Source organism: Oncorhynchus masou, chromosome 22, assembly GCF_036934945.1.
Source record: "Oncorhynchus masou masou isolate Uvic2021 chromosome 22, UVic_Omas_1.1, whole genome shotgun sequence".
NCBI classification, from domain to species: Eukaryota; Metazoa; Chordata; class Actinopteri; order Salmoniformes; family Salmonidae; genus Oncorhynchus; species Oncorhynchus masou.
The window spans coordinates 51570273-51694327 of NC_088233.1; the positions used below are offsets into that span (position 1 = coordinate 51570273).

The 124055-nt window shown below is 43.0% G+C and overlaps 2 protein-coding genes across 5 annotated transcripts; both read right to left on the minus strand.

The window, feature by feature from the left end:
- Positions 1–13701: 13701 nt before the first annotated feature.
- sin3aa (SIN3 transcription regulator family member Aa) lies at positions 13702–55815 on the minus strand. 3 transcript variants are annotated; one of them, XM_064930549.1, is made up of 21 exons: positions 55780–55815; positions 30223–30436; positions 28478–28639; positions 28243–28349; positions 27843–28137; positions 27443–27694; positions 27193–27345; positions 26277–26432; positions 26007–26096; positions 23839–23957; positions 23435–23645; positions 22986–23102; positions 22240–22478; positions 21795–21978; positions 21097–21673; positions 17664–17833; positions 17315–17488; positions 17082–17174; positions 16741–16835; positions 16418–16619; positions 13702–15518 (listed from the first exon to the last, which is right to left on the minus strand). In XM_064930549.1, the coding sequence occupies exons 2-21, from the start codon at positions 30403–30405 to the stop codon at positions 15288–15290; spliced, it is 3810 nt and encodes a 1269-aa protein (XP_064786621.1). In that variant the 5' UTR covers positions 30406–30436; positions 55780–55815; the 3' UTR covers positions 13702–15287. The 3 variants fall into 3 exon arrangements, with proteins under 3 accessions (XP_064786621.1, XP_064786620.1, XP_064786619.1); XM_064930548.1 differs by lacking the exon at positions 55780–55815 and adding an exon at positions 32160–32475 and having other exon boundaries at positions 27443–27691; XM_064930547.1 differs by lacking the exon at positions 55780–55815 and adding an exon at positions 32160–32475.
- A 1132-nt stretch (positions 55816–56947) lies between these two features.
- On the minus strand, positions 56948–101049 carry ptpn9a (protein tyrosine phosphatase non-receptor type 9a). 2 transcript variants are annotated; one of them, XM_064930551.1, is made up of 13 exons: positions 100522–101049; positions 88374–88517; positions 82687–82776; positions 73236–73360; positions 70873–70978; positions 70619–70729; positions 68838–69154; positions 68347–68434; positions 64565–64634; positions 62844–62922; positions 62502–62652; positions 62043–62250; positions 56948–61661 (listed from the first exon to the last, which is right to left on the minus strand). In XM_064930551.1, the coding sequence occupies exons 1-13, from the start codon at positions 100552–100554 to the stop codon at positions 61471–61473; spliced, it is 1713 nt and encodes a 570-aa protein (XP_064786623.1). In that variant the 5' UTR covers positions 100555–101049; the 3' UTR covers positions 56948–61470. The 2 variants fall into 2 exon arrangements, with proteins under 2 accessions (XP_064786623.1, XP_064786624.1); XM_064930552.1 differs by lacking the exon at positions 100522–101049 and adding an exon at positions 100113–100228.
- Positions 101050–124055: the final 23006 nt, after the last annotated feature.

The following is a 124055-nucleotide window of genomic DNA, read 5'->3' on the forward strand; positions in this document are numbered from 1 at the left end:
AGTCGTGCCTGGCCATGCAGTCATGAGTGAACAGGCGGATGTGTGGTGGTCCGACTCATCCCAAACTCTCTCAATTTGGTTGAGGTTGGGAGATTGTGGAGGCCAGATCATCTGATGCTGCACCATCACTCTCCTTCTTGATAAAAATAGCCCTTATACAGCCTGGAGTGGCGGATGTGTAGTTACCTACCCTTACAACCTGGGGGCGGCCCGTCAGGAAGACCAGGATCGAGTTGCAGAGGGAGGTGTTTAGTCCCAAGGACTTTAGCTTATAGATGAGCATTGAGGGCACTATGGTGTTGAGCGCTGAGCTGTAGTCAATGAATAGCATTCTTATATAGCTGTTCCTTTTGTCCAGGTGGGAAAGGACAGTGTGGATTGCAATAGAGATTGCATCGTCTGTGGATCTGTTGGGGCCGTATGCAAATTGGAATGGGTCTAGGGTTTCTGGAATAATGGTGTTGATGTGAGCCATGACCAGCCTTTCAAAGCACTTCATGGCTACAGACGTAAGTGCTACAGGTCGCTAGTCATTTAGGCAGGTTACCTTAGTGTTCTTGGGCACAGGCGCTTTTGTGGTCTGCTTAAAACATGTTGGTATTACAGACTCGGACAGGGAGAGGATGAAAATGTCAGTGAAGACACTTGCCAGTTGGTCAGCGCATGCTCGCAGTACACGTCCTGGTAATCCGTCTGGCCCTGCGGCCTTGTGAATGTTGACCTGTTTAAAGGTCTTACTCACATCAGCTGTGGAGAACGTGATCACACAGTATTCTGGAACAGCTGGGGCTCTCATGCATGTTTCAGTGTTATTTGCCTCGAAGCGAACATAGAAACAGTTATCTCGTCTGGTAGGCTTGGGTCACTGGGCAGCTCTCGGCTGTGCTTCCCTTTGTAGTCTGTAAAGGTTTGCAAGCCCTGCCACATCCGACGAGCAGCTGACCCGGTGTAGTACGATTCGATCTTAGTCCTGCTTTGCCTGTTTGATGGTTCGTTTGAGGGCATAGCGGGATTTCTTATAAGCCTCTGGGTTAGAGTCCCACTCCTCGAAAGCGGTAGCACTAGCCTTTAGCTCAGTGCAGATGTTGCCTGTAATCCATGGCTTCTGGTTGGGGTATGCACATACGGTCACTGTGGGTACGACGTCATCGGTGTTCTTATTAATGAAGCCAATGACTGATGTGGTGTACTCCTCAATTTCATTGGAGGAATCCCTGAACATATTCCAGTCTGTGCTAGCAAAACAGTCCTGTTGCTTAGCATCTGCTTCATCTGACCACTTTTTTATTGATCTAGTCACTGGTGCTTCCTGCTTTCATTTTTGCTTGTCACTGGAATCAAGAGGATAGAATTATGATCAGATTTGCCAAATGGAGGCCGAGGGAGAGCTTTGTATGCGTCTCTGTGTGTGGAGTAAAGGTGGTCCAGAGTTTTTCCCCCTCTGATTGCACATTTAACATGAGGCAGTCCTCCATTCAATTGTAGCCTTTACACCCCATCTACGCTGTGACTGATTCAGTTTTGTTATGGATAAAAAGCACTTGTTTGCTTTAACAATGCACACATACATTGAAAATTGGTGTGCGAAAACTTTGGTAGAGTGCTTGAGAGTGACTGTACTACAGAAGGCTGCAGTGGTTATGCAAAATTGCCAGACTGCTCCTGACTAACCCCATTGCTGTGGAGGAGCCGGGAGGTGGGGGGCCTCAACACAGCACGGAAAGCCCTCATTATAGTTCAGATCTGGAGTATCCCCCGGCTAGAGTGTGCAGAGAATACACACACTGCAGTTGTGAAAAGAAGAACATTGTTGCAACAAAGAAAAAAAAATGAATGAGGATGGGACTTGCTGTTCCAAGGTGACTTTTTTGAGGTACCAGGAGCACTTTGTCTTGGCTGCGTAGTGCACTGGACAGAGAATGAATGAGAGAAAATCCACCCCCATGCTCCAGAAGAGAAAAGACTCTGTCCCTTGACATACTGGAAAAGTAAACAGCATTCACTAATGTTTGCCAATCAGTGAGTTAATTGGCAGCTTTGACAGTGAGGAGCCTCTTGTTTCAGAGACAATACCTAATCTGTAGTTCCAACAGCAGCCTGCTCTGAGAGTCAAACTTTGTATACGCTGGGCCACCATTAGGGGCTGTTCAAACACTGTTGGAAGTTGGGAAGCATGCACTCTGAGGCATAATCATGCAGAAGGACTTTGGGGAAAAGTACAACCCCCTCTCCTGCTTTCCCTTTTAACAGAACTCATTACCTCTGCCGGTGGGAGAAGGGGGATTCTGTGGGCATGTGTCAGTCCGGCTCCTCGTCAGGGCCCCGGCGCTACAAGTGCTAACTGGGTCAGGGGGGAACAGAGAGGGGTGGGGGACTGGGTTTATCTCTCACCTGTCCGGCCTCATCTGATCTGTGCCAGTTGTGGTGCACCACCCAGGGCTCGCTGGCCAGCCAGACTGAGCTCAGTCCCAGTGAGGTCCCCTCAGCCCCAGCCACCCCATCAGATTATGTACACAGCTGCACTGAAAACAAGTGTGTGACCTATATGGCATGTCCCAATAACCTTGAGGGGCTTTTTCTTTGTCTCGTTTTTTCTCCATGACCACTGGTCTGTGAGAGCAATTTAATGGAACCGATCCAGTATTTTCATCCATCATTGGTCAGGAAAGGAACTTATTCGGTGTCTTCGGACACAACGGGATGAAAAGGATATGTCCAACCACTTTTATTCGGTGTCTTCGGACACAACGGGTGCATGTAAAAGGATATGTCCAACCACTTTTTGTACACGCCAAGCTTGGTAACTGTTTACTTAATGAGCCAAATGTCCTAAATCAATCTTGGCAAGATGCCTGACTTTTTTGTCTGAAAGTGGGGGTGCAAAAAAAAGAATACTGCAATTCTTCCGTTTTATCACAGAGGGAATCCATATTTATGAACAGAACAACTGTTTTTCATAGGTTTAGCCACAATATATTACGCTGAACAAAAAGTATAAACGCAAGATGTAAAGTGTTGGTTTTATGTTTCATGACCTGAAATAAAAAACACATGCACAAAAACCTTATTTCTCTAAAATGTTTTGCACAAATTTGTTTCAATCCCCGTCCGTGAGCATTTCTCCTTTGCCAACATCATCCACCTGACAGGCGTGGCATACCTAGAAGCTGATTAAACAGCATGATTATTACACAGGTGCACCTTGTGCTGGGGACAATAAAAGGCCCATCTAAAATGTGCAGTTTTGTCACACAACGCCACAGATGTCTCAAGTTGAGGGAGCGTGCAATTGGCATGCTGACTGCAGCAATATCCACTAGAGCTGTCGCCAGAGAATTTAATGTTAATTTCTCTACCATAAACCGCCTCCAAAGTCATTTTAGAGACAGAACTTGTCTCAGCAGCATAGGCTACATATTTGATGCAACGAAGGTAGAAATGTCTTATTTGGGCGATATTACTTACCAAGCAATGCAGAGCTGTTTTGAGGTACAATTACCTCAAAACAGTTTTTTTCAATTTGTGCATAGGCACACAGACACAGCTTGGCTACATTGTAACCGCGAAGTGGCCACGGTGTGCTCGCATATGGGGCTCAGCCAGGACTCTTACTTTTGTAACTGAATAAAACATTTTTAACAATGTGATTTAACCGATTGATGTTGTGAAAATAGATGGAAAAAATGCAGAATGTAAACAGCTTGGGGATCCTTTCTTTATTACAAATGTAATCATGTAATATTAGCTACCGCACATGCAGTTTCCTGCAAAGGTGCAACCTTAGGTAGGCTGATGGAAGGCTACTCAGAGTCAGTGGGAGAATCTTAATTGCATCCTTCTTGCATACTCTCCTTCTCAAAATCCATTGGATGAGAAAGCCAGAGGTCCCTACCCTCTGACCTTCTCCACCAATGGGGTTTGAGAAGGAGGCGAGGAGAGAAGACGCACGCAATTGAGATTCTCCCAGAGGCTGCTATACATCGAAGACGAATCAGTCGAGTCCGTGCCCATCATCCGACATGAAACAACGATACAAACGTGGAGGGAAGAAAAACTTTCCACTGGGCAAAACCATTAATCTTGAGGCGACAGGGGGAGGTGGTGCAAAATGCAATTTGTTCATTTTTATATAATATATCAAATTCACATATCCATTGTAATATAGACGAGCTCATAATATTACTAATCATTGAAAATCACAAATTACCCAATGGACGCTGACACATCTCAGGTAAAAAACATGTTTGCACCTCTATTTTGAAAGTGGGGATGCAGCTGCTCCTTTAATGCCATTGCTCAGGCGCCTATGCACCTTTAAACACACAGATATAGTGCAGATGTACTTACATTCACAAACATTCCCAGTATATATTTAGTAAAATTTTGGTTAGTGACTGAGACCAACTACCATCACAATCTACTTTGGTTGACCACTTTACATTACTGGTATATTATGATTATTTTCTATGGGCAATGCTGCTCATCAACAACTATAATGTACTATAATGTACACTGGTATATAACTTGAGTTAGATGGTGAAACAGCGCCATCTGCTGGAAAATAAGAACATTGCATGCGTGTACATTTCTTTGCGTTTGGAACAAGACACACATCCTATCCTACAACATCCCCCAGCGGCTAAACAGTACTAAGATAACACTATAATAAATAGCCCACCAAATCTCCACACAGAAGACTGTGGTCAGCAATAGACTCAGATTGGGATAGTTCCTATGTTCTCAACATGAAAATGGATGAACAATGATAGTCAATGACATGGGCATTTACATTTACATTTAAGTCAGACGCTCTTATCCAGAGCGACTTACAAATTGCTGAATTCACCTTATGACATCCATGGGCACACTGTCAAAGGCTTACGACCCAAAAATGTGTTCGCGCTCTTCATGGTCGGAACAAAAAAAGTTAACTGATCGACTACATACACTTTTCTACACCTACAACTTCCCTCTTCAGAGGTGGCCTACACACAATAAGACATAACCCCAAAGTGGAATTATGATTTTTGAAATGTTTACAAATGAATAAAAAATGGAGAGCTGACATGTCTTGAGTCAATAAGTATTCAACCCCTTTGTTATGGCAAGCCTAAATAAGTTCAGGAGTAAACATTTTCTTAACAAGTCACGTAAGTAGCATGGACTCTGTGTGCAATAATAGTGTTTAACATGATTTTTGAATGACTACCTCATCTTTGTAACCCACACACACACAATTATCTGCATTTTTGTTTAGTAGCTACATACTGTGTTTGTATCCATTACAGGCTACAAATATATATATTTTTAAACAAACCCTCAGGACAGGGTATATCAGCTACAAATGTCATTTTTTATTATTATTTTAAATAATGTTGAAATAAAGGGCTATGATCCACAGAAAATACATGCTCAAGTGACTTATTTTTTTTCTACACACACACACACACACACACACACACACACACACACACACACACACACACACACACACACACACACACACACACACACACACACACACCCCACCGGTCAAAAGTTTTAGAACACCTACTCATTCAAGGGTTTTTCTTAATTTTGTACTATTATCTACACTGTAGAATAATAGTGAAGACATCAAAACTATAAAATAACACATAGAATCATGTAGTAACCAGAAAAGTGTTAAACAAATCTAAATATAATTTTATATTTGAGATTCTTCAAATAGCCACCCTTTGCCTTGATGAAAGCTTTGCACACTCATTTTCTAAACCAGCTTCACCTGGAATGCTTTTCCAACAGTCTTGAAGGAGTTCCCACATATCAATCAATCACATTTATTTATAAAGTCCTTTTTACATCAGCCGATGTCACAAAGTGCTATACAGAAACCCAGCCTAAAACCCCAAACAGCAAGCAATGCAGATGTAGAAGCACGGTGGCTAGGAAAAACTCCCGTTAAGGGCAGGAACCTAGGAAAAAACCTAGAGAGGAACCAGGCTCTGAGGGGTGTCATGTCCTCTTTTGGCTGTGCCGGGTGGAGATTATAACAGTACATGGCCATATGCTGAACACTTGTTAGCTGCTTTTCCTTAGAGATAACTGCACCTCAGATTGCAGCCAAAATAAATGCTTCACAGAGTTCAAGAAATAGACATCTCAACATCAACTAATTCAGCGTGAATCAGGCCTTCATGGTCAAATTCCTGCAAAGACACCACTAATAAAGGACACCAATAGGAAGAGACTTGTTTGGGCCAAGAAACACTAGCAATGGACATTAGACCAGTGGAAATCTGTCCCTTGGTCTAAGGAGTCCAAATGTGAGATTTTTGGTTCCAACCGCTGTGTCTTTGTGTGACGCAGAGTAGATGAATGGATGATCTCAGCATGTGTGGTTTCCACCGTGAAGCATGGAGGAGGTGCTTTGCTGGTGACACTGTCAGTTATTTATTTAGAATTCAAGGCAATATTAACCAGCATGGTCATCACGCCATCCCGTATAGATTAGCGCTTAGTGGGACTATTTTGTTTTTCAACTGGACAAACCTCCAGGCTGTGTAAGGGCTATTTGACCAAGAAGGAGAGTGATGGAGCGCTGTATCAGATGATCTGGCCTCCACTATCACCCGATCTCAACCCAATTGAGATGGTTTGGGATGAGTTGGACCGCAGAGTGAAGGAACAGCAGCCAAACAAGTGCTCAGCATATGTGGGAACTCCTTCAAGACTGTTGGAAAAGCATTCGTCATGAAGCTGGTTGAGAATGCCAAGAGTGTGAAAAGCTTTCATCAAGGCAAAGGGTGGCTACTTCAAAGAATCTAATATATTTAGAGTTATTTAACACTTTTTGGGGTACTACATGATTCCATGTGTTATTTCATATTTTATGTCTTCACTACTATTTAATAATTTAGAAAATTGTAAAAATAAAGGAAAATCATTGAAAGCGCATTTGTGTCCAAACTTTTGACTGGTACTGTGTGTGTGTGTGTGTGTGTGTGTGTGTGTATATATATATATACACACAGAAGAAATCTATCCAGGGTGGGAGACCTTTGCGAAGAAATTATACTTCGTTCAATTCTTCTTGCTGCCTAGGGACTGCAAGAATGAACTGAGGGCGTATCCACAAAGCGTCTCAGAGTAGAACATATTTCACAAACTGTCCTAACCAGTTAACCTAACCAGTCTTGAAAATAGAAAAGGGCAGCAAGTCAGTGGAGTTGTTGAAAGAATGTTTTGATATTCCTATATGATCAATGCATAAATAATCTAGACCTACATGCAACAGTATCTTGCACTATTGAAAATGATTTCTCATGAGCCCTATTTCACATAATATACCTAACCACACTGGCTAATAAATAAGCTGTTTAAAAAATATATATTATTTAACCTACATGTTATTTTAAGTCATCTATTTGGAGAACAATATCAAATATGCCTAAATTGGGCACGCATGCCTAAAAATTGGGCAATTGAAGGCATCTAGGGCCTAATAACTTTGATTTAGTTCAATGAAAATGATAGCGCTTTCAAACATTTTATGCAACATTATCAGCAAGTGACTTGACAACTTTGCCAAGTGATTTAGAGTAGCTAAACGGGAGTGACGAGTGTGTTGATATAACGGCACGCATGAAAACATATCAGCCAATAATTAAGAGTAGGCAAAGTGATCGTTTCAGGTGAAAGTGATATAGGGTACCAGTCAAAAGTTTGGACAAACCGACTCATTCAAGGGTTTCTCTTTACTTTGACTATTTTCTACATTGTAGAATAATAGTGAAGACATCAAAACTATGAAATAACAGAGAGCCATGTCGTAACCAAAAAAAGTGTTAAACAAATCTAAATATATTTTATATTTGAGATTCTTCAAAGTAGCCACTCTTTGCCTTGATTACAGCTTTGCACACTCTTGACATTCTCTCAACCAGCTTCACCTGGAATGCTTTTCCAACAGTCTTGCCGGAGTTCTCACATACGCTGAGCACTTGTTGGCTGCTTTTCATTCACTCCGCGGTCCAACTCATCCCAACTATCTCAATTGGGTTGAGTGATTGTGGAAGCCAGGTCATCTGACGCTGGACTCCATCACCCTCCTTCTTGGTCAAATAGCCCTTACACAGCCTGGAGGTGAGTTGGGACATTGTCCTGTTGAAAAATAAATTAAAGTCCCACTAAGCGCAAGATCAAATCAAATTTTATTTGTCACATGCGCCAAATACAACAGGTGTAGTAGACCTAACCGTGAAATGCTTACTTACAAGCCCTTAACCAACAATGCAGTTCAAGAAATAAGAGTTAATAAAATATTTACTGGATAAAGTAAAAAAAAACAAAAAAACATCTACATAAACAATAACGAGGCTATATACAAGGGGACCGGTACCGAGTCAATGTGCAGGGTACAGGTTAGTCGAGGTAATTTGTAAAGTGACTGCATAGATAATACACAGAGAGTAGCAGCAGTGTCAAAACAATGGGGGGGGAGTAAACGTACATAGTCTGGGTGGCCATTTGATTAGTTATTCAGCAGTCTTATGGCTTGGGGGTAGAAGCTGTTAAGGAGCCTTTTGGTCCTAGACTTGGCGCTCCGGTAGCAGAGAGAACAATCTATGACAATTTTTACGGCCTTCCTCTGACAACACCTAGTATATAGATCCTGGATGTCAGGAAGCTTGGCCCCAGTGACGCACTGAGTCATACGCACTACCCTCTGTAGCGCCTTACGGTCAGATGCCAGGCAGTTGCCATACCAGGCAGTGATGCAACCGGTCAGGATGCTCTCCATGGGTCAGCTGTAGAAGTTTTTGAGAATGGGGACACATGACAAATATTTTCAGTCTCCTTCGGGGGAAAAGGTGTTGTCGTGCCCTCTTCACAACTGTCTTGGTGTGTTTGGACCATGATAGTTTGTTGTTGATGTGGACACCAAGGAACTTGAAACTCTCGACCCACTCCACTTCAGTCCCGTCGATGTGAATGGGGGCCTGTTTGGCCCTCCTTTTCCTTTTCCTGGCTCCCAGTGTTGAAGTTCAGTGTGGCGGATGTGTTGTTACCTACCCTAACCACCTGGGGGCAGCCTGTCAGGAAGTCCAGGATCCAGTTGCTGAGGGAGGTGTTTAGTCCCAGGGTCCTTAGCTTAGTGATGAGCTTTGTGGGGACTATGGTTTTGAACGCTGAGCTGTAGTCAATGAACAACTTTCTCACATAGGTGTTCCTTTCATCCAGGTGGGGAGTGTGATTGAGGTTGCGTTATCTGTGGATCTGTTGGTGCGGTATACAAATTGGAGTGGGTCTAGGGTTTCTGACATGATGGTGTTGATGTGAGCCATGACCAGCCTTTCAAAGCACTTCATGGCTACCGACGTGTGCTACGGGGCGGTAATAATTTAGGCAGGTTATCTTCGTGTTGTTGAGCACAGGGACTATGGCAGTCTGCTTGAAACATGTAGGTATTACATACTCAGCCAGGGAAAGGGTGAAATTGTCAGTGAAAACACTTGCCAGTTGGTCCGCACATGCTTTGAGTACACATCCTCGTAATATGTCTGGCCCCCACGGCTTTGTGAACGTTGACCTGTTTAAAAGGTCTTGCTCACATCGGCTACGGAGAGCATGACCATACAGTCATTTGGAACAACTGGTGCTCTCATACATGTTTCCGTGTTGCTTGCATCAAAGCAAGCATAAAAGGCAATTAGCTCGTCTGGTACGCTTGCATCACTAGGCAGCTCACGGCTGGGTTTTTCTTTGTAGTCCGTAATAATTTTCAAGCCCTGCCACATCCGACGAGCGTCAGAGACGGTGTAGTAGGATTCAATCTTAGTCCTGTATTGATGCATTGCCTGTTTGATGGTTAGTCTGAGAGCATAGCGGGACTTCTAATAAGCGTCCGGATTAGTGTCCCCCGCCTTGAAAGAGGCAGCTTTTAGCTCAATGCGGATATTGCTTGTAAACCATGGCTTCTGGTTGGGAAATGTACGTGCGGTCACTGTGGGGACGACGTCAACAATGCACTTATTGTTGAAGCCGGTGACTGAGGTGGTATACTCCTCAATGCCATTGGACGAATCCCAGAACATATTCCAGTCTGTGGTAGCAAAACAGTCCTGCAGCGTAGCATCCGCGTCATCTGACCACTTCCGTATTGAGCGAGTCACTGGTACTTCATGATTTAGTTTTTGAATGTAAGCAGGAATCAGGAGGATATATTTGCCAAATGGAGGGCGAGGAAGAGCTTTGTATGCATCTCTGTGTGTAGCATCTCTGTGTGGAGTAAAGGTGGTCTAGAGTTTTTTTCCCCCTCCGGTTGCATATGTGACATGATGGTAGAAATGAGTTCAAACGGATTTAAGTTTGCCTGTATTCAAGTCCCCGGCCATTAGGAGCGTCGCTTCTGGATGAGAATTTTCTTGTTTGCTTATGGCCTTAGACAGCTCGTCGACTGCGGTCTTCGTGCAAGCATCGGTTTGTGGTGGTAAATAGACTGCGGTCTTCGTGCCAGCATCGGTTTAAATAGACGGCTATGAATAATATAAATGAGAAGTCTTATCATGCGATATTCTACCTCAGGTGAGAAATACCTCAAATATTCTTCAATATTAGACATAGCGTACCAGAAGTTGACAAATATACCTCCCCCCAATCCCCACCCCGTCCTGCCGAAACACGGAGAAGCCAGCCAGCTCTATATTATCAGTGTCGTCGTTCAGTTTAGTCTCGGTGAAACATAAACTATTACAGTTTTAAATGTCCCATTGGTAGTATAGTCTACCTCTAGTTTGTTTTCCAATGATTGCAGGTTGGCCAATAATACAGAGGGTAGTGGTGGTTTACCTACTCGTCTGCGACTTCTTCCTTTCCTGTGGCGGTCCTCATGAGAGCCAGTTTCATCATAGAGCTCGGCGTTAGTTCTCGAAATGTTCCAGATTGACTGACCTTCATGTCTTAAAGTAATGGTGGACTGTCCTTTCTCTTTACTTATTTGAGTGGTTCTTGCCACAATATGGGCGTGGTCTTTTACCAGATAGGGATATCTTCTGTATACCACCCCTACCTTGTCACAACACAACTGATTGGCTCAAACTCATAAAAAAGGAATTCCACAAATTAGCAAGGCACACCATTTATTAATAGAAATACATTCCATGTGACTCCCTCATGAAGCTGGTTGAGAAAATGCCAAGTGTGCAAAGCTGTCATCAAGGCAAAGGAAGGCTACTTTGAAGTATCTAAAATATTTTTTTTATTTGTTAAAACCTTTTTGGGTTACTTTAGGAATCCATGTGTTATTTCATCTTCACTGTTATTCTACAATGAAGAAAATAGTTAAAATAAAGGAAAACCCTTGAATGAGTAGGTGTCGAAACTTTTGACTAGTAGTGTATATATTTTTTTTTACCATCGTCACATTTACCGCGATTGTCTAGAGTTCATAGCTGCCGATGCCTCGTCGAAATTGTTTTTCCGACATTATTTACAACGTCGTTGAGCGTCATCACCATCTTTCCTTTCCGGTAGCTCAAAACGGTCGTGAATACAAGCGTAGAAACTTCTATGAATTGACTTTACTCCTGGCTCAGTTTATCTGAGCAGTGTCTTAAAGGCCCAGTGCAGTCAATTTGTTTTTATATAAACTCGGCAAAAAAAGAAACGTCCTTTCACTTTTAACTATGTTTAATTTCAGCAAACTTAACATGTATAAATATTTGTATGAACATAACAAGATTCGACATAAACAAAGTTCCACAGACATGTGCCTTGACAGAACCTAAATAATGTGTCCCTGAACAAGGGGGGGAGTGGGGTCAAAATAAAAAAGTAACAGTATCTGGTGAGGCCACCAGCTGCATTAAGTACTGCAGTGCATCTCGTCCTCATGGACTGCACCAGATTTGCCAGTTCTTGCTGTGAGATATTACCCCACTCTTCCAACAAGGCACCTGCAAGTTCCCGGACATTTCTGGGGGGGGCGCTCACCCTCATCCTCCTCCCTCAGAACCAACAGGTCCTAGACACGCTCAAAGGGATTGAGATCTGCGCTGAACATGGCAGAACACTGACATTCCCGTCTTACAGAAAATCACACATAGAACGAGCTGGTGGCATTGTCATGATGAGCCTGCAGGAAGGGTACCACATGAGGGAGGAGGATGTCTTCCCTGTAACGCACAGCATTGAGATTGCAGGCAATGACAACAAACTCAGTCTGATGATGCTGTGACACACCGCCCCAGACCCTCCACATCGATCCCGCTCCAGAGTACAAGCCTCGGTGTAACACCCATTCCTTCGACGATAAACGCAAATCCGACCATCACCCCTGGTGAGACAAAATCGCGACATGTCAGTGAAGAGCACTTTTTTGGACCAGCAACGGTGGGTTTGTGCCCATAGGCGACGTTGTTGCCTGGTGAGGACCTGCCTTACAACAGGCCTACAAGCACTCAGCCCAGCCTCTCTTAGCCTATTGCGGACAGTCTGAGCACTAAATGGAAGGATTGTGTGTTCCTGGAGTAACTCGAGCAGTTGTTGCCACCCTGTACCTGTCCCGCAGGTGTGATGTTCGGATGTACCGATCCTGTGCAGGTGTTGTTACACGTAGTCTGCCACTGCGAGGACGATCAGCTGTCCGTCCTGTCTCCCAGAAGTGCCGTCTTAGACATTGTAATTTATTGCCCTGGCCACATGTAGTCTTCATGCCCATTTGCAGCATGCCTAAGGCACGTTTACGCAGATGAGCAGGGACCCTGGGCATCTTTTGAGTCAGAAAGTAGAAGAGGCCTCTTCAGTGTCCTAAGAAGTTATTTGGATTTTTATGAATTATCTTTGAAAGACAGAGTCCTGAAAAGGTGACGTTTCTTTTTTTTACTGATATATTATATATATTAATAGGGTTAGACACACACACACACACACACACACACACACACACAAACCAATGACAGCTTCCTGGACAGCTAAAAACAGAAGAATACGCACATCGGTACTCAAGGTACAAAGACAGCAGTCTATGATACCTGCTGGTTTCACCATCCAAGACTTTGGCACCAAAACATTTTCATGGGATATTTATTAATTTGTAAGAGGTTCCTTAGGTTCTCAAAATATTGGTACTTTGGTAAAACTAAAGTCAACAGGAAAAACGCACTGTGGTAGATGCATTGTAAGACTTGATCCTGACAATCATTTTGAGTAAGTTGAAAAGCGTTTTACGTAAAGCTTAAAAATCCTTAAATCTGTCTCCTCCCCTTCATCTACACTGATTGAAGTGGATTTAAGAAGTGACATCAATAAGGGATCGTAGCTTTAACCTGGTCTGTCTGTCATGGAAAGAGCAGTTAATGTTTGTTTTTTTTTTACACTCGGTATACATCTAGTATCACATGCCAAACAACTTGAGAAGATTAAAATACCCAGTGCAGTAAAACATGTGATTTTTCTGTGTTTTATATACGTTTCCACACCATTCGGTCGGAATAATACTTAAAAATCATGAAAATAATTAATGCCCTTTTCGTGTAAGAGCCGTTTGAAAAGACTTCCTGAAATGTCATCCTGTTTTGGGGGGTTGGAGCTTAAGCCTTTCTATTGTGACATCACCATGCGGTAAATTAGTTAATAGACCAATAACGAGTTCCAAACCTCTCCACCAATAACAGCTAGTTCAGTTTTTCCCTCCCCACTCAGACCACTCCCAGACAGTCCTAGCAAGTCTTCGCTAAGAAGCTATTTTATTATTTTTGACCATTTTAATTGAAAACAATCACAATGAGGTACTTAATTATTATCCAGAAACGATTTGATAGAGATTGGCTTAAAACAGGTTTTAAAACAGGATTCCTAGGACCTTTTCTGAGGTGCTTTGTGGATACAGGCCATCTGCTAATAGCCCAGCGCCACTCCATTGAGAGTATGTTCAGCATATCCACATGGGCAGTGATATCGACTGAAATGAAAGCCAAAATCAAACTTCCAAAAAATTTAAGATTTTATAAAACTTCCATTTCAAAAACAAAGACCTGGATACATTTCTACTTTTCAAATGAACATTTCTAACTACAAAGAACAACAAAAAAAACCACAGTAAGGAAAAACAAAAAACAACTATCATAATCAACTCCCTTTGGTAAAAACTGTCTTGCATTTTTATTTTTCATATACGTACTAACTTCAGCCACCTCTCACAAGTCCACAGTAAGCTTAGAAAGTATTACTAGCACAACAACGCAGTTCTTAGTCATAAAAAAGGTCTGACACTATGTACAGTTTATTTACAGTGTGTGGATAGTCCATCCATAATGATCTCGGTTCATGTGTACAAGCTGGTGTATTGGCGTAGTAGGGCATTGCCAGCAACTTCAAAAGGTTGAATATCAGGGTTGGCCAGGATTAGTTGTGTTTATATACTTATAATAAATATATACACACACACACAATACATTTCACAATCTGACATTCACAAGCTATACAATTTTACAGTCAGACACGGCAGAGTTGTGTGGCTAATCTACTTGTCTTTTTACATTAAACACAACAGTGCTTTTCACCCCACAACGCTGCTTGGGACTCAGGCCTCGTTCTCTTAATGCACCCGTGTGTTTGAAAAGGAAAGGTGACCAATAAGAAACATCGTGTTCTCGTTTTGAAGTGATGTGTTATTGTGATTTGTCCCCAGCACAGGGACGTGGCTGTGCCAGATCGTTTCAACTAAAGTCCGCTTTGAGCTCCATGCACCCTTGAAACCGTGGCAACTCAAACTCAGCCCCATCCAATTCATAGTTAAGTGCACTTATCCCCCAAAACTATTTTCCACGGATACCGCAGTTACACCGTCACAAGTAATCTTTGACAAGAGAATCCTTATTCTGATGGCTTCATATATTACTGTCTGTCAATAACAAACAACCAAACCCCAGCCTACTGACTGAGCGCAAGTGAGGCTGTAACCTAGCAGGCACCTCTAGGGAGCACACAGGGCAAGTCCCAAAAGCCTTTTATTAAAGCCCCGAAGACCATGATTTGTGATGTGGTTTGGTCTGCTGGTAAGAGCTCAGGTCAGTGACTGTGGCTAGATTTCAACCAACAGAACAACTCCCTACATTTTGGCACCGAAGGCCCTGCAAAAGTGTGCACAGCTAAAACCGCTGGTTAAAAACAGTGATCCAGTCGCCCCCGGTAAGACCTAGTTGTGTGTTGTGCTCCCATATCAGCCTTAGAAAGTTGTTGATATGCCCCCTCCTCCTCACCCATCCTAGTATATAATCCCAAACCCCCCTTCCAATCCTGGTGGGTTATGGTGCTTTGAAGGGTGAGCCGTATTGGACACGGTACTTGTTGATGTTCATGAAGTGGAGGATCTCCAGCTCGCGGGTGGTGGTGCACGGCACCAGGCCGTCACGCCCCTCTCCCATCAGCCACTGGTTGGTCTCAGCGGCCATGTCGCGAGTGACATGCTCCTTCACCCAGAAGTCGACCCAGGCCTGGAAGCGCTTGTGCAACCGAGTGCTCACTCTCTCATGTGACTGCAGGTGGAAAGGAGAGAGGGACACCGTGGTCATGATACTACTGCGTTAAAAGAAACAGAACTCTCAACACAGCAAATATAGGTTTCTACGGTATCGCTCACACAATTGGTGGTCCTTTAGAGCAGTGGTTCCCAAACTGAGGCACGCGAGGGTTTGGCGGAGGGGGCACTCAGAACTCAGTCCGGCTTTCAACGTACTCTTGAAAGTTGTAATAGTAGAATGCACAAGGTGCAATTTCAAAAATGGGTAGTGCATCAGTTTTCCTTGTCATGTCAGTCATTGCATAGCTCATGTCACGTTCACAAACTAGTCGGTTGTAGTTATACATGCCGCGCTCAATGAATCAGCAAGTCTGAAATGCTTGAGTTTCCTAGTTCCGATTTGCATGTGAACGCGGCATAAGAGAGCTATTTATGACCTCTCAGAAATGTCCAGATCAACTAATCCATGTCAGCGAATGTTTTTTAGCCATATATTTTGTTGTATTGTTTGAGTCACTTGATTAACACATGAAAACACAATTGACATGGAAAAACATATAAAATTGTAAGAAAACGAGATGTAGAACCTGCAAGTTCTCTGCAACATGTGACAAAACGTGTAGAATTGCTGGAATTAAGCTTTAAAGCTGAGAAACGTTCTCTCCACCAACAAGAAGGTTGTGAACAGTCAGAAATATACATTGCACATGCAGGAGGGGGCACAGAATGTTCCCCAATGCTTGAAGGGGAGCCTGAGTGAAAGTTTGGAAACCACTGATTTAGAGGATGGTTACTAATTTAACCGACTAGAATAACAAGTCACAAATAGGATTGTGCCCATTAAAAGGACGAGGCCACAAAGGGTAATATGTACAGCTCCACTACACTGAGACGGTAGTGGGAGTAGGTGAATACCTGGTGAGCTCGCAGCAAGGCAGTGCGTCGGTACATGTAGTCCTCAGACTTGAAGACATAAACCATCTTGTAGGAGTTGAGCTTGAACATACATTCCATTTTAAGGTTCTCCGCATTCTCCGTGGACTTGTTCTCCCCCTCGCTGGCCTCCTTCTCTAGCTGCTCCCTACCCCTTTGGTACTTACGTATCCGACGGAGGTTCCTGATGACAAAAGGGTCCAGGTTAGGCTAGTCAAAGCTAACTCTCGTTTGAGGCATTTTGCACCACTTCTCCCTTGAAAAGGGAGAATAAAGAATGCATATTCAAATAGAGTGACACTAACCTGGGAAGGAAGACAGGTTTCTGAGCAAGGTGTTCCCGCAACTCTGGAGAGGTAGAGTCAGAATTCAGGTAGCGACCCACGTAATCTGACCAGCGCTAGAAAACACAAAACAACTCAATACACAGACCAGCTGCCAAAATAAAAGGTTAGCAGTGATAACACACATCTACTGTTTACCACAACACTAAAAACAACCTTCAACGAGGTGTGTTCACAGATTGACAACAATCTTCGCCATTGGTCAAATACAGGTGCTCTAATTAAGTGGCGGAAAGCTGAGAGGTGCCTGGGTTCACACAGGAGAAAATAAAAGCATATATTTGTGCTGTGCTGTCTATTACCTCTGTCTCCATGGGTTCATCGGAGTTCTCCTCCTCGGTGTCCAGAAGCTCCACTGTCAGTTGAACATGGCCTCTGTTCTTTAGAAACATAAGCTGTGGTGAGAGCGAGGGAAGAAAGGCAGGAGATGAGAGAGAGAAAGATTACATTAGAGTTTTTATTTATAGATGTGTACGATAGTCAGAAACAGACATCACAGGAAAAAAAAACTATTTCCCGACAGTGGTCGATCTACCTTGAAGCAATTCTCGTCGGACATGATCTGTTCCGCCTTGCGCTGGTAGCATCCCTCTGTGGAAGCTCTGGATGTCTGGGTGGGAAGGGGACCTCCGGTGGCCCCGTTGGTGCCCTCTGCTAAGTACAGGTCTGTCACCTGCACGCAGATCTCGTCACTCACTATGTGCTGGAGCTGCAGACACAGAAAAGAAGAAGAGCTGAGTGGAGAAAGGTGCACAAGGTCTAGACCAGCAGAAACAACCTATATAAAAAAAAATGCTTCAACAAAAACCTGACAGCTCAAAAAGCTAGCTATGCTACTAGCCCAAACCTAGTGTAAAAGAATAGCAGTATGAGGGGCTACTGACCTGCCTGGCGATGCTCTGGATGAGTTTGTCCATGGTGAAGGCGGTGTAGGCATGGATGGTGAACATCTCCCGGAGGGAGTCCTCGTACTGAGCCGGCTCCATGTTGCCATCCAGAAGGTTCCGCACCATCTCCAGGAAGGCAGAGTAGTAGTCCTCCACCTCTATATCCACTGCAGGTGGGGAAGAAAGATGATCAGAAACTGATCATGGCACTATGCATCAGTTCAACCAATGTACAGATGACATTTAAATAGAGGACTGCATTCCCATGGGATAACTGCAGGACCTGAGGATCCCGACAGATCAGTGGGGCCGTCAGCATTTTTCATGCTGCGGGTGGGAGTGGACGGTTAGACAGACTTCTTTGGAATTAAAATATTTGTTGTCCTACGGAGTTAGAAATGGTGGTCTTTGCGCTTTGTATGGGTTAGCCTACCCATTGTATTAAAAGCATGTCACATTACTCACAAACTCAGAATTCGCTACTTCAACTTCAGTAGTCTACCTCTACTCTTCCAGTTGGGCATGTAAGATCAAGTGCGCCGAGTATACAGTACCAGTCAAAAGCTCAAACAACAACTCATTCTTAATTTTGACTATTTCCTACATTGTCGCATAATAGTGAAGACATCAACACTATGAAATAACATATACGGAATCATGTAGTAGCCAAAAATAAGTGTAAAAAAAAAATATATATATATTTTAGTTTCTTCTAAGTAGCCACCCTTTGCCTTGATTACAGCTTTGCACACTATTGGCATTATCTCAACCAGCTTCACGAGGGAGTCATTTGGAATGCTTTTCCAACAATGTTGAAGGAGTTCCCACATATGCTGAGCACTTATTGGCTGCTTTTGCTTCACTCTGCGGTCCAACTCATCCCAAACCATCTCAATTGGGTTGAGATCGGGTGATTGTGGAGGCCAGGTCATCTGATGCAGCGCTCCATCACTCTCCTTCTTGGTCAAATAGCCCTTACACAGCCTGGATGCGTGTTGGGTCATGGTCCTGTTGAAAAACAAATAATAGTGGGAATAAGCCCAAACCAGATGGGATGGCGTATCGCTGCAGAATGCTGTGGTAGCCATGCTGGTTAAGTGTGCCTCGAATAAAAAAAAACAAAAAAAACAAAACATCGCTGACAGTGTAACCAGAAAAGCACCCCCACATCATCACCCCTCCTCCTCCATGCTTCACTGTGGGAACCACTCATGCGGAGATCATCTGTTCACTCACATTGCGTCTCACAAAGACACGGTGGCTGAACCCAAAATCTCAAATTTGGACTCATCAGACCAAAGGACAGATTTCCACCAGTCTAATGTCCATTGCTCTTGTTTCTTGGCCCAATCAAGTCTCTTCTTCTTATTGGTGTCCTTTAGTGGTTGTTTCTTTGCAGCAATTTGACCATGAAGGCCTGATTCACGCGGTCTCCTCTGAACAGTTGATTTTGAGATTTTTCTGTTACTTGAACTCTGAAGCATTTATTTGGGCTGCAATTTTTGAGTCTGGTAACTCTAATGAACTTATCCTCTGCAGCAGAGGTAACTCTGGGTCTTCCTTTCCTGTGGCAGTCCTCATGAGAGCCAGTTTCATCATAGCGCTTGATGGTTTTTGCAACCACACTTGAAATTTCCCAGAGATTGACTGACCTTTACGTCTTGACGTAATGATGGACTATCGTTTCTCCTTGCTGATTTGAGCTATATTTGCCATATTAATAGGCTTTTTTTTTTTACCAGATAGGGCTATCTTCTGTATACCACAGGAAATGTTTGAGCTATATACCTACATTGTCACAACACAACTGATTGGCTCAAACACATTAAGGAAAGAAGGCACACCTGTTAATTGAAATGCATTCCAGTTGACTACCTCATGAAGCTGGTTGAGAGAATGCCAAGAGTGCGCAAAGACGTCATCAAGGCAAAGGGTGGCTACTTTGAAGAACCTAAAATATATTTTGCATTGTTAAAACGTTTTTGGGATACTATATGATTCCATGTGTGTAATTTCATAGTTTTAATGTCTTCACTATTATTCTAAAATGTAGAAAATAATAAAAATGCTACCTGCCCAAATGCATAGTGCCAAAAAAGTTTAGTGAAGGAGGAATAATGGTCTGGGTCTATTTCTCATGGCGTGGGCTAGGCCCCTTATTTCTAGTGAAAGGAAATCTTAATGCTACAGCATTCAACGACATTCTAGATGATTCTGTGCTTCCAACTTTGTGGCAACAGTTTTGGGAAGGACATTTCCTGTTTCAGCATGATAATTCCTAGTGTACAAAGTGGGGTCCAGAAATGGTTTGTCGAGATCAGTGTGGCAGAGCCCTGACCTCAACCCCAATGAACACTTTTGGGATGAATTGGAACACCAACTGCGAGCTTAATTGTTCAACATCAGTGCCCGACCTCACTAATGCTTGTGTCTGAATAGAAGCAAGACCCTGCAGCAATTTTCCAACATCTAGTGGAAAGCCTTCCCAGAAGAGTGGAAGCTGTTAGCGGCAAAGGGGGGACCAACTCCATACTAATACCCATGATTTTGGAATGAGATGTTCACCGAGCAAGTGTCCCGAGTGGCGCAGAGGTCTAAGGCACTGCATCGCAGTGCTAGAGGCGTCACTACAGACCCTGATGAGATCATGGGCTGTATCGCAACCAGCCGTGATCGGGAGTCCAACAGGGCAGTGCACAATTGGCACAGCGTAGTCCAGGTTAGGGGAAGGTTTGGCCGGGGTAGGCCATCATTGTAAATAAGAATTTGTTCTTAACCAACTTGCCTAATTAAATAAAGGTTCAATTTATTGTGGTGTATCTTTCCAAGGAACTATACTTCCTAAATATGATTAAGGCTATAGTTTACAACATTGCCTAGGAATAAATGCTGATTAACCATATTTGCCTCAGTCTGAAAAGAGTCCCACTCCGAATGTAGGCTATAAAAATAGCTCAAGAGAAAGTCTCTCCAACTCGGCTCTCTTCAAACTACTGCACAATGACCGATAAACCCAGTAATATCGATAGCTTAATATAATGGGCCACGTGAAAATTTACTTAAACCTAAAATAACATTGCAGGACTGCGGTTGGGTTGAGGACCAGTTTTTGCAGTAACAGGTGGGAGTCCGCTGGCAGGATGAAAAAAATAAGTGCCAAGCAGACCTCTATACTTATACACATCATTCAATGCACAATCTGAATAGCAAATGATTTACTGTGGAAATTTGCACATTCTGTGTATCTCCAAGGGCTATGATTACCCAATCTCCAGCTTGCTCAATGCTTCACAGATCCACGTAGCCCCCCATTATCACAGTGCTGATGCACTGTGTGTCTATGAGACTTACCAATCAAAGTGATGAAAACCCTGAGTGTTTGAGTGTGAAAAGGCTGTGTGGAATTAACAGTTTTGTGCTATGAACTCACTGGGCTCTTTCAGTCTCAGCTGGATGGCAGGGCTGTCATTCTTGTCTCGCTTGAGGCCCAGCACCTCTCTCTCCCAGTCACGCTCCCGTATGTCCTCCTCTATTTGTCTCTCCGCCTGCCCGTAGATCCGCATCAGCCGCGAGCACAGTGTCTGGTGCAGCCGCAGGAAGATGTACCAGTTATTGTTGACGTAAAATAGATTGTAGGCCTCGGTGCAACTTCGCAGCTTCTGGGCACCCGTGTTGCAGAAGAGGAGCTTGGAGGACTTGTTGGGGCTTCCACCTTGCGTGACGCCATTGTGCTTCTTGGCCACGGCCTCATCCAGCTCCATCTCCTCTTCCTCTTCTTCCTCCAGGTCCGAGAGCTCGCCGCGCTGGGCAAACAGCATGTCTGGGATCAAGTGGTGAATGATTTGTTTGATCTTGTACTTATCCTCCTTCTGGATGCCCGTCTGCCGCTTGACGTGGTGGATGATGAGGGCGGCAGCATCCTCCAGGATCTGGCTGTCCTTGTAGGTCAAAGTCAGGTGGGGGCCGCTGGGCATCGCGGTGTTCTCCTCCGACGCCTGTTCCTGTCGCTACACCGCAACACAAAAGCACACACTTTTCACCTACTTGCTGTTGAATGAACAGAAACATAAACATCCCACAATTTAAGACTCTATCCATTTTAACTTATTGAAATTCAAGAAAACTCACCTCGTCGTAGATGCTCTCAATCTCATTGAGCAGTGTCTTGGATCGTAGCACCTTGGTGTCGTTCTGTTTGAAGTTGATACCTTGGTGGTCGAGAGACTTCAAGTAGTACTTCTCATTCTGCTCCCTCCAGATCTTGTTGAAGCCCCTCTGGGCTTCCCGCCACTCCTCCTCCTTGGTCTTTAACCTGAGGACAACATGGGAATGAGGAGACTTGCAGGAGAAAACCTCAAGATGTGACTAAGTGAAAATATTAATAGTTTTCAGATGTAAGAATAGGCATATGAGCATGCATGAAAGAATGTAGACACCCACAAAAGCCCCGTAAACAAATATATAAAAATGTAATCAACAGTTTAGAGAAACTAGGGATAGTTCATCCAAATGACATGCGCAATAAAAAAATACTCCTTTCCTGGTACAGTTTGAGTTTTGGCTTGACACTCACCTCTTCAGCACAATGGGAACAGAAATGGCAGGGTTCTTCTTGAGCCCATCGATGATGTCAGGGGCCTTGTCACCGTATATCCTCTGGATGGCCTTGCGATGGATGACTTCCGAGGAACCTCCCAGCGTGTTGTCCAGGCGGAACTTAGCCTGCTCCTCGGCAGACATACGGGACAGTTTTCTTTGTACGGTCTCCAGCATGCGGATGGTGGCCAGGTTGGTCTCCAGCACCACGTCCAGCTGGAGGCAAATACAAATGAAAATAAGGGAGCGGTACATGACAAGCACAACATGGGCAAGACAACATAATAGCATAGATCAGGGATGGGCAAACGGGAGCAATTTCAAAATTTGGCATCAGATACTTAATTAGCCCATGTCAGTAAAAATGTTTTCGACTGGTTTAGATAGCTGGCCGCTAGACTAATTTACTTGTAGTGAATCTGGTGAAGTACTGACAGGGGTGGGGCCCATTGGACATTAGTTATATTAAAAACTGCAAAAGTGTACCTCCACCCAATGGCAAAATGTGCAAATTTGCAGGGAACGTAAAAAAAAATATTAGATGTCACGAGGGGGGCTGAAAATTTTTTGTTAGCAAGGGGATGCCTCATGACACGAGTTCTGTTTTTTTGTGCTCCCCACCCCATAAAAGTTGCCCATCCCTGGCATAGATGGATGTATTTGTCCATGAAACAGATCGAAACTGTTCTTATTAATTTGGTTTACAGTTTTGGGCTAACTCACCTCGAAGCGTTCATCCTCACATCTGTAGATGTGCTCCTCATACTGGGTCTTTTTGGAGCTCACAAAGGTGGAGTCTTCAGACCAGGAAGGGAAGGACACCCAGGTGTCATTGAGGACCTGGATGAAGCAAGGACACACTAAACATCGTGTACATACTTTACACATATAAAAAGGTGTAAAAGAAAAAGACTGCCTCACAGCTTTGCACCACACAACGCAATACAGCTCTGGTAATAATACAGCTCTGATTTCACCAAGTAAACCTATAGAAACATGGTTCCGACATGAACATCCACTACATTCAGAAAACAGTACACACAGTGAGAAATTATTTGTGTGAACAGCTGACAGGTAGGTGTGGTTAATGGCTGGTGAAAAAGGTTCCCTTGAGGGCCTGTTGAATGGCTGTAGTTCTTTAGATTGCCTTCGAGGGGCAGTGTTGCACTTACCTCTTTGCACAGTGGCGTTCTCCCGGTGCACTTGGGCTGCGTGTAGCTCTTCGGCAGTGCTCTGTAGCTCGAGCCCAGTCTCTTGCAGGAAGCATAGTCGATCTCCATGGCAATGCCCTCCAAGGCACGCTCCTTGGGATAGCGCTCAGTGTGGGACATTTCCCGGTATCCTAGGAAGTTCTTGAACCAATTGAACAGTTCGGGGAATCTCCTGTCAACGACAGTGGCCATTTTGGTTAAAAAATGTTTTTGCTTCAGCCACACTTAAAGCTTTACTGAATGGATCAAATGAATGCATAATCAGTCAAACATGTCAATGATGTGAAACAAGCCACGACCAATGAAAAGTGGATGAATAGTCGGTCACTGAGTGAGTGAGGCAGTTTCCCAACTTCCGTACTCACCCCAGGAAAGGCAGCACCAGTTGCACCAGCTCAGCCCTGGAGATGACCTCTTGGTTGAAGATAACCAAACAACGCAGGAAGTTGTCATAGGCCTCTGCACTCCGCAAGGCCTTCCGCACCTGCAAAAAATATATATAAACACCTGGATGAGACGTCAAGTAAAGACAGATTCAAAAAGTTTAAAAATAATTTAAAAAATAGCATGTTCCCTTTAAGATTAACTACACTGCTCACAAAAAAGGGAACACTAAAATAACACATCCTAGATCTGAATGAAATATTTTTATTAAATATTTTTTTCTTTACATAGTTGAATGTGCTGACAACAAAATCACACAAATTATCAATGGAAATCAAATGTATCAACCCATGGAGGTCTGGATTTGGAGTCACACTCAAAATTTAAGTGGAAAACCACACTACAGGCTGATCCAACTTTGATGTAATGTCCTTAAAACAAGTCAAAATGAGGCACTGTAGTGTATGTGGCCTCCACGTGTCTGTATGACCTCCCTACAACGCCTGGGCATGCTCCTGATGAGGTGGCGGATGGTCTCCTGAGGGATCTCCTCCCAGACCTGGACTAAAGCATCCGCCAACTCCTGCACAGTCTGTGGTGCAACGTGGCGTTGGTGGATGGAGCAAGACATCTTGTCCCAGTTGTGCTCAATTGGATTCAGGTCTGGGGAACGGGCGGGCCAGTCCATAGCATCAATGCCTTCCTCTTGCAGGAACTGCTGACACACTCCAGCCACATGAGGTCTAGCATTGTCTTGCATTAGGAGGAACCCAGGGCCAACCGCACCAGCATATGGTCTCACAAGGGGTCTGAGGATCTCATCTCGGTACCTAATGGCAGTCAGGCTACCTCTGGCGTGCACATGGAGGGCTGTGCGGCCCCCCAAATAAATGCCAACACACACCATGACTGACTCACCGCCAAACCTGTCATGCTGGAGGATGTTGCAAGCAGCAGAACGTTCTCCACGGCGTCTCCAGACTCTCACGTCTGTCACATGTGCTCAGTGTGAACCTGCTTTCATCTGTGAAGAGCACAGTTCGCCAGTGGCGAATTTGCCAATCTTGGTGTTCTCTGGCAAATGCCAAACGTCCTGCACGGTGTTGGGCTGTAAGCACAACCCCCACCTGTGGACGTCAGGCCCTCATACCACCCTCATGGAGTCGGTTTCTGACCGTTTGAACAGACACATGCACATTTGTGGCCTGCTAGAGGTCATTTTGCAGGGCTCTGGCAGTGCTCCTCCTTGCACAAAGGCGGAGGTAGCGGTCCTGCTGCTGGGTTGTTGCCCTCCTACGGCCTCCTCCACATCTCCTGATGTACTGGCCTGTCTCCTGGTAGCGCCCCCATGCTCTGGACACTACGCTGACAGACACAGCAAACCTTCTTGCCACAGGTCGCATTGATGTACCATCCTGGATGAACTGCACTACCTGAGCCACTTGTGTGGGTTGTAGACTCCATCTCATGCTACCACTAGAGTGAAAGCACCGCCAGCATTCAAAAGTGACCAAAACATCAGCCAGGAAGCATAGGAACTGAGAAGTGGTCTGTGGTCCCCACCTGCAGAACCACTCCTTTATTGGGGGGTGTCTTGCTAATTGCCTATAATTTCCGCCTGTTGTTTATTCCATTTGCACAACAGCATGTGAAACTTTTGTCAGTGTTGCTTCCTAAGTGGACAGTTTGATTTCACAGAAGTGTGATTGACTTGAGTTACATTGTGTTGTTTAAGCGTTCCCTTTATTTTTTTGAGCAGTGTATATCATACTGCACCTTCAAGCTTTATGGGGGGTATGCCGCCTGGGGTGGCAGGTAGCCTAGCGGTTAGAGCATTGGACTAGTAACTGAAAGGTTGCAAGATCGAATCCCCGAACTGACAAGGTACAAATCTGTCGTTCTGCCCCTGAACATGGCAGTTAACCCACTGTTCATAGGCCGTCATTGAAAATAAGAATTTATTCTTAACTGACTCGCCTAGTTCAATAAAGGTAAAATAAAAATCTAAACATTTAGTTCATTATATCAGGAAATAAGCAACGTTTACTCTAATATTTAATTACATTTAGTTAAAAACATTGACCTATCAGGTTATTTAATACCGTAGCTAATGAAACTAAATTGGGCAGAAAGCCAAGCTCAAACTCACCTTCTCAAAGAACAGAGATTCTGTGCCATCTCCATGTTTGCTGGCTTCTACCAGGGACGAGTCTTTCAAATTCAGTAACTTGGGCTTCTTCTTCAAGATAGCAAAGATGTGAACAAAAGAGCATGAATTCTCAACTGTGATGTAAAAAATATATCAGTTTATATTTATAAATAATTCAACACAAGCTGTAAAATAGTAGAGCATGCTGGAAAGCAGTCAGAGGGTAATGCATTTTCATATCTACAGTGTGCAGATAGAAGGGGTGTGTACCTTGACAGGGGGTGTGGCAACCGTCCCAGAGAGCATGCGGATCTGGCAACCGTTCTGATTGGGCCTCTGTTTGTTGTTGAGCTGCAGCTTCTTCGCTGTGCCTCCGTGGTCATTCCGCACAGACTCCGCTTTTTCTGCTGTCGTCTTGCTTAACAGCTAGGGAGGATAAGGGACACGACATTGGCAGATAGCTCAGAGGTCGTTGCATCACAATATTACCTCAGGTACTCATTTGAAAACCTGCTATCGAAATGTTACGTCAACCACTGAATTTTATGTCTGATATGGACTTTTAGGGACAAATACTTCTGAATACAAATTAATACTCAGTGGATACTATAAAGTCTGTTCAGAGTATAGCAAACATTAGATATCACCTTCCTAATATTGAGTTAAACCCCTCCACCCCCTTTTCCCTCAGAACAGCCTCAATTCACTGGGGCAAGGACTCTACAAAGTGTTGAAAGCGTTCCACAGGGATGCTGGCCCATGTTGACACCAAAGCTTCCCACAGTTGTGTAAAGTTGGCTGGATATCCTTTGGGTGGTGGACCTTTCTTGATACACATGGGAAACTGTAGAGTGTGAAAAACCCAAGAGCATTGCAGTTCTTGACACAGACTGTTTTGCCCTGCACCTACTACCATAACCCCTTCAAAAGGCACTTAAATATTTTGCCTTGCCTATTCACCCTGAACAGCACACGAACACAATCCATGTCTCAAGGCTAAAAATATTTCTTTAACCTGTCTCCTGCACTTCAATTACACTGATTGAAGGAGATTTAAGAAGTGACAATAAGGGATCATAGCTTTCACCTGGTCAGTCTATGTCAAGGAAAGAGCCGGTGTTGTTAATGTTTTGTATACTCAGTTTAGATTCTCAGGGCACAGATAAATGCTTTGTGCTCTACTCACCACCGAGCTGTTGGCATCTGGTAAGAACTGGCCAAACTCAGAGAGAAGGTCCTCCTGGTTCTTGAAGAGCTGGGCCACCTGGGCATAGACCTCCTGCTCTGTCAGGGCTGGGGTGTAGTTCCCTCCTGCCTCCTTAGCATTCCGCTGCTCCTTCTAGAGTTGACAAAGAAAAACATTGCTATTATGAATGCTCCAGTTGGAATATTATGTGATAGGTGGTCTAAGAGGAAAATGTGGTTTGGCTGCTGACCTGGTAGGTGTGCAGGATCTCCAGGAAGGCTTTGTAGATGTCCGGCTGACCCTGGAAACGGTTCTTGATCTTATTGACGTAGTTGATGGCATGATTGAACTCCACAGGCTGGTTGTTCTGCAGCGGAGGGGCATTGGGCGTGCCACTGATCGGTGTGTGGGTCTGCAGGGTTGGGGATTGGGGGGAGGCATAGGCGGGAATGGACGGATTGGGCTGGCTGCTTGGCGTGAGGACTGGAGATTGCGGTGGCTGCTAGACAAAGACAAAACAAATATGTATATGAAATCATGCTGGGGAAAAACTAACATATTTAACATTTTGGACTAGCCGACTGAGAAAACAGAGTGGTAAACATAATACAGGCAAATAATGTGTAATATTTATATTTTCACCCACTCACCTTGCTCATCTTGGTAGGGGTTGGCTGTGTGGGAGGGGATGGTGCAGAGGTGGTGGTGGGGGCTGGCACCTGGGGCTGGTGCGGGGTGGGTGGTCCCGACAGGGGGATTTGTGAGACAGAAATGCCGTGAGGGGTGATGTGGTGGATCTGACCCGGCGTGGTTACATTGACCAGGTCGTTGGTCGCAACCTCGATCTTGTAGCCCGGTGGCAGGAAGGTGTTGAATCCCATAATGAGGTCGGGGTGGCCTTTGAAGAGCTGGGATACCCTGCTTATCACCCCTGGAGTGTCAATACTGTGACGAAACAGAGAAACATATTTGCTTGAAAGGCAGTTAACTTTTGTCATGCTAGAGTAAGAGAGAAGCAAAACTTTAAATGTCAATTGTGAATGACCTCACCTTTGAGACTTGAACTCCTTCATGATGTCCAGGAAGTCATTGTAGACTTGAGGTTGGTTGCCAAACTGGAGTTTCACTTGGTCCAGGTAAGACAAAGCATCTTCCACCTGAGAGACAGAAAGATATCCATCACTAAGTCTGATTTATTATTTGATTATATTTCAGAATAAAATCTAAATTGCTCTCATTAGGCTGGCCTGGAAAGCACCAAATGGGGGGCCCAGGAGGTTCTCACCTTGAGCCTCTGGAATTGCTGCTGGCCCTGGGCTGAGGCAGGGGGGTGAGCGTGGCACTGCATCACAGGGGGCCCGTGGGGCTGGACCGCTGGGCTGTGGTGGTGTACAGTTGGGCTAGGGGTGTGCACATGACTACTCGAGTTCTGTGGCACTGTGGGGACCTGTAGGGGGGACACAGAGTCAAATTGGTTTTATTTGTACTATTTTCTACATTGTAGAATAATAGTGAAGACATCAAAACATGTGGAAGCATGTGGTAACCCAAACAAGTATTAAACAAATAAAAATATTTTAAAATATATATTAGATTCTTTAAAATAGCCACCCGTTGCCTTGATGACAGCTTTGCACACTCTTGGCATTGTCTCAACCAGCTTCACCTGGAATGCTTTTCCAACCGTGTTGAAGGAGTTCACACATATACTGAGCACTTGTTGGCTGCTTTTCCTTCACTCTGTGGTCCAACTCATCCCAAACCATCTCAATTGGGTTGAGGTCGGGGTATTGTGGAGGCCAGGTCATCTGATGCAGCACTCCATCACTCTCCGTCTTGGTCAAATAGCCCTTACATAGCCTGGAGGTTTTGGGCCATTGTCCTGTTGAAAAACAAATGATAGTCCCACTAAGAGCAAACCAGATGGGATGGCGTAACGCTGCAGAATGCTGTGGTAGCCATGCTGGTTAAGTGTGCCTTGAACTCTAAATAAATCACTGACAGTGTCACCAGCAAAGCACCTGCATACCATCACACCTCCTCCATGCTTCACGGTGGGAACCACATCCGTTCACTCACATTGCGTCTCACAAAGACACGGAGGGTGGAACCCCCAAAAAATGTCAAATTTGGACTCCAGAACAAATTTCCACAGGTCTAATGTCCATTGCTCATGTTTATTGGCACAAGCAAGCCTCTTCTTATTGGCATCCTTTAGTAGTGGTTTCTTTGTAGCAATTCGATCGTGAAGGCCTGATTCACGCAGCCTCCTCTGAACAGTTGATGTTGAGATGCATCTGCTACTTGAATTCAGTGAAGCATTTATTAGAGCTGCAATTTCTGAGGCTGGTAACTCTAATGAACTTATCCTCTGCAGCAGTGGTAACTCTGGGTCTTCCTTTCCTGTGGCGGTCCTCATGAGAGCCAGTTTCATCATAGCGCTTGATGGTTTTTGCGACTGCACTTAAAAAGAAACTGAGTTATTTACATTTTCCGGATTGACTGACCTTCATGTCTTCTGGTAATGATGGACTGTCATTTCTCTTTGCTTATTTGAGCTGTTCTTGCCATAATATGGAGAATGCCAAGAGTGTGCAGAACTGTCATCAAGGCAAAGGGTGGCTATTTTAAGAATCAAAAATATAAAATATATTTTGATTTGTTTAACACTTTTTGGTTATTACATGATTCCATATGTGTAATTTCATAATTTGTACGTCTTCAGTATTATTATACAATGTAGAAAATAGTAATAAATAAATAAAAAACCTTGAATGAATAGGTGTTCTAAAACTTTTGATCAGTAGTGCAAATGCATATAAGGCATTTATTTTGGGGGGAGGAAATTACTAATTGTTTGGTTGTTTTCTGAATGCAGTTCTGGAATTGATTGATCAATTGTTAAATCATTCCAAAGTGTACATTGCAACAGAATATCACAATTAGGGAAGTTACTGCTCATTTATGATTAAAAATTGCAGTTAAACCTATGAACCCGTAGAACTTGGTTGCGTGTGTAGCCATGCGTACCTGGTAGCCCTGTGGGACAGAATACTGAATGTTGCCTGCGGTAGGCTGCATGCTGTCGCCCACCGCCTCGTATGCGGCAGGCGCTGGGGCCAGGACACGGTGCTGGAAAGCCTCCGTGCTGCAGGTGAGGCGCCGCTGTTGGGACGCAAATACCGGTTCCTGTTCCTCCAAGCGCCGTTTCATTTTGAACTCATGCTCGAGGGGGCTGAAAGACCTGCGGACGAAACAACTTCAGCATGGCGTCTGGGTAGTCATGTATTTACCGGGCCGTTTTTTGGTCATACTCGCGCAAAAGTTGTGTTAACCTTTTCACTCAAGAATATATGTACTTTCAGGTAGGAAGGTATACATTTTTTTATGTAAGCCTAAACTTAATACACAAACAGGATGTATTTATTTCAAACATCCATGCTGGGAAGAAAGTATGAGTGTGTCATTTGAATCTGAAGCTATACATGGACATGAAAATACGAGTGGCACGTGTTGCAATACTATGTAGACTGAAAACAACCAAGCAGCCAAGGCATGCTGCAGAACTCCGAGTTGCCAATCGAAGCGACGTCACAGTACTGGGGTGTATTCAAAACATTACGCCGATTTACTTTGCAGAACAGAAACCGTTTATTCCTAACGGAAAATGTTTTGCAATAAAAACGAGTTTACTGGACACCTTCAGGAGGGTTCGTCCCCATTCGTTTGCTTCTTATACGGTTTCCGTTCGAAGAGGTAAATGAATACACCCATGATTGAATGTGACTAGCTTGCTACATTCCATTCATGATCTAGCTACCGTGGTAGTGATTTATTTCCTGCATTTTCGTATGACAAAACAATAATCAATATGAGATTTCTACTTTCTTAGTGTAATGAAAGGTTCCAATAAATATTCTTATGTAATAAAATATCTAGCGAGCAGCTGGTTAACATTTCGGACAGGCTCCTTCCTGTAAGTTACACAATGCTACATTTATGCTTAGAAATGGCAACCTTGCTAGCAAAAGTTGAGTCAACGTTAGCTATATTGAATTAATATGCCAATACATCTGTGGCTAGCCGACACACGTGGTAGGTGCCACCTACCTCGACAACCTCGGCTGGCCGACTCGCTAACTAGCCAACATGTCGTTAACTTAGCAAGCGTCTTCAATCAGGTAGTTAACTAACTGCCAACACACTAACGTCACAAATTAGTTTGTTAACCACTTATGCTGTGTATCTTGATCGTAGCCACATGACTAGCTTGCAAACAAACCACCAGGGTTTCCCCAAATAAAGGCATTGTGAGTTAAGTATAAAGGAGAACGGCTCATGTGCAAGTGTATTGGCCACAATAATAGCTTCGGCCTTATTTTCAAGTTGAAAGTAATGGCCAGTCCCCTCTACCCTCCCCCTCCGCTTTGCGGCCTGTCACCATTTCAGAACACCGACCGCGAGTAGCCGAGTTACAAGACGAAGCGATCCAGTGCCCGCCTTTGGATAACGACTCAAGTATTGAGTGCTTTAGAGAAAACATACTAACGTCAACTAGTTAGTTTTCAAATGCCATAGATAAGACCACCACAACAATATATGACATTAACGGTGCCTTTTAAAAATTCGCAAACTACCAATTTGTGTCCATTGCAAAGGTAGGTAGGTGTGTTAGTTAGCTAAGCTGTCTTGCTAGCATACAACATAAACAACACATTGAGAATCGATTCGAGTGGCGCACGGCAGACTATCTACAATAAGTTAGCGGTGCAAAATATTCACATGGTAGCCAATTTACCACCCCTTTTCCTCAAATCTGTGCTAAAGAGTACTTCAGCAGTGACTGAAAGTACGGTTCCACACGCCAGTTTCCCTTTAGTGCTAGCTATATCAAAGTTGCTATCGGGAAATAGCTAAATTCAAACTAAACAATGATTGTTTTTTCAATTCTTGACAAATGAACTCACCCCCTGCCCTGGTAACAGACTTGAACAGGCACGTTAAAGTTGCAGTCAATTCGTGGGTATAAACTTAAACCTTTGAAAGCCGAAAAGACTAACAGGAGCATGCATATACTTTTGTAAATAAAATAATTTAAACAGCTATAAGTATTTGAACAATCACCGCCCCGGACCGCAATAGGAAAATTATCCTCGAGAGAAAACAACCTCCGCTCGGTTCTTAAACAAGAGGCGTGGCCACGATTGTGTATTTCTCTTTCCCACCCACTGAACAATGTTATTGGTCGGGACTCGAAAGAAGCGGCAAAGTGGGATGGTATTGTAGTTATTATTGGCAGTTTGAGAAGTCCCTCAAATATTAACTGGAAAGGGGCTGTACTTTCACCCGCAACCCTCGCGCACACAACATTCGAAAATGAGACTGAACAAAATGCTCGCAAATGTTTGTAAACAAAGCCTTTCTGGTAGTTCCGGGTTGCGAGCGTCGGAAAGCTGCATTCGAGAATGCAAATAAAACCACATGCAGATCACCGCCGTAATAACTAGACGAATTAATAATGTATATACTAAGTTTAACATTTCTATAAAATCCTCAACACTATTCTTGTTATCAAGCCTCCATTTTTCTAGGTTGTTAGATAGCATTTCCTCCATTAACAAAGCAAGTTAGCCAACTACAAAAATTGCCTTGGTTTCAGCTGACCTTGCTGTATGCTAGTCAGAGCCATGTATCTGTATGTCATTTTTTTGGGGAAATGTATTACCAGCTAACTCCAATTGTACTGCTGGATAGGTCGCTAATCTGTTCCATTTATGAAAACCGCCTGAATTGACTTTAATCTTCACCCACTAGCATTGTGCAGAATGAATGTATGCAAAGCCGGTAACTACCCAACGTTAGCTAGCCCCAACTACCGGAGTTAAATTTTTCTCCTTTTTCAGCTATCTTGTTTGAACACCGAATGACCGACCACAAGCTGCCTGCCAGTGGGTGCACTAGCTGGTTAGCTAAATATTCCTGCCTCAGGCATTGCATTGGCTATCTTGTCAGCACGCAAGGATGAATGCAGATGTCCGTCATGTCACGTTAACAAAGAAAACCATTGTTTTCAATTAATAAGCTGGTTTGGTATCTACAACTGTACACACATATTTCCTTACCCAATGCCGATGGTTCCATAGCCTGCCATACGTGAGTTGCTTAGCTGGGTTATGAGAAAGTTTTTGTCGACATGTAACGTTAATCATTGCAATTTGAGCTAATGTTATACACAAATAACTGTTTAAAATACCTGATTGTTTGACTGATATCCTTCATCTGATGAGTGCAGGGCCATAACCAGGGTTGGAGTTTTAGTGAAGTTGAAGGATATCTCAAAGTTGAAGCTCATTTACTGCATTTCTATACAATTAAAAAAACAATACTATTTGGAGAACAGCAAAAATGACCCCAGCCATGATTATCCTTGGCTGCTGTAGGTTCATTCACCTGTTGATCTACAAACACCGCATATTAGCTATACAACTAATGTAATACCCCTGAAATATCTGAAATTATTCACATTGACACATTGTCATTTATGACAAAATCTCCCCACTCTCCTGTAACATGGCAGAAACTCGCACTTGAGCCTTTTACTCTTGGTTTTAGTCCAACTATGGTACAATGATTTCCTACACTATTCAGTGCATCGTTTCTCATAGATAAGTTTCACATTTTTGCAACCAGGAATATACTGTGATTTCTACATTGGCCACTTGACCCTATTTTCACTAGATAAACACAGCCACAGTCGTCTTCTCTGGTATTATGATAGCCTGCAAACAAAGGTTAAAGGTGTATGCTGCCACACTATACGGGTAATGAACAAGGGGGAAAAAATAAACTACGAGAAAGTGGAAAAAAATACAATACAAAATTAAATCCTAAAACCAATCCCACTCCTTCAGTCATAGTCCAAATCACATCCCTACAGGATGGAACATTCAGCAACAGGATTCCTTGTAATGCCAAAAAACATTAAGCCACAACACTGCCTATTTTCTTAGATTTCCCAATACGTTTGCACTTTTTTAACATGCAACATGTCAGGATCCTGTTGGCGAGTAGCATTTACTAATTTCTCTAATCCAAATACCATGGTTTCTTAAACTTTACTGCCGCCTTCCACTCTTCTCGCCACCTCTGTCTGCTTCACCCTAACAGGGCACTTCCTGCATTCGGGCGCATGCTCGCCACCACAATTGCAGCATTTCGCCTCAAATGGCATATAATACTCCTCCCGTCAACATACACTTCACATATTTACATTTATCACACTGCATGAGTTTGAGCACAAAGCCTCTTACAGGTTAGCTCGCATAGCCTAAATATAAAGAACCAGTCAAAAGTTGACACCTACTCATTCAAGGGTGTTTCTTAATTGTTTTACTATTTCCTATATTGTAGAATAATAGTGAAGACATCAAAACTATGAAATAACACATGGAATCACTTAGTAGACTTTTTTTTTTTTTTTTTTTTTTACAAATCAAAATATATTTTACATTTGAGGTTCTTCAAAGTAGCCACCCTTTACCTTGATGACAGCTTTGCACACTTGGCATTCTCCCAACCAGCTTCATCTGGAATGCTTTTCCAAACATGTTGAACAGGTTCCCACATATGCTGAGCACTTGTTGGCTGCCTTTCCTTCACTCTGTGGTCCAACTCATCCCAAACCATCTCAATTGGGTTGAGGTCGGGGGATTGTGGAGGTCATCTGATGCAGCACTCCATCACTCTACTTCTTTGTTAAATAGCCCTTACACAGCCTGGAGGTGTGTTGGGTCATGGTCCTGTTGAAACGTAACGTAACGCAATCAACACTGCTAGCTAGCCAGCTAGCCCCCGAATAGCAGCACTGTAGAAACTATTACAGTACAACGGTTTGATTTGTTTGATCGTAGCTAGCTAGCTACATAGCCGTCTTTGTATCTAGACAATTGTGTAGTCTAGAGCGATTTTCTAGGTTAGCTAGCCAGCTATTGTCGGGATGGGGAGTTCTTTTACAGCCTGGAGGTGTGTTGGGTAACGTAACGTAACGCAATCAACACTGCTAGCTAGCCAGCTAGCCCCGAATAGCAGCACTGTAGAAACTATTACACTCGCACGGAACGACTTGATTAGTGTAGTGTCAACATCGCAGCCACTGCCAGCTAGCCTACAAAGTCAACAACGCAGCCACTGCCAGCTAGCCTACTCCAGCAGTACTGTATCATTTCAATCATTTTAGTCAATAAGATTCTTGCTACGTAAGCTTAACTTTCTGAACATTCGAGACGTGTAGTCCACTTGTCATTCCAATCTCCTTTGCATTAGCGTAGCCTCTTCTGTAGCCTGTCAACTATGTGTCTATCTATCCCTGTTCTCTCCTCTCTGCACAGACCATACAAACGCTCCACACCGCGTGGCCGCGGCCACCCTAATCTGGTGGTCCCAGCGCGCACGACCCACGTGGAGTTCCAGGTCTCCGGTAGCCTCTGGAACTGCCGATCTGCGGCCAACAAGGCAGAGTTCATCTCAGCCTATGCCTCCCTCCAGTCCCTCGACTTCTTGGCACTGACGGAAACATGGATCACCACAGATAACACTGCTACTCCTACTGCTCTCTCTTCGTCCGCCCACGTGTTCTCGCACACCCCGAGAGCTTCTGGTCAGCGGGGTGGTGGCACCGGGATCCTCATCTCTCCCAAGTGGTCATTCTCTCTTTCTCCCCTTACCCATCTGTCTATCGCCTCCTTTGAATTCCATGCTGTCACAGTTACCAGCCCTTTCAAGCTTAACATCCTTATCATTTATCGCCCTCCAGGTTCCTCGGAGAGTTCATCAATGAGCTTGATGCCTTGATAAGCTCCTTTCCTGAGGACGGCTCACCTCTCACAGTCCTGGGCGACTTTAACCTCCCCACGTCTACCTTTGACTCATTCCTCTCTGCCTCCTTCTTTCCACTCCTCTCCTCTTTTGACCTCACCCTCTCACCTTCCCCCCTACTCACAAGGCAGGCAATACGCTCGACCTCATCTTTACTAGATGCTGTTCTTCCACTAACCTCATTGCAACTCCCCTCCAAGTCTCCGACCACTACCTTGTATCCTTTTCCCTCTCGCTCTCATCCAACACTTCCCACACTGCCCCTACTCGGATGGTATCGCGCCGTCCCAACCTTCGCTCTCTCTCCCCCGCTACTCTCTCCTCTTCCATCCTATCATCTCTTCCCTCTGCTCATACCTTCTCCAACCTATCTCCTGATTCTGCCTCCTCAACCCTCCTCTCTTCCCTTTCTGCATCCTTTGACTCTCTATGTCCCCTATCCTCCAGGCCGGCTCGGTCCTCCCCTCCGCTCCGTGGCTCGACGACTCATTGCGAGCTCACAGAACAGAGCTCCGGGCAGCCGAGCGGAAATGGAGGAAAACTCGCCTCCCTGCGGACCTGGCATCCTTTCACTCCCTCCTCTCTACATTTTCCTCCTCTGTCTCTGCTGCTAAAGCCACTTTCTACCACTCTAAATTCCAAGCATCTGCCTCTAACCCTAGGAAGCTCTTTGCCACCTTCTCCTCCCTCCTGAATCCTCCTCCCCCTCCCCCCTCCTCCCTCTCTGCAGATGTCAAACATTTTGAAAAGAAGGTCGACGACATCCGATCCTCGTTTGCTAAGTCAAACGACACCGCTGGTTCTGCTCACACTGCCCTACCCTGTGCTCTGACCTCTTTCTCCCCTCTCTCTCCAGATGAAATCTCGCTTCTTGTGACGGCCGGCCGCCCAACAACCTGCCCGCTTGACCCTATCCCCTCCTCTCTTCTCCAGACCATTTCCGGAGACCTTCTCCCTTACCTCACCTCGCTCATCAACTCATCCCTGACCGCTGGCTACGTCCCTTCCGTCTTCAAGAGAGCGAGAGTTGCACCCCTTCTGAAAAAACCTACACTCGATCCCTCCGATGTCAACAACTACAGACCAGTATCCCTTCTTTCTTTTCTCTCCAAAACTCTTGAACGTGCCGTCCTTGGCCAGCTCTCCCGCTATCTCTCTCAGAATGACCTTCTTGATCCAAATCAGTCAGGTTTCAAGACTAGTCATTCAACTGAGACTGCTCTTCTCTGTATCACGGAGGCGCTCCGCACTGCTAAAGCTAACTCTCTCTCCTCTGCTCTCATCCTTCTAGACCTATCGGCTGCCTTCGATACTGTGAACCATCAGATCCTCCTCTCCACCCTCTCCGAGTTGGGCATCTCCGGTGCGGCCCACGCTTGGATTGCGTCCTACCTGACAGGTCGCTCCTACCAGGTGGCGTGGCGAGAATCTGTCTCCCGCCACGCGCTCTCACCACTGGTGTCCCCCAGGGCTCTGTTCTAGGCCCTCTCCTATTCTCGCTATACACCAAGTCACTTGGCTCTGTCATAACCTCACATGGTCTCTCCTATCATTGCTATGCAGACTACACACAATTAATCTTCTCCTTTCCCCCTTCTGATGACCAGGTGGCGAATCGCATCTCTGCATGCCTGGCAGACATATCAGTGTGGATGACGGATCACCACCTCAAGCTGAACCTCGGCAAGACGGAGCTGCTCTTCCTCCCGGGGAAGGACTGCCCGTTCCATGATCTCGCCATCACGGTTGACAACTCCATTGTGTCCTCCTCCCAGAGCTCTAAGAACCTTGGCGTGATCCTGGACAACACCCTGTCGTTCTCAACCAACATCATGGCGGTGGCCCGTTCCTGTAGGTTCATGCTCTACAACATCCGCAGAGTACGACCCTGCCTCACACAGGAAGCGGCGCAGGTCCTAATCCAGGCACTTGTCATCTCCCGTCTGGATTACTGCAACTCGCTGTTGGCTGGGCTCCCTGCCTGTGCCATTAAACCCCTACAACTCATCCAGAACGCCGCAGCCCGTCTGGTGTTCAACCTTCCCAAGTTCTCTCACGTCACCCCGCTCCTCCGCTCTCTCCACTGGCTTCCAGTTGAAGCTCACATCCGCTACAAGACCATGGTGCTTGCCTACGGAGCTGTGAGGGGAACGGCACCGCAGTACCTCCAGGCTCTGATCAGGCCCTACACCCAAACAAGGGCATTGCGTTCATCCACCTCTGGCCTGCTCGCCTCCCTACCACTGAGGAAGTACAGTTCCCGCTCAGCCCAGTCAAAACTGTTCGCTGCTCTGGCCCCCCAATGGTGGATCAAACTCCCTCACGACGCCAGGACAGCGGAGTCAATCACCACCTTCCGGAGACACCTGAAACCCCACCTCTTCAAGGAATACCTAGGATAGGATAAGTAATCCTTCTCACCCCCCCCTTAAATGATTTAGATGCACTATTGTAAAGTGGCTGTTCCACTGGATGTCAGAAGGTGAATTCACCAATTTGTAAGTCGCTCTGGATAAGAGCGTCTGCTAAATGACTTAAATGTAAATGTATGTAAATGTAAAAAATAATAATAGTGGGACTAAGCTCAAACCAGATGGGATGGCGTATTGCTGCAGAATGCTGTGGTAGCCATGCTGGTTAAGTGTGTCTGGAATTCTAAATAAATCACTGAGTGTGACTAGCAAAGCACCATCACACCTCCTCCATGCTTCACGGTGGGAACCACAACTGCAGAGATCATCCGTTCTCACCTACTCTGCGTCTCACAAAGACACAGCGGTTGGAACCAAAAATCTCAAATTTGGACTCAGACTAAAGGACATATTTCCACCGGTCTAATGTCCATTGCTCGTGTTTCTTGGCCCAAGCAAGCCTTCTTCTTATTGGTGTCTTAGTGGTTGTATTAGTGGTTTCTTTGCAGCAATTAGACCATTAAGGCCTCATTCACACAGCTTCCTCTGAATAGTTGATGTTGAGATGCGTCTGTTACTTGAACTCTTTTTATTTTATTTTTTTATTTCACCTTTATTTAACCAGGTAGGCTAGTTGAGAACAAGTTCTAATTTACAACTGCGACCTGGCCAAGATAAAGCATAGCAGTGTGAACAGACAACACAGAGTTACACATGGAGTAAACAACTAACAAGTCAATAACACAGTAGAAAAAAAAGGGGAGTCTATATACAATGTGTGCAAAAGGCATGAGGAGGTAGGCGAATAATTACAATATTGCAGATTAACACTGGAGTGATAAATGATCAGATGATCATGTACAGGTAGAGATATTGGTGTGCAAAAGAGCAGAAAAGTAAATAAATAAAAACTGTGGGGATGAGGTAGGTGAAAATGGGTGGGCTATTTACCAATAGATTATGTACAGCTGCAGCGATCGGTTAGCTGCTCAGATAGCTGATGTTTGAAGTTGGTGAGGGAGATAAAGGTCTCCAACTTCAGCGATTTTTGCAATTCGTTCCAATCACAGGCAGCAGAGTACTGGAACGAAAGGCGGCCGAATGAGGTGTTGGCTTTAGGGATGATCAGTGAGATACACCTGTTGGAGCGCGTGCTACGGATGGGTGTTGCCATCGTGACCAGTGAACTGAGATAAGGCGGAGCTTTACCTAGCATGGCCTTGTAGAAGACCTGGAGCCAGTGGGTCTTGCGACGAATATGTAGCGAGGGCCAGCCGACTAGAGCATACAAGTCGCAGTGGTGGGTAGTATAAGGTGCTTTAGTGACAAAACGGATGGCACTGTGATAGACTGCATCCAGTTTGCTGAGAAGAGTGTTGGAAGCAATTTTGTAGATGACATCGCCGAAGTCGAGGATCGGTAGGATAGTCAGTTTTACTAGGGTAAGCTTGGCAGCGTGAGTGAAGGAGGCTTTGTTACGGAATAGAAAGCCGACTCATGATTTGATTTTCGATTGGAGATGTTTGATATGGGTCTGGAAGGAGAGTTTGCAGTCTAGCCAGACACCTAGGTACTTATAGGTGTCCACATATTCAAGGTCGGAACCATCCAGTGTGGTGATGCTAGTCGGGCATGCAGGTGCAGGCAGCGATCGGTTGAAAAGCATGCATTTGGTTTTACTAGCGTTTAAGAGCAGTTGGAGGCCACGGAAGGAGTGTTGTATGGCATTGAAGCTCGTTTGGAGGTTAGATAGCACAGTGTCCAATGACGGGCCGAAAGTATATAGAATGGTGTCGTCTGCGTAGAGGTGGATCAAGGAATCGCCCGCAGCAAGAGCAACATCATTGATATATACAGAGAAAAGAGTCGGCCCGAGAATTGAACCCTGTGGCACCCCCATAGAGACTGCCAGAGGACCGGACAGCATGCCCTCCGATTTGACACACTGAACTCTGTCTGCAAAGTAATTGGTGAACCAGGCAAGGCAGTCATCCGAAAAACCGAGGCTACTGAGTCTGCCGATAAGAATATGGTGATTGACAGAGTCGAAAGCCTTGGCAAGGTCGATGAAGACGGCTGCACAGTACTGTCTTTTATCGATGGCGGTTATGATGTCGTTTAGTACCTTGAGTGTGGCTGAGGTGCACCCGTGACCGGCTCGGAAACCAGATTGCATAGCGGAGAAGGTACGGTGGGATTCGAGATGGTCAGTGACCTGTTTGTTGACTTGGCTTTCGAAGACCTTAGATAGGCAAGGCAGAATGGATATAGGTCTGTAACAGTTTGGGTCCAGGATGTCACCCCCTTTGAAGAGGGGGATGACTGCGGCAGCTTTCCAATCCTTGGGGATCTCAGACGATATGAAAGAGAGGTTGAACAGGCTGGTAATAGGGGTTGCGACAATGGCGGCGGATAGTTTCAGAAATAGAGGGTCCAGATTGTCAAGCCCAGCTGATTTATACGGGTCCAGGTTTTGCAGCTCTTTCAGAACATCTGCTATCTGGATTTGGGTAAAGGAGAACCTGGAGAGGCTTGGTCGAGGAGCTGCGGGGGGGCCCGGAGCCGTTGGCCGAGGTTGGAGTAGCCAGGCGGAAGGCATGGCCAGCCATTGAGAAATGCTTGTTGAAGTTTTCAATAATCATGGATTTGTCGGTGGTGACCGTGTTCCCTAGCCTCAGTGCAGTGGGCAGCTGGGAGGAGGTGCTCTTGTTCTCCATGGACTTCACAGTGTCCCAGAACTTTTTGGAGTTGGAGCTACAGGATGCAAACTTCTGCCTGAAGAAGCTGGCCTTAGCTTTCCTGACTGACTGCGTGTATTGGTTCCTGACTTCCCTGAACAGTTGCATATCGCGGGGACTGTTCGATGCTATTGCAGTCCGCCACAGGATGTTTTTGTGCTGGTCGAGGGCAGTCAGGTCTGGAGTGAACCAAGGGCTGTATCTGTTCTTAGTTCTGTTTTTTGAACGGAGCATGCTTATCTAAAATGGTGAGGAAGTTACTCTTAAAGAATGACCAGGCATCCTCAACTGACGGGATGAGGTCAATGTCCTTCCAGGGTACCCGGGCCAGGTCGATTAGAAAGGCCTGCTCATAGAAGTGTTTTAGGGAGCGTTTGACAGTGATGAGGGGTGGTCGTTTGACTGCGGCACCGTAGCGGATACAGGCAATGAGGCAGTGGTCGCTGAGATCCTGATTGAAGACAGCGGAGGTGTATTTGGAGGGCCAGTTGGTCAGGATGACGTCTATGAGGGTGCCCTTGCTTACAGAGTTAGGGTTGTACCTGGTGGGTTCCTTGATGATTTGTGTGAGATTGAGGGCATCTAGTTTAGATTGTAGGACTGCCGGGGTGTTAAGCATATCCCAGTTTAGGTCACCTAACAGAACAAACTCTGAAGCAAGATGGGGGGCAATCAATTCACAAATGGTGTCCAGGGCACAGCTGGGAGCTGAGGGGGGTCGGTAGCAGGCGGCAACAGTGAGCGACTTATTTCTGGAGAGAGTAATTTTCAGAATTAGTAGTTCGAACTGTTTGGGTATGGACCTGGAAAGTATGACATTACTTTGCAGGCTATCTCTGCAGTAGACTGCAACTCCTCCCCCTTTGGCAGTTCTATCTTGACGGAAGATGTTATAGTTGGGTATGGAAATCTCTGAATTTTTGGTGGCCTTCCTGAGCCAGGATTCAGACACGGCAAGGACATCAGGGTTAGCAGAGTGTGCTAAAGCAGTGAGTAAAACAAACTTAGGGAGAAGGCTTCTGATGTTGACATGCATGAAACCAAGGCTCTGAAGCATTTATTAGATCTGCAATTTTTGAGGCTGGTAACTCGAACCTATCCTCTGCAGCAGAGGTAACTCTGGGTCTTCCTTTCCTGTGGCGGTCCTCATGAGAGCCAGTTTCATCATAGCGGTTGATGGTTTTTGCGACTGCACTTGAAGAAACTTTCAGTTCTTGAAATTTTCCAGAATTACTGACCTTCATGTCTTAAAGTAATGGTGGACTGTCATTTCTTTAAATCAAATCAAATTTTATTTGTCACATACACATGGTTAGCAGATGTTAATGCGAGTGTAGCGAAATGCTTGTGCTTCTAGTTTCGACAATGCAGTAATAACCAACGAGTAATCTAGCTAACAATTCCAAAACTACTACCTTATACACAAGTGTAAAGGGATAAAGAATATGTACATAAAGATATGAATGAGTGATGGTACAGAGCGGCATAGGCAAGATGCAGTAGATGGTATCGAGTACAGTATATACATATGAGATGAGTATGTAAACAAAGTGGCATAGTTTAAAGTGGCTAGTGATACATGTATTACATAAAGATGCAGTAGATGATATAGAGTACAGTATATACGTATACATATGAGAAATAATGTAGGGTATGTAAACATATTAAGTAGCATTGTTTAAAGTGGCAAGTGATATTTTACATCAATTCCCATTATTAAAGTGGCTGGAGTTGAGTCAGTGTGTTGGCAGCAGCCACTCAATGTTAGTGGTGGCTGCTTAACAGTCTGATGGCCTTGAGATAGAAGCTGTTTTTCAGTCTCTCGGTTCCAGCTTTGATGCACCTGTACTGACCTCGCCTTCTGGACGATAGCGGGGTGAACAGGCAGTGGCTCGGGTGGTTGTTGTCCTTGATGATCTTTATGACCTTCCTGTGACATCGGGTGGTGTAGGTGTCCTGGAGGGCAGGTAGTTTGCCCCCAGTGATGCATTGTGCAGACCTCACTACCCTCTGGAGAGCCTTATGGTTGTGGGCGGAGCAGTTGCCGTACCAGGCGGTGATACAGCCCGACAGGATGCTCTCGATTGTGCAGAAGTTTGTGAGTGCTTTTGTTGACAAGCCAAATTTCTTCAGCCTCCTGAGGTTGAAGAGGCGCTGCTGCGCCTTCTTCACGATGCTGTCTGTGTGAGTGGACCAATTCAGTTTGTCTGTGATGTGTACGCAGAGGAACTTAAAACTTACTACCCTCTCCACTACTGTTCCATCGATGTGGATAGGGGGGTGTTCCCTCTGCTGTTTCCTGAAGTCCACAATCATCTCCTTAGTTTTGTTGACGTTGAGTGTGAGGTTATTTTCCTGACACCACACTCCGAGGGCCCTCACCTCCTCCCTGTAGGCCGTTTCGTCGTTGTTGGTAATCAAGCATACCACTGTTGTGTCGTCCGCAAACTTGATGATTGAGTTGGAGGCGTGCGTGGCCACGCAGTCATGGGTGAACAGGGAGTACACAGGAGAGGGCTCAGAACGCACCCTTGTGGGGCCCCAGTGTTGAGGATCAGCGGGGTGGAGATGTTGTTACCTACCCTCACCACCTGGGGGCGGCCCGTCAGGAAGTCCAGTACCCAGTTTCACAGGGCGAGGTCGAGACCCAGGGTCTAGAGCTTGATGACGAGTTTGGAGGGTACTATGGTGTTAAATGCTGAGCTGTAGTCGATGAACAGCATTCTCACATAGGTATTCCTCTTGTCCAGATGGGTTAGGGCAGTGTGCAGTGTGGTTGAGATTGCATCGTCTGTGGACCTATTTGGGCGGTAAGCAAATTGGAGTGGGTTTAGGGTGTTAGGTAGGGTGGAGGTGATATGGTCCTTGACTAGTCTCTCAAAGCACTTCATGATGACGGAAGTGAGTGCTACGGGGCGGTAGTCATTTAGCTCAGTTTCTCTTTGCTTATTTGAGCTGTTCTTGCCATAATATGGACTTGGTCTTTTACCAAACCATGTCACAACACAACTGATTGGCTCAAACTCATTAAGGAGGAAAGAAATTCCACAAATTAACTTCAGGCACACCTGTTAATTGAAATGTATTTCAGGTGACTCCCTCATGAAGCTGGCTGAGAGAATGCCAAGAGTGTGCAAAGTTGTCATCAAGGCAAAGGGTGGCTATTTGAAGAATCTCAAATATAAAATATATTTTGATTTGTTTTAACACGTTTTTGGTCATGGCTCTCTGTTATTTCATAGTTTTGATGTCTTCACGATTATCTTACAATGTAGAATTATTACAAATAGAGAAAAACCCTTGAATGAGTAGCTGTGTCCAAACTTTTGACTGGTACTGTATACACAAAGGAAGAGACTCTTCTTCAAATACAAAATAATGGATGGAGTGGTCTTCCTTACTCCATCCACCATACAGGACAGTCGGTGTGCATCAACTACTGCATCTACTTTTTCAGTTACATCCCTTGCACACACTTCTAGCGCCACTCCAGAGATAACCCCCTTGATAGGTGCCCTGCTACACAGATCCACACACGCAACACATTCCAATTCAATATATTTTTCAGTTGCAAAGTCCCTTCTGTTCTTCGGACACACAAAAAAAATCAAGATAAGCCCACTTCTTGTTATCAACCTTATCCAACGCATCTATGATATTCGAGATGTCAAACGGATCTCCCAGATCACGCCCTCGGTCCAAAAGTAAGAGCAAGGCTTTACTAGATTCCATGACAATACTTTTCTTATTTCCCTTCTTGTTTGCCACTGCAATGCATTTCTTCTCACTCATCTCCACTCAACGCTCCATCAGTTTCAAAAGAAACATCCGCCTCCCATCTTCTCCTTCTATCTGATGTGCTTTCTGGTGTGCGTTTCCAGCACAGACACAAAATCAAAACTATCTATTTTGACAATCGATGCCGCCCTGCTGGGGGAAATCATTAGACGAATATCTCAGTGAATCACAGTAATACTGTGAAACAGTCATTCCACATTCCACTTACTGCATATATGTACATTTTCTGTAATTACACAATGCAAAATTAAATAAGAAGTACTATGTGTAGTGCCACTATTCAACAAGGAACCAGCATTCGCATTCTGAACGACTGGGAGTGAATGGTAGCAGCAAGAAGTTCGCCATCAAAGTGAATCATAAAATTAATTGTAGTGAATTTCAGTAAACTACTTAGCAGTCACACATACCATAACTGCTTTACTGTCAATCTGTTCATTTAGATGTTGTTTTTTTTTTTTTTAAATAGCATTGTCTTTCTTACCATCTTCAACCTAGACTTCTGGCTATTCGGTGTGGAAGAATGGGAAATTGTGGGGACCAGGTGTCCAAGGATGTGTTCGTAAATTCACTGGCTATCTCCTCCGATTTCAGAGCACTCTCGTCTGAGTGTGACAGAGGACAGAATAACTGATGAATTTATGAACACGTAACACCTGTACAATATGACCGGTGTCAGTAAACATCTGCATATTTTTTTTATTAAATTATTGCTAGCAGCACAGTCAGTCACCAGCAATCTAAATAACATGTAAAACAGCATAACAAGCTCTGCTAGGGCAAGTACAATGATCAGATTGAGGGGATTGCTAATTTGTGTCTGGAAGTAGCTAGCAAGCAAGCCAACTTTAGTCAGTTAACTTGGGTGCTTGACTGCGGAAGTTAGAGTTGAGGTAAGAATGTCAGAATGCGCGGATCAACCCTACTCCTTGGCCAATGTCCAGTGTGCGCTCTTGAACACACATAGCGAAACACTCAAACGCTCTGTATTTACTACTTGTACAGTTGAAGTCGGAAGTTTACATACACTTAGGTTGGTGTCATTAAAACTTGTTTTTCAACCGCTCCACAAATGTCTTGTTAAACTATAGTTTTGGCAAGTCTGTTAGGACATCTACACAAGTAATTTTTCCAACAATTTTTTACAGACAGATTATGCAGAAGTTCACATACACTAATTTGACTGTGCCTTTAAACAGCTTGGAAAATTCCAGAAAATGATGTCATGGCTTTAGATGCTTCTGACTGATGCTAATTGACATCATTTGAGTCAAATGGAATGTATTTCAAAGCTTACCTTCAAACTCAGTGCCTCTTTGCTTGACATCATGGGAAAATCAAAAGAAATCAGCCAAGACCTCAGAAAATAAATTGTAGACCTCCACAAGGCTGGTTCATCCTTGGGAGCAATTTCTAAATGTCTGAAGGTACCACTCATCTGTACAAACTTTATAACGCAAGTATAAACACCATGGGACCACTCAGCCGTCATACCGCTCAGGAAGGAGACGCGTTCTGTCTCCTAGAGATGAACGCACTTTGGTGTGAAAAGTGCAAATCAATCCCAGAACAACAGCACAGGACCTTGTGAAGATGCTGGAGGAAACAGATACAAAAGTATCTGTGCTGTTTATGACTTCAAGCCTATCAACTCCCGAGATTAGGCTGGCAATACTAAAGTACCTATTAGAACATCCAATAGTCAAAGTTATATGACCATACTAGAGGTCGACCGATCATGATTTTTCAACGCAGATAACGATTAATGGAGGACCAAAAAAAGCTGACACCAATTAAAAATATGTATAAATATATACAATTTTGAAATAATGACAATTACAACAACTGAATGGACACTTATTTTATCTTAATACACTGCTCAAAAAAATAAAGGGAACACTTAGACAACACACTGTAACTCCAAGTCAATCACACTTCTGTGAAATCAAACTGTCCACTTAGGAAGCAACACTGATTGACAAATTTCACATGCTGTTGTGCAAATGGAATAGACAACAGGTGGAAATTATAGGCAATTAGCAAGACACCCCCAATAAAGGAGTGGTTCTGCAGGTGGTGACCACAGACCACTTCTCAGTTCCTATGCTTCCTGGCTGATGTTTTGGACGGAGTCTACTACCCACACAAGTGGCTCAGGTAGTGCAGCTCATCCAGGATGGTACATCAATGCGAGCTGTGGCAAGAAGGTTTGCTGTGTCTGTCAGCGTAGTGTCCAGAGCATGGAGGCGCTACCAGGAGACAGGCCAGTACATCAGGAGATGTGGAGGAGGCCGTTGGAGGGCAACAACCCAGCAGCAGGACCGCTACCTCCGCCTTTGTGCAAGGAGGAGCAGGAGGAGCACTGCCAGAGCCCTGCAAAACAACCTCCAGCAGGCCACAAATGTGCATGTGTCTGTTCAAACGGTCAGAAACAGACTCCATGAGGGTGGTATAAGGGCCTGATGTCCACAGGTGGGGGTTGTGCTTACAGCCCAACACCGTGCAGGACGTTTGGCATTTGCCAGAGAACACCAAGATTGGCAAATTCACCACTGGCGCCCGGTGCTCTTCACAGATGAAAGCAGGTTCACACTGAGCACATGTGACAGACGTGACAGAGTCTGGAGACGCCGTGGAGAACGTTCTGCTGCCTGCAACATCCTCCAGCATGACCGGCTTGGCGGTGGGTCAGTCATGGAGTGGGGTGGCATTTATTTGGGGGGGGTCGCACAGCCCTCCATGTGCTTGCCAGAGGTAGCCTGACTACCATTAGGTACCGAGATGAGATCCTCAGACCCCTTGTGAGACCATATACTGGTGCGGTTGGCCCTGGGTTCCTCCTAATGCAAGACAATGCTAGACCTCATGTGGCTGGAGTGTGTCAGCAGTTCCTGCAAGAGGAAGGCATTGATGCTATGGACTGGCCCGCCCGTTCCCCAGACCTGAATCCAATTGAGCACATCTGGGACATCATGTCTCGCTCCATCCACCACAGACTGTCCAGACTGTCCTCATCAGGAGCATGCCCAGGCATTGTAGGGAGGTCATACAGGCACATGGAGGCCACACACACTACTGAGCCTAATTTTGACTTGTTTTAAGGACATTACATCAAAGTTGGATCAACCTGTAGTGTGGTTTTCCACTTTAATTTTGAGTGACTCCAAATCCAGACCTCCATAGGTTGATAAATTTGATTTCCATTGATAATTTCTGTGTGATTTTGTTGTCAGCACATTCAACTATGTAAAGAAAAAAGTATTTAATAAGAATATTTCATTCATTCAGATCTAGGATGTGTTATTTTAGTGTTCCCTTTGTTTTTTTTGAGCAGTGTATAATACATCAATAATCAATTTAGTCTCAAATAAATAATTTAACATGTTTAATTTGGTTTAAATAATGCAAAAACAAAGTGTTGGAGAAGAAAGTAAAAGTGCAATATGTGCCATGTAAAATAGCGAACGTTTAAGTTCCTTGCTCAGAACATATGAAAGCTGGTGGTTCCTTTTAACATGAGTCTTCAATATTCCCAGGTAAGAAGTTTTAGGTTGTAGTTATTATAGGACTATTTGTCTCTACACCATTTGTATTTCATATACCTTTGACTATTGGATGTCCTAATAGGTACTTTAGTATTGCCAGCCTAATCTCGGGAGTTGATAGGCTTGAAGTCATAAACAGCACAATGCTTGAAGCACAGCAAAGAGCTGCTGGCAAATGCAGGAAAGTGCTGTTTGAATGAATGCTTACGAGCCTGCTGCTGCCTACCACCGCTCAGAATGCTCAAATCATAGACCTAATTATATTATAATAACACCAAAATACGAGCCTTAGGTTATAAATATGGTCAAACAAAATGTTTATTCTTTCAGTGAAATACAGAACCGTTCCATATTATATCTAAAGGGTGGCATCCCTAAGTCTAAATATTGCTGTTACATTGCACAACCATCAATGTTATGTCATAATTATGTAAACGGCTGCATATACCGTGACTCTGCTTGCACAGAACGCAAGAGAAGTGACACAATTTCCCTAGTTAAAAGAAATTCATGTTAGCAGGCAATATTAACTAAATATGCAGGTTTAAAAAGATATACTTGTGTATTGATTTTAAGAAAGGCATTGTTGTTTATGGTTAAGTACACATTGGTGAAACGACAGTGCTTTTTTTCACGAAAGCGCTTGTTAAACCACCCGTTTGGCGAAGTAGGCTGTGATTCAATGATAAATTAACAGGCACCGCATCAATTATATGCAACACAGGACAAGCTAGATAAACTAGTAATATCAACCATGTGTAGTTAACGAGTGATTATGTTAAGATTGATTGTTTTTTTATAAGGTAAGTTTAATGCTAGCTAGCACCTTACCGTGGCTCCTTGCTGCACTCGCATAACAGTGCAATGTAATCGGCCATAATCGGTGTCCAAAAATGTCAATTACCGATTGTTATGAAAACTTGAAATCGGCCAGTCCGATTAGATCGGTCGACCTCTAATATCCACAGTAAAATGAGTCCTATATCAACATAACCTGAATGGCCGCTCAGCAAGTAAGAAGCCACTGCTCTAAAACCGCCATAAAAAAGCCAGACTATGGTTTGCAATTGCACATGGGGACAAAGATAGTAGTTTTGGGAGAAATGTCCTCTGGTCTGATGAAACATAAATAGAACTGTTTGGCCATAATGACCATCGTTATGTTTGGAGGAAAAAGGGGGAGGCTCGCAAGCCAAAACACAGTATCCCAACCGTGAAGCACGGGGGTGGCAGCATCATGTTGTGGGGGTGCTTTGATGCAGGAGGGACTGGTGCACTTCACAAAATAGATGGCATCAGGAGGCAGGAAACTTATGTGGATATACTGAAGCAACATCTCAAGACATCTGTCAGGAAGTTAAAGCTTGGTCGCAAATGGGTCTTCCAAATGGACAATGACCCCAAGCATACTTCCAAAGTTGTGACAAAATGGCTTTTGTGACAAAGTCAAGGTATTGGAGTGGCCATCACAAAGCCATGACCTCAATCCCATACAATATTTGTGGGCAGAACTGAAAAAAGCATTTGCGAGCATGGATCCCTACAAACCTAACTCAGTTACACCAGCTCTGTCAGGAGGAATGGGCCAGAATTCACCCAACTTATTGTGGGAAACTTGTGGAAGGCTACATAAAACGTTTGACCCAAGTTAAACAATTTAAAGGCAATGCTTCCAAATACTAATTGAGTGTAAGTAAACTTCTGACACACTGGGAATGTGATTAAAGAAATAAAAGCTTAAATAAATCACTACTATTATTCTGACACATTCTTGAAATAACGTGGTGATCCAAATTGACCTAAAACAGGGAATTTTTGCTTGGATTAAAATGTCAGGAATTGTGAAAAACTTAAGTTTAAATGTATTTGGTTTAGGTGCATGTAAACTTCCGACTTCAACTGTACCCAATGGTGGAACAAACTCCCTCACGACGCCAGGGCAGCAGAGTCAATCACCACCTTCCGGAGACACCTGAAACCCCACCTCTTCAAGGAATACCTAGGATAGGATAAGTAATCCTTCTCACCCCCCCCCCCCCATAAATGATTTAGATGCACTATTGTAAAGTGGCTGTTCCACTGGATGTCAGAAGGTGAATTCACCAATTTGTAAGTCGCTCTGGATAAGAGTCTGCTAAATGACTTAAATGTAAATGTAATGTAAATGTACTTTATAGTGTTATTGGCTATTCTATCTTCTGGTTGGTAGCTAACGTTACCACTCCAGTGGCCAACGTTGGCACTGTCATGAAAATGGGCATCTGGGAAGCCCTACAATATTACATTTTTCTAAGTAGTGCGAACGCTTGGGAGCAGGCAATGTTGAAAAGTAATCTTTACATGTTGTACTTTTCTTAAATGTAGGTAATTTGTCAATTATAAACAAGCTGACAAGAAAATTGCATTTGAAGAAGGTGCAGTCTTTGTTGGGGAGAGGCTTTACGTTCACGCAGGATGCCGAAATGGGTCACTTATGTCGCGTAGCTGAGAGTAGAATGTATTCGGTTCAGTCAGTTGTTCCAATAAACCCTTCCCAGCTAACGTAGATTATGCTGGCTAGCTGGCAACTGCATGGCGCTAGTTAAAACTTGTAAAAGTCAGTGATGTTATGTAGATGAACAAGGGATAAATAATTTGCAGTATTGATCATTGATTCCCTTAACTGCGCACCACCACCGGGACTGCCACGAAGAAGAAATGCTGAGCAGAGACAAGAGATTAAACTTCACTGAGTTCACCCCATTAGTTTTCACTATATAGATCAACGTTTTTTCTGTGATCAAATCAACATTATATAATCCCCTTTTCAATTAAAGAAAACAAATCTAACTTTGCAAGATTGAGTCTGATTTTGTTGTAGCAGAGCCAATACAATTGTTATTAGCAGGGTTATCCATTGAGCGGTCTTTCAATCGCCCGCGAGTGAATGCACTTTTTTAGAACAGTTCAGAGCCGCGAGTGTGCACGCATTTGTTCGTATTCTTTGCTAGTTAGCGAGCAATTTGCCCAGTTATAGACAAGTATAGGTCAGCAATGGGAAGTTATTGCTTCCTACAAGAGTACAAAACGTGTAGGCTACATTTCAAGTTGTCTTTGAAAAGCCAGTCAGATAAAAAGCTTGTCTTAATTAAAAGGGGCAGCAGGTAGATCGAATCCCGGAGCTGACAAGGTAAACGTCTTCGTTCTGCCCCTGAACAGTTAACCCACTGTTCCTAGGCCGTCATTGTAAATAAGAATGTGTTCTTAACTGACTAGCCTAGTTAAATAATGGTTCAATAAAAAAGGGTGAGTCTTGCATTTGGAGACAGGCTTGACAATTCAAATAAGCCAACAAACAGAGGGGTAGCCTACATTGTCTGTATGGTAATAATAATAAATTGTATATTGTTAGTGGTTTCTTGCATCACACAACAATACAATTTACAGTTACCTATTTGGCCCATGGCATTACAGACCAAGTCAAAATGTATGAATTCATGGCAAGCCCTTCATATAATATAAAAACATTTTTAAAAGTAGCATGTAATGTAGGCCTGCATTGAACACCACATAGGCTATTTCATAGAAATCAAGAGCTATTTCCATGTAAAAAATGTTTTGTTGGTAGGCCTACATTATGCTCAAATAGCCACAATAGCATATTGGCTACAGTCTAAAATTGTAACTGCTGCCCCTAACTATAAAACGCACACCGGAAGTTGCACAAAATTCTCACAATGTTCAAGTTTCTGCTCACAACACCAACAATTTGCTCAGGGCCCCCAAAATTTAAAGGGAACATTGGTGGTCACAATCTCCAATTTGTTCCATCCCACTTGATTTTATTTTGTATTAGGATAGCAGCCCACATGAGAAATAACTTTAATATTGATACCATCTGGATCACGTGATAGTCTTCACTGCTCAATGGGGATGTACAATATTATGTTTCAAATTCTCACTGAAGTTTCTAGCCAAATTGGATATTGTGGCTAGAAACTTCAGTGAGAATTTAAAACTTAATATTGTGATCCAGATGGTATCAATATCAAAATGTATTCCTCATCAGGACGACTGACTGAACGCGTTAGTCTCCACTCAACTCTCGCTGCACGGAAAACATCATCAATTTGGTCACCAGGCATGTCTGTATAGCCTCTTTCAGAGGTGTGAGGAGGATCTCTGCGGACCCTTCATGTCGGGGGAAGTAATTTGGCCATTGGCGATTTGTAGAGTTCTGTCAATTAACTTAATTCTAGCATTACACATTATACTAATTATGTCCGATTTAATCAACAAATATGATAGTCAGTTTAAATAAGGTTAAGGGTACAAGACTGTGTACATATCTGGCTGTGTTGGCAGAAATCACTACATATCCCATAGAGCCAAGCGGGGAGAGAGTGCCCATTGTTACTGTTCCAAGACCAGTCAGAGGCAGTGCTTGACTGGCAGGAGCTCACTAGAGCGGAGTACCGGTGTTGTGCCGAAAAGCTCCCCCTGCCAGAATTCTCCATCCCCTTCGCATGAACGCGCACACACACAAATATTAATTGCTGCGACTTGCTTGCTAGTTAACATTTCTGATCACGTTAGGCTGCATTTCAATTTTTTTTTATGTTGGTTTGATCACGGGGGAGGCACTAGTAATGTCTGTAGTTTTCAGGTTTGGTTATGTTTCAAATGTATTCTATAAATACATCTATTTGCTAAAATTCATCATCTCTCCCATGTCTTATTTGACTAGTAGTTGTTCTGTAATGTTTATTGCTTGCCTACATTTGACTCCATCCTATGTTTAATATAACACACATATATTAATAATTAATTTTGGTTGCCTATCCCGAAGTGAAGTTTGTGCTAGAGAAAGTATTTGACGAGCCACAAAATTTAAAAAAATGAGGGAGGGGATTTCGGCAAGGCCATTTTCTTGCCAGACGAAATTCTTACCCCTTTCCATCTTGGGACTGCAAGGCCTGGCACACTTCAGAATAATTTTGGTAGCTCATGTTAACCAGTAGTGTGTGCCACGGGAAGTATTTGACTCCAGCCACAAAATTAAGGAAATTTGAAGGGGGGGACGACGACGACAACAACAACGATTTCAGCAGGCAAGAAAATGAACTTGCCAAAATCACCCCTCACCCTCAATTTACTTCATTTTCTGTCATGGGGGAGCTTTTCGGCCCCAGACCGGCACCTAAAATGTTCTACTGCTTAAACTCCTGTTGCTCGTATAGAATATTAGCTCAAAAGTACTGTGGCGATCCTGCACCTAAATATCAACCGTCCTGGCACTCAACATGAGTACCGGCCCCTACTTCAGTCCAAGTCAGAAGCATCCAGCAAACCCTATGCCAATGACGCGGGTGTATCTCTAAACTGAATTTGGATGCACGTTAAGTAGTGCAATGATATCCTTCGCCACCTCATTTAATGAATATGCATAGTCATCTCGAGACAACTACTATAACGTGATTTTTCTCTAAGTTGGCGGCATGTCATTTATACTACTTATCAGTACACACGTAACAACTGAAGCATTACAAAACTTATATTCGATCAAATAAACCTCACGTAGGAAAAGAAAGAAGTGTTGACCAAATGTAACACTCATTGACCTCCATACAAAAACTCATTGATTTGTGGGCGAAACAACGTCACCTGCTGGAGGGGACCAGATTATCCACCGAGTTGTCTCGCGCATTACTGCGCATATGCAGGCTGTCAAAGGCACTCCGACAAAAGTTGTTTTTGACAAATGAAAACGTGTCAGTTTGGCACTTCTACGAGGTCGGAGTAATAACATATTCAGCAAGACATTGGCCTGACATTCATTAATATATTGGCTCAAATCTAGGTAGTGCCTTTAGATTTCGATCAAATTAATTTTGCAATAACATTTCACTCCTCAAACCCTGGCCTGTTTCGCAAGCGTTCCCAGAAGTCTCGCGATATTGCGCCTCTGGGTTTAGAAACTGTGGTGGAACTTCCAAAATAAACCATCGCCCACGGGAGGCGGAGCTGAAACACAGCCAGGGATTTCTCCCTCCTCCACCCGAGGAGTTACAGCAGCGATTGTATGACAACCGTGCCAGTGTACAGATTACGAGACATTGACGAGTACGCACATTTTAATTCGTTCTGAATCGGGTTTTGGCATGCTTCTGCTGAATACAGCCAAACAGGCGCCTCAACTGGATTCGCCTATGTGACTTATTCAGGCTCGGAAATAACACAGCTAACCATTTCGACCGACGTAGGCACCAGATCTAGAATGTTGTCAAACACAAAAAGCCATATGGTTATTGCTCGAGCGGAAACATTTTAAGCATGTAGCCAGCATTAAAGCTAACCAGCTAGGACAGAGGAAGGACATTTCTTCAAGTTTTATAGGATTGATGGCAGACAAGTCTCGGTCTCCCTCGATATAGCTAGCAGATTGTAACTGGAGCGTCACATTAGCCCTGCAAAATCCCAAATGCTAGCTGGTTCGATATGCCCCTCTTACTTTTTCTACCGAAAATTAACAGGAACGATTGAAATGCTGCGTTCGAAAGTAATACAGGAAACATAGCAAATTATATTATTTCCTCGGTTGCAGCAGGTTTGTGCGTAGATTTGGCACTCGCAACGAGGACAATGGTTGAAACCTGATATACAAGACAACAATTTAGATTTCGTTTGAAACATGCAAGTCAGTTGCCCTCCACATTCAATGCCAAAGTCAAATAGGAACTATGAAACATTTTGTAAGCGTCATTACAATTGAAGTTACAGGCAATTCCGTGTCAAAAGCAGTTGTAAATGTCTTAGTTTGACCGTCTTGATTAAATTCTGTGTTTACTTTGATACTCGGGAGTAAAATGTCCTATTCACCACAATAACTCCCTCCCCCTGCCGATCCATTTACTAACTGTAGCCTATACATCGAGGTCTGCAAGATACTACATAGTATTTTTTTTTTTACTTCTCTGGAAGTGTAAACAATTTATATATAACACCATTTACAGTTAATTCGTGTTCTTTCAGCAGCAGAAACGCATACTAGGGGGAAATTTGGCTTGCAACCATGTCCTTATTTTGGCCGTTCCTTTAGCATTATCGCGTAAACACCAATACATTTGCAAGAACAAGATTCATAGCCTATATGCCCTTAACCTTCCCAATCTTTATGAACGTCATATGGTTCGAAATATGAAAGCAGAAACATTTATGTTTGCTTTACCAGCTGTTACATACCTAGGAAAAATGGTCTTCTCACTCCGGATTCGTGTTTGTAACAAAATAGTTGGAAACGCCCCCCCCTCCTCTTGCATTGGCGTACACTTCTTCTTACGTCATTTGAGTTTAAATATTACCCGCCAAACTGTTACCTATAGGCCTACTTTTTTTTTGCTGGTCTAGTCTAAGAAATGTAATAGTTTTAAACAAATAATGATTTGGTATGAACTTTGATTCATATATATATATATTTTTTTTAAATTGTAGGTATGTTCTTGTCAGTAGATTCTATCCAGATGTATAAGCTATGGCAGAAGACTCACCTGGTGACAACAGAGTAAACAGCAAAAGAGGAAGACCTTGATGGTTGAAATGTTACCAATCTTTATTAAATAGCCTTTGGGAGCAACTAATGTGAGCAGATTTCTTTGTAATGCATCTTATACCATAGAATTAAAAAAAATGGTACATAATGTAATATCTATTCTCGATTAGGCGACCTTCACTTTCAGTTGGATTCCACCAAGTTTCCTCCAAATTAAGAGCATCTTGATTCAAGCAAGCCTAAATTATAACCATGGAGTCAAGACATGAGGCATGACACTTAAAAAAGAAAAGCCTCTGCTACTTTTAACTTCTATGATATCTTAGATGCATGTAGACTGAGAAGTGACACTTGGCCATAGGCTACTGCTGTGTTGGAGCAAAAAACAAAACCTGTGAGTTGAGTCTGTGCAGTAAATGCAATTGTATTCACATTTGTCCAACAATACTAAGAACATTGAAGTAAGATGTAAGGATAGTATGAAGGCTCATTTGGGGCGACAACTTCCCTGTGGTGATATTAGGGCATCCTATCAGATGTCCAAACCACTACTACTGGACACAAACCTTTAAAAAGGTAAACCGCAGATAACCGTTATCACAGGGAAGATGGAATACTAAAGTTGGAGTTGAAAAGATCTTAGCTCCCCCTTCTGGAATTTATGGAGCTTTTGGCCACCTCAGAAAGCTGCACAACAATCCTGGAGCCAAGACGAGCCATTTATAGATGCTAAGAAATGTAATCAAGTCACAGAAAAATAATTACAGCCAAATTAATCATTTTCTTCAAACTTAGATTTTTTTCAGAATTATGATTAGTCTAGACAAACCAGATTCAAATATGACAAAAGCACACAATCAATTGGGAATCACCATTTTTCATTTAATATGCTGAATACATTGTTTTGGTCGTCCTTTGAAAGGTTATTGGACATATCCCAATCTCCTTTGATTGGAAAACATAATACTTGGCAAAACAAAAATTGGATAATAAGACAGAACCATTTCAAAATGCACATGTGTAGACAAATGTTGGCTTTTCATACAGCATAGTTTGAGTCAGTTGTCCTCAATCATACTAATAACAAGTAATGTTACAACTGAGAATATAATTTAAAAGTAGATACTTTTAAAGTCTGAATACTTGTAAGAAAAAGTTGAATACAATAGAAAAATAATATTGGTCACACTTTGTGTCCGTCATTGAAAGTAATAATTCTAAAATAATTAAGAGTGCACGAGGATGGCGGATTTAAATGAGGCTCCCACTTCAAGCAAATTCAATATGAATTCAGTTGCAAAGAACACATTATTTCATCCAACTATAAGATGCCATATAATGATGCACAGGCACTGTACAGCAATGGGAACGGTAATATTCTATGTGTAATCATGACAAGATGTCAGGTTCAGATGGATTATATTGGTAAACTATTCAGACCCCTTCACTTTTTCCACATTGTTACGTTACAGCCTTATTCAAAATTTCATTAAATCACCCCCCCAAATCTAAACACAATACACCAGTGACAAAGCAAAAACAGGTTTAGCCATTTTTGCAAATTTATACAAAAGTGAAATATCACATTTACTTAAGTATTCAGAACCTTTACTAAATACTTTGTTGAAGCGCCATTGGCAGCGATTACAGCAGAGTCTTCTTGGGTATGACACCTGTATTTGGGGAGTTTCTCCCATTATTTTCTGCAGATCCTCTCAAGCTCTGTCAGGTTGGATGGGGAGTGTCGCTTCACAGCTATTTCCAGGTCTCTCCAGAGATGTTCGATCGGGTCAAGTCCAGGCTCTTGCTGGGCCACTCAAGGACATTGAGTGTCCACAAGCCACTCCTTTGTCTTGGGGTCTTTGTGCTGTTGCAAGGTAAACCTTACCCTGCTCCAGAGCGTTTGGGACCTCAGACTGGGGCCCCAAACGCTCTGGAGCAGGTTTTCATCAAGGATCTTCTGTACTTTGTTCCATTAATCTTTCCCTTGATCCTGCCTTGTCTCCTTTTACTGAGGAGTGGCTTCCATCTGCCCACTACCGTAAAGGCCTGCTTGGTAGAGTTCTGCAGAGATGGAAGCTTCTCCCATCTCCACAGAAGAACACTGGAGCTCTGTCAGAGTGACCATAAGGTTCTTGGTCACCTCCCTGACCAAGGCCCTTCTTCCTGGATTGCTCAGTTTGGCTAGGCGGCCAGCTCTAGGAAGAGTCTTCGTGGTTCCAAACTTCAATTTAAGAATGATGAGGCCACTGTGTTCTTGGAGAACTTCAATGCTGCAGAAATGTTTTGGTACCCTTTCTCTAGATCTGTGCCTCGACACAATCCTGTCTAGAGCTCTACGGACAATTCCTTTGACCTCATTGCTTGATTTTTGCTCTGACATGCACTGTCAACTGTGGGACTTTATACAAGTGAACCTTACCAAATCATGTCCAACCCAGTTGTAGAAACATCAAGGATAATCAATGGAAATAGGATGCACCTGAGCTAATTTTCAAGACTCATAGCAAAGGGTCTGAATACTTATGTAAATAAGGTATTTAAAAAAATCATTTGTAAAAATGGTCTAAAATCCTGTTTTTGCTTTGTCATAATGGGGTATTGTGTGTAGATTGAGGATTTAATTTTGTTTTTATATATTTCAGAAAAGCTAACAAAATGAGGAAAAAGGGGTCTGAATACTTTGAAAGTCAAATGTCCAATCAACAGTAATCAAGTTATATTGTACCTACAGTGCCTTCAGAGAGTTCACACCCCTTTACCTTTTCCACATTTTGTTACAGCCTAAAAAAATGGATTCAATTAAGATGTGTTACTGATCTACACCCCAATGTCAGTGGAATTTTGGTTGTGGAAACATTTAACGCTGAAATGTCTTGAGTCAATAAGTATTTAACACCTTTGTTGTGGCCTAAATAAGTTCAGGAGTAAAATGTGCTACAAATCACAAGTTGCATGGAATCATTCAGTGTTCAATAATAGTGGTTAACATTAGTTTTGAATGAGTACCCCATCTTTGTACCCCACACGTAGATAATACATTGTAAGGTCCTTCAATTGAGTAGTGAATTTCAAGCACAAAGACCAGGCAGATTTTTCAATGCTTTGCAAAGGGCAGTGATTGGTAGATGTGTCAAAATATAAAAAGCAGACACTGAATATCCTTCTGAGCATGGTGAAGTTATTAGGCTTTGGACGGTGTATCAATACACCCAGTCATTAAAGATAAAGGCGTCCTTCCTAATTCAATTGCTGGAGAGGAAGGAAAATGCTCAGGGATTTGACCATGAGGCCAAAGGTGGTTTTAAAACAGTTAGAATTTAATGGTTGTAATATGAGAATGGAACATTGTAGTTACTCCACAATGAAGACACATTTCAGTTGTACAACTGACTAGGTATCCCCCTTTCCCAATACTAACCTAATGACAGAGTGAAAAGGAAGCCCGTACAGGATACGCAAATTCCAAAACATGCACCTTGTTTGCAACAAGGCACTTAAAGTAATGTGGCAAAGAAATTCACTTTTTCCCTGAATACAAAACTTTGTGTTTGGGGCAAATCCAACATCAATGAGTACCACTTCATATTTTCAAGCATGGTGGTGGCTGCATCATGTTATGGGTAAGCTTGTCATTGGCAAGGGCGAGGGAGTTTGGGGCTAAAAAGAAACAGAATACAGCTATAAGCAAAAAAAAAAAATCCTATAGAAAAACCTGGTTCACTCTGCTTTCCAACAGACACTGGTAGACAAATTCACCTTTCAGCAAGACAATTACCTAAAACATAAGGCCAAATCTACACTGGAGTTGCTTACCAAGATTGTAAATTCCAGGTGTGCAAAGCGCTTAAACTTACCCAAGAAAACATAAAGCTGTAATCACCGCCAAAGATGCTTCTACAAAGTATTGACTCAGGGGTGTGAATACTTATGTAAATCTGATTTCTGTATTTAATTTTCAATAAATGTAATAAAAAAACATGGTTTTCACTTTGTCATTATGAGGTATTGTGTGTAGATGGCTGAGAAAAAAAATCTATTTAATTCAGGCTGTAACAAAATGTGGAATAAGTAAATAAGTGTGAATACTTTCTGAAGGCACTGTATATCACACGTATACAATCTCCTATAATTGTGATTTCACCTTAAATGCTCTTTACCAACACAAGAACTGTAATCTCTAAAAGCACAAAGTGCTTCAACATGGCTGTGTATAAAAGTCTATTGCACTTTACTGAGGTGAGGTCTAGGACTGGTGTCTTAAAGCGGAAGCAGGGTTATGGCCGTCCTACACCAGGTCCATCGCAGCATAGGCGGCTCAATAGACGTACATGACACAACTGAAGCATACGGAACAACTACAGAGTGAAAGCCGCGGCGACCAAACATTTAATGTCACGATCACTACAAGATTTTCACGAGGAACGTTTGAACAGCCAATGTGAATGACTTACAATAACAGAGTGAAGGCAGATGGTTCATGTGTTGTCAGGAGGCCAGCTCTTAATTATTAGATCTGCAGGAAATGCATTGAGAGACCAACTTTATCAGCTGCTCACAAAAACATTAATGTGTTTAGTATTACTTAAAGTTGAACTTAAGGTCATCTATGCATTTTAACTCAATGGTTGAGGCTTGGATTGGGGGTAGGGTAAGATGAGAAGTCCACATGCATCTCAGGGGCAACTTCTACATGTAGCCATTCAAGTCAATGTCCCAGGAGGGGTTCAATGCTTGTATGCCAAGTATAGTTGTATCGCTAAGGTCACAACGACAATACCAAGAGGCAAAAGACCATTGAAAAAAACAAACTATTCTTACTTTCTTCTCCAATACCATTCTTCTCTGCTCTCACAGGTAGAGGATGGAGAGAGGAAGAGAAAAGGCCTTCTCAAAGACCACTGAACTGGCCACAGATGTGGTAGGTTCTTAAAACAGGAAGATGAACGCAAAGTTCATGTCATCGGTTACTGCTAAGTATCTGGATCACACAAGACACCAAAGCGAATGATGTGTCACAACACTAACGACAGGCTCGCATAGACACAGATAACAGCCACATAATGATTCAAAATCTTCCTCAGAAGACACAAAAGACAACATTTGTTGCCAGGTTGCTGTGTCTTGTATGTTATGTCTTACTATCTAACATTTTTCATCACAACTGTGGCTCTGTCAGAAGTGGCAGAGTTAGGAGGAATGAGTTGGTCTTAAAGGCCTCTTAAAAAGGGAAGTGATGGCATTTGCTAGAAGTGGGCATGCTGATTGGCTACAAAGTGTCCCCTGGATTCACAGATTGGCTGCGAGAAGGGTCACTGATAGGCTACGACAACACCCAGGGCATCACAGATTGGCCGTGAGAACTATGAGGCGACCTCCAGGCATCACTGATTGGCTGAGAGCAGGCCCTGTCTCTGAGCGTGCTCCAGGATGGCGTTGTGGCAGAAGTAGTACTGGTCTGGGGTCTGGATGGTGAAGGCCCTCTGCGTTCTCATCCGCCGCACCGTCTGACACACGTTGAGCGTCCCCACATCCTGAAGCTGGGACAGACAGATGTCCAGGGCACAGAAGGTACCTGGGGAGAGGAGAGGGAAGGCGGGAGACATCATTATCAACAAATGTGTTGTGGGGAAAATACAGGAATAACATTAGTTCACTATGGCCCTCCATACATTATAGCCAAGGTGAACAGGTGCCTTAGAAATAGAATCCCTATTAGAGAAATTGAGGTGACACCTATGACTGTCCATAGAGATTCTATGCCATTCTGTGCTTTACACCGATCTTACCACGGGGCTTATTTTTGACAGGAAAGAAGATAATTAAGTTCGATATAAGCCTGTATGAACCTTTATGATATGTTTTATGAGTCTTTATTTGGGACTCAAGGACTAGAATGAGTCTGACATGCATAGACTAAAAGAGTGGTGGTCGTCAATGAGAATTAATAATTCACCTGTTCTGCCGATGCCAGCACTGCAGTGAACCACCATGGGGGGTCCCAAGGGGTGGCCCCTCCACTGGGGCCCCATGGTCTTTACTGACCGCCTCTGCTGCCTCTTGACAGCCCCCAGAAAGTCAATGAGCGTCACGGCCGAGGTGGGGACGCCGTAGTCGGGCCAGCTCAGGTACTGGAAGTGGGTCACCTGCCTCTGCTCACAATTCTGGAACACACACACGAGATGTAGCTTCAAAAATGGGTGAACAACCACCAATGTTTTGCAATTGTTCAAACTCGATAGAAGTTTTGATATTAGCCAACAGTCTAAGAAGAGATGGTAGTGTATGCTATAGCTAGATAATCTCAGATTTTTGTCCTTGGAAAAACAAAAACAAATTCATCAATGGGAAGGCATGCGTTCTCCTTGGGTAAAGGGAGCAGAGGTCACTTGAGACCTGTAGCTTGCTACTGTACCTCCATGTTGTGCAGCTCCAGGGTGGTCTGGTTGTAGTGGGAGTGATTGTCCACCCTCTGGTTGACCACAGCCATGTGACCATACACCTCCTGGCCGCCTTCCTCCAGAGGCCAGTACTGACCACACTTCTTCCGACCTCCCTCGTCCGCTCTGCAATACACAGATCGATTATCTCCATGAGGGTATTGACGATCTTTCTTGAACCTCTAGGAAGTGCCCCATTGTAACCTACAGTATTTGGGTCTGGTTCACAACAGTCATTTCCAAATGTCAATGACTCATTTAACAACAATTCTCTACATCATGCCCACTGGGTAAAACAAATATGCAAGATGAGCTACCTTGTTGTCATGACAATGACTAGCACGTTTTGCTCCCAGACCATCCTCCAGAAATCCCCATAGGTTTTCTCCAGTGGTCCTATGGACAGCAGAGGGTAGAATGAAGAGAATTAACTACTTTTAATAAAGACATCATAAAGCAGGGGTGTGCATACGGCCTGTGTATGTTTGACACTGAGTCCAGTTTATTAGATACATCGATCTAGTACCAGGTTGGAACCCCTTTGCCTCCAGAACAGCCTAAATTCTTAGGGGGGTAGAAACGTTGCGCAATTGGCACGAAGGGACCAAATGTGCCAGGACAACATTCCCCACATCATTGCAACACCAGCCTATACAGTGACACCGGGGCAGGATGGGGCTATGGACTCATGCTGCTTATGCCAATTCCTGAACTCAATATACTTTAAAAAGGACAAAAAACAAATGGAAACTGTGTAGAAATGATAATGACATACATTTATACTGTTTCTTGACTGTGTCCCGCTCGCAAGTAATCACCCCCCAAAAAATATGCTTATGGCAGCGTTTGGAACTGCCGAGCAAGAACGCAGAGTTCATCTCAGCCTATGCTGCCCTTCAGTCCCTTGACTTTTTGGCCCTGACGGAGACATGGAACACCACTGCTCTCTTTTCATCTGAGTATGTTCTCTCTCATAGTCCGAGAGCATCTGGACATCGCGGTTATGGCACAGGGCTACTCATTTCTCCTAAGTGGAGATTCTGCTTCCTCCCTCCCGACGTCTGCCTTCGATTACTTCTTTCCCCTCCTTTTGACCTCACTCTTTCCCAGTCCTCTCCCACTCACAAGGCAAGCAATACGCTTGACTAGAGGCTGTTCACCTACTCATCTCAGTGCAACCCCCTTCCAGGTCTCTGATCAAACTACCTTGTCCTCCAAACCTAGCCACTCAACCCCTGCAGCTTATCCAGAACACTGCAGCCCGCCTGGTGTTTAACCTTCCCAAGTTCTCCCATGCCACCCACTCTTCCGCACACGCCACTGGCTTCCATTTGAAGCTTGCACCACAACAAAACAATGGTACTTGCCTACAGAGCTGCAAGAGGAACTGCCCCTCCCTACCTTCAAGCTATGCTCAAACCCTACACCCCAACCTCCAACCTGACCACTCCCTTCTGCCACCTCTGGTCTCTTCCACACCTATTGGAGGGCAGCTTGTGCTCAGCCCAATCCAAGCACAATGGTGGCAACAGAATCCCCCCCCCCCTACTTTGAGGAAAAATTTACTTTGACTGATATGTGGTTGTCCCACCTAGCTAACTAAGTCGCTCTGGATAAGAGCGTCTGCTAAATTACAAAAATGTTAATGTAAAGCTAGGGAGTCTGAAAAGTAAAGAAACTAGGATAGAGGACTAGTGAGGAAATAACTCATTTCAACATCCCTAACAATAGAGAGAATTTTATATATATTTTTTTTTTTTACACTGGGCATTTAAAATGAGTCTTTATGTATCACATTTTCAACTGACTCAAAATTATTTTGTCAATCATCAGGGGGCTAGAAATGCTTCTGACAAGTCTTACAACGCATCCACCACATTGCATTTTACCTGCCAACTTCAGGGTTACCAAAATACCAATAGTTTGAGACCCAAAGGAACCTCTTACAAATGAAGAAATATCCCATGAAAAAAAATGTATTCGTGCAAAAGTATCTGATGGTGAAAATAGCAGGTATCATAGACTGACGACTTTGTACCTTGAGTACCGATGTACGCATTCTTCTGTTTGTAGCCGTCCATGAAGCTGGCATTGATGTAATCTGATCTCTGTGGGAAAAAATAGGACTTTGTCACAGCGAATGATAGAATAGGGGTCTTGTAACATCAGAGCTGTACAGTAGCAATTCAGATACCATTATAGAAACAAGTTCTGGGAACCACATGTAAACAGTAGGCATAGGTGCGTTTACAATGACAGACATACTTACAGCAAGTCTTCTAATGCACTTTGTGCTTGATGAAAGGCAATGCCTTCAGAAAGTATTCCGAGCCTTTGACTAATTCCACATTTTGTTGCGTTGCAGCATGAATTCAAAATTGATTTAAAAAAAAAAAAAAAAAAAAGTGTTCTCTTCTCACCCACCTACACACAATACGCCATAATGACAAAGTGAAAACATGTTTAGACATTTTTGCATTTGAAAATGAAATACAGAAATATCTAAAATTTACATAAGTAGTCACACCCCCTTGCTATGACACTCCATTTCCCTTTGATCATCCTTGAGCTAGCGCAACATGATTGAAGTCCACCTGTGGCAAATTCAATTGTTTGGACATTTATACACTGAACCCCTTCCTAATATTGAGTTGCACCCCCTTGTGCCCTCAGAACAGCCTCAATACATCGGGCATGGACTCTACAAGGTGTCGAAAGCGTTCCACAGGGATGCTGACCCATGTTGACTCCAATGCATCCCACAGTTGTGTCAAGTTGGCTGGATGTCCTTTGGGTGGTGGACCTTTGTTACACACAGGAAACTGTTGAGTGTGAAAAGAACTGCAATGCTACAGAGTTTGACATAAAAACAGTGCACCTGACACCTACTACTATACCCCTTTCAAAGGCACTTAAATCTTTGGTCTTAACCATTCACCCTCTGAATGGCACACATACACAATCCATGTCTCAAGGCATAAAAATCCTTCTTTAACCGGTCTCCTTCCCTTCATCTACACAGATTGAAATGGATTTAACAATAAGGGATCATTGCGCCTAATGTTTTGTACAATCAAGTGTATAAGGCTCCACAGTTGACAGTGCATATTCAGAGCAGAAACTATACCATGCGGACCAAGGAGCTGTCCGTAGATCTCCGAAATAGAATTGTGATGGGACATATATCCGGGCAAGGGCATAAAACAATTTCCAGAGTGTTTAAAGTATCCAAGAGCACAGTGGTCTCCATCATTTGGAAATTGCCAGATTTTGTCTGTCTGACCAAACTGGGCAAGAAGAACCTAGGTCAGGGAGGTGACCAAGAACTCAATGGCCACTGACAGAATTACAGTTCCTTGGCTGCAATAGGAGAACAGGCTCTGCAGTACTTTACCAATCTGGGCTTTATGGGAGAGTGGCAGACCGAAGCCACTCCGATGGAAAAGGGACATGACAGCACGCCTGGATTTGACAAAAATCCCACAAATGACTCAAAGCATAAGGCAAAGGATTCTGTGGTCTAATGCGACAAACTGAACTCTTTGGCCTGAATGCAAAGCGCTATGTCTGGAGAAAAACAGGCACAGCTCACCCGTATATCACCATCCCTACTGTAAGCATGGTGGTGGCAGCATCATGCTATGGGGATGCTGGGAGACTGGTAAGGAGAGGGAACAATGAATGGAGCCAAACACAGGCAAATCCTCAATGAAAACTTGCTTCAGAACGCAAACAACCTTTGACTAGAGAAGATTTACATTCCAACAGGACAATAACCCCAAGCACACAGCCAAAGCAATGTTGGAATGGCTTCAGATCAAAAATGTGAGTCCTTGAGTGGCCTAGCCAAAGCCCAAACTTGAATCCCATTGAAAATCTGTGGAAAGACTTGAAGATTGCTGCTCCCTCCCCATCTAACTTAACAGAGCTTGAGAAAATCTGCAAGGAAGAATGGGAGAAATCCCCAGATCCAGATGTTCAAAGCTGATACGGACATATCCAAGACAACTCAAACCTGTAATTGCCACCAAAGTGGCTTGGTGGGGGTGTGAATAGTTAGTGGGGCAAAAAGGTATTTAATCAGCCACCAATTGCGCAAGTTCTCCCACTTAAAAAGATGAGGCCTGTAATTTTCATCATGGGTACACTTCAACTATGACAGACAAAATGAGAAAATCACATTGTAGGATTTTTTTAAATTTATTTATTTGCAAACTATGGTGGAAAATAAGTATTTGGTCAATAACAAAAGTTTCTCAATACTTATGTTATATACCCTTTGTTGGCAATGACAGAGGTCAAACGTTTTCTGTAAGTCTTCACAAGGGTTTCACACACTGTTGCTGGTATATTGGCCCATTCCTCCATGCAGATCTCTTCTAGAGCAGTGATGTTTTGGGGCTGTTGCTGGGCAACACAGACTTTCAACTCCCTCCAAAGATTTTCTATGGGGTTGAGATCTGGAGACTGGCTAGGCCACTCCAGGACCTTGAAATGCTTCTTACGAAGCCACTCCTTCGTTGCCCGGGTGGTGTGTTTGGGATCATTGTCATGCTGAAAGACCCAGACAAGTTTCATCTTCAATGCCCTTGCTGATGAAAGGGCGGCAGGGTAGTGGTTAGAGCGTTGGACTAGTAACTGGAAGGTTGCAAGTTCAAATCCCCAAGCTGACAAGGTACAAATCTGTCTTTCTGCCCCTGAACAGGCAGTTAACCCACTGTTCCTAGGCCGTCATTGAAAATAAGAATTTGTTCTTAACTGACTTGCCTAGTTAAATAAAAGGTTAAAAAAAAGATGGGAGGTTTTCACTCAAAAACTCACGATACATGGCCCCATTCATTCTTTCCTTTACACGGATCAGTCGTCCTGGTCCCTTTGCAGAAAAACAGCCCCAAAGCATGATGTTTCCACCCCCATGCTTCACAGTAGGTATGGTGTTCTTTGGATGCAACACAGCATTCTTTGTCCTCCAAACAGGACGAGTTGAGTTTACCAAAAAGTTATATTTTGGTTTCATCTGACCATATGACATTCTCCCAATCTTCTTCTGGATCATCCAAATGCTCTCTAGCAAACTTCAGACGAGCCTGGACATGTACTGGCTAAAGCAGGGGCACACGTCTGGCACTGCAGGATTTGAGTCCCTGGCGGCGTAGTGTGTTACTGATGGTAGGCTTTGTTACTTTGGTCCCAGCTCTCTGCAGGTCATTCACTAGGTCCCGTATGGTTCTGGGATTTTTGCGATCATTTTGACCCCACGGGGTGAGATCTTGTGTGGAGCCCCAGATTGAGGGAGATTATCAGTGGTCTTGTATGTCTTCCAGTTCCTAATAATTGCTCCCACAGTTGATTTCTTCAAACCAAGCTTCCTACCTATTGCAGAGTCAGTCTTCCGAGCCTGGATTTTTTTTCTCATTTTGTCTGTCATAGTTGGAAGTGTACCTATGATGAAAATTACAGGTCTCTCATCTTTTTAAGTAGGAGAACTTGCACAATTGGTGGCTGACTAAATACTTTTTTGCCCCACTGTATGTAAATGAGATATCTGTATTTAATTTTCAATAAATGTGCAAACATTTCAAAAAATATATTTTCACTTCGTCATTATGGGGTATTGTGTGTAGATGGACAATTTGTTTATTTAATACATTTTGAATTCAGGCTGTAACAAAATGTGGAATAAGTCAAGGGGTATGATGAATACTTGGTGAAGGCACTGTATGCACAGGTGGTTCCTAGAAAGTGTTACGGATATCTCGTATTATGATTCTGTAAACTTTAACTACATTTAACGTCATTTAACTTTTGAGAAGTACACACCTCGTTTCTTCTGGTTTTCAGGTGAACTCTTGTTTGGTCAAGACACAGGACATCCCCATAGCGATTCCTCTCCTGGTTGTATGCAGTACTGGAGAGATTGACAGACAAATTGTGATGGTGATTTATGAATATCATAAAACAATACATCAAGTTCCTACTGGTGCAAAGTTTTGCCACCCAGTTTGACACTTTACTTATTTCCTTGGAAGTTTAATTGATAAACCTACAGTCTCCTCTCATTTGTAACCCAGTGAGGGTTCAGGGGCCTCAAATAATCAGAGCAGGAGTGCTGGTATTTGATCAGTTTTGCCTCAGATCATAAAGAATACAATTACACAGACAGGAGAGATTTATCCTAGATCAGCTCCTAGTCAGACGCTTTGTGAATATTGGCCCGGAACTCGAGGCTTCTCCCCGTCCAGCTCAAAAGCCTGGAAATGTAGACTGACCCAAAGCTAAACCTTTATAAGTGCTTCTATCCATCTACTCACAGGGCACAATGGAATGTCCCAGGTGGTTGCTCCTTGCGGATTTCCTCATACTCCAGGTGGATGCCTGAGCGCTGGAGCCTGCCCAGGTGGGCCATGAACTCAGGCAGACGCATGGCCTCAGGCCCAGGGTTGTGGACCGACGAGTCCTCCAGGGGGATGCCAACCAGCTCATCCACGGGGTCCACACGGCCGTTCTGCCCAGCCAGAAGCTGCTGGTTCCAGCCGTGGGCATCCAGGGGCAGCAGCCCCCCCAGGTGCTCAGGGAGACAGTCCCGTGGGAGGTGCTGGCTGAGGTCAGACATTCTGACCATCTGGACCTGGGAAGGATGTAGGAAAGAGTGAGGGCTTCACCTACCACAGTCAAATAACTTCCTTGCTCCGTTTCACCACATGTCAATAGAAGTCTGGAATCCTTTTCAGGACATCCTGATTCGTAAGCTGTAGGTGTCAGCCTTCAGGATGTTCTCAATGGATTCTGTACAATAGAGGATTAGGTTGATTTCATTCCCATTCAATGCATCATGGGACAAGACATCAGATTGAAAATGTGACTCGATTAAAAAAAAAAAAAAGAGTAAGTCGATAAATAAAACCAGAGTTTCAAAAACTAATTTCTGGGGCCTCCCCTGGGTGCACATTTTGTTTCCTTCCCTAGCACTACACAGCCGATTCAAATAATCAAAGCGTGATGAGCCGATTATTTGAATCAGCAGTGTTATCAGCCGGGGGGGGCAGGACTGAGTTTGGGAAACTCAGTCCTGAGTGTGTGCTTTTAATTTATGCTCCCATGACCCGTTCAATAAATTAATTCCAGTTCTGATGTTGCATATTAAAGCCATTCTACAAATGTCAATGAAAAACGTGATTGTGGTGATAACACCAAGCACCCAATCTCATGACCTCCTCCAGTTCATCAAAAGATGCAGGTTAAAGTTAAAACGAGATCAATGACTAACTCAAGTTGTCTTTCTAGTTCTGTTGAGGCAAATCAAATCACTCTTCTGCCTTTAACTAATCTGCTTTAAGAGATGTACACCATACAGCATGTACTGTATCTATAAGAGGCACGCAAAAGATATGTCATACCATTTAGTGAAATGGCACTGTCTTCCAAATAGAGGGCACTACTTTTGACTAGGGTCCATAGGCTCTGATCAAAAGTAGTGCCCTATATAGGGCGTAGGGTGCCATTTTGGACGCTGCAGTGGTGATTCCTGATCCCAAACATTGGCATTCCCTGAGGGGAGTGACTTCCTGTGTAGAGGTCACAGTGGAGACACCTTGCATCCATCAATCATGACAGCTGAGGAAGTGCCTTGTGTACCAATGACATGCAGGGGTGGACAGCGTCAGGTTTTATACACTGGAAGGGATCTTAACGATCATCCCCAGGTCCCAGGAGTGTTTATCTGCTCCTTACTAGGAGATGTTCCTAAACTACGGCAGGGACTGAAAGGGGTTACTGGTGTAATGTCTTGAGACACAGGGGCCATGCGTCGCTCTACACTGTGAGGCTAAGCCTATGATAGTGCACCATGCCAGAACATATCTCCATCATGCTGCATCTGAAAAACCACTGTTTTAAATGGAAACTGATGGCACAGCTTGCATGGCGCTAGCAACACCAGGGTTGTGTGATTCCTGCATTGGCCGCATGTACTTAGGAAGTAGGTTTGGAACATCAGTCACTGTCACACATTCTTGATAGTTAAAGTTGGACTTGGTGCTCTTTTCTGAAGATATTATTCTCACTATGGGCAGAATCATACCACTGCACTCACCCTCTCCCTGAGTTTCTCCTTAAGCAGCAGGCTCAGCAGGTTGTAGGGCACGCGGAACCAGACAGGGGCACCCACTATCAACACTTTCTTCAGCCTGGCAGGGAACGCCCCCTGGTGGAGAGCAGAGCTGCAATTTTGGAACGGTTTTGCAATCCAGGCCACTTTTTCATAAACATACATTTTCTGTCAACATATTACCCTGGTGAACAGATATTGATACACTACTACAATATGCTGGCTCAGTACTTTCTAACCTTGAGTAAGTTGAGGATCTTCTTGCTCAGGTCCAGCTCAAAGTTGGTGTAGTTGGAGCCCGCCATGTCGTAAATGAACACCAGGCCGTTTCTTTGAGTTTCAAAGCTGGAGGGAAAGAGAGTATGCAAAGCTGTCATCAAGGCAAAGGGTGGCTACTTGAAGAATCTCAAATATATTGGTTTGTTTAACACTTTTTGGTTAACACATATGGAATCATGTATTTCATAGTTTTGATGTCTTCACTATTATTCTACAATGTAGAAAATAGTAAAAAATGAATAAAAACCTTTAAGTAGGTGTCCAAACGTTTGACTGGTACTGTATGATGGTAATACCTTCTTAATACATTTATAATTCCGTGTGCTATGCATAATGTACTATAATGAATGCCATTGATGCACATAATTAGTGGTGTGTAATATATATATATATGATATATATATATGCCTGCCAGGTCACACACCAACATGTCTCATATTGGGTACAATTTGTCTGGTTTTTTTTACCCAATGGTCAAGATTTTCAATGAAAGGAAATTGATCATGTCATTTAAGCCGGATCTTATCCACATAACTGAACAGATAATACTGGTCCTCCGTAGCTTAGTTGGTAGAACATGGCGCTTGGAACACCATGATAGTGGGTGAGAGTCCCAGGACCACCAATACGTAAAAACATGTCTTTGGATAAAAGTGTCTGCTATATGACACACACACACAGCTCAAAAAATAAAGGGAACACTAAAATAACACATCCTAGATCTGAATTAATGAAATATTCTTATTAAATACTTTTTTCATTACATAGTTGAATGTGCTGACAACAAAAATCATGCAAAAATTATCAATGGAAATTAAATGTATCAACCCATGGAGGTCTGGATTTGGAGTCACACTCAAAATTAAAAGTGGAAAACCACACTAAAGGCTGATCGAACGTTGATGTAATGTCTTTAAAACAAGTCAAGCGTCTGCTAAATGACTTAAATGTAATGTAAATGTAAAATGAGGCTCAGTAGTGTGTGTGGCCTCCACGTGCCTGTATGACCTCCCTACAACGGCTGGGCATGCTCCTGATGAGGTGGCAGATGGTCTCCTGAGGGATCTCCTCCCAGACCTGGACGAAAGCATCCACCAACTCCTGGACAGTCTGTGGTGAAACGTGGCATTGGTGGATGGAGCAAGACATCTTGTCCCAGATGTGCTCAATTGGATTCAGGTCTGGGGAACGGGCAGGCCAGTCCATAGCATCAATACCGTCCTCTTGCAGGAACTGCTGACACACTTCAGCCACATGAGGTCTTGCATTGTCTTGCATTAGGAGGAACCCAGGGCCAACCGCACCAGCATATGGTCTCACAAGGGGTCTGAGGATCTCATCTCGGTACCTAATGGCAGTCAGGCTACTTCTGGCGAGCACATGGAGGGCTGTGCGGCACCCCAAAGAAATGCCACCCCACACCATGACTGACCCACCGCCAAACCGGTCATGCTGGAGGATGTTGCAGGTGGCATAACGTTCTCCACGACGTCTCCAGACTGTCACGTCTGTCACATGTGCTCAGTGTGAACCGGCTTTCATCTGTGAAGAGCACCGGGCGCCAGTGGCGAATTTACCAATTTTGGTGTTCTCTGGCAAATGCCAAACGTCCTGCACGGTGTTGGGCTGTAAACCCTACCCCCACCTGTGGACATCGGGCCCTCATACCACCCTCATGGAGTCTGTTTCTGACCATTTGAGTTGACACATGCACATTTGTGGCCTGCTAGAGGTCATTTTGCAGGGCTCTGGCAGTGCTCGTCCTTGCACAAAGGCCGAGGTAGCGGTCCTGCTGCTGGGTTGTTGCCCTCCTATGGCCTCCTCGACATCTCCTGATGTACTGGACGGTCTCCTGGTGGCGCCTCCATGCTCTGGACACTACGCTGACAGACACAGCAAACCTTCTTGCCACAGCTCGCATTGATGTGCCATCCTGGATGAGCTGCACTACCAAATCAAATCAAATTTTATACCTGAGACACTTGTGGGTTGTAGACTCCGCCTCATGCTACCACTAGAGTGAAAGCACCGCCAGCATTCAAAAGTGACCAAAACATCAGCCAGGAAGCATAGGAACTGAGAAGTGGTCTGTGGTCACTACCTGCAGAACCACTCCTTTATTGGGGGATGTCTTGCTAATAGCCTATAATTTCCACCTGTTGTCTATTCCATTTGCACAACAGCATGTGAAATGTATTGTCAGTGTTGCTTCCTAAGTGGACAGTTTGATTTCACAGAAGTGTGATTGACTTGGAGTTACATTGTGTTGTTTAAGTGTTCCCTTTATTTTTTTGAGCAGTGTATATAAAATCTCTGTTCTCACCTCTCCACAGCCTGGTCCAGGAGGTAGAAAAGAGCTTGCAGGACAACATGGTTGCCTGTCTTGTTGGGGTGGTGGAGTTTGGCCGTGTACAAGGCTATGGAGGCGCCTGATGGGTCTCGCACACTCTGGTAGAACAGAACAGACAGGGGTCAAAGTAAGGAGCGATTAGGGTGTGCATCTTAGCTGCACTGCGGGGCACAGATGCCAACATCCTAATATTCAAATAAGATTCTATACAGTACCTTAGTTGAGCAAAGGAAGATAATAAGCAGCACATCACAAACCAGAAGTCTTAAAACCGTGTTAAAAAGTGAACGCAAATTTAATTTAGTATTAACGTAAATGTTCTGTTGATCTAAACACACAGGGAATTGTAAGTGGTATTCTGGACAGGTGCATAAAGGTGACAGTATAAGTACATACAGGACTAGTTGCACACTGGATCCAACATGCAATCATCAAATACATGGGAAAGAGCAGCAGCGTGCAGGTCCAAGTATCTAAGATGGGGTCTGGGTTCAGGTTGACCACAAGGTGGCAGAGTAGACATGACCATGAGAAGCAATGAGAGCTTTGGCCACGTGGAAGCACCTGGGTTCACAGTCAGATTTAAAATGGGCGCCGCCTCATCTCTGAAGGAGTGACTTGTATGAAACAACCAGTATGAAAGGGGACATTGCACTTAAGCGGAAACAATTGTTAAAACAAGGGTCCCATTCAATTAAAACAAGTTACCAGGTTACTGGAGTATCAACAGTGAAGAGCATACAATACATTGCCACAATTTACACTCACCCCAACATCCAAAAAGCAGATTGACTATTTTGACAAATTTATTTACCCCTTTATCAGGGCCCACATACATAAAGTGTCTTCGAGTGAGAGTGCTGAATAAGATGTTTGACATTTTAGATTAGAATGAATAAGATTACGTGGAAGACATGATCCTAGATCAGCCCTCCGAGGCGCATAATGAATACGGGCCCTGGACACTCCTGTTATTTGAGGGCAAAATAGTCTTACAACTAAAAATACCTGACAGGATACAGACAGAAGGCCAGTGCTGAAGTGGTGGAAGTGTTTTCTGTGAGGAAGGAGGTGGTCTCAAATTGATGCAGCAGACTGGCAGTGGCGTGACAATGGGAAGGGAGGGGGGAGAGAAGAGGGATCGGTAACAATCAGCTGTCATAGCTCTAGCCCTGCTGACTGACTCAGATTTCCAGGCAAGGAGGGCAGGGAGAGAGGGAGGGACCCTTCACTGCCACACTTGATCCCAGTCCAAGACAAACTACATGGAAGGACCCTGACTTCTCTATTTGAACGATTGTTGCAATGGGTTCATAACTCAGTCTTCTAAAGACTACCAACATGATATCTTACCCCCCCCCCCCCACAACATTCTTGCTGAAACTCTACGCAGCTTACCATTAACAGTCACAATTATGAATTACTATAAAATACCATTTTGAATTCAACATACAATTTATATTACTAGTAGTACTACTACTAGCAGCCTTTTACACGCATACCCGTACATGGGTTGAAAATGTCAAATTTGCACACTGATAAGTGCCTAAATTGAAACCAGTGGCTGTACAGTAACATGATCTCAGGGACTCTATGTCACAGCGCTAAGAATTTTGACAGCCGTTCTGACTTAGACCACCACACACGACTAGAAGTTTCCCCCATCCTCCCACTAATTTGGCAGCTTTTGCACATTTTTTCATTGCTTAAGTGAGGGAAATGCTGTAACTTACAAGGACTGTGTTTTGAAAGATGAGACGTTGATGATTATAATACCACATTGATGTCATACAAGCAAGCCAAACACCCATGAGTCCAAATGTGCACCTCACATTTCCATTTCATAAAACTATTGTAATATACACTGAGTGTAAATTACCAGCTGACCAGGTGAAAGCTATGATCCCTTATTGAAGTAACTTGTTAAATCCTCTGGCTCAGAATACATGGATAACTACAAATACCTAGGTGTCTGGCTAGACTAAACTCTCCTTCCAGACTCACATTAAGCATCTCCAATCAAATTAAATCTAGAATCCGCTTCCTATTTCGCAACAAAGCTTCCTTCACTCATGCTGCCAAACATACCCTTGTAAAACTGACCATCCTACCGATCCTCGACTTTGGCGATGTCATCTATAAAATAGCCTCCAACACTACTCAGCAAACTGGATGTAGTCTATCACAGTGCCATCTGTTTTTCCACCAAAGCTCCATACACTACTCACCACTGCGACCTATATGCTCTCGTTGGCTGGCCCTCGCTTCATACTCGTCGCCAAACCCACTGGCTACAGGTTATCTACAAGTCTCTGTTAGGTAAAGCCCCACCCTATCTCAGCTCGCTGGTCACCATAGCAGCACCCACTCGTAGCACACGCTCCAGCAGGTACATCTCACTGGTCACCCCCAAAGCCAATTCCTCCTTTGGTCGCCTTTCCTTCCAGTTCTAGAGAAGCTAGAGATTCCCATCTCCCTCACTAGCGTTAAGAACCAGCTGTCAGAGCAGCTCACAGATCACTGCACCTGTTCATAGCCCAGCTATCTACCTCATCCCCATACGGTATTTATTTATTTTGCACCACAGTATCTCTACATGCACAGCCATCTTTTGCACATCTACCATTCCAGTGTTTAATTGCCATATTGTAATTACTTCGCCACCATGGCCTATTTATTGCTTAACTCCCTTATTTGCCATCACTGTATATAGACTTTGTTTTCTACTGAATTATTGACTATGTTTTGTTCATTCCATGTGTAACTGTTGTTGTGTGTCGAACTGCTATGCTTTATCTTGGCCAGGTCGCAGTTGCAAATGAGAACTTGTTCTCAACTAGCTTACCTAGTTAAATAAAAGGTGAAATATTTTTGGGGGAAGAAATCCACTTCAAATCAGTGTAGATGAATAGGGGATAGTGAATGGGCAAGACAATATTTAAGCGCCTTTGAACAGAGTATGGTAGTAGGTGCCAGGTGCACTGTTGTGTCAAGAACTGCAATACTGCTGGGTTAACAAAGAAACAAATCCGACTATATGCTTCAAGTTAGTTATTTATGCAACTTTAGTTGCGATACAAACATTTGGCTATATGTTTTGATTTTTAATACATTTTAAGGGTGCATGATGCGACTAATGATAAGGCTGCATACAGGCTGCATACACTCCAGTCTCTCCTTCACAATTTGACAAGCACTTAATATTCTAACCAGACCTTATATTTCCCGGTGGCATCCTCCTTGTGTGGCTATAGAGCCCCCTAAAAAATTCCATCACTTTTGCAACCCAAAGTGTATTGTGCTCTTGGGCTGAATATTATAATTAGAATTCCCTTCTCCCGGCTACCATACGCCGAAGCACCTCTCACTCAAAAGGCTCTCTCAGATCTCAATTAAGCGATCGGGTCCTTCTCACAGGCATCTCAGCGAAGTAGTATACTACAAGTGAAGAACGACATGTCGGGGACGCAACTGCGCAAATTCCTCATCGAATTTGGAGGCGCATATTTAAAGATATAACTGTCCACATGTTGCCTACTTTGTCTGCCAACAAAATGAGTAGGCCTAACGAACACCTACGTCAACCTACTATCCCCATAGTTCTAAAGTTAAACCTATTCTATTGGTCAACCTCTCCTTTCCTTCTGTGCTATAAATAAACATTCCAAACATACTCTGGGACATTTGTGGGATGTGAGACCCCAAATTAATACAAAACACACGCATCAAAAAACTGTTTAAGAGCAAATTAGGCTGACAAAAAAAAATTGTTGATAAACTATTAGGCTATTTCTTCACATAAGTGCAGCAATGCACACTGCAGTAGGCTAGGGAGAAAACTTCTCAAAAGTGACTGCAAATGGAATAAAGCATAACGCTTTATTATGAATGTGCAATTATGGTGAAAATTCTTAACCAAACTTGAAACTCACATGCCACCTATGTATGCCACTTAGGCTCTACAATGGTTGTAAAGCGGATTAAACGTAAACGTATTTGGCCACTTTGTGATACAAAAACATAAAGGCCTATGGGCTAGGCTACATGAGGTGAGCGACTGATTTTTTAAATAGTCACAGAAAAAGGCATGCACTGTTTGCCTTACTGCACATGCTGGGCATCATTCACAAGTGAAAATACAGTTGAAATGGTACATTTATATACACTCAGGTTGGAGTCATTAAAACGTGTTGAAAAACACCACACATTTCTTGTTAACAAACTATAGTTTTGGCAAGTCGGTTAGGACATCTACTTTGTGCATGACAAGTAATTTTTCTAATAATTGTTTACAGACAGATTATTTCACTGTATCACAATTCTAGTGGGTCAGAAGTTTACATACACTAAGTTGACTGTGCCTTTAAACAGCTTGGGAAATTCCAGAAAATGCCATGGCTTTGACATACTTTGAGTTGATTGGAGGTGTCCCTGTGGATGTATTTCAAGGCCTACCTTCAAACTCAGTACCTCTTTTCTTGACATCATGGGAAAATAAAAAGAAATCCGCCAAGACCGCAGAAAAAAAAAGATGGAGACATCCACAAGTCTGGTTCATCCTTGGGAGCAATTTCCATACACCTGAAGGTACAATGTTCATCTGTACAAACAATAGTACGCAAGTATAAATACCATAGGACCAAGCAGCCGACAAACTGCTCAGGAAGGAGACGCGTTCTGTCCCCTAGAGATTAACGTACTGATGCAAAAAGGGAAAATCAATGCCAGAACAACAGCCAAGGACCATGTGAAGATGCTGGGGGAAACAGGTACCAAAGTATCTATATCCACAGTAAAACTAGTTATATAATCGACATAACCTGAAAGGCCGCTCAGCAAGGAAGAAACCACTGCTCCAAAACCGCCATAAAAAAAGCCAGACTACGATATGCAGCTGCATATGGGGACAAAGATCATAATTTTTGGAGAAATGTCCTCTGGTCTGATGAAACAAAATTAGAATTGTTTGGTCATAATGCTAATCGTTATGTTTGGAGGAAAAAGGGGGACGCAAGCAAGCCGAAGAACACCATCCCAAACGTGAAGCACGGGTGTGGCAGCATCATGTTGTGGGGGTGCTTTGCTGCAGGAGGGACTGGTGCACTTCAAAATAGATGGCATCATGAGGAAGGAAAATAAGGGGGATATATTGAAGCAACATCTGAAGACATCAGTCAGGAAGTTAAAGCTGGGTTGCAAATGTGTCTTCCAAATGGACAATGACCCCAAGCATACTTCCAAAGTTCTGGCAAAATGGCTTAAGGACAACAAATTCAAGGTATTGGAGTGGCCATCACAAAGCCCTGACCTCAAGTTTTCCCACAAATGTTCTATAGGATTAAGGTGTGTGCGAGCAAGGAGGCCTACAAACCTGACTCAGTTACACCAACTCTGTCATGAGGAATGGGCCAAAATTCACAACTTATTGTGGGAAGCTTGTGGAAGGCTACTAGAAATGTTTGACCCAAGTTACAATTAGTATTTGGTAGGATTGCCTTTAAATTGTTTATGTAAACTTCTGACCCACTGGGAATGTGATGAAAGAAATAAATCAATTCTCTACTATTATTCTGAAATTTCACATTCTTAAAATAGTGTCCTAAGACCGGGAATTCTTACTAGGATTAAAACGTCAGGAATTGTGAAAAACTGAGTTTAAATGCACTTGGCTAAGGTGTATGTAAACTTCAATTGTACATAAGTTCAAGAGTAAAAATGTGCTTAACAATACACATACGTTGCATGGACTAATAGTAATAGTGTTTACAATAGTTTTTTTTATGACTACCTCATCTCTGTACCCGACACATACAGATAATTGTAAGGTCTCGCAGTCGAGCAATGAATTTCAAAACAAGATCCAACCACAAAGACCTGGGAGGTTTTCCAATGCCTCAAAGAAGGGAACCTATTGGTAGATGATTAAAAATAAAATAAAAAGCATGGTGAAGTTAATAATTACATTTTGGATGGTGTATCAGTACACCCAGTCACTAAAGATACAGGCGTCCTTCCTAACGCAGTTGCCGGAGAGGAAGGAAATTGCTCAGGGATTTCACCATGAGGACAATGGTGACTTTAAAAAAAAATGTGAGAAGGAATATAAAAATATTCCAAACATTCATCCTGTCTGCAATAACACACTAAAGTAAAACTGCAAAAAAATGTAACAAAGAAATTAACCATGTCCTGAATAAAGTGTCTGGGGCAAATCAAACACTCAGTACCACTCCTCATATTTTCAAACATAGTTGTGGCTGCATCATAGGTATGCTTGTCATCGTCAAGGATTAGGGAGGTTTCTTTGGATAAAAAGAAACAGATATGCACATGCAGCTGCATATGGGGACAAAGAAAAACCTTGTTCAGTCTGCTTTCCAATAGATACTGGGAGACAAATTCACCTTTCAGCTGGACAATAACATAACACTGGAGTTGCTTACCAAGACGACATTGAAGGTTTCTGAGTTATCCAATTACAGTTGACTTAAAAATCTTAAATCTATGGCAAGACTTGAAAATGTCTGTCTAGCAATGATCAACAACCAAATTGACAAAGCTTAAAGAATGTTAAAATATTGTACAATTCAGGTATGTAAAGCTATTAGAGACTCACAGCTGTAATTGATTCTAACATGTATTGTCTCAGGGGGTTGAATTCTTATCTAATCAAGATACTTTTGGTCATGTCGTGTATGTGGACACCTGCTCCTCAAACATCTCATTCCAAAATCATGGGCATTAATATGGTCCCTACTTTGCTTCTATAACAGCCTCCACGCTTCTGGGAAGGCTTACCACTAGATGTTGGACCATTGCTGCTGAGACTTGCTTCCATTCAGCCACAAGAGCATTAGGGAGGTTGGGCATTGATTTTTGGCGATTAGGCCTGGCTTGCAGTCAGCATTCCAATTCATCCCAAAGGTGTAAGTTGGGGTTGAGGTCAGGGCTCTGCACGCCAGTCAATATTTTACACACCGATCGACAAACCATTTCTGTATGGACCCCACTTTGTGCACGGGAGCATTGTCATGCTGAAACAGGAAAGGGCCTTCCCCAAATTGTTGCCACAAAGTTGGAAGCACAGAATCATCTAGCACATCATTGTATGCTGTAGCGTTAATTTCCCTTCACTGGAACAAGGGGACTAGCACGAACCATATCACAGCCCTAGACTATTATTGCTCCTCCACCAAACTTTACATTTGGCACTAAGCAGCTTTCTCCTGGCATCTACCAAACCCAGATTAGTCCATCGGACTGGACTGCCAGATGGTGAAGCGTGATTCGTCACTCCAGAGAATGTGTTTCCACTGCTCCAGACTCAAATGGTGGAGAACGTTACACCACTCCAGTTGACGCTTGGCATAGTGATCTTAGGCGTGTGCGGCTGCTCGGCCATGGAAACCCATTTCATGAAGCTCCCGACAAACAATTATTGTGCCGACATTGCTTCCAGGGGCAGTTTGAAACTTGGTAGTGAGTGTTGCAACCGAGGACAGACTATTTTTATACGCTACAGCACTCGGCGGTCTTGTTCTGTGAGCTTGTGTGGCCTACCACTTCTCAGCTGAGCCGTTGTTGCTCCTATACGTTTCCACTTCACAATAACAGCACTCAGTTAACCGGGGCAGCAATTTGACAAACTGACTTGTTGGAATGGTGGCATCCTATGACGGTGCCACTTTGAAAGTCACAGAGCGCTTCAGTAAGGCCAAGCTACTGCAAATGTCCATATACTTTTGTATATTAGTTTTACACAAATTGAAAAAAAACAACATTTAATCCCACTTTGTAACACCGAAATGTGGAGAAAGTGAAGGGGTGTAAATCATTTCTGAAGTCACTCCAGGATAAAGTGACCAGACGACAGGATAGACAGTAAACAGTAGCAACAGCATATGTGATGAGTTTGTCAATGCAGATAGTTAAATAGCTAACCAATAGCTACTATTTAGTAGTCTTATGGCTTGTGGGTAGAAGCTTTTCAGGAAACAAAAAAACCTTAGTTGACGGAGTCATAAAAGTGCATTGAAATTACTTAGGAACTGTGCACACTTTGGAGGTGTGTGGCCACTTGGAAGCACCAGTTATACCTCGCACTCAAACCCTTTTTTTTGTCTTGTTGCACCTACCCCAAATGTTCCAAGCATATTACCATACTACTGAATGTATCCAGAGTAATTTTAACAAATGCAGCAAAAATGTAAAACGCACATCAAATCAACAGTGTACCTATAGTCTAAGAATTTACCATAATCTCTAAACGGTTCCCTTTTAATTGCTACCATGGTTATGCATATGCCCCCCCAAGCTCATACAGCTCCAGATATCTCAAAGCTGTAAAATAAAAAAAGTTCAAGAGCATTTCCTCTGCCGGTCTCCCCATCCTGACGAGAGCTTCCTCCTAATGGGGAGTGAGTGACAGGAAGGGAAACATTTACTAGCTGCTCCATAGACAGAGGATAGCCAATTTAATGTCTCGTCCTGGAGTTGCTATAGTGTTCATCTTTTTCAGCATCTGGGCTGTGTTCAGTAGGTACGATGCAGGAGAAAACACAGGGTTGCCAAAGCTGGCATACAATCTTGGCACACACAATTGGTTAACAGGGATGTGTGCTTATTCCTCTCCTGTACTCCCTGTTCACCCACGACTGTGTGGCCACGCACAACTCCATCGATGAGCCTGCAGTGGAACGTGTTGAGAGCTTCAAGTTCCTCTGTGTCCAAATCACTAAGAACTTAATGCACACACAGTCGTGAAGAAGCCGCGACAGCGCCTCTTCCCACCCAGGAGGTTGAAAAGGCTTGGCATGGGCTCTCAAAATCCTCAAAAAGTTGTACAGCTGTACCATTGAGAGCACCTTGACTGGCTGCATCACTACTTGGTATGACAATAGCACTGTCCTTGATCGCATGGCACTACAGAGGTTGGTGCGGACAGTTAGGCGGTGTAAAAGGAAGGCCTAGAAAAATCATTAAAAAGACTCCAACCACCCAAGCCACAGATGTCAAGTCAGACACCAACAAGCACCTGAACAGCATTGATCCTCATGCCATAAGACCACTAAATAGCTAACAAAATATCGGCTTTGACCTTTATATTTTCTTATTTTTCACCGTCCCTATGCACACTCACAGGGCCCAACACACAGTTGCTACTCTGTTATTAATAATATATCCTGATGCCTAGTCACCTTACCCCTATCAATCCAGTATCCCTGCACATTGTAAATATGGTACTGGAACTGACCCTGTATGTAGTATGCTTAATTTGTGTTCTTATTTTTTTTTTTTAGATCTTGTGTGTTTGTTCTACCTTGTCATTTTTAGTATTAAAATGATTGATTACTGCATTTTGGGGGTTAGAGCTTGTAAGAAAGGCATTTAACTGTACATGTGACATTGAAACTATTTGACTCACCAGCACAGTGAACTTTCCACTGAGCAGTTCTGAGCGCAGAGGTTCCTCCTGGGGCTGTAATTTGACAATGCCCTCTTTCAGACGGGTCTCCTAGAAACATGAGAAAGAGTTAAAAGGGAACATCAGGCCTGTGAGGCCTACAGTACTACATCCATCCACTACACAGGTGTTCGGGTTGCAATGTGTGCATGCTTTTTGTTCCAGTCCAGCACTAAACACACTTGATTCAAATCCACCTACATCTTCAATGTAGGCCGCTACTATTAGTCCAATCAGGTGTGTTTGTGCCGAGCAAGAGCAAAAGTCTGCTTCTGTTCCAGCCCAGCACAACGAATTCAAATGATAAGCTAATCAGTCTTCAATTAAGACCTTGATTTGTTGAATTGCGTGTGTTGGTGCTAGGCAGGAGCAAAAGATTGGAGGATGCAAACAGAACTGCATTCCTCATCCCAGTGTCTCAGAACTCTTCAGTGACTGGCCTTTCCTTAATCTGTACCGATCAAAGGCTGGAAGGATGAAGGCAATAATATGGATAACGCCTACCAGCGAGTGTGCTTTCACTCGTCATGTGATTACAAGGAAGTTTAGATGAAAGGAAAGAGAAAGGAAAATAAACCATTTGACAGATGAGCTTCAGGATGTGTTGCTTCAGTGCTAGGATGTGTCATATTACAGAGATACCGTGATATAGAAGCAGATAAGCTATAAATACCTGTGGGAAGCTGTGAATGAAACCTTGTAGGCTACACTACAATAACAGTTCCAAAGAACTACCTGCCCAAGTGACTAGAGCGCCTTTACCTCGTCTCCCGCTTTGCTCCACGCGGATCAAGAGGCTTCAATGGACTACCGTGGAAAACAGTTGGATACCCGTGGACAAAGGACTATGACGTATTACATAACATGCTTAGTTATAAGAGGGGGTCACCATAGAATTAATGTGGGGGACAATATACTAGTGGCCCTACGGGGCAAAGTAGCATTCGATATTTAGTGAGAGTGCACACAAAGCGAGTACAAATGGGAGAAATGTATTTTTTCTTCAAATTGTTGTGGCCACCTTCAACTTTTTGTCCAGTTTAATTAACAATTTAATGTATTAGAGCCTTGAATTTGTCCTCTGGTGTGACAATGCTAATATAAAAAGGCTTAATGATTCTCAAATTGACAAGAAAATGTTTTGATTTCTTTGAAATTCCACATTTCTGATTGGATTTTTTTTTAAACAATAATTGAATTGTATAATGACAGTAACCAAGTGTCTCCACATTACATTTAGAGTAAAATTCACAGTAATTTCACAACCTTTCGTTTACTTGTATATTATGATGTTTCCTGCCTCAGATGTCCTGCAGTGATTTTTTTACTTTTACTGTTGAAAAGCAATATTCCAAGTACAAATACAGTAAAGTTCACACTCAAGGGTAAAAAAAAAAATATGTTGAGCAAAATACTGTTTTTTTTAGACAACTGCAAACTTCAAGGAGTAGGGCATTCAAGGAGTGGTTTCAATGGAAATTTAGTGAAGTCATCAGCCCCCCCTTGCTTGAGGAACAATAGACTAGCCAGAACCGCTTCAAAGCACCTTGGCTTAGATTCTACAAGTATCTGGAACTCAGAGGAATGTGACACCAATCCTCCACAAGAAATACCAGAACTTGGTGTTTTGCTGATGGAAACCACTGTTAAAAAAACACTGGAGAGGTGCCCAATTGGGTTGAGATCTGGCGACAGACTGCCATGGCATATGGTTTACATTGTTTTCATGATCAAAACATTGAATGACCACTCATGCCAAGTGGGTGAGGGCATTGTCATCCTATGGGGCCATAGACATGGCCTGCCCAGCATTTTTAGACATGACCCTAAGCATGATGGGATGTTAATTGGGGCGGCAGGTAGCCTAGTGGTTAGTGTTGGACTTGTAACCGAAAAGGTTGCAAGATCAAATCCCAGAGCTGACAAGGTAAAATCTGCCGTTCTGCCCCTGAACAAGGCAGTTAACCCACTGTTCCTAGGCCGTCATTGAAAATTTGAATTTGTTCTTAACTGTGTTTAGTCACTTGTGGACAAATGGCTCTGTTGAACATAAAATGGGACTTGTCCATTCCACCACAGAAAATGGAAAGTTCCCAAATGTCTTGTTCTCCCTCTAATTTCATGAATAGCAGCAGGATGTGGCTAGATTTTGCTGCTTGCATTAAGTCAGAGTTTTTTTTTAATGGTGGTTGATTTTTGATTTTTTTAGACAGGTAGAACCACACCTGTGTGGAACCACCGACTTTCAATATACTTTGTTTCCCTCATTTACTCAAGTGTTGCCATTATTTGGCAGGTACGTGTAGGTCACCATTTGAACCAAATGAAGTTATTTGCCTTTATGGACCACAAAAAAAAAAGGGCGTCACATAAACAAGTCAAATACAGCTCAACCTCAAACACTTTCATTCAAGCAGAGGTAAAACATGGGCATTTCAAACACCTTTCACACAAACTTATTCATACGAGGCAAGATTATTCAGTCCTTAAAAAAATAAATAAAATAAAAACCTCTGATTAAGTGACTTAATGCAAGCAGCAAAATCTAGCCACATCCTGCTGCTATTCAGGAAATTAGAGGGAGAACAAGACATTTGGGAACTTTTCATTTTCTGTGGTGGATTGGAATGGACAAGTCCCATTTTGTGTTCAACAGTTAGAGCCATTTGTCCACAAGTGACTAAACACAGCCCTGTCCAAATGGAGGATTAATTAAAGGTCAACTGCCCCTTAGACCCAACTTCTCTAGTTTTAACCTATATGGCGTCGATATGAGTCAAATAAATTAGTGTCCAAAATGTACTACAAACTGTAATAGGATCATTCTTGGTCATGAAGTCAGGTTCTCATCCAAAACTGAGTTGAGAGTTTGTCACGATTTACTGGAGAGATAGGTATGGATTACTGACATACCCACTTTTGCCAAATGTCTAAGTGCTCTGGAGCAGGTTTCTGTCAAGGATCTCTGTACTTTGCTCCGTTCATCCTTCCCTCAATCCTGACTAGTTTCCTAGTCCTCCCAAACCAAAGCCCTTCTACCCCGATTGCTTAGTTTGGCTGGGCAGACAGCTTTAGGAAGAGTCTTGATGGTTCCAAACGTCTTCCATTTAAGAATGGAGGCCACTGTTCTTGGGGACCTTCAATGCTGCAGACATTTTATGATACTCTTCTCCAGATCTGTGCCGTGACACAATCCTGTCTATGCGCTCCACGGACAATCCCGTCAACCTCGTGGCTTGGTTTTTGCTCTGATATGCATGGTCAACTGTGTGACCTCAGACAAGTGTGTGCCTTACCAAAATCTTGTCCAATCAATTGAATCTACTACAGGTGGAATCCAAATCAAGTTGTAGAAATATCTCATGGATAATCAATAAAAACAGGATGCACCAGAGCTCAAATTTAGCAAAGGCTCTGAATACTTACGTATTTTTTTTTTTTTACCTTTATTTAACTAGACAAGTCAGTTAAGAACAAATTCTTATTTTCAATGACGGCCTAGGAACAGTGGGTTAACTGCCTGTCCAGGGGCAGAACGACAGATTTGTACCTTGTCAGCTCGGGGATTTGAACTTGCAACCTTTTCGATTACTAGTCCAATGCTCTAACCACTAGGCTACCCTGCCGCCCCAATAAGGAATAATAATAATAATAAATATATTTATTTTTTTTACCCGTTTTCGCTTTGTCATTATGGGGTATTGTGTGTAGATTGCTGAGGATTTTTTAAATCAATTTTAGAATAAGGTACTAACAAAACGTTGAAAAAGGTCAAGGGATCCGAGTACTTTCCGAAGGCACTGTATAGGTTTACTACTAGGGATGCACAAAATATCGGTAAGCATACTTTGAGTGCACTGTATATGCAAATTAGCCCATAACACCACCTATACAAAATAGGCCTAGGACGATGCATCCTTTAAGCAGGGTTCCTACAGATATTGGCAAGTCAAATTCAAGGACTTTCTCAAGTACTTAATTGAAGGACTTCAGTGTTCTACAACTGTATAATTTTTTATAAAATGGTACATATAGGGCCTAATATACAGCAGAATCCCCCTCCCCCAAAAAGCATGTAGCATAAAAAAAAAAAAGTAGGCCATTACCACTAAGCATTTATATTTAAATTATGATTACATTCTAAAAGTACTGTATGTGAGAATAATGTGGACATTGTCTGACTAAAATAGACGGGATGCAAGGAGATTTTTCTGTAGCCTATGTGGCCGACGCAGGCATACATAAAGCTATGAATAGCTGAAGCATTAATCTCACCATATGTCACACCAGCTCTGTTTTTATAAAGAGAATGTGACAAAAACCAGGTTCCCCCCCTTTTTTTTTTTTTTTTAAATGGAAGACTTTGTTTGGAAACCCAAGTTGAAGCCAACATTTAACACCCTTCAACTGAAGTGGCAGGAAACAAAACGAGTTAAATGTAATGTAAATGAGTGGACACGTCGCTCACAAAAACATGTTTATGAAAACAGATAATTGTAGGAGAGCAGGACAACTTATAAATTGGCTCCAACAATTACCCAGACTTTTCAAACACCACACTGAGGAGATGTCTGATTGTCAAGGTAGGCAGCCCACTCCAAATTCTAATTCAAGCCCCTTGTATTGTTTAAAATTGCAGGTCTAACATGGAGTGTTTTCATTTTTTATTCATTAGCAGATCATATTGTGAATAAGCCCATTACGCTATGTAAGTTGTTAAAATTAATAGAAATAGCGTTGGTCGTTGCGCAATAGTCTATCCTACACATTTGCACACAGTAGCTCTAGTGGTTAGAGCATTGGTTCAGTATCTGAAAAGTTGCTAGATCGAATCAAGCTGACAAGGTAAAAATATGTCATTCTGCCCCTGAACAAGGCAGTTAACCCACTGTTCCTAGGCAGTCATTGTAAATGAGAATTTGTTCTTAACTGAACACTGCTTCTACAGTATTATGGAAAGTATGGTTTATTCTACATAAAACTGTTACACGGTTTAGAATATGTACATAGGTTCAACCATTGCACTCTTCTCAAATGACTCTGTAGGCTAGTGACCGATGCAAAGCTTCCTCAGTAGCCTACATCTCACATCTGCCTGTAGGTCTTGAACTCTACCTGCTCAGCACATGGGTTGAGGCAAACTCATGTCATCCACCTGTCCATAACCTGTAATACATTACATAGATGGAAAGGACTTCGTCACTTACCGGAGACTTTGCTAGTATAGTGCATATTGTAACACTCAACTTCACTTTTTCATGACACTATATTTACACCCGCTGTAACATATTGCATTATTTTATGGCTGGTTATGACACCTACATAAGTGTCAAAAATGTTTTCCTTCCGTTTGAAAGTTTGTTTCTTAAATTCTTCAATCATTTAAAAAAATAATTCTAATTTTAAATAACTTGTAGAAAATACGTTATGACACTGTCATGACCATCAATCATATAAGCCCAAATGTGTGCACGCCGACATATACACACAACCGGAAACATACACCTGCATGTGACCAGAGGAGGTTCTTCCAGGGAGGAAGAGGGGGATGTTCCCACTCAAATGTAGGAAAAAAAACATTTTAATTAAAATAAATCTTTCTAAAAAGTTTAGTTTAGCAACCACTGGCACGCCCCACCCACACACACCCTGTAGCTGTGGAAGAGCTCGATGGCCCGGAGCACGTCGAACTTGCGCGCCATGAGGAACTTGACTGCCACTTCCCAGGACAGGGGGGACACTCCATGCTGAGTGGTCCACTTGTTGATTTCCTCCAGAAACTCCTTGGTAGCCTAAAATGCACACAGAGAGAGATGGTCACACACAATGTACTCACTCCAGGGAGAAATGAAAGACTAGAATAAGTGAAACTCAAGTTTAACATGATACATCCTATGAGGAAGTGGTGCATGTATGACCTTTCTATGACATGACATGCTATCTCACAGGAGGCTACAGAGGGTAGGACAGCTCATAATAATGTCTGGAATGGCGTAAAGGTAATGGTATATAACATGGAAACCATTCCATTTATTCCGTTACAGACATTACCATGAGCCCTTCCTCCTCTTTAAAGTGCCACCATAGGTTTACTGAGGAAGGGGTGTTTGGTGGGGGTGGGGACTTAACTTGGCTGTGAAAAAAATGTTGCATCATTTTTTTAAATTCAAGGTATAGGTACAGTATTACTTTTTGCTTCCACATTTCTGTACTTCCAACAGTGGTCTATTCATCTAAATCAGAACAACTGGATTCCATAAGGTCTGACTATCAAACCTACCAACACAAGGGACGAGAGTGGCATTGCAAATGTACGGTCCCTTACTAGATGTCCGCGGGTGTTATTAAAATAGGCCGACGGCCTCAAGTCGTCCCCCAGGGCCCGGTTTTCCAGGAAGTCAAACTAAATGTCAGAGAGACTGATGTTTAAATTGACATTTTTCTGCTGTACAGGAAAATTCCACCAGATGGCGAGTAGCTGCTTATTGCAAATGGTCAAACCATTAAACGTACATGGCAGTTTCTCGTAAAATGGAAAAGACTTCGAAGACGAAACTCGTGAGCACAGGTTTGGCCCAATGTACTTTCAGCCCAGAAACAAGATGGCGTCGAGGCCTCAACGCTCTTTGAACGAATGCCCATTTTCTGGGATTAGAGATTGAAAACGGTAATATAGCACTAATTTGACCGCCTCAAGTCTAAGTACATAAAACTATGGTGTAAGGAAAAATAGAAACATCCATTCATCTATCGTAATTTACTAGAAATCGTACAACGTTTGGTGATGGTTAGGCAAATGTGTTTTTTTCTTCAAAAAAAGTTAGATCCAGTTGCGGCGTGTTAAAGCGAATCTGTTAAGGCGGGTTTCGAAGCGCTACGTGATTTTCTATACACACAGTCAATGTGGAGTGACACAGTGTGGGGTTTACATACACAGAGCCTGCAATAATTACCGGTGTTCAAACTATCAAAGAACCGTCAGACCTAGAGATATAAACCTGTTATGGAGCTTCAGTCGGTAATGCACGGTGAGTTGTGTGGCTCTAAAAAGATTCTCAGGCCGAGAAACACCGTAGTCCATTTGCAAAAACTCAATTCATTTTGAACGGTGCGAAAATGACAACACTTAGAAAAGTCCCAGAAATCACAAGACCAGGTGCATTGAAACCGCCTCGACCCAGAGACGGACCCTAAAGTTTGTCCGATAGCCATTTCAGCCCTATTTGAGCCCTAGGACCACCTGGCATGATGACTCCTTGCTGTCCCCAGTCCACCTGGCCGTGCTGCTGCTCCAGTTTCAACTGTTCTGCCTGCGACTAAGGAACCCCGACCTGTTCACCGGACATGCTACCTGTCCCAGACCTGTTGTTTTCAACTCTCTGGAGACAGCAGGAGCAGTAGAGATACTCCTAAATGAGCCGCTATGAAAAGCCAACTGATATTTACACCTGAGGTGCTGACTTGCTGCACCCTCGACAACTGTGATTATTATTTGACCATGCTGGTAATTTATGAAGATTTGAACAACTTGGCCATGGTCTGTTTATCTCCACCCAGCACAGCCAGAAGAGGACTGGCCACTCCTCATAGCCTGGTTCCACTCTAGGTTCTGGCCTTTCTAGGGAGTTTTCCTAGCCACCGTGCTTCTACACCTGCATTGCCTACCGTTTGGGGTTTTAGGCTGGGTTTCTGTACAGCACTTTGAGTTATCAGCTGATGTAAGAAGGGCTATATAAATAAATTTGATTCGATTCTAGAGCTTAAGTCGGTGAGTTGTGGCTCTAGGTTCTCAGGCCAAGAAACAGCCTCGTCCATTTGCAATAACTTCAATTAATTTTGAACGTTGTGAAAATGACGACATTTAAAAAGTCCCAAAATCACAAGACTTGGTGCATTGAAACCATCTCGGCCCATACAGACAGAGCCTTAAGTTTGTCCGATAGCCCTTTCATGGACCCCGTAGCAATGCCCGGAAAAAGCGAATTTTCAGCACTAATTAAGGTCGTTGCTGAACGACCTTAATCGAGCCGAAACTCATGGTCGCCTCAGCTAGGTCTACACAATGTCAGAAGAGGACTCGCAGCACGAATATAACCATGTTTTTGAAGGTTTATGGTTTCAACAGAAGGCACTATGAATTGTGGGCCAGCTCTGAAATATGTGAATCCTGGCAATTAAAAGAGTTGGACAAAGTGAGTTGTGTCAATATGATATCTTATTGACTGACTTGATGACAGTATAATATATTGGCATTGTACATTTTATATTGCAAATGGACAGTGTACATTTCCAATGTATTTACCATCACCAAATGGACAGGCTGAAATCAACACGAGCGATGGACAGGAACCACTATCACTGCTCGGCCATCCCGAGTTCAACGAGCCAGTCAATTGAGCATTTCTAGAGTATATTAGAGCATGTCCAATTCGTGTTGGTAAATGTCCATAAGACATTGCAAATGGACAGCCGTGCACCTGGCAATTGAACGAGTTACCAGGAGCATATTTTTAATATGGCTCTAAATGGTTTCAGGGGGGTACTAGGGGTCCATGGCCAGGTAGGGAGCACCCCCCACCCAGGTCGAACCAACAGGGGCCAACTTTGAAAAACATTTTAAACAAGGAGAATGTGTGCGCCTAAATTGAAAAAAGTACAAAGAAATTTGGGAACACAATTAAAAATATGGGGTAATAAAGCTGGAATCTATCAAATTTGTCTAGGCGCAAAATTCAAGGTCACACAGCAAAACATTTAGGCTATTTGTACTGTAGAGCCCTGTGGATGTAGATTTCACGCACAACCATGTACGCACACCAAACACAGACGCCTTGGCCACTAAGATGGTTAAGCAAAATGTACTTTAGATACATGAACACTGCCTGGGACTGTTTCCCCCCCCCTTGTTGATTTACCAATCACGTAACTGTGAACACAATTCCATTTCAGCACTCTGCTCAGTTATCTAAGCATTCATAAAAGAACTACAAGGTTGAGTAGAGATTTGAATCAACAATGTTTTTAAAAAAAGAGAAAAAGTGACGTGCATAAATGTTTTATAGAAGAATGCTATGAAAAATAACATTAGCTAGGCGCTATTGGAGCTGACGGGGCAATCGTCAAGGTGGACCATTAACTTCCGGTCCCTCATATCACGCCATCTTTCCCTCTAAACACCAGGCCTGAAGGAGCTAATTCAAAGCTTTAAACTTCCCCATTATCCATTCACTAAAATATTCAAAAGAAACACATTTGGACAGAAAGGGTTTCATAACACTATATATTCATTCTGTTCTGTATTGTCTATGATGTATTGTTTGTATATTGTTGTATTTTACCTTTGTAGGACAATCAGTGTTTTGTTACTTGCAATGGTTTGTGTTTTTTTGAGGACCCAAGGAAGAGTAGCTGCAAAATATAATGAAGATACAAATAAATAAAATCAGTAGTAAAACCTACAGTAGTGTGAAAAGGCACTAGAGACCCCCATTATATCATGTTTCAACTAGTAAAGAGACCAATCTAACCGTGCACGCCCTCTAGGTCCATGTCCTCCCTAAAGGCTTCCGGACATTCTCTTTGACGAGCCCAGCCAGGCAGCACCAGCAAGCTGTCACAGAAGCCAGAGGGGGGAAATGAAAGCTCAAAGCAAGAGTTCCACTTCTCCAGCCAGTGAGAGGGGGTAGTCAAGTCAGGCTCTTCAAGAATACAAAAAGCTACTGATGAGCAGAGCTAAAAAGGACAGGATGCCACCGTCCTCCTCTTGCAAAGCCCAGGCTTTCGAAGACAAACTGGTGAGTGTCAGGGGCTCCTGCACTATTAAAACAGCTAAAAGCTGAGGAGAATTCTTTTAACTGGTAAATCCATGAATGTCACGATATTGGCCCGGCTCTTTTAGAAATCTCACGTAAAAAGCATTTCCTCTGGTTGCAGGTGGTGTTTAAAAGGAGGTAGGCCTCAATATCGAAATCAGATTATCAGTACATTTTAAAGTGCTCTAAATAGTATGATCTTTTTTTGATCTTCCTAGATAAATATAAATTGTATAAAAACTGATACGATATAAAATATATATATATATGTCGGGTAAAAGACAACAAATGGGCCAATAATACCAGTCTGGCTCAACTCAAAATACCACCAGGAACCCTGGACTCCCAGAGAAGATGAAGGAATGCTATTATCATGATCCAAAAGAGCCCAACAACCAGGATTCAATAAAGGACCACTACAAATTGAGATACTCAAGGACTCTGAATATGCTCTCAGACTCACCCATAGGCCCATTAAATTACAATGTTATTGAGGGACTAAAAACAGGTGTTTGTGCATGGATAAACTATTCAAATGTAACCTACCTCTAGAATACCTATCTGGTTCACCAAAACTTAACCTTCACAGTTCACACTTGAACATGCACCAAGAGTTGGACCCATTACTGACCTGTTACATCAAGATAGGTACCTTTTCTAATTCAGGTGAACTAAGTGCATGAATGGATTCCTAAAAAAGTATTCTATGGACCCTGTGTGTTACCAACCCAAAATGTTCTACTTCGAAGAAAAATGTTTTGGCGCAGGCAAATTCTGTGAATCAAGAGGATACACACAAATATTTACACATTGTAGAGGATTCAGTATGTTGTTCCTCAAATGGTGGTTCTGCTGGGTTACACATGTTGCAATAAAAGCAAAAAGTGTCCATCCTCACAGAGTCATTTTCTTACAGATCTCGCTCCATCTGCAGAAAAACAAAAATGGCTGCTTGCTCTAGGAACAGGTCACAGCATTCCCCTACACTCTGCCCAGTCTGTTGAGTCTCCTTAAAAGGCTAAGACAGACAAATGAAAGCGCAGAAACTTGACTGTACCTGACAGTAGTAGTTAGGATCATATTCATCAGTGAATTCCTTGATTCACATGGAGAGGGGTGACTGGCTATATGCTGTAGCCAGAGGAGGTCAAAATATCAAGCGAGTAGACATGAGAGACTGGCCATTTCACAAGTCTGAAACCTATACAAACCACCAGTGACCGAGCTCATATTAGAGCCTGACCGATAAGTTCTGGGTGCGATACAGATTTTTTGGGGGGCGGGGGAACAAAACCGTCTGATAGTGGTACTGTTTTACAGCATGAAAATTGCCATCCATAAGAGCAGTTGTCCCCCCCCCCCCAAAAAAAAATTATATATATATATATATATAATATATGCGTCAAAATGTTGATTTCTTACATTATGACAATAATGATACAGCATGAGCAGCATGAGAATGGCCACGTGTTCAGATAAGCAAGAGACAGTCAAATTGATTTAATACCATAATTTCACCCAATAATCGTCCGCTATCCGTAAAAGGCCAACATCGTCCGATTAGTCTCTAGACAGATGGGTTGCCTCCCACAATGTACCAATGCTCCATGTTTGTAGAAGTTCCGGAATCTCTTTGTTAACAGCTGGTGCGCAACCTCTAATGTTAAGGAAGTTTTGAGTTTTTGCTCACCCGAGTTAGAATACCTATTATTTATGAAGAGAGTTATTTTTTCTTAGTTCTCCACTTACCACCACAAACCAATGCTGGCACTAAGACCGCACTCAACGAGCTGTATAGGGCCGTAAGCAAACAAAATGTAGATCCAGCAGTTCTCGTGGCCAGTGATTTTAACACAGAGAAACTAAAATCTGTTTTTACCAGCATGTCACCTGTGCAACTAGAGGAAACAGACTCTAGCTCACCTTTACTCTACACAAAATACATGAAAGGCTGTCTCTTGCCCTCCCTTCGGCAAATCTGACGGTAACTTTATCCTCTTGAATCCTGCTTACAAGAAGTACCAGTCACATGCTCAATATGGAAGTGGTTCGATGAAGCGGATGCTAAGCTACAGGACTGGACTATGCGCCGGGATTCATCTGATAACATTGAGGTGTCACCAGCTTCATGAATAAGTGCCTTCGACGACGTCCCCACAGTGACTGTACATCCCAACCAGAAGCCAAGGATTATAAGCAACATCCGCACTGAGCTTACACCTTCAAGGAGAGGGACACCTATAAAAATACCGTTACGACCGCCGATGAGCAATCAAACAAGCAAAGTGTCAATACAGGACTAACACGGAACCCAAACCGGCTGCACGCGCGCGCCATCGTGCATACATTTATTTTGTCCCCCTACACCAAACGCGATCACGACAGGTTCAAATATCAAAACAAACTCTAAACGAATGACATTTGCGGACAGGTCAAAAAAAGCATTAAACATGTATGGCAATTTAGCTCGTTTGCTTGCACTTGCTGGCTAATTTGTCCCATTTAGCTAGCTTGCTGTTGCTAGCTAATTTGTCCTGGAATAAACATTGAGTTGTTATTTTACCTGAAATGCACAAGGTCCTCTACTCCGACAACTAATCCACACATAAAATGGACAACTGAATCATTTCTATTCATCTCTCCTCCTTCCAGGCTTTCTTTGAACTTATATGGTGATTGGCATCTACACTTTCATATTACTACGACGACCGGCAAAACATTTCATCTTTCAATCACCCACATGGGTATAACTAATGAGGAGATGGGAGAGGCAGGACTTGCAGCGCGATCTGCGTCAGAAATAGGAATGACTTCTATTTTACCCCTTGGCATCGCAGACGCTCGTTGGCGCGCTAGCAGTGTGGGTGCAATAATTGAACATGGATTTCAAACTGTATTTTGCGGCGCACCCGACGTGTCCGGTCTGGTCAGCATGTAAAATCTAATCTGATTATGCTGGCTCAGACTCATCGGATGTGGCAGGGCTTGCAAACTATCACGGATTACAAAGGGAAACCCAGCCACAGGCCGCCAAGTGACGCAAATCTGCCAGATGAGCTACATGCCTTGTCTGCTTGCTTCAAAGGCAAGCAACACTGAACCATGCATGAGAGCATCAGCTGTTCCAGACAACTGATCTCAAACTCTGTAACCAATATGAGAAAGACCTTTTCAACAGGTAAACATTCACAAGGCCGCGGGGCGAGACGGTTTACCAGGATACGCATTCAGAGAATGCGCTGACCATCTAGCAAGTGTCTTCACTAACATTTTCAACCTCTCCCTGACCCAGTCTGTAATATCTTCATGTTTAAACAGACCACCATAAGTTCCCTTGTTGTTCATGGGCACAGGGACTATCACCCTGTAGCACTCACATCTATACTGCTACAGGGCAGTAGTAATTCCCTTTCTTGGGCACAGGGACTATGGTGGTCTGATTGAAACATGTAGGTATTACAGACTCGGTCAGGGAGAGGGTGAAAATGTCAATGAAGACAAGAGGCCGACCGATTAAATCGGCATGGCCGATTTCAAGTTCATATAACAAATCGGTAATCAGCATTTTTGGACACCGATTATGGGCGAATACATTGCACTCCACGGGGAGACAGGCTGACTACCGGTTATGCGAGTACAGCAAGGAGGAGGAATTGTACATAATTATGACATAACATTGATGGCTGTGCAATGTAAGAGCAATATTTAGACTTAGGGATGCCACCCTTTAGATATAATATGGAACGGTTCTGTATTTCACAAAGAATAAACATTTTGTTTTCGAAATGACAGGTTATTAATATGGTCAAATCCGGAAACTATGGCTCGTATTTTGGTGTTATTATATTATAATAACAGGTCTATGATTTGATAGAGCAGTCTGTGGTAGGCAGCAGCAGGCTCGTAAGCATTCATTCAAACAGCACTTTTCTGCATTTGCCAGCAGCTCGTCGCTGTGCTTCAAGCGTTGCACTGTGTATGACTTCAAGCCTATCAACTCCCGAGATAAGGCTAACAATACTAAAGTACCTATTAGAACATCCAATCGTCAAAGGTAAATGAAATACAAATGGTAGAGAGAGAAATATTCCTATAATAACTACAACCTAAAACTTCTTACCTGGGAATATTGAAGACTCATGTTAAAAGGAACCACCAGCTTTCATATGTTCTCATGTTCTGAGCAAGGAACTGAAACGTTGGCTTTTTTACATGGCACATATTGCACTTTTACTTTCTTCTCCAACACTTTGTTTTTGCATTATTTAAATCAAATTGAAAATGTTTCATTATTTATTTGAGGCTAAATTGATTTTATTGATGTATTATATTAAGATAAAATAATTCAGTATTGTTGTAATTATCATTAATATACATCTAAAAATAAATAAATAAATAATGCAGATTAATCGGTATTGGCTTTTTTTGGTCCTCCAATAAAATCGCCATCTCCATTGAAAAATCATAATCGGTCGACACTTACCAGTTGGTCCGTGCATGCTTTGAGTACACGTCCTGGTAATCAGTCTAGCCCCACAGCCTTGAGGAATGTTCACCTGTTTAAAAGGTCTTGCTCATATCAGCTTTCCAAAAGGAAAACACTAAGCACACAGCCAAGACAACGCAGGCGTGGTTTCGGGAAAAGTCTCAATGTCCTTGAGTGACCCAGCCAGAGCCCAATCAGATGTCTCTGGAGAGACCTGTAAATAGCGTCGCAGTGACACTCCCCATCCAGCCTGAGAGGGTCTGCAGAGAAGAATGGGAAAAACTCCAAATACAGGCATGCCAAGCTTGTAGCGTCGTACCCAAGAAGACTCGAGGATGTGATCGCTGCCAAAAGGGGCTTCATCAAAGCACAGAGTAAAGGGTCTGAATACTTATGTAAATGTTATATTAAAGTTGTAGAAAAATGTGTCTGAATACTTTCCAAATGCACTGTAGTTACACTTTCCTACTCATTGCTGCAGGGCTTGTTGTAGTGCTGACTGGAAATAGGAAGAACTTTTTTTTTTGTATACACCATAAAATATGAACAAACAAAAAAAGTGTTGAAAGTGCTGAGTAAGAACTTGAACGCACTCATAAAAACATTTCTTTGCTGTATTCGTGGACAGTCTAGTCATGGCTGTAAAAATCTCAGTATAAACTTTGCTGTAGCTTTCTTTTATGCCTGCTACATTACTGCAGACACGGTCATCTGAGCCATCCGATTGGCCAGTGGTAGGCCTATAGTGCCCTTGATTGGATCTCAGTGCCCACCTGAAATGCAGTGTTTGTACCGTCAGACACATTAAATGGTTCAAAATAGCAACAGTTTGCGTTCCTGGAGCGCACGGCAGCTGAATCGGGTGCGCCTTCCGCAAAAGCCAGAGAGAATTTAATTATATATTTTTTAATCAGCATGTCAGTCTCGGGGCTACTGCACGCGCAAAGCTTAGAGGGAACATTGCCTGTAAGTGAGCATTTCACTGTTAGTCTCCACCTGTTGTTTACAAAGCGTGTGACAAAAAAAAAGACAAAAAAAGGCATAGATGCATTTTTTGGTAATTTAGAAAATTCAGCATTTGTATATAAAACCACGAATCTAAATACTCAAACAACGGACCTAAAAACTGTCTAGGGTACTGACAAACAGCCAGGCAGGTGTTATAAATGTCCCAGATGTGTTTTTGGGTGAACTTCGCCTTTAAAAACATCTTTCCATACACAAACAAGGTACAAGAGTAGTGAATTGATGTTGGCTTCAGCTGAAAGCTAGCAAGGAAAGCTATCGGTATCTTCTTCCCATTGTATGCAGTGTACTAACCTGTACTCTACATAGTTTTGGGAACAGTCAGAAATTAACAGTTTCAACATTTCTACATGCCATGTTGCATTATTCAAGTGTGTTAACTTATGTGCAGCATAAATGGCGATGCAGTACAGACTCCCAGTGAGATCAGTGGTTCCTCATGGCAGGCTACAGCTAGCAATGAGTAAGTAGCACAGGCAGGCAAGAGGAGGCATGAATGGTGTACTCGCACGATAAAAGGATCAGCTGTGCTGATAGACTTGATCCTCAAATCAGTAGACGCCACGAGAAACCGTTCTGAAGAACTACAAAAATGTTAGTATACCGTGCATCACTACTAGGATATACAGGCCAGAATCTAAAAGAAACCAGCCAGGACTTATAGTCTTGCCAAATGTATGAGCTGTTAAATTTAGAAATGTTAAAGGTGATTCATATGTAACATGGTTATTGCTGAGGCACTTCGACATTAGCCATATGTGGAGAGTGCCATCCTATTCCGTTCAGTCCCATTTGGCACAAGTCGATCCTAACAGGAAGTCTCGTGCGTCATTCTTTCTATCCCCCACTCGCTCTTTCTTCCTGTTAAGCTTCCTGGGAGCCGACTGACTGCCTGCCCCCTCCCCCAACATACACACACAAAGTATCCCCACAACAGCAGCATCACTCCAGTGGAAATGTTTTTAACAGCTGCCTATAAGTGAAGTTCCACCATACTAGCAGGCCCCCAGAGGCCTCCTGTTACAACCGGACACAACCAGACCGAGGTTCTAATAACCCAGCCTACAGGCGTTCAGCCCTCCACCATGGCTGGGCCCACAGAGGAAATGAAGTCCCCAGATAAGACTTACTGCCTGCCGGCCAGATGAGCCACGGGGAATGGGAAATGGGATTAGGGCCTGGAAAGTGTAAAAGGCATCATTAGCAACAGGCTGGAAAAAGGGACATCAGCCTTTATAGCATACCAGCTCCTTTTTATGCTGTGGATAAATGTTAATCATATGGACAATAACACTCGAGTAATAGATAGCCTATCATTATATAATCAGTTCCCTGCCTATAAACCCTGTTTTTTTTTATATACAGAGGCAGCAGCTTGGCATGGATATATTGACCTGTACTAGCCATATTGTTGTTGTGTGGCATGGGATGTGAGGGCTAAGTGCAAAAATGCAAATATAAAGTGTGTGCACAAATCATTGCTTTTCAGATTCTTGCCCTTATTTCATTTAACTAGGCAAGTGATTTAAGAACAAATCCTCATTTACAATGACAACCCACTGTTCGTAGGCTAACTGCCTTGTTCAGGGGCAAGAACGAAGATTTACCTTTTCAGCTCGGGGATTCGAACTAGCAACATTACGGTTACTGGACCAATACTCTAACCACTAGGCTACCTGCCGCCCCTTATACTGTTCGTTTGTAATGCTATAGCATTTGATAGACTGTCTACATTCGCGGAAATCAAGTTTCAATTGTGTTTTTCACTAGCTATAATACATCATAAACAATCCATTGTAATATTTTGAATTTTCCTGTTAGAAGCATCGCCAACGTATGCGACAATGTAAAGGCCTATGCCATAAATGTATACAATGTTTGTAATTGGGATGCCTGCGTCGCAACAATTTAACCATTTAAGAGCATAACTTGCAGTGGTGTAGGTCGCCTACAGAGTCAGACATTAAGGTCGTTGTAATTACATTTTCCCTTTAAGGTCTGAACTGCAGGGTGCCGTGATCAGGACACCGCGGAGTCGGCGGGTGATGGCTCGTTAAACGTACCTGAAGCCAGGGATGGGAGAGGGCGCTGTCCTCCTAATTATACATTGAGAACAATTAAATACTGCTAGATTTTAATTAAAACTTCAATTGTCTTCAGCAATGCATTCTAGGCTAGCTAATGCTAAAGCAAACCGTTGGATTCGACAACACTTCCGGTTACTCACGCCAATGCGTGGCGTCGTATTTTCATGGAATCCAATGGCCTGCTACAGTAACGGTAGGCTCGTATTAACAGTCAATTATTGGGCTAGCATACTGTACCACACCATTCAGACTAGAGAGAAAAAAAAATGAAAGTCGGATTCTGGCTACGGTAGGCTACCTGGAATGCAACTTATTTGACACACAACAATAGGATTTCTTACCACGGTATAGATGATCAAATATTTTGCATTGTTTTCAAAATTACCTGTTCTTCCTCCGCTGACAAACTGGCTGCCATTCTTCAGTCTCGTTCTTGAGATTTTGACACCTTAATTCTTCAACTTGGTGGCCTTTTTTTCCTTATTTTTCGTAAAGGTAAAACGACGACAGTTCTATCCTCGTACCGGGCAGTACATCAACCGGTTTTGCCTAGGTTACTGGCATTTCACAAAACTGAAATGTTCCTCATATAGAAATGGAAAGCGTATACTGTTTTTGACCGTCTGGCCTGTTTGAGTCGAATAAGAAATTATCTGGAATCTTCCATCAAAATACTCATGCTTGAGCGAAAATCGCTGTTGTGTCAAATCTTCTCGAGTACTGAAGAAATTAGTCCTCAACAGTTTGGCGTTTCTCTGGGACGAATCACAGTTGATCGAATTTTACCCATTTGTCCAGCCAGTAAAGTCACCCACCTTTGCTAAGAATCAAGAGTAAAGTCAAAAGGCATGGTGTTCAATCTTTTATTCTCTACGTACGTCGCCTGGACTACTATTCTGCCAGCAGCACTAATGACGTCACTTTTCTATGGTAATGAGAAACCTTCAAAATAAAAGCCTGTATTTCAAAACATTGCGAGGTGGATAACTCTTTCAAAAGATTGGTGCTTATAACCAACATTTAAGAAGGAATGTATGTGTATGTGTGTGTGTGTGTGTGTGTGTGTGTGTGTGTATATATATACACGTGTTTTTAAAAAACATATACAGACCACTAATTGAAAAATACTATGTTCAGGCTGGTATGTTGACAATATTGCTGTTATAGTGAACATAAATAGTGTTTATTGTGATGATTGAGTTGATTGAATTTTACAATAAAATGTATTTATAATGCCCTTTTTACATCAGCAGATGTCACAAAGTGCTTATCCAGAAACCCAGTTTAAAACCCCAAACAGCAAGCAATGCAGATGTAGAAGCATGGTGTCAATAAAAATTCCCTAGAAAAGGCAGGAACTTAAAAATAAACTGATGAAGCAGGCTCTGAGGGGTGTCCAGACCTCTTCTGGCTGTGCCAGGTGGAGATTATAAGAGTACATGGCCAATAAGTTCTTTAAGATGTTCAAACGATCATAGATGACCAGCAGGGTCAAATAATGGTTGTAGAGGGTGCAACAGGTCAGCACCACAGGTGTAAATGTCAGTTGGCTTTTCATAGCCAAGTATTCAGAAGTCGAGACAGCAGGTGCAGTAGAGAGTAGAGAGGGAGACAGAGAAGGTTGAAAACAACAGCAAGTCTGGGACAAGGTAGCATGTCCAGTGAACAGGTCAGGGTTCCACTGCACATTCTTGATCAGCAGCACGACCAGGTGGACTGCGGACGGGGACAGCCAGGAGTCATCAGGCAGAGAGAGAGAGGGGAGAATTAGAGGAAGCACACAAAGACCGCTACTTCGATGCAGACAAGAAGGACAGATAGGACAGACTGACCATAGCCCTCCAAGTGGGGTTGGGAGTACTCAGTAGGGTCCGTAGAATCTATAAATGGTTTATTTCATGGGCCACTGAGGTCTAAATACATAGCAGCACAATACACACTCAATTCTCAAAAAACAAATTAATATCATCCAGGATATTAGTACATAACATAATGACGCTTTCAGAACAGCAATTATTTACAAGTAATAAATAGGGAAGCACAGATATTACATTTTTGGCCAATACCCAATTTCCAATATTTTCTTTGCCAAAAAACCTGATACCGATAACCGATATTTAACATTTTTGTGGCCTTTTAAGCATTCTAGTATAGTTAAATAGTTGGAAAACACACACACAAACACCAAAAAGATAGTTTGTTGGCATTTAAGATATGTCCCCAATACCAGTAAAACATAATCAACACATACAGTGGGGCAAAAAAGTAGTTAGTCATCCACCAATTGTGCAAGTTCTCCCACTTAAAAAGATGAGAGAGGCCTGTAATTTTCATCATAGGTACACTTCAACTATGACAGACAAAACGAGGGAAAAAAATCCAGAAAATCACATCATTTTTAATGAATTTATTTGCAAATTATGGTGGAAAATAAGTATTTGGTCAATAACAAAAGTTTATCTCAATACTTTGTTATATAACCTTTGTTGGCAATGACAAATGTTTTCTGTAAGTCTTCACAAGGTTTTCACACACTGTTGCTGGTATTTTGGCCCATTCCTCCATGTAGATCTCCTCTAGAGCAGTGATGTTTTGGGGCTGTTGCTGGGTAACACGGACTTTCAACTCCCTCCAAAGATTTTCTATGGGGTTGAGATCTGGAGACTGGCTAGGCCACTCCAGGACCTTGAAATGCTTCTTACGAAGCCACTCCTTCGTTGCCCGGGCGGTGTGTTTGGGATCATTGTCATGCTGAAAGACCCAGCCACGTGCCCTTGCTGATGGAAGGAGGTTTTCACTCAAAATCTCACGATACATGGCCCCATTCATTCTTTCCTTTACACGGATCAGTCGTCCTGGTCCCTTTGCAGAAAAACAGCCCCAAAGCATGATGTTTCCACCCCCATGCTTCACAGTAGGTATGGTGTTCTTTGGATGCAACTCAGCATTCTTTGTCCTCCAAACAGGACGAGTTGAGTTTTTACCAAATAGTTATATTTTGGTTTCATCTGACCATATGACATTCTCCCAATCTTCTTCTGGATCATCCAAATGCTCTCTAGCAAACTTCAGACGAGCCTGGACATGTGCTGGCTAAAGCAGGGGCACACGTCTGGCACTGCAGGATTTGAGTCCCTGGCGGCGTAGTGTGTTACTGATGGTAGGCTTTGTTACTTTGGTCCCAGCTCTCTGCAGGTCATTCACTAGGTCCCCCCGTGTGGTTCTGGGATTTTTGCTCACCGTTCTTGTGATCATTTTGACCCCACGGGGTGAGATCTTGCGTGGAGCCCCAGATCGAGGGAGATTATCAGTGGTCTTGTATGTCTTCCATTTCCTAATAATTGCTCCCACATTTGATTTCTTCAAACCAAGCTGCTTACCTATTGCAGATTCAGTCTTCCCAGCAACCAGGCACCAGCAGGTCTACAATTTTGTTTCTGGTGTCCTTTGACAGCTCTTTAGTCTTGGCCATAGTGGAGTTTGGAGTGTGACTATTTGAGGTTGTGGACAGGTGTCTTTTATACTGATAACAAGTTCAAACAGGTGCCATTAATACAGGTAACGAGTGGAAGACAGAGGAGCCTCTTAAAGAAGAAGTTACAGGTCTGTGAGAGCCAGAAATCTTGCTTGTTTGTAGGTGACCAAATACTTATTTTTCACCATAATTTGCAAATAAATTCATTAAAAATCCTACAATGTAATTTTATGGGTTTTTTTTCTCTCATTTTGTCTGTCATAGTTGAAGTGTACCTATGATGAATTACAGGCCTCTCTCATCTTTTTAAGTGGGAGAACTTGCACAATTGGTGGCTGACTAAATACTTTTTTGCCCCACTGTATTTCTTTCATTTACTTGCTGTGCTGTTTCGTTGTTCATTTGTTCAGTTGTTTCATTCTCAGCCAGGATTTCATCATACATGTCAAGCAGTGAAGTTTCAGCTCTGTCAGTCCGTGGCCTCTCTTCCTCGGTTCCTCTTTGTACCTAGCATCGAGCACGGTGGCGAGGCTCAGAGAGAATACCACAAATCGCTTGTTCACAGCCTCTAGTAGAGTACTTTACCAAGTTAACCCCACGGTCTGTCGGCAGTTTTGTTGAGCAGGCATTTCAATGACATGACAGAGGGTATCACGTCTGCTGCAGACACAGTTGATTAGATTATTTATTGAGTCAGTTGTTTGAATAGAACTAGGAGTGTTTTCATGTTTCAAACATGTTCTCAAATGCCATTGAAATGGCAGCAGCGGTATGAGAACCAGCACATTCTTGAGCATGCAATATATTTTTCGTGCCGTCATTATGTAATCTACCTACGTTATATAGGTATGAATGTCAGCTTTGACATTGGTTTTGCACATCGGCGTTAAACTAGACATCGGGCAGATGCCGATGTTGGCATTTTGAGCTAATATCGTCGGATTCCTATAATCTTACCGATATCTCATGCAACCCTAGTAATAAACCTATACAGTGCCTTTAGAAAGTATTCAGATCCCTTGACTTTTTCCACATTTTGTTACAGCCTTATTCTAAAATGTATTAAATAAAAGAATTCTACACACAATAACGCATAATAACAAGCGAAAACTGTTTTTTTGTTGTTGAAAAAACAGAAATACTTTATTTACATAAGTATTCCAGAGCCTTTGCTGTGAGACTTGAAATTAAGCTCATTGGGAGGGAAAAGGGCCTTGGTCAGGGAGGTGATGAAGGACCCAATGTTCACTCTGACAGAACTCTAGAGTTCCTCTGTGGAGAGGGTAGAACCTTCCAGAAGGACAACAATCTGTGCAGCACTCCACCATTTAGGCCTTTATGTTAGTGGCTAGACAGAAGCCACTCCTCATTAAAAGGCACATAAAGACTCTCAGACCATGAGAAACAAGATTATCTGGTCTGATGAAGCGGCAGGGATTGGGAGACTAGTCAGGATTGAGGAAAAAGACGAACAGAGCAAAGCACAGAGATCCTTGATGAAAACCTGCTCCAGAGCGCTTAGGACCTCAGACTGTCGAGAAGGTTCACCTTCCAACAGGACAATGACCTTAAGCACACAGCCAGGACAGCGCAGGAGAGGCTTTGGTCTCTGAAAGTCCTTGAGTGGCCCAGCCAGAGCCAGGACTTGAATCAAACATCTCTGGAGTGACCTGGAAATGGCTGTGCAGCAACACTCCCCATCCAACCTGACAGAGCGAGAGGATCTGCAGAGATGGATGGGAGAAACTCCCCAAATACAGGTGTGCCAAGCTTGTAGCATCATACCCAAGAAGATTTGATGCTGTAATCGCTGCAAAGGTGCTTCAACAAAGTACTGAGTAAAGGGTCTGAACTTGTGTGTGTGTGTGGGCAATTTAATCCATTTCAGAATTATGGCTGTAACAAAATTTGGGAAAAGTCCAGGTCTGAGTACTTTCCGACGGCACTGTGTTGCTTATATATATATATATAGTTAGCAGTATACAGTAAAGTCATAGGCCGATTAAACTTTTTTTTTAAACAAGAGTATGTACCAGTTATATTGTGGTGATTATCAAGGTCAATGACGTTATTTTCTGTACAGTTTTAAAATGCATTACAAGAGACCGTCATTGAAAATAAGAATTTGTTCTTAACTGACTTGCCTAGTAAAATAAAGGTAAAAAAAAAAGACCGTCTGCTGTATTCTTCAAGCGTAAAAGTTTTCAACTAATTTCCACTCTAACTCATAAAATAGTCTCTCATGCCATTGTGATAGTCTATTCACATTGCACTCTGTCTTTAGAGAACAATCACACATTTACACCGCAACGACTACTGTCTGACAGTTTTCTAAAATGGGGGCACCGATGGCAAAAAAATCATAGTTTAGTGTCACATTTACCACAAATCCATGCATTGCCAGAGACTAATGCCAAGTATTTCTGAATTGGAAGTAGTGTATCCACTCTTTCATACTGGCTACAGGAATCCATCACAAGATCTAAAGTAATGCAACTACTACTACATGTTGCATATCTATGGCTATAACTTTCCAATGTGACTAAGTTCATTGGCCCTATAACATGCTTAAAACCCCACCAGTTGTGGGATGTTCTAGGCACATTTGGCATAACTGCTTTGCTGTCACAAAACCGACTGTAACTCTCTTCTGGCCTGTCTACCTTCACAAGTAATGCAATAGGAGCATGGATGACATTAGGGCTGACATTAGAGCTTGACCATTGAAAGCCGTTAGCAGTAATACAGTCATTTGTCATGTGGCCAGCGACACACTGTACTATTCAGTGCCCCATGAAATGACACCATACATACACTGAGTGTACCAAACATTAGGAACACCTTTCTAATATCGGTCAGTCTGTCATGGAAAGAGCAGGTGTTTCTAATGTTTTGTATACTTAGTGTAGATTCTACTCCCAACCCCATTTTTACTTTGGCAAAGAGTTTTTTAAACTTTCTATAAGCAAATATGTCATTTATAGGCTTACAGTGTATTGCGTTGGGACCACTGGAATGGGTGGAGTAAAAAGTGCTGCTGGGTATGTAGACCTAAGTCCCCCAATAAATACAACATATATAGATTCCACAGGCCCTACTGAGTAATCCTAACCCCACATTTACATTGGCACATAGAGTAGTTCTTTCTCAATAAGCCAATATGTAATTTATATGCAGTGCATTCAATTCCAGTGGGTGGAGTAAGGAGTCATTAGCATTCTGTATTAAACCTGTTGCCCAGCACATTTGACCAATTTAAGTTTTGTAGACAGTATTGAGTAATTCCAATGATATATATTTGTATATGTGGCACTGTCATAGGATGCCACCTTTCCAACATGTCAGTTTGTCAAATGTCTGCCCTTCTAGAGCTGCTCTGGTCAACTGTAAGTGCTGTTATTGTGAAGTGGAAACCTCTAGGAGCAACAATGGCTGAAGTGGCAAGCCACACAAGCTCACAGAAACGTGACCGCCGAGTGCTGAAGCGCATAGAGTGTGAAAATCATTTGTCCTCGGTTACAACACTTACTACCGAGTTCCAAACTGCCTCTGGAAACAACGTCAGCACAAGAACTGTTGGTCGAGCAGCTGCACACAAGCCTAAGATCACCATGCGCAATGCCAAGCGTCAGCTGGAGTGGTGTAAAGCTCGCCGCCATTGGACTCTGGAGCAGTCGAAACACGTTCTCTGAATCACACTTCACCATCTGGCATTCCGACAGACAAATCTGGGTTTGGCGGATGCCAGGAGAACACTACCTGCCCGAATGCATAGTGCCAAATGTTAAGTTTGGTGGAGAAATAATGGTCTGGGGCTGTTTTTCACAGTTCGGGCTAGGCCCCTTAGTTTCAGTGAAGGGAAATCTTAACGCTACAGCATACAATGGCATTCTAGATGATTCTGTGCCTCCAACTTTGTCGCAAAAGCTAATGGGGATCTGAATAAACCAATTCGATGAAACCAGCTGATAATGTTTCAAACATTGCAATGAGTTATTTTCCGCTCTGTTTAATAAAAGTGAGTCACCTTTAAACTCCTAGAATTAAAAAGATATTGGAAACTTTAACATTCTAATCAGAAGATAGCCTACCTATACAATTGGATTAAAGAGCATTTAGGTACATATTTTCTTTGTGACCATCACTACCAGTCAGTAGGAAGATGACTACATGTAGGCCTAGGCCAATATGCTTGAATTGAGCGATCCATTGCATTTAGAAGTCAAGAGACAGGCCCCACATTCTCCCATGTAGTGGAAAGCAATGCATCTTGGGAAACTGCAATGAAGGATCCCAAATTGTCAGATAGAACACATGGAAGCCATAAAGGGCAGTTCTGCGACTTTTCAACCTCATATTTATTATTTCCAATACAAAACCAGTGTCTGCATACAGTACCAGTCAAATGTCGACACACACCTACTCATTACATTTTTTCCCCCATTTAAAATAAAAACTATTTTCTACATTGTACAATAGTAGTGAAGACATCAGAAGAGGATATTTGTGTACTCCCAACATCACCTCAAATCTCATAGTGTTTGAAAATCACCTTTTAAAATGGTGATGTCATCGGGTACAACCCACATGAAAAATGCTATAGTAGACTATGGTCTAAATACCATAGTAGTCCTATGTTTATATACTATAGGATTCGTATTGTTTTTGCAGACTTTTCTCTGGTATTCACTGTAGTGTTTTTGCGGACACGACTAATATATTATAGTATTCACTGTAGTGTTTTTGTGGACATGACTGTAGTATACTGTAGTTTTTACACAGACATGACTAGTATACTATAGTATTCCCTGTAGAGTTTTTGTGGACTTTACTGTAGTATAGTATTCACTGTAGTGTTTTTACGGACATGACTGTAGTATAATATAGTATTCACTGTAGTGTTTTTGCCGACATGACAAGTACACTATAGTATTTACTGTAGTGTTTTTGCGGACATGTCTGTAGTATACTGTAGTATTTACTGTACTAGTGTTTTTGCAGATAAGACTGTAGTATAATATAGTATTCACTGACTAGTGCTTTTGCGGACATGACTAGTATACTATAGTATTCACTGTAGTGTTTTGGCAGACATGACATGATGGTAACACCAGCCAACTAGTGTGAGCTAAAATGGCACAACTACCAGACTTCTCCAGTTACTGTTTAATGAGGGGAACACTTCAACCAGAACACAAGAAAAATGTTTGTGACATGCCACCTATTGCGTTGGGTCAGCAGTTTCGAGCAATCCAACGGACCAGACAAAACCTTAGCAAAAATATAAAAATTGTATTGGAGGGCACTGCCAATCAACTTCCTGGACCTCAAACCAGCAAAACCTCTACAAACAAACTGACATTATTGCAGTCGCTTTACCTAATGAACATCTTGAATGTTGTCCCACATGAATAAACTCACTGGTTAAACTGAACACATACCATTAAGAACAATCAACCACACCCCAAACATCTCTTCAAGAAAGCATGGTCACAAAATGGTTGCTCACAGAAATAAAGCAACAGAAACAGCACCACTGCCATATAGCATATACACCATAAAGGACCTTTCAGGTTCTACACTTTCACCTGAACATGGCCACGTGGTGCTTTATTACAATTCCTGTATGTCCTCCCCTAACAAGGGTGCCCAGGGAAACACTGACCAAAACATAGGTTTCTAGCCTGTCACACAATATTGTTCAGTTACATGATTGTAACTGATTGATATTTAGGTGAGGTTATGGTGATGCCCATCTACTGTGGGACTCCACAGGTTGCCTAGCGGTTAGAGTGTTGGGCCAGTGAATGAAAGGTTGCTCGACTGAATCCCCGAGCTGACAAGGTAAATATCTGGCGTTCTGCCCCTGAACAAGGCAGTTAACCCACTGCTCATAGGCCGTCATTGTAAATAAGAATTTGTTCTTAACTGACTTGCCTGGTTAAATAAATAAAAATTAAGAGCAGGCAGAGATGCAGTTCAGTTTAAGAGTCTTTATAGATTCAGGTAATGGAGATACATGGCAGGGAATGATTGACAGTTGTTGACTTGAGACTCTATTTGAATTCAAACTTGGTTGGCTTGGTATGTAGTATGGTTTATCCAAAAGGAGACACGGAAAGTTGCAAATAATTTGCGGCAATAACAGCAATTAACGTACATAATTCATTGGCTGTAAATGGTAGGGATGGGAAACCGAGGCTTTCTGAAAGCTTCAGTGCTTTCACCAAATTGTGCCGTAAATTGGTTCATTACCTGTTCACAATGCACATTCGTGACATCTGCTGGTTAGCAATAAATAGCCGTGTGTGATTATCAGAGACGTTTTTTTCCTCTCCACTGTTTTCATAAAAAATTCTGTGGCACAACGGTAACTTGTTGGCTTTAGTAGCCTACGATAATTTTGAATACCAGGTTTGCATTTTACAATAAGTTGACTATTTTAATAAAAACAGAATCTATGGCATTATTTTGCATGCTTAAGACAAACTTATACTATACTAAATACAACTATTTATTTGAACAACAGTGCAGAAAGTGTGGTTTCACATTTTAAAAAATTGTGTAAATAGTGTGTCTAACTGTATTCGACCTCTTACCCTAATTTCCCTGAATGTTCCCTACTCTACCTGCTAAGCTACCTGTCAGGTGAAACTACTGTACATGTTCAAAATTCTAACTACAATTGTAAGTACGGTGTCCATTAGAGGTCTGTGTTTGAAAGCAGTTTAGAATCAAAGAAAGCACCGGAACCATGGCGAAATCAGTGGGATCTCGCATTTTGCAACACACGGTTTGAAAAAGCATGTAAACAAACGATGCTTGGCACACCTGTATTTGGGGAGTTTCTCCCATTCTTCTCTGAAGATCGTCTCAAGCTCTCTCAGGTTGGATGAGGAGCGTCGCTGCACAGCTATTTTCAGGTCTCTCAAGAGATGTTCGATCTGGTTCAAGTTCGGGCTCTGGCTGGGCCACTCAAGGACATTCAGAAACTTGTCCTGAAGCCACTCCAGCATTGTCTTGGCTGTGTGCTTAGGGTCTTAGGGTCATTTTCCTGTTAGAAGGTGAATCTTCACCCCCAGTCTGAGGTCCTGAGCGCTCTATATAAGGTTTTCATCAAGGATCTCTCTGTACTTTGCTCCATTCATCTTTCCCTTGATCCTTACTAGACTCCCAGTACCTACCGCTGAGAAACATCCCCACAGCATGATGCTAACACCACCACGCCACACCATAGGGATGGTGCAGGGTTTCATCCAGATGTGATGCTTGGCCTTCAGGCCGACCAAAGAATCGAGTTTCTCATGGTCTGAGAGTCCTTTAGGTGCTTTTTGGCAAACTCCAAGCGGGCTACCATTTCCTGAAGAGTGTCTTCCGTCTGACCACTCTAACATAAAGGCCTGATTGGTGGATCGCTGCAGAGATGGTTGTCCTTCTGGAAGTTTCTCCATAGAGGAACTCTGGAGCTCTGTCAGAGTTACCATTGGTTTCTTGGTCTCCTCCTTGATCAAGGCCCTTCTCCCCAGATTGCCCAGTTTGGCCAGACATCCAGCTGTAGGAAGAGTCTTGTTGGTTCCAAACTTCTTCCATTTAAGATTGATGGAGGCCACTGTGTTCTTTGGAACTTTCAATGCTGCAGACATTTTTTGATACCCTTTACCAGATCTGTGCCTCGACACAATCCTGTCTCTGAGCTCTACGGACAATTCTTTCCTTTGACCTCAAATCAAATTGTATTAGTCACATATGACGAATACAACAGGTGTAGACCTTACAGTGAAATGCTGAATACAACAGGTGTAGACCTTACAGTGAAATGCTGAATACAACAGGTATAGTAGACCTTACAGTGAAATGCTTACTTATGAGCCCATAACCTACAATGCAGTTAAAAAAAAAAAAAAATATGAACAAGAACAAGAATGGCTGGGTTTTTGCTATGACATTCACTGTCAACTATAAGACCTTATAAAGACTGGTGTGTGCCTTTTCAAATCATGTCCAATCAATTTAATTTACTACAGGTGGACTCCAATCAAGTTGTGAAACATCTCAAGGATGATCAATGGAAACAGGATGCACCTGAGCTCAATTTCGAGTCTCATGGCAAAGGGTCTGAGTACCTATTTATAAAAACCTGTTTTAAACTTTGTCATTATGTGGTATGTGGTGTAGATAGATTTTTTATTTATTTAATCCATTTTAGAATAAGGCTGTAACATAATAAAATGTGGAAAAAGTTAAGGGGTCTTAATACTTTCCGAATGCACTGTATAGTGGTTGTGGACTGTTTATATATCATGTTGTGAGCTACATAGGTGGTTTTGCTGTTTTTCTTATTCACACTTTACAGTAATGACAGTCACTTTATCCTTCTTGTTTTAGTTTGTCATATACTCTTTGGAGGCTAGACCATCAAGACATTTACCTGACCTTGTGTTGTGTAGTGTCGTGGCCTTTCACTAAGGACTTTTCTGCTATGGTAGATACATGGGTGAGAACGGCTGTCCAGCTGTAGATAATGAGGGTAGACCCTTGAGACATTTACCTAATCAACATAACACAAGGTTGTACATGGTCATGTGTAGTGGCCTTTCAATGGAGACCTTCCTGCTTTGGTACATGGGTGAGTGTCCAGCTGTAGACAATAAGGACAGACCCCCAAGACATTAACCTCATCTACATAGCTCATGTACAAAGCAGTTCAAATTTACAGAGTGACTGATTCAGAACAGTAACATTTTACAAAAAAACACAAATATATTTACAGACCTTTGAAATATTTATTTAGGAAAATAGTGCAATGTAAAACAATGTAATACACAGGTGAAAAGTGTGATGAAAGGGGCAATAAGAGAAAAAACACAAAGTAAAACCCCACTAGCATGTGAATGAGGAAATAAGTCAAAAAGAAACAGAAAAAAACCCATTAAATTACTCATCACCCTAATGTGTGAATAAGAAAAGCACACAACGCCGGTTTTTGGGGTGAGACGGAGGGCACTGATCAATGGTCCTGTGAAAGTACATTGTCATGTCCCTGACTAACGGGACACATTGATCAACAGCAAAATACACCATACATGACTGCTGATGTTTCTGTAACTCCTGCGGACTTTTCTTTGTTTCATCCACCCGCTGCATAATGTCAGTGTTCAAAGGATCCTTAGCCGTCTTCCTCTTACGGCCAACGGAGCTGGGTCAGGGTGATGGGGCCGATGTTGATGGAGTTGCAGGGCAGAGAGCACCTGGATGGTACGTTGAGTGTTGGTGCGAAGGGCCTGGGAGGTGAGGAACCATGCCGGGTAGATGATGAACCAAAGGGCGATTAACCACCTGTAGATGGATCTTATGGACTCAGCTTTGTCTCTCGGCAGTCCAAAACACCATCCCCCTCCAACACAAAGTAGCTTGCAATGTATTCATCTATCTCAAAACATCTCCATGGGCTCCTTTTGAGTTAAAATGCTTACTCAAAATAACAGATTTCCTAAACATCTCAATCTATTTAGCACACACGCGCCAGAGGGGATGGCCTCCGTTTTACTGGATCTTGACCATTTGTGCTATTTTGTGTGTTTTTGCGCAGATCCTAACTTTTGTTTTTACCTAACGTTTCAGACATTGTTTCATAATAAAAGATCTTCTGGACATCAAAACAGAGATTAATAACCTCGATTTGGATGAGGACTTCTATTTCAACAAATTGGACGCAAAGGACATAATGCTCATCCCAGAGCAGGCCCAAATCCCCGAACCTCGGAGGAGGTGGAGCTATAGAAGTCACCGTGCGGGATATCTAACAAGACTGCGATGGAGAGTGGATAAGTCGCCATTACCTCCCGTTCTATTGGTGAACGTGCAATCATTGGAAAATAAACTGGATGAGCTCTGTTCGAGACAATCCTATCAACATGGACTATAATATCCTATGTTTCACCAAGCTGAACAAGTACATGGAACATATAAATCTAGCTGATTTTTCTATATATCGGCAGTATAAAACAGCTGCGTCCAGTAAGTTGAGTGGAGGGAGGGTGTGTGTCTCTGTCATCAAGAGTTGGTGCGCTATCTCTAATAATAAGGAAGTCTCTGAGCTAGAATACCTCATGATAAGCTGTAGACCACACTATTTACCAAGAGAGTTTATCTATTTTTCGTAGCCATCTATTTACTACCACACACAGATGCTGGCACTAAGACCGCGCTCAACGAGCTGTGTATGGCCATAAGCAAACAAGAAAATGCTCACCTAGTGGCTCGGGAATTTAATGCAGGGAAACTGAAACCCATTTTACTTCATGTCTCCTGTGCAACTAGAGGCAAAAACAACCTATAGATTACCTCTACTCTACAGACAGAGACGCATACAAAGTTCTCCCTCGCCCTCCGTTTGGCAAATCTGACCATAACTCCATCCTCTGAATTCATGTTTAAAAGCAAAAACTCAAACAGGAGTTACCTTTGATGTGCTCAATAAAAAAGTGGTCCGATGAAGTGGATGTTAATGTACAGGACTGCTTCGCTAGCACAGATTGGAATATGTTCCCTGATTCATCAGTTGGCAGTTTACCACATCAGTCACCGGCGTCATTAATAAGTGCATCAACGACCAAAAGCCATGGATTACAGGCAACATCCGCACTGAGCTAAAGACTAGAATTGCTGCTTTCAAAGAGTGGGAAACAAATCCGTCCACTTGTAAAAAATCCGGTTACTCCTTCTGACGAACTGTCAAACAGGCAAAGCATCAACACGGGACTAAGATTGAATCCTACTACACCGACTCTGATGCTCGTCGGATGTGGCAGGGATGTGCAAACTATCATGGATTACTAATGGAAACCCAGCTGTGAGCTTCCCAGTGACGCGGGCCTACCAGGCGAGCTGAACCATGCATAAGAGCACCAGCTGTTCTGGACGACTGTGTAATCACGCTCTCCGTAGACCTTTTTAACAGGTTAAAATTCACAAGGTCACTGGGCTAGACAGATTACCAGGACAGCTAGCAAGTGTCTTCACTGACATTATCAACCTCTCCCTGACCCAGTCTGTAATACCCACGTTTCAAGCAGAACACCATAGTCCCGTGCCCCAGAATGCCAAGGTAACCTGTCTAAATGATTACAGCCACATAGCACTCATATCGGTAGCCATGAAATGCTTTGAAAGGCTGGTCGTGGCTCACAACACCATCATCCCAGAAACCCTGGACCCACTCCAATTCACATACCACCCCAACAGATCCACAGAAGACAATCTCTATTGCACTCCACACTGGGTGTGTGGGGTGTGTGTTCATAGATAAAACAAAGAAGGCCTTAAAATGTCCAAAAATCTCCTTGGCCAAATGTAAACAGTCCCACACAAAATCAATACAGTTCAAATAACAATAAACAATAACTCTCATGCAAATTCCCTCAACTAAAATGTCCCATTAAATACAGCTGGCAGGGGACTAATAGTCCAAAGACACTAAACATCAAAGGGAGCACATTGGGGGAAAAAATGAATGTCTGCTGCAGTGTCAAGCACTGGAGCGATAGAGGGGAAATGACAGTAAGAGAGACAGAGGGGGTCTTAGCTGTTGACTTCAGGCTTGGATTTCGCCACACACCTTCATGACTACAACTCAGCGTTCAACACCATAATGCCCATCTGAGCTCATTACTAAACTACGGACTCTGGGATTAAACACCTCCCTCTGCAATTAGATACTGGACTTTCTGACAGGTAAGGGTAGGCAACAACACGGGGGCCCCTCAGGGGTGCATGCTTAGCCCTCTCCTGTACTCCCTGTTTACTCAGCCACCCACACAACTCCAACACCATCATTAAGTTTGTTGACAACACGACGATGGTAAGCCTGATTACCGATGACGAAGAGACAGCCTACAGGGAGGAGGTAAGCAACCTGGTTGTGTGCAGCCAAAATGAGCTGATCGTGGACTACAGGAAATGGAGGGCCGAGCACACCCCCATTCACATCGACAGGGCTGTAGTGGAAACGGTCAAGAGCTTCCTCGGTGTCCACATCAATAAGTACCTATCATGGTCCAAACACACCAACACAGTCGTGAAGAGGGCACGACAACGGCTTCTGAATAGTTTCTACCCCAAAGCCATAAGACTGCTGAACAGTTAATCAAATGACTAGCCGGTCTTTATGCTTTTCACCCCTACCTACATGTACAAAGTGTTCAATCACTCACCTAATCAAACCTAAATATTACCTCAATCAATCACCCCAACTACCTTGTACATTGACTTGGTACCAGAACTCCTTGTATATAGCCTCGTTATTGTTATTTTGTGTTATTTTATTGTGTTACTTTTTTCTTGATCTATTTGTTCATTTTCTTACTTTGTTGAGAATGTGTTCATAAGTAAGCATGTCACGGTAAAGTCTACACTTGTTGTATTCTGTGCATGTGACAAATACATTTTTTTGACACACCACAGTGTCTGTTTTCAGATGTTTTAACTAGCCCTGATATCACAAGCACGGACTATTTCCCACACAATTTCTCCCATCCAGAAAGGAGCTGATTTCACATGTTCTAAAAAACGTCTGTAAACATTGGATCCGAAAAACACACACCGTACAAAAGGACTGAGCTGTATGACAAGAGTACATACCATATCTGGCATATTGGTGTTTTTCTGTGAACACGAAACCAATCCAGGTGTCAGACAATCGGTGGGACACACACGCCAGCCCCACTCCTCCTCTCCTTTACCCTTTTCATATTCCGAACATACCCGGTCCTGAATCTTTCTACATGTTTCTAAGACATCAGTAAATGTTGTTACACAGTATCCCCCGGCAGCTGTTGTCTTTTGCGTGCTTGTCTGAATACAACCGCATTGAAGGGTTGTAAAGGTTCTTGTATTGTCTCACCGGCTCACACAGACGCTCCTCAAAACTGGACAGAGTCGGACATAATTGCAGATAGCAAATCTCGAAATAAAAGCACAAAAAAGGAAGCTTGCAAGTAGTAGAAGCGAAGTAGCAGAATATCCATCTTTCGTGTTTATATCACAAGGGATTCTGGAAAATATGTGATGTAGACACAGGGGCAGGACTCAATCAATACTTACCCCTTAGTCTTCACATGGAATGATACGTTGTGCCTCAATTTCCAGATAGAAAAAAAACTGTTGAATGACGGAGCATATTACAAGGAGCCGTGTGACGAAAAACGTTGGCCCTGTTTGCATACTTTGTGTAGACCCTTTTAGAGAGTTCCTCGATGAGCTTGACACCTTGATAAGCTCATTTCCTGATGGTTCACCGCTCTTCGCGACTTCAACGTCTCGACGTCTTTCGATACATTTATTTTCTCGCCTTGCCTTTTTTGACACCACTCTTTCCCAGTCTCTCCCCCCACCCCCACTCACAAGGCAGGCAAAATGCTTGACTTCATCTTTACTAGAGGCCTACTAATCTCACTGCAACCCCCTCCAGGTCTCAACCCCCTCCAGATCACTACTTTGTTTCCTTTTCTGCCTCCCTCTCCTCTAACCCTAGTCACTCAGCCCCTACCCAGATGGTCATGCACGGTCAAAATCTTTGCTCTTTCTCTCCCACTACTCTATCATCTTCTATCCTATCATCTCTCCCTTCTGCTAAATCCTTCTCACGCCTGTCTCCTGATTCTGCCTCTTTGACCCTACTCTCTTCCCCTTTTGCATCTTATGACTCACACTGTCCCCTTTCCTCCTGGCCGGCTTGGCCCTCCCCTCCTGCTGTGTGGCTAAGTGACTCATTGCAGCTTACAGAACAGTGCTGCAGGCAGCTGAGTGAAAATGGAGGAAAACTAAACTTCCAGGGACCTTGCACTCCCTCATCTCTACCTTCTCTTCCTCTGTATCTGCTGCTACAGCCACCTTCTATCATTCTAAATGTCAAGCTTCTGCCTCTAACCCTAGGAAACTCTTTTACACCTTCTGCTCCCTCCTTAATCCTCCACCCCCCCTCCCTCCCATCCTCTCTGCGGACGATTGATGACATCCGCTCCTAATTCACTCAGCCTATTGAGTCCACTGGTCCCACTCACACAGAACTACCCTACGCCTTTGAACTCTTTCTCCCCTTTCTCTTCAGATGAAATCCTGTGACTAGTGAGGTCCGGCCGCCCAACAACTTGCACGCTCGACCCGATCCCCTCCTCGAGACCAACTCTGGAGACCTCCCATGCATCACTTCCCTCATCAACTTATCCTTGACCACTGGCTGGTTCCCCTCTGACTTCAAAATATCCAGACCGGTATCCCTTCTTTTATTTCCAAAACACTTGAGCATGCTGTCTCCGACCATCTCTCTGGCTATTTCTCTCATAATGATCTTATTGACCCTAACCAGTCAGGTTTCAACCGAGACTGTTCTTCTCTGTGTCACGGAGGCTCTCCGCACTATCAAAGCTGAATCTCTCTCTGTTCTCATCCTCCTAGATATATCCGCTGCCTTCGATACCTTGAACCATCAGATCCTCCTCTCCACCCTGTCAGGGCTGGGCGTCTCAGGCTTTGCACACCTGGATTGCATACTATGTGACAGGCCGCTCCTACCAGGTGACATGGAGAGGATCTGTGTCTGCACCATGTACTCTGGTGTCCCCCAGGGCTCAGTTCTAGGCCCTCTCCTCTTCTCTCTATACACCAAGTCACTCGGCTCCGTCATATCCTATCATTTCTATGTGGATGACACTCACCTACTTTTCTCCTTCCCCCCTTCTGACACCTAGGTGGCGACACACATCTCTGTATGCCTGGCAGATACTGTATCTCCGCTTGGATGTCGGCCCACCACCTCAAGCTCAACTTCGAAAAGACCGAGCTTCTCCTCCTCCCAGGCCTTCCCACTCCAAAATCTTACCATCACTGTTGACAACTCTACGGTCTCCCCCTACCATAGTGCAAAGAACCTTGGCATGACCCTGGACAACACCATGCCATTCTCTGCAAACATCAAAGCATTGACTCGCTCATGCAGGTTAATGCTCTACAACATCTATAGAGTATGACCCTACCTCACACAGGAAGTGGCGCAGGTCTTAATCCATGCACTTGTCATCTACCATCTGGACTTCTGGAACTCGCTGTTGACTGGGCTTCCCGCTTGTGCCATCAAACCTCTGCAACTTATCCAGAATGCTGCAGCCCGCCTGGTGTTCAATTTTCCCAAGTTCTCCCATGTCACCAGCTTCCCCCACACACTCCACTGGCTTACAGTCGAAGCTTGTATCCACTACAAGACAATGGTACTTGCCTACGGAGCAGCAAGAGGATCTGCCCCTCCCTACATTCAGGCTATGCTCAAATCCTACACCCCAACTCAAGCACTCTGTTCTGCCACCTCTGGTCTCTTGGCGCTTCCCGCTCAGCCCAGTCCAAGTTCATCTCTGTCCTGGCACCCCAGTGGTGGAACACTACAGTAAATACTACAGTATACCAGAGTTATGTCTGCAAAAACACTACAGTGAATATTATAGTATATAAATATAGTAATACTACAGTATTTAGACCACAGTATACTATAATATTTTTATGTGGGTTAGCTGTAAATGTGTAACATGTTTGATCAAACGTCTAAATGCATTCTAGCCACTTGGTTGTATTTTTGTATTATGGTTGTATTGTGTTTTTAAATAGTCAAATAAAATCAATCAAGGGATACGACAGTGTGGAGTAGTATTCTACAGTATACTACACAATTCTATAGAAAGCACTACATGATCGAGGGTGAACCTCAAAGGAAATCCCTGGCCTGTGCTCCACAAGGACAACAAGTTCAAATCAAAACAGCATCGACTAAGCTAGCAGCTAGCAGTCAAATTGAGCAAAAAAATCTAAAAGTAAGCACTACATGATCGAGGGATACTTCACTATAGAATTCTCCAGTATACTACACAATTCTATAGTAAGCACGACTACAAGATTGAGGGATACGAAACTACAGTGTATAGTATTGAATTCTCCAATATAGGTTCTAAATAAAGGGTAAAAACACACAGACGATTAGTAAAGCTCAAACCAAGTTTATTCACCCACTTGGTCAGACAGGTGAATAGACAAAGACATTCACAAAAGCATTGGTATTTAACCCTTCCTCCTATACTGAGTTTCCACCTTAAACATCTGGATAGCCAATACATCTCTGTTGCTCGACAGAACTTTAGTGATATTTGTTCTTCCTCACTTCATCTGACCTCACCTCAGCCCAAATTCCTCACTCCTCCCCAACTCATGGCTGTCCTGTAGACTTGTACCAGACTGTGGCCCTTCTCCTTCCCATAGGATCCCCGATATCTAACAATTCCCCTTTCTCCCTCAGTGACATGAATAAAGATATTTCATATTTTCAAGTTTAGAAGTCAGAACCCATCAACGACAAACTTCTAAAGTAAACAGTGCACTACTCGACCGTGGGATATTACAGTGTGTAGTATAGACTTCTCCAGTATACTAAAACATTTGAAAGTACTACACATGATCAACGGATAGTACAGTGTGTAGTATTATAGTATTCTACAGTTTTCTACAGCATTCTATAATAAGTCATATAGTATTCTATAATAAGATGTAGTATTTTTGTGTGGGAACTTTATTTTTTTCTACAAAACGTAGAAATTATCACTTTTCACATGTGTAGACATTGGTCATGTGCTGGAGATAATGAAAATGAGCTTGAAAAGTGGTGAAGTTGCCCTTTTAATAATAGCTGATCAAATCTGTGTTCAGGTTAACTGGACTGACTTGCAATGGCTTGTGTGAGCACCTGTATATTTACCATGACTACTACTACTGCCAATGTGTATATTGGAAGGTACAATAATGATTTTACACATTATTCATGGTTTAAATGAAGAAACCTCAGAATATCTGTAAATAATGAAGTGTGAGAAAGTCAATGTTGGAAACCAAGGTAACAGAGACTGGACAACAATAGATTTGTCATTTGGACAACTTGATTGACAGGCCCTCAAATCACCTACCTTCCATGTCAGCACTGACAAAAAGAGCTCCTTGAAATGTGGCACCATTTGTACAATGACGTATGGTGGTGGCAGCATCATGCTGTGGGGATGTTTTTCAGCAGCAGGGACAGGGAGACTAGTCAGGATGAAGGGAAAGATGAACGGAGCAAAGTACAGAGAGATCCTTGATGAAAACCTGCTCCAGGGCGCTCAGGACCTCAGACTGGGGGCAAAGGTTCACTTTCCAACAGGACAACAACCTTAAGCACACAGCCAAAACAACCAGTTAACTAGGCCAAAGAACCCTAGGCAACAACATTGGCAGGCTAGTGAATTGGTTTCGTAACGCAATGGATAACTATACTTGTTACCATACAACTACCATGTTATAACCACTATTTTTATCTGTAAAGCGCTACCATTATGATTGTAGTTAATAAAATAAAATCCTGTTTCAGTGTACATAAATATATAGAGACAACTTGCTAACATGTGGACTACCACATGAGCTATCATACTTTTTTTTCAATTTAAAGTTTTATTAAGTTTTCAAGTTTTTCAATCAACCAACAAAACACATTCCACATTCACAGATGTGACAGACTTAAACAAAAAAATAAAATAAAAAAATAACTAACAATAATAATAAAAATGAAAAGAATACAATAAAAAATAATTATAAAAAATATATATATATATATATACAGTGCCTTGCGAAAGTATTCGCCCCCCTTGAACTTTGCGACCTTTTGCCACATTTCAGGCTTCAAGCATAAAGATATAAAACTGTATTTTTTGTGAAGAATCAACAACAAGTGGGACACAATCATGAAGTGGAACAACATTTATTGGATATTTCAAACTTTTTTAACAAATCAAAAACTGAAAAATTGGGCGTGCAAAATTATTCAGCCCACCTTAAGTTAATACTTTGTAGCGCCACCTTTTGCTGCGATTACAGCTGTAAGTTGCTTGGGGTATGTCTCTATCAGTTTTGCACATCGAGAGACTGACATTTTTCCCCATTCCTCCTTGCAAAACAGCTCGAGCTCAGTGAGGTTGGATGGAGAGCAGTTGTGAACAGCAGTTTTCAGTTCTTTCCACAGATTCTCAATTGGATTCAGGTCTGGACTTTGACTTGGCCATTCTAACACCCGGATATGTTTATTTTTGAACCATTCCATTGTAGATTTTGCTTTATGTTTTGGATCATTGTCTTGTTGGAAGACAAATCTCCGTCCCAGTCTCAGGTCTTTTGCAGACTCCATCAGGTTTTCTTCCAGAATGGTCCTGTATTTGGCTCCATCCATCTTCCCATCAATTTTAACCATCTTCCCTGTCCCTGCTGAAGAAAAGCAGGCCCAAACCATGATGCTGCCACCACCATGTTTGACAGTGGGGATGGTGTGTTCAGGGTGATGGGCTGTGTTGCTTTTACGCCAAACATAACGTTTTGCATTGTTGCCAAAAAGTTCAATTTTGGTTTCATTTGACCAGAGCACCTTCTTCCACATGTTTGGTGTGTTTCCCAGGTGGCTTGTGGCAAACTTTAAACGACACTTTTTATGGATATCTTTAAGAAATGGCTTTCTTCTTGCCACTCTTCCATAAAGGCAAGATTTGTGCAATATACGACTGATTGTTGTCCTATGGACAGAGTCTCCCACCTCAGCTGTAGATCTCTGCAGTTCATCCAGAGTGATCATGGGCCTCTTGGCTGCATCTCTGATCAGTCTTCTCCTTGTATGAGCTGAAAGTTTAGAGGGATGGCCAGGTCTTGGTAGATTTGCAGTGGTCTGATACTCCTTCCATTTCAATATTATTGCTTGCACAGTGCTCCTTGGGATGTTTAAAGCTTGGGAAATATTTTTGTATCCAAATCTGGCTTTAAACTTCTTCACAACAGTATCTTGGACCTGCCTGGTGTGTTCCTTGTTCTTCATGATGCTCTCTGCGCTTTTAACGGACCTCTGAGACTATCACAGTGCAGGTGCATTTATACGGAGACTTGATTACACACAGGTGGATTGTATTTATCATCATTAGTCATTTAGGTCAACATTGGATCATTCAGAGATCCTCACTGAACTACTGGAGAGAGTTTGCTGCACTGAAAGTAAAGGGGCTGAATAATTTTGCACGCCCAATTTTTCAGTTTTTGATTTGTTAAAAAGGTTTGAAATATCCAATAAATGTTGTTCCACTTCATGATTGTGTCCCACTTGTTGTTGATTCTTAACAAAAAAATTAAGTTTTATATCTTTATGTTTGAAGCCTGAAATGTGGCATTAGGTCGCAAAGTTCAAGGGGGCCGAATACTTTCGCAAGGCACTGTATATATAAAAACTTGCAGCAGCACTATCAAGGTTCTTATCACTATCACTATCAAGGTCTATCAAACTTGGGCTGTCTCTTGCGGAAGTCATAAGTGAGCTTTTCAAGAGGGAGAAAGTCAACAATCTGGTCAATCCACATTTTAAATGTAGGAGAAGTATTAGAGGCCCACAATAGAAGAATACATTTCTTAGCAAAGTATGTAATAGTCATAAACACATTTTCTCTGTCAGGATCAAGAACAAAGTCCTGCTGGGCATTAAGATAGATACACGGGGTCATATCAAACTGTACCTCTAGTATTTTCTGTGCAGCAGTATGTATAGATTACCAAAAATCTGTCTTTCCACAGCTCCAAAATACATGCATTTAGGTTCGACTTTCAGATGTACATATTTTACAGTTACGAGAAATGTCTGTTTTCATTCAATGGAGTCTCATTGGAGTGTAATAAAATTTGTACAAACATTTGGAATTAGATTCTTTCATTTTTACATTAGTAGAGGAGCAGTATATCCTGTCGCAAACCTCCGCCCATAAGTCATCACTAATAGTCAGACCAAGGTCCTTTTCCCAGATTATTTTCAAAGGAGTAAAGGAGGAGCCTCCTTTCTCAGAAAGTAGTCTATAGATATAGGATATTTTTGCCTGATGGATTGTGCTGTAGCAAGAAGGGTTTCAACTTCATTCAGCTGAGCTCTAAACCTCCTCTTGGAAGTAAATGAGGAAATGACATGTCTAATTTGAAGATATTTAAAAAAAGGGATCTTGGCACATTGAATTCACTGCAGAGCTCTTGAAACGATTTCAGTGTAGTGGTTTTTTGATGAAATAGGTCTGAAAAGGTCCTGATTCCTAGAGTATGCCAAAGATTAAAGTTGGCATCCCTCAGGGCTTTTGGCAAGTCTGGGTTGCCTACTATAGGCGAGTGAGAACATATTTGGGAGGAAATGGCCAGGTATTTCTTACAGTCCCTCCACGCTAGTAGGGTGCTGTAAATCACAAAGGTTTTGGCTATGTTGCCCACTTCACTAAAGTTATTCATGAATATAATTGAGTTTAGGGGCAATGAACCACAGGATTGGGCTTCTATCTGAATCCATGTTGACTCTTGTCTGTTTGTGATCCATG

What these genes read in the sequence shown, in the direction of transcription:
- sin3aa (XM_064930547.1), bottom strand. Translation starts at nt 32,260, where the DNA reads ATGCTCCTGTTAGTCTTTTCGGCTTTCAAAGGTTTAAGTTTATACCCA. An exon ending in AATCTCTGTTCTTTGAGAAG is followed by an intron (nt 23,958 to 26,006) that starts GTGAGTTTGAGC and finishes TATTTTTTGCAG; the next exon opens with GTGCGGAAGGCCTTGCGGAG. An exon ending in GTGAGGATGAACGCTTCGAG is followed by an intron (nt 22,479 to 22,985) that starts GTGAGTTAGCCC and finishes ATTTGCCTCCAG; the next exon opens with CTGGACGTGGTGCTGGAGAC.
- ptpn9a (XM_064930551.1), bottom strand. Translation starts at nt 100,554, where the DNA reads ATGGCAGCCAGTTTGTCAGCGGAGGAAGAACAG. An exon ending in GTCATTGTCATGACAACAAG is followed by an intron (nt 62,653 to 62,843) that starts GTAGCTCATCTT and finishes TGTGTATTGCAG; the next exon opens with AGCGGACGAGGGAGGTCGGA. An exon ending in TGCTGGCATCGGCAGAACAG is followed by an intron (nt 61,662 to 62,042) that starts GTGAATTATTAA and finishes TCCTCTCCCCAG; the next exon opens with GTACCTTCTGTGCCCTGGAC.